General features: G+C 41.9%; 8 protein-coding genes across 14 annotated transcripts in view; 5 read left to right on the forward strand and 3 right to left on the reverse strand.

Moving 5' to 3' along the window:
- The first annotated feature begins 9,094 nt into the window (after positions 1-9,094).
- jag1b (jagged canonical Notch ligand 1b) lies at positions 9,095-36,224 on the forward strand. Its single transcript, XM_061746190.1, has 26 exons — positions 9,095-9,421; positions 9,548-9,868; positions 16,224-16,275; positions 18,978-19,235; positions 19,668-19,728; positions 21,793-21,923; positions 22,033-22,152; positions 23,777-23,890; positions 23,970-24,083; positions 24,188-24,301; positions 24,734-24,780; positions 25,238-25,411; positions 25,869-26,019; positions 27,573-27,737; positions 27,844-27,957; positions 28,084-28,197; positions 28,317-28,430; positions 28,850-28,966; positions 29,725-29,752; positions 30,058-30,143; positions 30,760-30,873; positions 30,964-31,073; positions 32,682-32,921; positions 33,429-33,560; positions 33,787-33,928; positions 34,287-36,224. Exons 1-26 carry the CDS (start codon positions 9,365-9,367, stop codon positions 34,760-34,762), a joined length of 3,666 nt encoding a protein of 1,221 aa, XP_061602174.1. The 5' UTR covers positions 9,095-9,364; the 3' UTR covers positions 34,763-36,224.
- Positions 36,225-36,818: 594 nt separating this feature from the next.
- Positions 36,819-73,610, reverse strand: slx4ip (SLX4 interacting protein). Its single transcript, XM_061746191.1, has 7 exons — positions 73,558-73,610; positions 65,443-65,532; positions 64,989-65,115; positions 53,454-53,522; positions 52,025-52,113; positions 38,397-38,503; positions 36,819-38,309 (listed from the first exon to the last, which is right to left on the reverse strand). The coding sequence occupies exons 1-7, from the start codon at positions 73,582-73,584 to the stop codon at positions 37,550-37,552; spliced, it is 1,269 nt and encodes a 422-aa protein (XP_061602175.1). The 5' UTR covers positions 73,585-73,610; the 3' UTR covers positions 36,819-37,549.
- Positions 73,611-76,352: 2,742 nt separating this feature from the next.
- Positions 76,353-79,732, forward strand: mkks (MKKS centrosomal shuttling protein). The gene is made up of 4 exons (XM_061745663.1): positions 76,353-77,448; positions 78,053-78,234; positions 78,586-78,696; positions 78,807-79,732. The coding sequence occupies exons 1-4, from the start codon at positions 76,476-76,478 to the stop codon at positions 79,233-79,235; spliced, it is 1,695 nt and encodes a 564-aa protein (XP_061601647.1). The 5' UTR covers positions 76,353-76,475; the 3' UTR covers positions 79,236-79,732.
- On the reverse strand, positions 79,691-82,196 carry srd5a2b (steroid-5-alpha-reductase, alpha polypeptide 2b). Of its 2 annotated transcripts, none has more exons than XM_061745665.1 (5): positions 81,525-82,196; positions 80,893-81,029; positions 80,625-80,726; positions 80,384-80,534; positions 79,691-80,293 (listed from the first exon to the last, which is right to left on the reverse strand). In XM_061745665.1, exons 1-5 carry the CDS (start codon positions 81,869-81,871, stop codon positions 80,227-80,229), a joined length of 804 nt encoding a protein of 267 aa, XP_061601649.1. In that variant the 5' UTR covers positions 81,872-82,196; the 3' UTR covers positions 79,691-80,226. The 2 variants fall into 2 exon arrangements, with proteins under 2 accessions (XP_061601649.1, XP_061601648.1); XM_061745664.1 differs by having other exon boundaries at positions 79,693-80,293; positions 80,893-81,056; positions 81,525-82,192.
- Positions 82,197-86,560: 4,364 nt separating this feature from the next.
- Positions 86,561-97,265, reverse strand: memo1 (mediator of cell motility 1). Its single transcript, XM_061744922.1, has 9 exons — positions 96,904-97,265; positions 94,581-94,662; positions 94,433-94,501; positions 94,142-94,254; positions 93,578-93,689; positions 93,070-93,212; positions 92,844-92,920; positions 91,724-91,828; positions 86,561-89,259 (listed from the first exon to the last, which is right to left on the reverse strand). The coding sequence occupies exons 1-9, from the start codon at positions 96,962-96,964 to the stop codon at positions 89,128-89,130; spliced, it is 894 nt and encodes a 297-aa protein (XP_061600906.1). The 5' UTR covers positions 96,965-97,265; the 3' UTR covers positions 86,561-89,127.
- Positions 97,266-103,022: 5,757 nt separating this feature from the next.
- LOC133463212 (spastin-like) lies at positions 103,023-108,284 on the forward strand. Of its 2 annotated transcripts, none has more exons than XM_061744598.1 (16): positions 103,023-103,355; positions 103,436-103,519; positions 105,096-105,182; positions 105,291-105,442; positions 105,546-105,679; positions 105,788-105,881; positions 105,971-106,045; positions 106,165-106,236; positions 106,332-106,407; positions 106,494-106,585; positions 106,697-106,776; positions 106,873-106,915; positions 107,031-107,110; positions 107,194-107,264; positions 107,345-107,385; positions 107,523-108,284. In XM_061744598.1, exons 1-16 carry the CDS (start codon positions 103,238-103,240, stop codon positions 107,646-107,648), a joined length of 1,425 nt encoding a protein of 474 aa, XP_061600582.1. In that variant the 5' UTR covers positions 103,023-103,237; the 3' UTR covers positions 107,649-108,284. The 2 variants fall into 2 exon arrangements, with proteins under 2 accessions (XP_061600582.1, XP_061600584.1); XM_061744600.1 differs by having other exon boundaries at positions 105,099-105,182.
- Positions 108,285-126,317: 18,033 nt separating this feature from the next.
- On the forward strand, positions 126,318-131,299 carry LOC133464127 (opsin-5-like). The gene is made up of 6 exons (XM_061746144.1): positions 126,318-126,560; positions 127,226-127,431; positions 129,233-129,332; positions 130,147-130,251; positions 130,352-130,575; positions 130,704-131,299. Exons 1-6 carry the CDS (start codon positions 126,422-126,424, stop codon positions 131,160-131,162), a joined length of 1,233 nt encoding a protein of 410 aa, XP_061602128.1. The 5' UTR covers positions 126,318-126,421; the 3' UTR covers positions 131,163-131,299.
- Positions 131,300-132,142: 843 nt separating this feature from the next.
- vit (vitrin) overlaps positions 132,143-142,726 on the forward strand; it is a 31,737-nt gene continuing 21,153 nt past the window's right edge. For all 5 annotated transcript variants that reach the window (XM_061746139.1, XM_061746140.1, XM_061746142.1 and 2 more), the window contains exons 1-7: positions 132,143-132,567; positions 139,621-139,709; positions 139,923-139,988; positions 141,146-141,302; positions 141,403-141,536; positions 141,614-141,691; positions 142,499-142,666. In XM_061746139.1, the coding sequence (XP_061602123.1) occupies positions 139,676-139,709; positions 139,923-139,988; positions 141,146-141,302; positions 141,403-141,536; positions 141,614-141,691; positions 142,499-142,666 (637 nt within the window). In that variant the 5' untranslated portion in view covers positions 132,143-132,567; positions 139,621-139,675. The remainder of the gene's footprint in view (positions 132,568-139,620; positions 139,710-139,922; positions 139,989-141,145; positions 141,303-141,402; positions 141,537-141,613; positions 141,692-142,498; positions 142,667-142,726) is intronic.

Consider the following 142,726-nt stretch of genomic DNA (forward strand, 5'->3'; position numbering starts at 1 on the left):
TTTATATCTCTCGCTTGCATGCATCAGGGTATAAAATCGTGAGATTCTGTTGCTATGGTCACTGTAACCACCATTTTTGCACTAAAATACACACTTGCCAGCTGCTACGACTACAGCAACAGTTTCACTTATCTCTGGATCAAACTCGTAAGCTTGGAGCAGTGGAACAACACTAACTAAAGAAAAAAACAACATTTGCTCTGTTGCTGGTCAAGTAAAACAAATTGGATCCTCTGAGCCATGGTCAGCCAACTCTCCCACATTACCAAAAACATTTTTCTTTAAAAACATGCTGGAAACAAAATCAAACATGCTCAGTAAAAAAAATACATAAAAATACATTATTATGGAAAACATACTCCAGTCTTGCTGCAAAGTTGTAAACTTGATCTTTTTAGAAATCATCCCTGAATCTCTTGCTTTTGATGTTGTTTCCTGAAGAGTTTGATCTTATAAGGAAATGTTCCCTCTATGACATCATTGAGGGAGGATGTTGGAAAAAAACTCTCCAAAAGTAAGCTTTCTCATCACTCTGGTGACTGTTTTTTGTGTGTATTTTTTTTTTTATTAGTTTGCACACAATAAAAGTAACACTTACAATCAAAATACTAAAACAAATGTGACAGGAGAGGTCAAAAAGCCAACAGGCTTATGCAGCGGACCTCCCCTCAATTTAGGAAGTAAAACAGTAATTACAAAAAACAAAAAAACACAACAAGACGAAAACTATAAAAAAAAAAAAAACAAAGAAGGTTAGACTACATACAGTAGTAACAGCGAACCTGGAGCGACAATCCTTACACAGATGTGCAGTTATGTATATTGCATCAAGAGAGTACTTAAAATAAATGTAATTATGAGAAGAAAAAAATTCATATGAGACACCATTATACATTACTGGTGAAATTGTCTGCTTTTTTCTGCCTTCCTCGTGTCTTCCTCAGCATATCTGGCCTGAAGCGCTGCAAGAGATGTGTATGTTATTAATGTGCATGTGTTGTTTATGAAACTGACACTTGGTATTTAAAGCCAGGTGGAAATGCTAGCATAGCAGGCCCCGACCATGAGACAGGATAATATGCATTCCTCTGGTCTCCCCTCCCCTTCAGAGGATCAAACACCTGAGTGTGTCTGAGTGTGTTAAGGGTGTGGGAGAACACACACAGACTGATGATCCATTCATACGTTTTCAACCTGACACGTCTGACTGTGCAGGCGGCTGATCCATCATCTCATATGATGCATTTGATGCGCACACTAGGGGTAACCCCCTAAATCCTCGAGTAGTCATTCTCCAGTGCCACTCAGATATGCAAACAGCATTTAAAGATAGAAAAAAAGAGACAGTTAGAATAAACATGACATAAATGAGTAACCCACAGCATCACCACAGCAATTAAGCACAGTTTGAACCAATTGAAAAGCATATTCTCAACCAAACCCTCTACAATATAATCCAATTTTTGTTTAACCTTCGCGTAGCATCTGGATTCCCTATGGTCAAACCACATCGAGATACTCACTACATATGTACTCAGACATCAAAATGCCATCAACTCACAGAACAAGCTTTCAACTAAATGTTGAAAATAGTAAAGTGGCCATTTTTAAGAGTGGAAAAAAATATTTATCTAAACACTGAATGTTATTACCATCTGTAACACTTTGTGTAAAAGAAACCCCCATAAACCCACCATATAAACAGTGTGATATTTTAAATGGAAAAGGGCTAAACTAAAAGACACTATAAAGAGATAGCCGTTCTTTTTACCCTCCTCAGAAAGACTTTTTCACTTTACACATTTGTTACTCTAAGCGTTTCTGGCTTTCACACTGTGATACAATATGGTTGCATATGATTTTTATATTATGCTACAAGAGATGTATCATTGCATGTCCTGTGTTCGCAGTCAAGCAGATTATGTCCTTAAACTTTGATTTAGATTGTAGCAGAGTGACAGCAATCGTCAAGAGGAAATTTGCATCAGTTACATTGAAGATATTTCTTGGTTGGCGCTACACGGATGAACACAGATTCTTTACCCAAAAAAAAGTAAAACTACTCTGTCACTCTGATGTAAATCATGTAGAATGAAGTCCAGGTTCTGGTCCTGCTGGAATAACCACAGGAGAGATTAAATTTGACTGGGGGTTTGGGTTTTTTGTAGGACATCTGTTGTGATTGCTTGCTTTACTTTCTTCGGTTCTTTACTCTTACATGACATGTTATAACTTAACCCTTACAACAAACTATATGTGAAGTCTAGAAGGAAATTACGCAAGCAGAGATATGACATAAAACAAGGCCAGTCCCTAGTGGTCATTGGAAGAACTGCATGTATCAGCCCCCTGGAGGAAAATCTCACTATCTGGAAAAGTGATTCATATGTTGCTTGACATATATATTTTTCATGTAAAGATATTAGGAAAAGTCCTTAGGTACAAGTATTATTCTTAAGGGAAAACATCCAGTGTGTCCTTCTGAAATATGAGAAATATTTGAATAAAAAAAATTGAGTTTAAATTGGGAGTCAAACTTTAGACACTGTGTATCTAGCAGGTAAACTGGAGGGCACATAAATAAACAGCCTTTTAAACAATCTATAATAAAATAAACAATCTTTTTTAGGGAAAAATAACAGACATCAGAGATTACAAAAGATGTTTTTAATTCTTAATCTTCAGCAAGTGTAGATTTTAAAAATACAGCCTTCTCTTGTCAAACTTTACATACCCCCCACCTCTGTACAATAATGACGATGAAACAGCCATGACACAATAATAGGAAACTTTTTGAGTGGAGGAACTTCAGTCCTTGTCATTGTTTTCACAATCGGAAAACTGCAATCAAGACATCATAGAACTGAGCCATGACTGATCATAGCCAAGAAGCCCTCATATCTCTAAGTATTTTGGAAGCAGCACCTGGGGAACTCGTCATTTCCTCCACTTCCTGATGCAGGAGGGTAAATCCGCCAACCCTGTTACACAGTGGTTCCTTATCTCTCACTGTTGATTGTCTACAAGAGTTATCCTTGTTGAAAAAACACAGCCATGCCACTTTTGGCAACCAAAATAAAGGGGAAATCATTCAGTCCATTGTCTTCAGTGGCTGGTTTATAATGACTTTAAAGTTCATGTGATGAATAAACTAAATAAATACAAAACATGCAGTCATAAATCTCTTTAGGACAGAGAGTGTGTCTACAATTTTAGTAAAAGTAGGGGGAAGGGACCACTCAGTGTGCACCTAATCCACCTCATTCTTGTTAGGAGTCTGAATACCAGCAGGCCTCAATGCCATGCGTTGTGATAGGAGGGTTGCAAAAGGCTGAGGTAATTGGATTGGAATACGGCATTGATTGTCAGACAACAAAAGATATCCATCTCTCTCATGGCCGTTCAGCTCTTTTGTAGCTGGCTGGAATTTATTTGGCCATTCACTCGTCTCTCTCCCAAGCTCAGTGAGGACATAAGAACAGCAGAGGGCCACCAGGACCGGCTCAGTCCGGTGGTCTCTTCTGGAGTCATAGTGCCTGTGCCGTGTATGCATGAGGATGTATGAACCACAGATCCCCCCCAAAGCCCAGGGGTCATTCGTGTGATCATTACCATAATCACATTAAGGCTGCAGGAGATTAGCACCAAGGCCTCAGAGGAGAAACCATGTCTGTTCTCCGTGACGCCTACACATTATGCTTACGAGGAACGGTGGACATTATTGTGGAAACCTATTAACTGAATGATAGATGGGAGGAGTAGCAGTGATATGAAAGAACACAGGAAACACGCTTTAAAAAAGTTTAGACATCCAACTTTTCATTTAAACACACAAACTCACAAAAAAGTTTGTTACTGACACTCGCTGTCATGTCAGGTATTTCTTCCCCAGAATCCCCCACTTCACAACAGCAAGCACCACCTCTGGGAAGGTTGGGGGTGGGCGAGCACAACAGACAGGATCCTCACACCCCCCCACCCTAAACTGTCCACATTCTCTAAACTCAATTTTTGCCATCAAGAAAAAGGGAGAAACAGAAAAAAGAAAAAAAAAATTAAGCACTCCCAAAGGTTAAAAACTTCTCCAATTAACCCTAATTATTTCAATGAGGCCTGTAACCTGAGATGTCTATCAGGTCTGTGACTGTGGCTGGCGGGGAGGAAGCTGTATCTTTCATCCTGAAGTTCAACCACAGGAAATATGATATTTGAAAATTGAAAACAGTGATTTCAGATTTAAAATGATGGAAATAACATTTAGACGTGTCCTTCCCTGAAACGAACCCAAGGCACTTCATCAATGCCTGCTCTTTACTTAAAAAAACGCATTTTCTGTTCAGTTCCCACACTGATTCGACAGTGTAGAAGTGTGTGTCACTAATGTCTGTGAAGAAAAGTTATTTGCTTTGTTGTTTCAGTGAAAACAATGAACTGCCCCTCGGTTGTATGGTTTCTAAGAAAAGCTGTGACAAAATGTGAAATATCCCCTCTTATCAGGTGCAATCGCCGACATCTGAGACGTGTGACACCCTCATAAACAGCTATAAAGTGTGATGGTGAAACATAGTTAAAGATTGATTCGCTCCTTACTATGTAATGTCACAGTTTCCAACTGTGTTTCCTTGATTGTGACCCATTGAGTGACCTGTGTAATTGGCCCGGCACAAATCACTGAGGACAGGGGCGTGGGAGGTTCCCGTCCCCTCATATCACCGTATGTGTGTATGTGTGTGTGTGGATGAGTGTGTAGTCCTAGCCACTGATCTTGTTCACAGATTACCGTCTTTGCAACTATGCCTCTCCGCAGCTACCCTTTGACACCAAAAAAGGAGCACATTTGTGACCACTTCAATGTGAACTGTTAAAGCTGCGACTCTGGTCGGCAGGGGGTTTCATTTAAACAAATACCCACCCTGTTTTTACAACAAGTGTGGCACATAAACTACAGGTTGATTGCTGGAAGCAGCGAGTGATTTAAAACGTGTTATGCTCTTCAGGAGGCACAAACACTGGCAGGTCCGCCGCTCCGCACCCCTGCCGAGTACCCTCTTAATGGCTGTCAGCATTCGCATTCAACGCTCATCGGCCCTCCGAGAGTTAAGGAATTCTTTTGTGGTGAGATATTCTTGAAATGCATAGATATAAAGCATTTTTTCCTTCAAGGGAATTTCATGATTTTCATCCAAGGCTTTTCTAACATAACATGCTTTCAGAATTTGCCCTTGGCCTTGAAGCGAGCTCTTTTTTTACAGTCCAGATGATTTAACGTGCTGCCTAATGACACAAAGGCGGCTAAACCTCATATATCCACCTTTTAAATTGGCATTTATCTTCATGAGCTACATTTACAGGAAACACTGTGGGAGAATAGTGTACGTATGCCATAATGCAAGATGTAGAAAGACCCCTATCTCATAAAAGGAAGGGTGGGGTATGACTTGAGTCTGAAAATGTAATTCATTTTTGTTTAGGTTTGTGGTCGTGAAGAGTTATGTGCATCGATATGACTTCAGGTCACAGAGTATTTCCACTTTTATTTTCCACCAGAGTACTGCCAGAAAGTCCTCGGAGCCAATCTTGACTGTATGATTATCCTGATAATGTGAAGTCTGATTTATGGTTCTGCGTTACATCAACGCAGAGCCTACGCCGTAGGGGTACCGCGGCGACGCGCACCCTACAGAGTTGAGTTTGAGTTTATTTACAAATAATTAAAAAACACTAATACAGATAATAATCGAGGTTTTTAAAATGGGACTCCCCAGAAGCTACTGTAGCCTATGAATAGGGGCCCAGTCACACACAGCAGAACAACTATAAACTAGACCAAAATTCCCGGGAAATTTTGAAGTGCCACGGACTACTGCCGGATGATCGCGGGATGCACCCATGAAGGTCAAGGACTTGATACTTAGTCATTTCACACCACCCATGTCTCTGTATGTCAAACCATTCAAAAGATATTGGACTTTAACGTATCAGCCAATCAGAAGAAGGGGCGTGGCTAATTTGCACCAATGAGGGTCAGGGACTCGATACTTGGTCATTTGACACCACCCATGTCTCTGTATGTCAAACCATTCAAAAGATATTGGACTATAACGTATCGGCCAATCAGAAGAAGGGGCGTGGCTAATTTGCACCAATGAGGGTCAGGGACTCCATACTTAGTCATTTGACACCACCCATGTCTCTGTATGTCAAACCATTCAAAAGATATTGGACTTTAACGTATCGGCCAATCAGAAGAAGGGGCGTGGCTAATTTGCACCAATGAGGGTCGGGGACTCGATACTTAGTCATTTGACACCACCCATGTCTCTGTATGTCAAACCATTCAAAAGATATTGGACTATAACGTATCGGCCAATCAGAAGAAGGGGCGTGGCTAATTTGCACCAATGAGGGTCAGGGACTCGATACTTAGTCATTTGACACCACCCATGTCTCTGTATGTCAAACCATTCAAAAGATATTGGACTATAACGTATCGGCCAATCAGAAGAAGGGGCGTGGCTAATTTGCACCAATGAGGGTCAGGGGCTCGATACTTAGTCATTTGATACCACCCGTGAGTCTCTATGTCAAACCATTCAAAAGATATTGGACTATAACGTATCGGCCAATCAGAAGAAGGGGCGGGGCTAATATGTATATATAATATACAAATGTAAATATTTATATGTATAATAATAATAATATACATATATATCCCATGAACCTGTCCCCAGCAGGACTGGGGATCATGTAAGGTCAAAAGGTCAGGGTTCAGATTCCTCCATTATCCAAGGTAAAGTATTATGAATTCTGCATTGAGTGGGTCATGTGACCAGTTCTGGGTCACATGACCCGGAAGTATGGTAGTGTATATTGTATTGGAATGACTCAGCTAGTTCTTCGGATTTGACAAGCCTCAAATAACTTCACCTTGTAATCAAACTGTAGCTCCTAGCAGAAAAACAAAGACATCGTGAGAGAGACAGAACCCGGAAGATTCTGACAATCTTAATTTTATTCAGATATTCCTTAAAATGTGTTAGTAACGGCAATTCGAAAACAAAAATGAGATTTTTTTGAAGAAAACTTCATTTAACATTAGAGTCAATGGAGACAGAGGCAGGATTTGGCGTGACTCTTGGCTCCCCCGTTAAAATTTTGTGCACACCACGCCTGTCAAAGTCACATTTTAAGAATACCAAAATGTATGTCTACATTCTGACCAAAAATGATCTTTCTAGCTTTTACGGTTTGCCCGTGAGCTCGAGTTACAAATAAAAATTATGTTCATTTTTTGAAAGTCTCTCGCACTCTGATCAATTAGAACCGCACTGAAGATTTGACAAAAAAGTGATTTCCAGTCCTCGCTTGAGGGCTCATATCTTGAAAAGTGTACATTTTAGGAAAAAACAGTCCGGGGTTTGGAGAGAGAAGAGAAGTTTTCCTCCGTTTTGAAGTTTGAATGACGTTTCTACGTCCAAGTATGAGAAAGATACGTGACTCGGAAAAAAGGTGAATTTTGTCTTTTTTTTCTCAACATTTTCCCATCCGCTTTGAATGGCGCCATTGAAATGCATGGGAAAACAGTTCCCCATTAGTTTGGAAATTTGGAAATGTTTTTGCACTTCGTGCAAAAACTATTCGTGCCATCGTTCTGAAAATCCAGAGGACTGTAGTTAAATTCAGGGCCTACAACTTTCTAAATCGGTTCAGAATTTTTCGAGTAACGGTGTGCGAGTGGTGAGGCCCCAAAGTTCACGCAATGCGTTCCGGATGGGGCAAAAAGCGCACGTTTGTGCACGTTGCGCAAAAACGTGCACGCCAATTGCTTATAAAAGTCATACCAATCGATTCCCGATTAAGGCGCACGTTTGTACGTTTTTACTTTTCGCGTTTTCTCAAAGCTGCGGGACTAGTTACGCGCCGAAGTTTTTACGGAAGAATATATAATAATAATAAGCCTGAGCAATAGTAAGAGTGCCTCGTGCTGCGCACGAGGCACTCCTCCTCCATTGAGCTTGCGCAGCTCAATGGAGGAGGAGTGCCACGTGGCGCAGCCGTGGCACTAATTACACATATAATCAGTACTCGAATTGAGGGGGGATGAGGAGGGATGGCATCCCCCCTGAAATAAAAACGGTCCAAATCATCCCCCCTGTAAAACTGCCATCCCCCCCTTTCCATCCCTTATGTCATTTCATCAATGAATGTGGTTTTACTGCTATTTCAACATTTAGAGTCATCACCAGAAAAATAACTTATTTAACAATTTTCACCTGTTTCAAGTAAATTTCCACTTGAAATAAGTAGGAAAATCTGCCAGTGGGACAAGATGTATCTTCTTGTTACAAGCAAAAAAAATCTTGTTCCACTGGCAGATTTTTCTACTTATTTCAAGTGAAAATCTACTTGAAACAGGTGAAAATTGTGTTTTTTTCCAGTGATGAGTCTTGTTTTAAGTGTAATGAGATTTATTTTACTAAAATGAGACATTTTAACTAGAAATAGGACAAATATTCTTGTTAAGATTTTGAGTTTTTGCAGTGATCCATTTTACTTATCCTGTGAAGGACAGAGTCATATTGATAAGTTCAAAAAACTGTTTTTTATTTCTGTGTTTTGATGTACTCGATGTAAGCCCAGTGGATATTTAAAGCTTACAGAAGGCTGCATTTAACTGCTGCTGTGTGATTCCTGCAGTATTTCTGCAGGTGTTTTGGTCAGTGCTATTATTTGTAATATATTATATTATTTGTAATCAGTACAAGTTATCTCTCCCAATAAAAATCCACCATCCCCCCTGATTTTTTTTTACAACTCGAGTACTGCATATAATACATATACATACAGTATAATAACCTTATATCCTTATAACCTAAATAAGAGAAAAAAAAAAGATCTAGATACAAATATATTCTTATAAAAATAATACACGCCTACGCCGTCGTCTTAACGCGGAAGCATAAATCAGGCTTGACAGGGGCGGGCTCAGCGCGTCGGGCTCATGAATATGGAGGCCCGGGGCCCCGCAGACACTCCCTCTCTGCTGAACTTGAGTAGCTCCAGCTCGGACCAGCAGTCAGTCAGTCAGTCAGCAAGCAAGCAAGCAAGCAAGCAGGCAGTGGGCTCGGCCGCCGCATGGCTACTACTGTGTAAACTTTCTTCAGCAACAAGTGGACAGACAGTGTGGGATAAAGGAGAGGAGCTGGGAGTGGGGAAGAGCTCTTCTATGAATCGTGACTCCGTGCTCCGCAGATCCAAGTGCTGTTCTCCACTCGTGCATGCGTAAACCAGAGGACAGCTCTGGTGCCGTGTGCCGGCCAGACGACTAGTGCAAGCCAAGTGGCGACAACAACAGTCCGGAGGCATGATTTTGAGACGGGGCTCAGCCGCGGCTGTCTTTCTGCTCTGCTGTCTGCTGAAGGTACGTGTTTAAATGTCATTTATATTTTTCAGTCTTGCCCATGCCCGTGCGCCCATGTGATTTTCGCAAGTCAAGTTCAAAGTTTTTTTTTTTCCTCTGCATTCACTGTCCTGTCTGTCCCAACAGGTGTCGGAGGGATCGGGACAATTCGAGTTGCAAATCTTATCGATGCACAGTAACGTGAACGGGGAGCTGCTGAGCAGCGTGTGCTGCGGCGGCGGCGGCGGCGCGCGGAGCGGCGCAGCGCGGCGGCCGTGCTCGCGGGACGAGTGCGATACTTTTTTTAAAGTTTGTCTGAAGGAATACCAGTCCAGGGTTTCCCCTGCGGGCCACTGCAGCTTCGGCATGGGATCTACGCCGGTCCTCGGAGGGAATACGTTTTCTTTCAAGAACGCTGTCAGGAATGACAAGTCCAGGATAGTTTTGCCCTTCAGCTTTGCCTGGCCGGTGAGTTTGGAGACTTAAAAAAAAACAAAAAAAAACAAGCAAACAAAAACACCCATTCCCTGACGCGCATCTCCAAAACAAAATAAAGAGAGAGACAGAGAGAGAGGGAGAGAGAGGGAGAAAAAAATGTCGGTTTGCAGGGCAGTTATGTGCAATTACTGCCTGTCAATCACACTTGCACCCTGAGAAAAAAAACAAAAGTGTCTAGAAAGCGCAACAAACAAAGACCAAATACTCCCACCGGTCTCTTCATGATCTAGTGATTTCCCAGCTGCTTGTATTTTCCTCTATCAGCCCCTAGACATTATTTTTTAATATTACTAAACTTGAGCTGCCAGAATTTGGCTTAAAGGTTCAATCTGTGATTTGAGAGAGGGGGGTGGGAAACGTTCAAATGAACTTTAAAAGTCATCATTTGGGCATTATCAGATTCAGACACCCACCAGTTTACCAAAAGATTAAATAAAATAAAATAAATAAATGAATACAAAGTGCTCCCAATGATTTGAAAGTAGGGGACCCCGTTGTGTTTTGCGCCCTGCCTGATCAGGTCCAACAGATTAAAAGTGAGATGAAACGTTTGCTGAGCCTCCCTCCCTTCAGCCGGTCCTGTTGCACCGAGCAGCCGCTCCAGAGTCAAAACCAACTTTCTGGTTTCTTTAAGTGTCAGCTCTTCCTCTTGGGGTAAATAAATGGGCCTGACAGGCCTGTGGGAGTGTTGGAGCTCCGTGAGAGAGATGATTTGCTATGCTGGAGCACATTTCTATGTAGTGAGAGAGAGAGAGAGGGAGAGAGGGAGGGAGGGGGGACTACACAGACTGACTGGCCCCACAGCTTGGCCCACAAACTCATCCACTGTGCCTGATGGCTAAGAGGTACACTGGGCTTGCATGTGTGTGTTCTGCAACATCAGAGCTATTTTTATCTCAATTGTGATGGAAGCTGTGCTATAATGACGGGCATTGTACACACTGATGGTCCAAATGAGTGTGAGAACGTGTCAGTCACAGTGTGTGTGTGCATGTTTTCTCTGTTAATTCCTCATGTAGTTATTTTTTTTTATAAGGTACATGTGAGGAAGTTAAGCATGGTATTTGATACTGTCTGTACTTTTCATGTGTGCTTCACTTTAACACTCACACCTTGCACCTTTTTTTCTTTTTTTAAAGAGAAAAAACAACAACAAAGGCTCCTGTTTATTTTTATACCATGGCAACAGAAAGTTGGCATGAACTCTCACACCTTAATTAATTTCATCTTAGCAGTTGAGAGTCTGTCCCATTTGGGCACGTGTTGAGAAACATAAAACCTGGTGTCATGTTGAGCTTGAACACTGTGTTGGCTTTACCTGTTTTATTTCTGACACTCTAGAAGTGATGGTTTCTTTTTTTTTCCAGGCTGAAACTATACTGGGACCTCCAAACTAGAGAGCTCAGGTAGCTAGTTTTAATTCAGCCTGATGCTGCCAAATAGTTGGGAGCAGCCAGACTAGGATTTGGGAAGGACCGGATCCTCTGATCCTTCACATCAAGTGCTTTACTTCAGTGCACATTAACAATTGTCAGGTTAGGTATGATATCACTCTTTGTCCTTTTCACCAGTTGATTGGTTGTTGTGGACAGATGGCAATGTGGTGCAATTGGGTTGTTGGGTACTCAGAGTTCATGAAGCCCCCCTCCTCCTCTTCTACCCTTCATCCTCTCTTGTGAGCTGCATGAAGTTGGCCTCTTGTCCAGGCAAAGGGCTTTGTTTAAGTCACGCTCGGTTGGACCCCAGGCATTTCATCGCTTTAACCTTGCCACCCACGGTAACTGCTGCACTTAATGAGGCTACACACATGCGCTAGGATCAGGTAGGGCAAGGGCCAGGCGTCCAGCTGAACCGAACAATGTCGGCCGGACGTCTTTGACAAAAGCAACACTGGTGTTTAAGGGACTAGTATGGGTCCGTGATGTCTGCTTTCACGCTTTTTTTCCACAGAGGAGTGAGACCCTGGCTCCATTGGCCCTCAGAGTGTATCAAGCGGGGACAATAGTGTGCCCTCGGTGACTACAGTGAGGATTACAGAGCATAATGGAGGCAGTGCAGCTGTAATGCCAGCTCAGGGCAAGCAACAGGAAGCAGTTGTCGTAGACTCAGCAGTGATGAAGTTGGCTCTCAGGCAGGCTATGACCTTGTCTCTTTGGCCACCTCAGCGTATTTGCCCACCTGTGAAAGGAAATAACCACCCCCACCAAAATTGGATCGATCCAACTGCTCTTGAGACTGAGCTCTTGTACTTTGTGAACTCACATTGCCAACTGGTTATTCATGAGCCGGTCCTTTCATCTCACATTTACCTCCGCTCCCACCTTATTCCTCTTAGTTATATCCAAATGAAACTGGATTTTTTTCTTCTTCACTTACCTTGATAAACAATTCCATTAATTCTCTAAAGCCTGGAGCCCGATTGATTTCTTGACTCGTCGGAGCCATCTGAGAACATAAATCAGGTGTGCCACAGTACAATAGTGAGCTCAGCACTTAAGTAGAAGTGCTGCTGGCTGCTGGAGAAGTAATGACATGTTTGGTTTATGTACTCTGCTCTGATGTGGCAGTTAAATGCAGATTACTGAAGTGAAAGACGTAAAGAAATGTGTCTTCTCTCTTTTTTCCTCCCTACCTCTCCCTGTTCTCGTCTTTTTGTCTAGTGTACTTGCAGTGCCTTGTCGATGTGACTCCACACAATAGTTTCCCATGCTTCACTGCTTATCATACTTGTTTTCAAGCTGCATAGAAGCATGGCATGCACTCTAAATACATTTAATTGGGATAACCTGTGCCTTGTTTTTGTTTCCCTTAATAGTTAGTGACCCTTGCACAAGACAGATTACTGCTTGTTTAGTTAAATGCTCAACATGGCTTTCATCCCTGGAGCTCGGGTTCATGTTTTGATCTTGTTTTGCCTTGTGATAAAACCTGTTTGTGGTGCCGGTTGCCTTGGTCGGGGTGAGATTCTGTCCAATCCTACTTAGCAGGTTATTTGGTAAGATGCTGGTTGTACAAGGGTCTTTCCCAAACTCTTCTTGGAATGGGAATCTCTGGAGAAACAATGCATTCCTTCCTTTCAGTGGCTTTGAAATTGATCACAAGAGTTGGCTCTTCATGAGTCAGAATGGGTTTAATGGCAAAAAAGGGTGCAATACTTCGCAGGCTGCGGTCTAGGTTGCAGATTGATACTATTGAAGCGATTGGCTCTGGAAAACCGATACTGAGGGTCAACATCTCTTTGACTAGACTGTTTACATATCCTCTGTGCTGAGTGAAGGCCTCGAGCAGTCTAATCTGCTGGGCCTCGCCTTCGTTTCAACCTTTGGCTCCAGCCCGTTATTCCATGAGACCTTGCTCTCCATTTTTATGTTGTTACATTTCCTAGCAATGGTACGGATGGCTCAGCTTTCAGTGGAGGACAGGATGAGAGTGTGTGTTAGGAAAATTCCCCTACTGAGAGGATTCAGTAGTGTTCTTTGGCAAGTAAGCGTGATTTGGACTGGAAGGATCTTTATCGCTTGTGTTGCTTGTCTGTTGGACAGTGTCTGCTTGGCCAAGAAAGATAAAAAGACATATGGCCACACTTATTGTGTGTGTATGTGGGTGTGCGTGTGTGTCAGTGTGTGTCAGAGAAAGCGAGAAAGGGAGTGTGTGTTCTCTGCAGTTCAAAGAGAAGTAGTGAGTCAGCTGGGAGCCTGGGAAAAGTGAACCTGGCAGTGGCCGAAGGTTCCAAGCTGATAAGCACTAAGGAGTTATGGAGTGTTTGTGGATGAGGAGTCAAGCAGTATCTCACCCTCTGCTAGCAGTTATTTTGTCCAAATGCAAACATCCCAATAATGGTGAGGCGACCCGATGGATCGAGCCATCCTGACATTTTGCTTAACACGAATTTGACGATGCAACAAAATAAAGAGCATGCCATGAATTCCAGATGAGCAGGGAGTTCGTACGGTTTCCATGTTTTCTTTTTCTTCTTGTTTTTTTGTCTGTTTGTTTGGTTTGATCGTGTTGATATTGCATTAATACGTTAACCAGTCTGGTTATAAAGATTACAGAGCAACAATCCTCCATGTCGAGGCAAGTTGAAATCATGAAAGACATGGGCGTGTCGTTGTGTTCCCGTAGATGTTTCGTTCAATCGTTAAGACCTAAAGTGACCTAAAACTTGGGTGCAGTGCAGTTTTTTACAATGGTAGGCAGTTTTTAAAAATAAAACAAACACACACATTATTTGACACTTATCTTTTTGACTTGCAACTTTGCAGTGTTTAGTGTGTGAAGTTTCATAGTGCGGCAGGTGAACCGGGCTTGTTTATGTTTGCAGTTGGCAGCGATCCATTGTCCTACTGTTCTTGGTGTAACTGCCAGTAAAATACTTTTGAAAAGCAAAAACAAAATGTTCAGATTGTACAGATCACTGGAGGGTGACTTGCTTTATACTTCTTCTTTTATTTATCTTTTTTATTGTCATATTTTAATCTACTGTAGCTCCTTGTGACTTCAATGATCTCGCAACCGAGTTCCTATTTTTTAGGATGAGGTCACTACTTGTTCTGCTCTGTTGTCACATGCGTGGGAGTTATTTTTGTAGGTCATCCCAAGCCCGGAGAGGTTTCAAGTTGAGCGGTTAAATCTATTGTGATGATGCGTTTCAGCGCAGTTGTTTAAGCTTGAAAATGAATCCTGTAATGGGACATGTGCTAAAACGCTAAAGCTCTGTTGCAGCTGTGTCAAGTATTGCAATGGGGAGGTGAACACCAAAGCATTAACATGATACTGTTTAATGCTTGAAGAGAAGCCAGCAGAGTTCTTACTGTTACAATAACTTGCTCTAGGTTGGAGCAACGCAGTAGCTGATTAGGTATCGTGTTGTCACTGACTCACTTGGTGGAGTTGTGTGAAGCGACTGCAACCAGTTGTGACTCGGAATATACAGTAAACCTTGTTGCTGATGAGCAAGGAATTTCAAATAATAGCGGCTCTGATTGCAGTGATATACTGCCGGGGACGGAGACAAATGTCTCCTGGAAAGATGGAAAGTTGAATGCCTGAGAAAACAAGGTGAACCAATGAAGACGGAGGGGAAAAAAAACGCTCCGAGAGTGACTCATACCCTTTTCTCTCTTTGTGTGGAAGGCGAGCAGGGGGTTTTCCTTCGAGCGGGTTTGTTTATAGTGAAGTCATCACAGCGGAGAGGGCCTTAGTGGCGCTGCAAAATTTCTGAAATGCCTCCACATGCAGCGCGGCAGGGAGTTGCGTGAATATGACGAGCGGCGTTTCTGCTGGGTGCCGCAGCAACTGCACTTGGGTTCCAGTTGCTCCCCGATGGTGTCTCGCGTGCTTGCGGATGCTTTTGCGGGTTCCCTCATGACTGCAGCTCAGGGCAGGGTGGATGTGTAAGCTGATATTGGTGTGAGCGCTACCGGCCCTGAATCAGACAAAGCGATTTTTGGGATTGCTGAAATCTAGACGGGCCCTTTTATAGTGAAGCCCTGATTCACTCGCTGTCTCCTTCTCCCCTTTTATATGGCCCATGGTTATTACACAGGCTTGATGTTTTTCTTCTTCTTTTTTGCTTTGAGGAGTATCCTGAAGCACCTCTGCCCAAACTGCCCTCAGAATCCGTGGCACGCTGTTTGAAGTTGATAAATTAGCATGAAATTAAAATCCCCCACACATGCTGCCAAACAAGACTGGCTGCTCTCAGAACACTGGAAATCATCCTCATCCTCTTCTTGCCGCATTTTATAAACATGTGGAAAAACAGTTTCTGGAGAGCAAGGTTACAGTAGTTGAAAATGAGACATAAATTATCCATTTAAAGTGAAGTGTCCTTTATTTATTTCTATATTCTGACCAATCCTAACTTTACCAGGGAGAGTCTGCTGGTTCTTGGTGCGTAAGACACCCTGCCGGCTCAGCCTTCACCACCCCAGGCTTATTCACTTTTAATAAGATAATTGCAGCCACTTCTACACACTCACAAGTTTCTGTTATACACTTTGTAAGTGAAATAATTGATTTGACAGATGAGATTGACAAGGTGAGCGGTAATGGGAGTCTGTTCCTGGGCCTCTTAAGGAATTAAGTATGGTACATTTTTCAATATATGTAATAGCATACCAACATGGTGTTTTTACTGGGGACAAGAAAGTGTGTGATATTTATAAATGTTGAAACATACGAGTCTCTTACCAGTTATGTTCCACGAGTGATACAAAACAAAAACTCCTCCTACTTTATGGGTGTCACATCAACGGTGTTATTTAGTAATGCTGTGACTCTGCTCTTTGCTTACACTCCTTGTGTCTTTTGTCTTCCTCAGAGGTCCTACACGTTGATAGTGGAGGCTTGGGACTTCAACAACGAAACCACTGGTGAGTATTTGAGTACTTCCCCCCCCCATCTGCGATCTTCATCTCGCTCTAGGGCTGGGCGATTTTGGACAAAAATAAAATCCCGATTTTTTTTTTTTCTCTGAAAACCCGATTTTCGATTTCAATTTTTTTTTTCGTAAAACTACAAAAGACAATGGAATAAATTGTTTCAAATATTTTATCTTTATTTTTAAAGAAAAATAGCAAACAAATTTCCCTATTGGGAATGAAGTGCAATTGAAAGATACTGTAAATCCTCCTTGAGTTTAGTAAAGTGACAACATTTACAATTTTATTGACCAAACAAAGATGACTAGACGAGCTCTGTCTGTAATGCAGCCAGCTGCAAAAAAGGAAAATCGATTTTCCGATTTTCCTTTTTTAACATCGATTTTGATTAATAAATCCGATTTAGATTTAAAATCGATTAATCGCACAGCCCTATCTCGCTCCCCTCTTCCTTTTCTATCTCCTCCTCTTCCTTGTAGCTGTGCTTGGGAGGAGTAATGTTGGAGGTCAAGGAAGGAAATTTCTCTTTCTGAGGCCCACACAAGGTCGGGGGGTTGGGGGGGGGGGCTGACAGATGCCTGTAGGGGAGAAGAGCTGTTGTTTTTTTGTTTAAATTTTCTTTTTTGATGAGGTGGGGTGGTGAAGTGGAGGAGGGGAGGTTCATGCCCCACCAGCCTATGAAAATGTTTTCATTTGGCCGATGACTGATGGCAGGTGCTGCCAGCCGGGGTCAGGGTCACGATGTCTCACTGTCATTGAGGCGTGAAACCCTTGAGTTCCTCCAGACCGAGCAGCCCGGACCCACAACCGGCCTGTAGTCATGCTGCTGGAGTCCCAGGTCTCCCAGGTGTACGGAGCCAGACTTTCAGTGTGAGACTCCAGGGGTCCGGGTGTTTTTTCTCCCACGATTGTGGGAATAACAGAGGTAACGTCTGAACTCTTAATTCTGGCTGCTTACAGGGACTCCTGCTGGTTTCTTGGTCGGGTTCTGGACACTGTGTGATGAGTCCAGATGAGGACAGGGTCTTATTCTGTTCACGTTTGCCTGTTCCAGCCCAACAAGATCTCTGTCTTTCCGCCGTATTTGCCGTTCCCCAGAGAACCATTAGGGCCGTGGTGTGAAAAGCTCACAGTATGTACACAGTGTTGGTTAAGCCTCTCTGAGCTCCATCAGGTTGGGTCACCGCTCTGTTAGCTTTAGATGTTGTTACTGTCCTAACTGAGATTTAAACAGGCCTATAATCACAATAAAAAGCTCGGCTTTAGGTAAATTGGGCAAGCAAGCGCTGTCATTTTCAGATTCCCACCCCTTTTAAGGTGTTTGAGAAACTTTCAGAAAAATGTGAGTTTGTATTTTGTCTTTAAACCATTCATAAGAAGGCCATGCTTAAGAATCAAATGCATTTTTATGAGCTGGGTTTGATTTACGGTCAGCTGCAGGCCCGGCAGCAGGTCGCAGAGGGCTGTTACTCCTGACGCTGCCGGCCAGCGGTCGCTAGAGAAATGCCGCACGGCTCCACTCTAGATGCTGTGCTGCTGCGAAATATTACTGGGCACTGTGATTTCTCAACGCTGCCACAACCCCCATACGCGCCACAACATGGTAAATAAATGACTCCCCCCCTGCACTGCATTGCATCACTACGGAGAGAAGCGATTCGCCATGCGGTCACTCACCTCTGCCCGTGTGTGAGCAACAGTAAATAATGACTCTGGCATATTTTTTCATTCTCTCCCAGGTGGAAGATTTAGACACGAAGTAGCGAGTGCTACACGGGCACGCGAATGAGCCCGGCTAATGTGTGGGGGCTTGTAAGTAGACAGTGTAGTGTCTAAAGATCAGCCTGAGCTTGTTTGCTCAGTTTCGAGTGTGTTTGCTCTGTGTGTGAAGCTCATTAGAGCCCTTGGCTCTCGGGGCAGTCGCTGCCCATTTGACAGAGCAGTGACCTCTTTGTGTTTGACGAGAAAATAAGTCTGGTCCCGGGTCTAAGTCTGTGTGCATTTTACAATCACAACATCATCAGTGCTTAACATTTAAGTTGCAGATGTCTAAGTGTGCAGAAGTGTAAACTTCAACACTATTTTGACTGCTTAAAAAAAAACAAAAAACAAATGCATATGAAAAGGCAGGAAAGAAGTGCTGATGGTATGCTGGCAGGCCTCCCAGCAGTGACTGCGGCATCGGTGTCCTCACACTGTAATTTATGGCGACTGCGGTTCTTTCCTCGCCTGAGCAGAATCAGAGAGCAGCATCAGAGTCCAGTATTATCCTCAGGCTGTAAAGCTTCGAATCAGAAACCAACAGGAGGAAAGAGAGGGGGGGGGGGGTTGGTCAGGGAGCGTGAGAAAAAAAGCAGTTAAATGTGCTCATTACAGGCATCCTTTTCCTTTTTTTTCTGCATTTCCTCCTTGTACTTTTCTTCCTCTCCAGCTAACATAGTTGCCTTAATTACATATAATCTGCTATCTCAGAGATCATCTGCAATTTGTGTCAGGATTTCTTGTGGGTGTATTTTTGGGTTCCCAATTTATGATCAAGAAGACATTGCAACACCCAAAACTGTAATGTCAGGGCGCTGCGCCCCGCTATTCTCTCAAACATCTGAACTCCAACTTGGGTTAAGTTGACGGGGTAAAATATAGGATTGAAATACATTTAACGGTGAATTTGATTGTGTCCACTCATGTTTTAGGTGCTGATGGGAAGTTGATAGAGAAGGCCTCTCACTCGGGCATGATCAACCCCAGCCCACAGTGGCAGAAGCTGATCCACAACGGCCCCTTCGCCAAGTTTGAGTACCAAATCAGGGTCACCTGTGACGAGCACTACTACGGATTCGGCTGCAACAAGTTTTGTCGGCCACGGGACGAGTTTTTTGGGCATTACACATGTGACTACAATGGAAATAAAACGTGCCTGGAAGGCTGGTCCGGACCTGACTGCAACACAGGTAAGCCCTGCTGACGTGGCAGACATCAATTTACGAGGAAATGCAGATGGAGACGGCAGCATTAGACGGTTGGATTAGCGTTTCATTGCAAACTTGTCTGCAGAAGCTATCCAGCCATGCTGTAATGTGTGATTCATGCTGATGCATGGTCTGTTGTACCATCTGCAATGAATTAATCTTTGTTTCTGAGATCTTGCTGCATTTTCTTTGCATCTCGTTTCATTTTTATTTTTTTTCCTCTAGTCTTTCATAAACTGAGCCGTACAATAGCCGACTTCTGATTTTACATTACTAGTCAGGCATGGTTGTGTTTACTTACACTGTACATGCAGACATGTCAAAGGCTACATTACAAATATAATCCCAAAGTGTCAAAGTAAGTTTGAATCTGTTTATCTTGCAGTAAACCTGATCTTGTTTTTCCTCCTGCAGCTATTTGTCGACAGGGCTGCAGCACTGAACACGGGTCGTGTAAGGAGCCAGGTGGATGCAAGTAAGTGGGCGGGGCTGATTAGTAGGAGTTGTCAGTGTTTCACCACACACGGGTCAGAGAGTAGCGTGAGAATTTGTCGCGACCATGTCCTGTCATGACTCTAATCTTCCGCTGTGGCAGTTTTTCTCTTTCTTTTTTTTTATGGCCAGTACAGGAGCTTTAACAAGGATGTAGGATGAGCTGTTTGTAAATCTTTTTGTGTCGGTTTGGTGTGGAGCTGCCTAATGGAGAAAAGGAGAGGCCATACTCCCGAGATATAGTGCTGAGAGTGCAACCAACCTTCTAATGAGGCGAGCGTTATCAGCCAAATCATGTGCAACATTTAGATGAGCTTTTAAGTGTATTGTTTATGTACTAGCTAATGGCTTCCTAAAGCTGTTTAGGCACACAGCCAGAGGAAAAGCAAGGCATAGATGGTATCAGAGCATTGTGTGGCCTTTTTAATACCTGTATCTTGTCGTCATCCTGTAAGAGCGACTTTCACTGAGTCTCTCCACAGTTCAGGCCCTTGATGCTTTCCTAGTTGTGTGTTTGGCCATAAATCGGGTGCATTAATGGTCGGGTTTGTTCATTCTGTTCAGCAGTTTTGTTGTTGTTCCCATGCTTTGACTTCATCAGGTTTTCTTGTAAGAGCTTGTTATGTGGCCACTGGCAGAACAAGGGAGACGTAGTTGTCTCTTTACAGGTGTGGCACCATTTAAAACTCTGCCTTTAACTCTTATTAACCAAACTCTCCAAACAAGCTCTTCTACTATTGAAGTTGCTGGGACGTTTCCCATCATTGGGTTGTCACCGCATGTTTAAAAACAAAGCAACTTTGGCTGCAGGCAAAATCACGTACCCTGTCGCTTGATGTCGGCAGCTGCCCAGATAATGACTTTCTTTAGAGGCCAACTGCTGTCTTAAGCTTTCGGATGAGACAATCCATTTTCCCTGTTGGTAATGGTTTAACGACAGTCAACCTGTGGGCTGTGGAGACAAAAAGTTTTTTCAGAAGCGTTCATATCCTCCCGGGCATGAGCAGTGCTGCATGATTTACTGACACATTCCCCAGTAATTTTGTTGCGTAAAAACTGCAAATGACGTGAGATCCAGCTGCTGATGTCTCCTCCGCGTCTCACGGAGGCGATTGGCACATTTTTCTTTTTCTTTTTTTGAAGGTATCTTTAATCATAGACTGATGGTTACTTAAGCACCACGTTTATTTTTACAGTCCATCCGTTTCTGGAGGCTAATCAGTGCGCCGCTCCCCCAGAGGGACAGCGTGTTTCCTGCCACTAAAAGCTCCACACCAGCAACTGTATCGCTGCTTTGCCACCTCCAAAGAGCAGCCCTTATCGGCCCGGCCAGGATCGCTGTCTTAATTACGGAGCCGAGGAAGAAAAGGGGCAGTGTTATCGGCGTAATTGTGGTCCCGGACCCTTCGTGGTCGGCAAGCAGTTTTCTTCTGGTCCCTCCTGGTACGCGGGCCTGACGACTGACTCATGGGAACGAGGATGAGCAGCAGTGTAACAGCTGAGAGCGGGGCTGAGCTCTGCGCTCCAAGGGAGCGTTGTCACTGCCAAGCCACAGCCATAATATGTCGTTAAAGGGATCGTCTGGCCGCATGCTGATGTTAGCCATGCTAAAGATCCCATCGGAGCTATAATTTCGTGTTTATTTTCTGTTCAGTAAAATGCAAAATACTTTTTTTTTTCTTTTTTTTCTTTTCTTTCCTTGTGCCCAAGTATTGTTAAAAAGCTGTTGCATAAACACGCTGCTGCTTAAAATTCATTTGTGGTCTTTAAAGCTACAGCCGAGCCGTGGTGGCGTGATTGCTGCCTCCTTGTTTCATTCGTGCGGCTCCAGGCTGCAAACGCTGATGTGTAGGTCATTAAGCTCAGATTATCGCTTAATTGCTTGTGAAAGAATCTGGAATAATTGGAAGATTAAGATATTAACATTTTCAGAAAGCACAGGGATTATGCTGCTTTTGCTGTGATTGTTGTGAACTTTGCTGGGGTTGTTGTGCTTGCATTAAGGCTGCTTTTTCGGACTGACGGTGTGATTTTGTGTGCATTGCAGGTGTTTATACGGCTGGCAGGGACAGTACTGCGACAAGTGCATCCCCCACCCCGGCTGCGTTCACGGCACCTGCGTGGAGCCGTGGCAGTGCCTCTGCGACACCAACTGGGGCGGCCACCTTTGTGATAAAGGTTCATTGTCCTTCCTATTTTTCAAGTTGCTGTTGCCATGGGAGCAAAACAATGTCCAAAAACAAAAAAAAATGACATCTCTGTGAAATCCCGCCCTTCCCTCCGTCAGACCTGAACTACTGCGGCACTCACCAGCCATGCCTGAACGGAGGGACGTGCAGCAACACGGGACCTGACAAGTACCAGTGTACCTGCGCTGAGGGTTACTCTGGAGCCAACTGTGACAGAGGTGAGTGCCGCTGATGCTGCGTACCATCACATTCAGCTGTGTTTTACTGCTATGCATAAGAGGTCCAACCACTATGAGCCAGTCATGCTGTCGGTTAACTTTACTGCACTTTAAGTACATTTTGGGTTTTAACCGGCAGCGGTGCTTGAAGCTGAACTTGATTGCAGCTGGCAGCAAACGTTGGTTCGGCTGATTTGGAGTTAAACTGCCTCTAGACAGGGAGTATGCTGAAGTTGGCTCCTGATTCACACCTTCCATTTGGGCGCTGAACCAGAAGCTACAGATTGAAGGCCAAATTAAACGTCAAAGTATGCAATGATTTGGCGTGAATCTTTGGACTCGGCACAGTCTATGTTTTTTTTTTTCCTATTTCATAGCTTCATGGCATAGTAAAAGGAAATTTAGTTTTCATTTTGTTAAGCTGAAATTTATACAGGTGAGTTTTAATAAAACGGGCTATTGACTATTGGTGATGTTAATTTACTTTAAGGATACAGCAATTGTGATTAAGCTCACCTTTTGGCTGCAGGTCAAACCACAGCAGCTAATGACACTTCAAAGTGGTTTAAGATGTCATGTGACTTTCTTATGTCACATCGGGGGTTAAACACTGGTTTAAACTCTAAAACCTCAGCTGAACTAGTGACTTGTACTCCTGCTTAAATTCTTGAGCACCTCCAGGATTCCCTGTAATCTCTGTTTAATTTCAAGTGCACGGGAATCTGGAGTGAAAGCAGGAGCTTTGTTAGGTCGGTAACTGTGTTTGCCGTTACTATTGGTGGGAATGCCCTGGGCTCACCGAGTCTGCAGACAAAAGGTCAGAGGTGCATTGAGTTTGTAATCAGAGGAGGTGGTAACTTGAGTGTAAGTGCCCCTCCTCAATGTCAGGTAATCCACCAGTTTGATCTCTAGAGGCCAGGCATCCTTTAGCTTCTTGAGACTGATGGGTGTGGAGCTACGGCTCGGCTTAAACCAACCCTTACCATGAAGATGCTTTTTTTTTCTTCCTTTCCTCATTAAATCTGAGTCTTCCAAGGTGCTGACAGCTTAACTGCAGAGATGTCAGGGAACCGTGCCCTTCGTAACAAGAGGTCCGCCGACCAGCAGATATGTCAGACTGTCGTAACATACAGGCCCCTGGATGCAGCGCTGCATCTTTTTTTTCCCTTTTTCTCCCCCCCAGCATACCGAGAGGCGTCCACTGATCACCTACAGCTGCTTAATTATTCCCCGAGTGAATCATTCATTGTTGATTCATTAGGGACGCGCTCATCCCTAACTGGCCCATAAAGGCCAAACTGCCGGGCTGCGGCTGCCCCTCTCTCCCGCCGCTCTCTCATCATGTGCCGCCTCTCAGAAAAAGAATGGCGGGGAGTCAGAGGGAAGTCACGGTGCATTGGTCAGGTCAACATAGCATGAAAGATGATTTACTGATGGTGTGGTCTGCCGGGGCGGCTAATGAGAGTGAGATAGGAGGATAGGAGCAAAGAGCAACTGGTCAGAAGAGTTGGGTTTTCCGGGGATGAGAGTTGGAGGCTTCGCATCAGATTTTTGCTTTATTCACAGTAGCCAGAACAACCGCAAAATAACGGTCATAAATACTTTTTTTTTTCTCTGTCTTAAGCGGAACACGCTTGCCTTTCCAATCCGTGCGCTAATGGAGGGATTTGCTCAGAAACCAGTCAAGGATACGAGTGTCGGTGTTCCCCGGGCTGGAGGGGGCCCTCCTGCACCATCGGTGAGCCTGAGCTCCATCTGCACCGTCCACCTGCAGGAAACATCCATCCACTTAACCACATCGCCCTTTTCTCCCACAGATGTTGACGACTGCGCTCCGAACCCCTGTAATCACGGGGGTACCTGCCAGGACCTGGTTAACGGCTACAAGTGCCACTGTCCATCACAGTGGACGGGGAAGACGTGTCTCATAGGTGAGGGGTCAGGTCCTCCGTTCGGCCCCTCATGTCTGCCAGCTGCACAGCTGCACGCCTGCAGGCCACTGACCTCTCCTTCCCTCTTCTTCCCTCTCATCCAGATGCAAACGAATGTGATAGCAAGCCCTGTGTCAATGCCAACACATGCCGCAACCTGATTGGTGCATACTTCTGCGAGTGCCTGCCCGGTTGGGAGGGGCAGGACTGTGACATCAGTGAGTGTAATGCCGTCGGTTGCACCTGTGGAGCAGGACACTTGTCCAAACTCCTGCCTTATTTCTGCTCAGTCAATACCTACATTAAATAAAAGCAGCAAATACAGAGGTGCAAAAGCAAACCAGTGGTGCCCCTGCAGTGTCAATTGGTCTGTCGTACGATTATTAGACTTGTGTGAGTGGCCAAGGCCGCGGTGATTAGAGGTGGCTCAAAACAATTGCAGCTCGAGTTTCACTTGGCAGCAGACGGGATTGCTCAATAGTCTTTTCTGCAACAGCCACATTATCCAGCTCTCACGCTGCATTCTCGAGCTCCGGCAATGTTTTTAAAGGCCTCTAGCATGGGAAATATAAAGCACAGACTTGTTTTCAAAGACAGACCACTTAGTCAAGCTGTTCAGGATTAATCCTCCGATTTGTTTTCCCATGTAGATGAAAATGACTGCAAGGACCAGTGCCAGAATGGAGGAACTTGCAAGGTAGGTGATGGGTCAAAAATAGAATCTAACTTTATCGTGTATCGTGCTTTGTTTGCCAGCTTGTTTGTTTGTTTTATTGTGTCTCTTTGTCAATGCCAGAGCCATTTACAGTGGTTATATAAATAGCTGCTGTAAAGCGTTCTCTCCAAACCAGCAGTGGAATTGTTGTGGAATTCCTCTGAAATCAAATCTGAGAAAAGTGGGTTCACAGGGTTTTTCTCAGGGAAGGACACACAAGCTTCTTGACCACAGTAGATTGAATTACCATAAACATTATTGTGTTGAGCCGTTGCCAGGAAAATGTGTTGAAATAATTGCAGAGCTGTGATAATACCCCCCTCCGGCCCTCCTCGTTTTTGTTCCCTGGTTTGACAGTTATTGTTTGGACTCCACCCTTCTGAAGAAGTTCATCAAACGGTGTTTGGATGAGGCTGATCCCAGTTTGTCTCTTTTTCAGGACCTAGTGAACGGCTACCGTTGCGCGTGCCCCCCTGGCTTCGCCGGCGAACACTGCGAGCGGGACATCGACGAGTGCGCCAGCTCGCCCTGCCTGAACGGCGGCCGTTGCCAGGACGACGTGAACGGCTTCCAGTGCCTGTGTCTGACTGGCTTCTCAGGAAATTTCTGCCAGGTAAGACGGGCCTTTGCGCCCAGTTGATTTACCATGTGGGCGTCCTCCCTGCTATAGTTTAGCATCTTAATCCTTTCTGCTGGGACTGCTGTGTCTTAGGGTTTGTTGTAAAGTTTTCCTGCCCCACCCCATTAAATGGCTGTTGTTCCACAGTCCTCCTTTTTTTTTTTTTTTTTTTTTTTTTTAAATGGAGTGCTTTGTTGAAGTTGCTCCTGGCTACAGTGGGATACATTCCTCAGCGCTGAAGCCCAGACATGGAGGACGGCTCCTATATCTCTGCCTTGTTTTTCCCCCCGTCCTTTCAGCGTTGTGTGTGTGTGTGTGTGTGTGTGTGTGTGTTGTTTCCTGGCAAGACCTGCAGGGAGGATGCTGTGGGTTTTCTTGCTCTGTTTTCTGTTGCAGAAACTATGTCAGCTCTCAGGTTCACCGCTCTCTGTTCAATACCTTTCTTCCCCAGCTGGATATTGATTACTGCTTGCCCAACCCGTGTCAGAATGGAGCGCCCTGCTTCAACCGGGCCACAGATTACCACTGCGCTTGCCCGGAGGACTACGAGGGCAAGAACTGCTCCCACCTGAAAGACCACTGCCGCACCACCTCATGCAAAGGTACACGTCCTCCCGACTACAGGCTCTTTCCAGGAGACTTCTGAAACATGATCTGCTCCAGTTAAACGCAGCATAAGGCCAGAGTTTCACCATTTGCCTGAGCACTTTCCCCGCATTTTCTCAAGAGGGCAATACCTTTTATTTTAGTTTCATGCAATGAAACTTCTTGGCCAAGGTGAGCAGGGCTGATCACTGCCCCCCCGCTCCTTTTAGCAGAGCTTTTCCAATGATCCTTCTCTCTCTCAAATTCCCTGAAAATCTGGCAAAAGGCTGATGGCGCCGTGTGTGTTCTTGGTAATGACTTGGTGGGTTACCTCTTCTTTTCCCCCTCAATGAATATGCACATTTTTCTGTGTCTTTCCCCCTCTCTCTCTTTCTCTGTGTGTGCGTGTGTCTGTGTGTGTGTGTGTGTGTGTGTGTGTGTAATTGAGTGAGTGGACCAACCACAGAGTCAGATGGGCGGTGAGATTCTCTCTGTTCTTGGCAAGAATTAAGTGATTACAGGGGAGCAAATTTGGCCAGTGCATCTAACCTGATCAGACGGGGGGAAACGAGGGGATTTCAGTGCACAGCGGAGGAACAAAACCATTTGAAATTGCTTATGAAAGCATAACGGCTTATCTCTGTTTTCCTTGTTTCCCTACAGTGCGACACTCATGATTAAATATATATATATATATATATATATATATATATATATATATATATATATATATATATATATATATATATATATATATATATATATTTTCCTTGTTTTATCATTGCTTTGCACTAGGGCTGGGGATCGATTCAAATATCAAGATTTGATTCCAATTCTTGAGATTCAGAATCGATTATCACGCTTTGATTCGATCCGATATTGATTTGGGTTACTGTTAATAAAACAGTTTTTTCAGCTGTTGCATGAATTATATGACTGTAGTTATGCAACATATTACTACTAGTATTATATTGAGATTCAGCAGCAAGTATTGGCAGATAATGATGCTGTAAGGACCAATCACCTCCCAGAATGCTGATAGAACTCTTTCAGAAACATCGTGTGGAGCAGAATTATCAATCAATCGATCCAGGGCAGCAAACAGAGGACGAAAGAAATCGCTTTTATTTTTTCCCCCATTTATGAGAATTTGGTTTTTAACATTTATGCAAATGTAACCCCAAGACAGGATATAAAGCAAAGAAATATAGACAATTTATGCAATTATAACTGAAAACTTTAATGTTTTCATACCTTTAAACATATTTAAAGGCAAAAACATGGCACCAGTTATTCTCGTGTCCAACAAAATATTCCTTTTTTGGGCATAAACAAAAAAAATAACCAAAAGTTGTAATGAAATGATGGAAAAAAAAAACTTTTTTTTTTTTTTTTTTAAATCGATATGAATCGATTTTTAGGAATTAATATGAGAATCGATTTAAAATCGGATAATCGATCTTTTCAACACAGGCCTACTTTGCACTGTTTACTTTATGTTTTGACATAAACAAATAACCCTTTATGACTGGCTTGGATATAATGTTCAGTGTGACTCTCCTCTCTGCAGTGATTGACAGCTGCACAGTCGCCGTGGCGTCCAACAGCACACCAGGAGGAGAGCGCTACATTTCTTCAAACGTGTGTGGACCGCACGGCCGCTGTCGGAGCCAAGCCGGGGGCCAGTTCAGCTGCGAGTGCAAGGAGGGCTTCAGAGGAACCTACTGCCATGAAAGTAAGGCCCCAGGGTCACCTCGCACATCCAGCTGCCGCGTCAGCCCGCCCTCTCCATCCGCATCACCCGCCTCACCATCTCACCTTATCTCTCACCACACATTCAGACATCAACGACTGCGAGAGCAACCCGTGCCGCAACGGAGGAACCTGCATCGACAAAGTCAGCGTGTACCAGTGCATCTGCGGAGACGGCTGGGAGGGCGACCACTGTGAAATCAGTGAGTAGGACTCCTCGTTCTGTGACCTAGAAACAAACCCACACTTCCCCTCGTGCCCAGTGAGTGCTTGATGGTGTAATTGATATGCTGCACATAAATCACTTTCCTCGCATCCAATGTCTCCAGACATAGACGACTGCAGCACCAACCCGTGTCATAACGGAGGGACGTGTCGAGACCTGGTGACTGATTTCTTCTGCGAGTGTAAAAATGGCTGGAAGGGAAAGACCTGCCACTCCCGTAAGAGCCTCGCCTGTTTCTTTTTGTCTTCACACCCATGCAGGCTTATGGTATGTGCTTATGGCTGTATTCACGTATATGTGACCCGAGAAACCTCATGGTTTCAATGTTTTCTCCAGGCGAAAGTCAGTGTGATGAAGCCACGTGCAACAATGGAGGCACCTGCCACGATGAGGGTGACACTTTCCAGTGCAAGTGTTCCCCGGGATGGGAGGGAACGACGTGCAACATAGGTGAGCAACACGGTCGCAGTGGTCGGATCTCGAACTGCATGCAGAAAGAGGATCGCTGTGTGGAAGAGCTCCATCTGGTCCTGGATATTAATCAGATCTGTCACATCTGTGAGGTCTATAAACAGTTCTTATCCCTTCACTCTGTCGGCGCTTCCCCCTCTCTCTCATCTCCCTCCTTGCCCATTTCTCCCTCTCTCGTGAGTGCTGACAGATATCTGCTTAAAATCCCTGATTACGTTGACAGCGCACATCAAAGTTGTGGAATGAACAAACCCAACCAAATAGAGCAAAGCCGGTGTTCGCCTCGTGTGACTGGTTTTTAGGTGCATGTTTAAACCGACTATCGTGTTTTTAATGTCGCGAAAAGCTCATTGACAGTTTTTTTTTTTTTTTTTTCCATTTCCTTTCTCATCTCTTAGCCAAAAACTCCAGTTGTCTTCCCAACCCATGTGAGAATGGAGGTACCTGCGTGGTGACGGGAGACTCGTTCACCTGCGTCTGCAAGGAAGGCTGGGAGGGCCCCACATGCACGCAGAGTAAGTGGAATTCAGAAATATGCACAGTTGGTTGAATTAACTGAGGATGAATTTCGTCAGTGCAAAGGTGAAGTGCTGCATCAGATTAAAACGGACTCCCTCCCATCATCTTTAGATCTGTAACCTTTTATTTTTTTTAAATAATCTCTTCCCTCTATGACTGCTGCCGGCCATAAGAGGAGGAGGAGGAGGAGGAGGTGAAGGAGGAGGGAGAAAGGGGCTTGGGAAAGTGGAGCCAGATGTTCCTCCCTCTTCCTTCAAGTCCAACACACACACACATAAATGCACAGCCCTCTCTCCCCTCTCATTCTCATTGCATTCCTGTCCAAACAGTGACATGTCTGCTTGTTCTACAAGCCTCCTCCATTTCCCTGACTTTCCCGGGATCCCTGCCCTGTTTGCATGTACTCCAATACAGAAATTCCTCTTGTAACTATTGCATGTGAGGGAGAAACGGCAGGGGTGGGAACCCTGGGTGCGGAGGTGTACATCCACGACGGCACAGGGGACCCGGGGCTCATTTTTTAAGGGCGAGAGTCGACCTTGGTGCTAATAAGGCGGAGTAATCAGGCGGCGCGGAGTCCCGGCCTCGCCAGCGCACCACACCTCTGCTCACACAAGCTCAGGCGTGTTTTTGCTGTCATGTGTAGCAAACACTCCTACAATAGGGAGGGGAGAAAGAACAATACACTCACTACTTTTCATCTGTCTCTCCCTCCCTTTCCTTTTTTTTTGTTGTTTTTTTTTTTCTTTCTCAGATACCAACGACTGCAGTCCCCACCCATGGTAAGTGGAAGCTAAACATTTCCTGTAGATTGTACATGTAAACAAGCTGCTCTTCACCTGCATGCTTTGGTTCTGTCGGGATCAGACACACGCCCTCTGTCGCCTGTCCGTCACCCACAGCTTGCAATCTCTCATCCCGTTCATAGACTCACGTGTGACTCTTTCCCAACACATGGACTGTTCTTACATAAACTGGAGCATGCTTTTCTGGGGAAATTATTTGGAATGATGACTCTATTGTCTTTGAGAAACTGCGGTTGTGTTGAAATTCCAACCTTTTTTTTTTTTGAATTTTCTCCCTGCAGCTACAACAGTGGAACCTGCGTTGATGGGGATAACTGGTACCGCTGCGAGTGCGCCCCAGGCTTCGCCGGCCCAGACTGCCGCATCAGTGAGTATTAACCCCTGCCTCCAGCTCCTCCCCGATCCTCGTTTTTGAGCCGGTCACTTGGACCGTACCCAGGCTGCGGGACCATCGCCGTCCCTCCTTCCCAAATGGAAGGTCTAGTCGGCCAATTATCTGCGCGTTGGGCTTCGCGCCAGGCTGAGCCATTTCGGTGTCACTCCACCGGGCAATGCTGTTGTCCCTGGGGTAAACCAGCTTAGCAGGCCAGCAGCTAATCAGCCATGCTCTCTGACACTGATTACACAGATTGTTTTCCCTCTTAAAGGCTTTCAGATGGCCACATTCTTTCCCATTGCAAACCCTTTGTTCTGCTAAGTCCGGCCTTTAGCTCCTGCATACCTGCTAATGACGCTGCCTTTTTATGAAAAGCTGCAAGGGGCAAAAAAAATAAAAAGGTCTGAGGCTGATTTAAAGCACTTCTGCTTGTTTTTTATTAACTTGCATCCGCGCACAGTTCAGATGACACATGATCTCAGTGAATGCAGCTATTGAATTAGATTTGCGGGCTGATTTGCTTTACCCAATATTCAGATTCTGTCTGGTTGCACTCTTTGTTCCACTAAGAAGCAATTTTCTATCTGCCTTTCCTCCTCCCTGACAGATATTAACGAGTGCCAGTCCTCTCCATGCGCCGCGGGCTCCACCTGTGTGGACGAGATCAACGGATATCGCTGCCTGTGTCCGCCAGACATGACCGGACCCCACTGCCAAGAAAGTACGTTGTCGCCAGATGAGAAAAGAAAAGAAATCTACACAAAAATTTTATGTTGTTTACATGTTTCCAACATCATTCTTTTCTACACAGTGACAAGAAAGCACTGCTTAGTTAATGGACACGTCACAACCGATGGAACCAAATGGGATGAAGACTGCAACATGTGTCAATGCTCCAATGGGAAAGTCGTGTGCACAAAGGTACGTCTGAGCAAACTCCTCTAAATGTAAAGCAAGTTTATGTCTGTAGTAGGAATGGGCGATATTTTACCGTTCACGACATACCGTCCAAAAAAAATTCTCCACGGTAAGAATTTGTCATCTCGCGATAAAAACGATAAATTACGTTTTTGTGTAAAACCGGATTTATGGTTCTGCGTTAAATCCACGCACAACGTGAAGGAAGGAAGGAAGGAAGGAAGGAAGGAAGGAAGGAAGGAAGGAAGGAAGGAAGGAAGGAAGGAAGGAAGGAAGGAAGGAAGGAAGGAAGGAAGGAAGGAAGGAAGGAAGGAAGGAAGGAAGGAAGGAAGGAAGGAAGGAAGGAAGGAAGGAAGGAAGGAAGGAAGGAAGGAAGGAAGGAAGGAAGGAAGGAAGGAAGGAAGGAAGGAAGGAAGGAAGGAAGGAAGGAAGGAAGGAAGGAAGGAAGGAAGGAAGGAAGATCTGAGAGCGAGGAGCTTGAGTCATTACAGTTTTGCAAAACAGGTGTACTCATTTAATTGGTTTTTATCAATTTAATTCAATTTGGTGTAGTTTAGTAGCATTTAGTATTCTTTTAGAGCAGTGTTTTGGGGGCTCCAAAGACTGATTGTGGTGATAGATTTATAGTTACAAAGGTGGAATTGAATTGGTATTTTTTTTATCGTCATCTTTATCTTTATCGTAAATGCATGAAATTATCGTGATACATTTTTTAGTCCATACCGCCCATCCCTAGTCTGTAGCACCATTCAACACCGAGGTTTTCAGATGTAGGTTGGCTGCAGGGGTGAAGTGTTTTTATATGGAGTCTGGACAGCTGTGAAGTGCATGATGTCAGTGTTTACTAATGAGAGGTTCGGCTGCGGAGGTCCCTGGGCTAAAATGATTATCAGCTCAAAGGCTGTATTTGTGATGGGGACTTGTTCTTCACTGCAATTAGGGCCATATTGAGGGCCGTGTGTGTGGTTGTGTGAGTGTGTGTGTGTGTGTGTTGGGGTGGAGTTGGTTTGGTGTAGAGTCAGATTCTATACTGAGGTGATACAGTTTTTGAAAAGAAATACAATGGCACTGTTAGGAGATGGTGTCAGATGGCGTTTCAGAATATCCCACTGCAGCACTGGGTGAACTGAAGACTGGCTGTCTGATTTCACAGTAGCGTCTTAAAGTCTTGCTATTGTGCTCATTTCACCACAAGATGAACAAAGGTGCCTCACCGATACGGCTCATGGGGTGAAAATGATATTTGCTGCCGTTTTCTACAGAGCTCGATACTCACATGCTTTTGCAAAGAGCGTCATCGGTTTCAGGCATCGTCTGTACCTGCAACACCCCAAATGTTAAAACTTTCAAAAGCCATGAAATGTCTGGAGAGCATTCTGTTTGCCTGCTGCATGCGTGCCATTTTTTTTTTTTTTTTTTTTTTTGTGCTCTGGGGACCAGCAGCGTCTGGGGATAACTGGTGCCGCTTTGTTAGGCTCCGTGTAAAATTTCCGTCGCTGTTAAGAAACAAGAGTCTGGCCTGAGGTGGTAAACTGAATAACTTCAGCTGCACGGCGCTAAAAATTCAAGTAAATCCGTGACATGTCAATACTGTGACATTTTTCTTTCCAGATGTGGTGCGGGCCGGGATCTTGCAAACTGGGTGCAAAAGGGCGAGGCGGGTGTCCGCTGGGCCAGAGCTGCAACGCTCTCAGAGAGGGCCACTGCTTCGTGAAGCCCTGCGTCGAGGTTGGAGAGTGCTGGCACGCCAACCCCCCCCAGCCTCCCATCAAATGCCACTCCAGCGCCTATTACCAAGACAACAGCTGCGCCAACATCACCTTCACCTTCAACAAGGACAAGATGCGACCAGTGAGTTACTAGGGATCATCTTACAACCTTCCCTCCTGCGTGTGTGTGTGTGTGTGTGTAAGAGCATGATTTTAGCAGGGTTTGCACCAGAAAAGGCTGCTGAAGACATAGATCATGTATTGAAATGTAATCCGTGAAGACAAATTGTGGGGGCATGTCTCTTCTCCCTGTCTTTGGTCGTCTGAAAACTATCTTTTATGTTCCTGAGAACTCCAGCCAACTTTAATCCAACCACAGAGCAGGATTCATTTCAGGATAATATAGGTTTTAGTTAAACAAGACCACTGGCGACTCTGTCACCGAAGGGGATGATGATTTGCCAGTTGCCTAAAAGCATGATGGCAAACGGTGACAAGCACATGAGCTTGTGGTCTTAAATCTAAGTGGGAGTGGATGTCAGCCAGAGATGTTGAACCCACTGCCAAGAGGCAAACCCAGCGCTGGACTTTTAGTATCAATTACCCTCCTCCCTCCATACGTTAACAAAAGTCCCTTCCTTGTGTGCAGGGCTTGACTGTAGAAGGAGTATGTGAGCAGCTGAGGAACTTGGACGTAGTTAAGAATTTCTCCTTGGAGCATTCAGTGTCTATAACCTGTGACCCGTCGTTCTCTGCCAGCAACGAGATCCACGTCAGCATTGTAAGTACCTCCTCCCACTCCCAGTTTATTTTGTGAGCATGCACTAATACAGAAACACATGACGGACTCAGATTTGTAGCCTGCAGCGTGCATTCCTATCACATAGAGATGTCCTATTGGGATATTTGATGCATTTGGGTTTTTTTTATGCCATCACATGGCAACAAAGTACAAGTGATATCTTGCTGACAAAATGGAATTTAAAGCTCAGTTTCTTTGCATCTAGTCTACTGAAGACCACCGCTTGGATCACAGTCCTATTAAAGAGATCACAGACAAGATCATTGACCTGGTCAGCAAACGGAACGGGAACAACACCATCATCTCGGCCATCGTCGAAGTGCGTGTGCCAAGACCCAGCAAAACTGGTATGGATCAAATCTTTTTTCTTTTTTTAAACTTTACAGACTTGAACGCACTTGCATGGGAAGAAATAGAGTGGGAGGATTTCTTGTTTTTAAAGATCAGATGAGATAGAGCCAAGCCCTGAAAATGACAGCAAAGCTGAGTACCAAAGAAAAATGTGTCCATGAAGAAATAATTATTTCATCACTCTCTTACACGAAACACACCGCCCAGTCTCGAGGCAGGTCAGGTTCTACGGGCAAAAGCTTTGAGATGATTTAGTGCGCTACGTGCAGAAATGCAATTTACGTTGGGAGTACGTGTGGGATTCTTGTAAAACTCGAGCGTCTTCTTGACGTCTGATTTTTCCTCCGTCCTCAGACTACCTGGTCCCCCTCCTGAGCTCCATCTTCATCGTCATCTGGGTCCTCGTGCTGGTCTCCATTTTGCTGTGGTGCATGCGACGAAGGCGGAAACAGAGCAACCACAACGGGGCGCCGGCAACGGGCTCCGAGGACAACACCACCAACAATGTGCGGGAGCAGCTAAACCAGATCAAGAACCCTATAGAAAAGCACGTGGGCCTCACTGTGGCCATTAAAGACTACGAAAATAAGAACTCAATGATTGCCAAAATAAGGACAAATCATCCTGAGGGGGATGAGGACGACAAGGAGAGGCACTTACAGAAAGGCCGCTTTGCCAAACAGCCAGCATACACACTGGTGGAGAGGGATGAGAAGGCGCCCGTCTCCAATCCCAATTCAACATCCAAGCACCCTAACTGGACTAATAAACAGGACAACAGAGTCTTGGAGACGGCAAACAGCATAAACAGGATGGACTACATTGTATAGCAGACAGCTGTGTTGCTGTGCAACCAAGCCTTATGCCTTCACACCCAGGTGGTGGGTGGAACCGGGGAGCCTTGGCATGTGTAGTTAGTAAATGGTCATGTCATTTGTGACCCCACAGTATTTTCAGATATTCCCCGTGTTAATTTAAGTTTTGACAAGCTGGCTTACACTGGCAGTGACAGTTGCTTTGGTTGGCTGGAAAAACAAGGCACTGGTCTACATTTCACTGTAGAACAATTTGCAAAAGTGTCCTCGTGTGCATTTCATTCCCCTCCCCACCTTTTTTTTTTTTTCTTCAATTTTCCTCAATTCAGTGTGTGCATGGAGGGAGCTTCTGGTGTAATTGTTGTACAATGACTAAAACAACCCGACGTGTTCGACACTAGAGCTAATTATTTTTAGTTTGTGTTTGCATTCCTTCTAGTTCTGTTTGGAGAAGGTGCCTTTTCAGCTTTAGACTTCAGCAACTGTCAAACGAGAGAAAAGATCCACTTTATTATTTATTTTTTATTTTGTGGGGGAGGGGAGGGAGAAGAAAGGGTTCAATGTCAGCAGTTGCTGCCAATATGAAGAATTTATGTGACAATTTAGAACATGTAGATATGTACATTTTTTTTTTTATTAATCATTGTGTATATTTGATTTATTAACTTAATAATCAAGAGCCTTAAGATATCATTCCTTTTATTTATGTTATGTCTAGTTTGAAGGTTTTGATAGCTGCAGAAGCCTACCATTTCTTTCATCGGCTTTTTTTTTCCTCCCCAAAGAGTTCAATAAAATCCAAATTTCAAAGAACTTAAGACAAAGGATGGGCACTTTGGGCCTGACAAATGTTTTTTTTTTTTTTTTTTTTTCTCTTCCACTCACACATTTGACATTTCAGCATTTGTTGCTAAGACCTTTTTAATTGAAGACAAGTTGAGGTTATGACAACAAAATATCACAGCTGCTGCAAGGGTTAGACATGGTGGCAGACATATTGCTTGCCACTAATGGATAAATACTTAAGGGAACAAAAAAATTCTTCAGCAGCTTCAGTTTAACCCGTTGATTTATTTCGAAGGCTGTCGCCAACTTGCGAGGCAAGTCGCATCAATGACACGCCAGAAATTCCCATCTGCTTTAGTCAGCGTAATATCATAAGCTAGACCAGGAGTACTTGAACAGTAGGGGGGCAATGGGAACACTGTAGGAGCTGATAATACACTGCCTTGCTCTGCTAGTCTGCTTCGTTTCTGTGCACATTTTTCTCTAAAAAAACAAAACAAAAAAAGAGGCTCTTAAGACACATTTTCTCTCATTTGTTAACCCTTTTGAGATCGTGGCAACATTTTGTCCCTTTTTTTTTTGACTTTTTGTGTTATGAACTTGATAATTATGTGTTGATCTGGCAATATATTTTTGAAAGTCATATTTATTAAATATTTTGTATGAAAAGAGAATTAAAGTCCGTCTTTCTTCCGGAGAGCGAGTGAAGCGTCTGTCTGTGATGCATCAGGGCAAACATGTCGGAGCACATGAAAGCGTTCTCATGCAGCTGGCGTGGGAACTGGAGCTGGAGAGACATCATAGACTCCAGTGAGGTCCTTGTTCAAATATGTTTACTTGTAATTGTGTTGTAGCTATCCACCCGTGCATTAACTTGATCCCGGAGACAAAAATACCCTTGCGCCTTATGATCTGCAGACATTTTCCTTGTTAGTCTGGTTTAAGCAGCGAGCTTCCCTTAAAACTTGTAAAACTAGAAGCTTGGAGAAGCATACATTGTGGAGCTGAATCAAATTGAATCCCTCTCTTTCCTTAAGAGTTTGTTTGACAAGATTAAAGCTGAGCCATGGGATTAGCATCACCTATTAAGATTGACCCTAAAACATCATTAGACTAATCTGTCATATTGTCTCAAAAAGACTAGAATTACGGTTGCTTATAGGACAGACTTCAAGCCAATCATTTTGCAATCACGCTATGCTTTTATGTTTTTTTTTTTTTTTACATGGCTCCACAAAAAATCAGGACGTCATTTTTCCAGTTGGCAAAAAGACCTTTATTCACATCATAAAAAATAAAAACCAAATATAAATGGAGGCAGCCATATGTCATGAAATGGAAGATGATGATTTCTGAATGAGAGTATGAGCCCCATAAAATTCAGAGGCAGCTACAGTTTAACATGTGATACTGTCGCTGTCCTGTCTTTAAAGTACTGCTACTGCTGCTTACATAGTCAAATATTCTTGGTTCAGAATAAAAGCTGCTTAAAACATTTCTATATATATTCGTTTCAGGTGCTTACCAACTAAGTATTAAGCAAATTGTATGTGAAGGAAGCTTAAGCAGAAAAGTCTTTTTTTTTTTGAGAATGTGGTGATGAAATAAATCTGGAAACTGCCATCAATCACATTTGAGCTTCAGCAGCGTTACTGGACAGTTTTCAGACGCGGAGGAGCCAGTATTTCAGACTGAAAGCCATGACGTACTGCATGGCTCCTGCCTGTCTGAAATCCCCAATCTTCAGCACAAAACCAAATCGAAACTCCAATTAAAGGTTTTTGACTTTCGTTTGCGAGCCTCTTTACCACCACGACTTAAGGGTGGAGGCAACGTCTGTTTCAAGTATCTGACAAAAGCATAACTCCAGCGCTCGAGTGTCAGTGTGATATGTGTATATGGCACAAGTGAAAACAAGATATTGCAGTGTTCTAGGAGGGGAGGGGGGGGTTCTGGGGAGACCACGTGGACTACAAACCTGAAGCTTGACAGAATATTATCTCTACCTCTGTGGCGTCAAAGATCTTTACTACAGTTTGTCTCTCCCTTTCGGGACCTCTTCAGTCGTAATCTGGACGCTCTGGGCACATTTTCACTCGCCTCCTCCGCGAGCGTGGATCTGGAACCAATAGACGAGCTCGAGGATGCAGGCTTGACAGATAGGCCCCTCAGACTTGTGGCCAGCGTGTTTTGGTTTCTCTGTGCTGTGTTATTGCTGGTGAGGGGGAGCTTCTGGGCCCGTTTCCCTGGAGTAAGCAGCTCTACTTCCAGTGTGGCTTTCTTGCACTCTGAGACAGGGAAAGCCTTCGACTGTGCCTTGGCTTTGACTAGAGGAAAGGGTGGCTGAGGAGGAAGGTCATGCTTGGATGTTTGTGAAGAGGGCTCGGTGGAGTGGGCTTGCATTGTAGCTTGTGGTCTCTCGAGGCATGTTCTCTTAGCCTGTTGTGGTTGAGGGTCTTCCTCAGAATCACTGGGTTTGCATCTCTTGCTGCTCTCACAGCCCATTTCATGTTGGCAGAAATGTGACGAGACTCTGTTTATGTTGATGCTGTCTGACCGACTGTTGTCAGCCTCTTGATTCTGCTTTTGACTAGTTTGTTTCTGAGCCTCTGGCTCGGTCGAGGAACTCTTACATGGCACGTTGTGGTCTGCTTCTCGCTTCTTCGATGCAGAGCTAGGCGCAGCTTTCAAGCTTGATTCTGACTTTCCAGCTTTAATCTGCTGTTTCCTTGTTGTGGAACCGCAGAGTTCTTGATGGGCACTGGCATGTTTGGCTCTGAAAGAGTTAAAAGGATATGAACAAATGCTTTAGAGTCCTCTCCGACTGGTGGGGTTGGAAAGTTCTGAATTAGATCATACTTACATCTTTTGAAGCACAGACTTCTTTGTTTTCGTCGAGCTGTTTAAAAGCTCTTGGGTTTCTCCCACACTGGAAAAATATTCGGATCTGCTTTGTTCGTTCAGCTCAGTCTAGATAGGACAAACAGAATAGGTGTAAACCAAAAAATATTATTCCTGGCATTTCCTGAAAGGGTTGGCTTCCTGTCATATGGCATTGTTTATCACTCTATCAAATGTTTGCACTAATACAGTGCAAACACTTATCAATATTCCCTGTATTTGGCATAGTGCCGTTACCCCACTAAAATAGTATAGAAGATGAATACTTAATGTAAGGTCTTCAGAGACAAATTAAGGAGGGCAGCAGGACTTTGGGTCAGTAAGGTGATTATATTAAAACCAATAAGGGGCCCTCTCTTCTCGTTCTGTAACAATGTTTCATATTGTTGTTAAATGAAGTAGCGTCAGTGCTGACAGCTTCAAATGTATTCTTAGTTGTGTTAAATATTTACCTCAAATACCAATATACACTGGAGATTAAGTAAAATGTACGTTATTTGTTGCTTAACTGGTTAACTTTGGTGAAAGTTAAATATATGCATGTAACTCAGGGAAACTTATGAGGCAGAACAAGGAACAAGTCAAATATTGGATCTCACCAACATGCGCCCTCAACGGGCCACTAATGAAGGTTAATAACACATCTTTTCCTTGGCTGACCGAGAACAGACTCAGGTTTTATGAGAGAACAAGAGACCCTGGTGGTAAATTGAGCAGAACTTTAAGGCTGAGAGGCTTTCAATTTATTGCAAATTAATTGCATCCAAAAAGTTGGTGGCATTAATATCAGAGTGGAGCAGCTTTAGTACATGAGTCACCGTTTGATCGCTTCATGAGAATAGGCGGCATGTACCGCTTAATACATTAGCCATGCTAGGGAACGTAAAGAAGTGTTGAAGAAAGAGTAACCTCATATAACCCTGACTGAAAGATTTGACATGTCAGGACCAAAACAAAAAAGAAAAGGCAAGCAAACATGATAATCCACATATGTTTCTTATCTGGTCTTAAAATTAGGTAAGTTAAACCACCATGTGTCTTATCTTATTACATTGTGTCCTTGTTTGTTTAACAAACACTAAAGCAAAACGCAGTGCATTAATAACTCGGTGCACCCTTGCAGCTTCAGTAGCAGCCAGCTGCTGCTGATCAAATGCACTTATGCTTCTATGAAAGCAAAGGTTTTGTCAGTTTGCTGGTCTGGAGCATTCAGATGTGTGTTACATCAATGTCACGTAGGAACGACATCAGCATGGTTTTAGAAAAACAATTGTTGCCGCCTATCAGTCTGGGTAGGGTCATAATGTCATTCCCAAACAATCTGGGATCAAAGCTACTCTAAATAAATGCACAGACCACAGCTTGTTTAATATCGAACATTGCTGCAACTATGCAAATTTCCCCCACTGAAGGGCCAATAAATGTTTTATCCTTATCGTTCGATGATGAGGGGGATTATTCAGAAACAGAAAACATTAAAAGCAGCTGCATATATTCCCAGAAAGTGACTGTGAAATTAACAGGGGAACTGCAAATAACCCTCTTGGGTTATTTGCATCAAACTACACACGCCTTAGTTAGCATGTTAAAATTAGAAACAGTGAAGTTAGAAAATAAATTTAAAACATTTTAAGTTTAAATAAACTTGCCATGAAGTATGAAATTTTTGGAAAGGCTGTCAGGAAAAGGCTTCTTCTCTCTCTCAAAGAAAATGGCAGAACAGCTGAGGTTTTCAAAGTTGCATCTGATCAAACCACAAGACTTTTGGAACAATGTCCTTTGGACAGATGAGACCAAATTATAGATGTTTGGCTATAATGCACAGCGTCACGGTGACGGAGGGGTGATGAGTTGGGCCTGGTTTCCAGCCACAGGACTGGGTACCTTTCAGTCATTGAGCTGACCATGAATTCCTCTGGATAACTAGGTGTCCTAGAGTCAAATGTGGGGCATTCATCCCACTGCATAGGCTTCACTGTAATCGGATCATGCAGTAGGACAATGATCCCAAGGACAGCAGCAAATCTACAACAGAATGACTGAAAACCAAAGAAATCAAGGTGTTGCAATGGCCCACTCAAAGTCCAGACCTCAGGCAGGACCTTAGGATAGCTGTGGATAAGAGAACGGCCACAAACCTCAATGAACTAAAATTTCATCCTAGGGGGGAAATGAATATCTGTGTGGTGGCCTGTCTGTTCGGTAGCTGTTGGGTTATTTCAATTAAAAATGGGGATTTCAACTTTCTCTGTTGTTAAAATTGAACGGATTAGCAATCAAAGATTGATCCTGTTGGGACTGGGAACGTCTGCAACGAACCCCGATATTTGGTAAGTACAAAATACGTCACACTAGAGAATGAAACCAAAAAGTCAAGGTTCATCAAAAGGGTCTCGGATTCATTCTCTGGCAAAATGTCACAACAGTTTGTTCAAAAGTAGCGAGGTTATTTCACCCGGGGCCAAATCGTTGTACCAGATGACAATGGGATTCACAGACTCATGCCCCTTGCATGACTGAAAACTCTATAGACTGTTGCAGTGGGAAAATACAACCACACAGAAGTTAAATCTGGGAAAAATCAACGTTGTGGCCACTATGTTTATTTAATATCAGACATTTTTCAGCTCATTGCCATCCTATAAACTGGTCTGTAAAATGATCAATGAGCGCTTTAAGATGGGGAAAGCCGATGTGGTGAGCTCTGGCATCCACAAGTTGTTGTTAAATAGGGGAAAGAAAATGTTAAGGTCCTCTCCTGCATGCCATGATACCAGCGACAACATATGACCCTCCACGCGAGGGGAAAGGGGTAATTGTCTCAAGCTGTAGGGGCAGCTGAGGCATTGTGGCTTTGCACAGGGTGACGAGACCTAGCAACTGCACTCCGGTCTCTGACGCAGTAAAGTGTAATACGGCCAGGAAGAGGGAGAGGTGTGAATGAGGAGGGTGGGCCAACGGGTAAGTTATGGTGGATTTAACAAAAGACAAGATAGGACAGTATGAATAAGAAAAAGAGTGTCTAGAGGGGAGAACAACTAAAGCAGAGGCACCTCCCAGAGTCACACTGGCTGACCTCAACCCTTTCTTCAGCATGCCCACAAGATCAGGAATCCTCACACAGGAAGTTCTCCACAAACTGTTCTTTGTGTGGAGATGGAGTCATGCTACAGTGTGGGCAGAGGTTCAGTCTTTACGCTCTCTTTGTCATAGACCGAACTACAAGCGGCCTTGGACTTGAGACAGTGAGACACGTACAAACTAGCATTCGCCTACACAATCACGCACCCACTCCAACAACAACAATGCTGAGAAAAATGTGGGTGCCACTACCCGCACTTTGATGTTGTGACACATGTCATCATCTACGTCATGTGAATTAATCCTGTTTGAAAACAAATTTGAAAGAAAAACCAATAAGCCCAAGGGGGTTCTTTGGATAAGTTGAGGGTCTTCCTGATCCTGTCGGCAGTGAAAGAACCAAGTCTTGAATGGAAGAGCCAAGAACAGAGGAAGAGGTCAGATACACACAGCAAGTAAAGGAAATGGATAAGACAGGCATCATTTTTACACCAAAAGAAGTCTGTTTAAATGCAAGTGTCCCTGCTAAAACAAGGAAACTAGGAAAATTAAAAAAAAAAAAAAAAAAATCTAAAAAAAAAACAACAATGTAGGCGGGTTTTGTGACAAAGAGAGAGAGATGCATGAATTTTCGTCACTGGGGATTTGAGGTTTTGTACTCTGAAAGGCAAGTGGAGTAAATATTAACATTTCTGGTGATCCATTTCCTGTGTGGTATACCACAAAGCGAGATAAATAGGTTAGCAAGTTCTGTTGAGTCTAAAGCCAGGATTTGTAAGAGCATGGAGGTGGCTTTCTTCCAGCTGTTAGACAAGCAAAACTGACAGATTTAAGGAACAAGAAATAATGCAAATCATCCCTGAAAGCATGAACAAAAACTTGGTCACATATAAAACGTTCTGTCATTTTAAGAATGAGTGATTATTGCGATCAGGGATGTTCCAATGCCATTTTTTTTCCCCTTTCAGACGAAGATTGTGATGGGGCTTTTGGTATCAGCCATTATTGAGTACCAGTCGTGTTACGAGTGACATACAAGGCATATTTTTTTTCTTTTTAAATTATATGAAATATTAAACATGAACGTCTGTATGACTTTGGGATGAGTGTCACCAGAGCATCACTCGGCCCTTTATTCAACTAACCTGGGACTCCAGTTGTTCAACTAAGCAGAGAAATCAGAGATTTTCAATGACCAACAGGCTGGTCATCCACGACAATTAATTCTACAATATTATCTGTTATATCTGCTTCTTTCTGGCTTTCTTTGGGGAATTTGTGGAGTTTCTGAAAAACAAACTGCACTTTGCTTTGGAAAATAAAATTATTGAGTAACAAATAAGTAAGCAAGAACGTAAACGAGAGTACATTCTGGACGCTAAATGACCCCCAGGCCTGCAGAGGAATCCCTCTGAGCTTAAAAAAGTGCAAAAGCTGCTTTTTGTCACTTTAATTGTGCCTGGTTTGTTGTGTTAGTGTGTATTTGTTGGTCACGACTCACGTGTGCTCTGCTGTGAAAAGAGGGAGGTCATAATGCACAAAGATCTACTTTGCGGTAGCCTACTTACTGTTCAAATAACAAAAACTGTCCAGTGCTGAAAATGTCTGCAGTTTTTTCACTCGCTGATTGTGTTTGACGCTTCGTCGTCTGTCTGATGAAATCAGACAGACGATCTAGACTAGGCTCCTCACTGCCAAAGCTAACTGTTAACCAATCAGCATTTGAATCGTGCATAGCATGATCTCTGATAGCTATGCACTGTTAGCTTTTTGGGGGACCACACGCAAGCCTGTCTGTGTGGTTTGAGTGCACAAAATTCTTCACTCGGCACCGGGGAAAAATTGGCATATACGGAAACGTGCTGCCATAAATGAGCATTAGCGTTTGCTTTTGCACTTCTCATTTAACCCACACGAGGCTCGAGTGGTCATCATAATTACATTTGTTCCAAATGTATAATAATTAAAAAAAAACACTTCATACCAGTAAACAAGCTGGCACGTTATACAAAATCCTGCCATCTTTTTCATTTGTTCTAGCATTGTTGTAGAATGCATTAAAAAGATATGGAGAAAAAAACCTCAGCTATGTATTAATATGTGTTGTGTACTAAACACAATATACCGGTAGTTGAAAACAACTTCATTTATATCCGAATAGTTGAACACTTGCCTCACTTTTGTAATTGCTACATTCAGTGATTGGTCATCATCAAAATCCAAACAAAACATAACTGCAATAACAATTACACCACTACAATTAATTACTTAAACCAAAATTGATGTAGGCGAGGCGAGGCAGGTTTGTTTATGTAGCACAATTCAACCACTCGGTGCTTCAAAGTGCTTTACGGAGACATAAGAACATCACCACATAGGAGAAAATAAAAAGCATGATTTAAAATGTAAACGAAAGTGAAAGAAAAGACTACAATAGATACAAACATTAGTTAAATGTAATCAAGTTTTGAAAGTCAATCTTAAAACTACCAGTGCTGATTTGGACCTTGGTGTGATGTCAACCTGGATTTAAAAATCCTGAGTGTTTCAGCTGATTTGAGGCTTTCTGCGAGTTTGTTCCAGACATGAGGAGCATATAAAGCTGAATGCAGCTTCTCCATTTCCCCTGGTTCTGACTCTGAGAACTGATAAAAAACTGAGTCCAAATGACCTGAGGGGTCTGGAAGGTTCTTACTGGATCAGGAGGTCACTCATGTATTTTGGTCCTAAACCTTTCAGAGATTTATAGACCAGCATCAGAATATTAAAGTCTATCCTATGATGGACAGGCAGCCAGTGTAAAGACCTCACAGCTGGACTGATGTGGTGCACTTTTTTAAGTTGACCTGTAAATATGCTGTTACAATAATCTAGCCTACTAAAAATGAATGCATGAACCAGTTTTTCCAGGTCCTGCTTATATTCTTAATGGGATAGTGGGCTGAACTTATTATTGTCTCAATGTGTTTTTCCAAATTTAGGTCAGGGTCCATCACTGCACCCATATGTCTGGCCTGGTTGGTCATTTTAAGGTGTATAGAAGCCCTATGGTGACCTGTAAATAGTTTCTCTTTGGTTTCAAAGAAAATGAACTTGTTTTGTGAAGAAAGTCCGGGCACATCCCGTCATGAATCTCCTCAATACATTTACCAAGAGCCTGTACAGGTCCACCGTCTCATGGTGACATTGTAATATATAGATCTCTGTGTCATCGGCATAGCTATGGTAACTTATTATTTTGTTCTTCATAATCTGGGCCATAGGGAGCCTGCAGATGTTAAACAGAAGAGGTCCCAGGATGGAACCTTGTGGAACTCCACATGTGATTATTGTCTGCTCAGATGTAAAGTTACATATTGAAAGTACTTTGTGTTCTTCAGGTACATTTTGAACCAGATTAGTACAGTTCTGGAAGGACCTGCCCAGTTCTCCAGTTGTTTGAGTAAAATATTGTGGTCAACTGTGTCAAATGCACACAATGCACTGAGATCCAGCAAAACTAAGGCTGATATTTTTCCAGTGTCTGTATACAAGCATACGTCATTAAACACTTTGGTCATAGCAGTCTCAGTGCTGTTGTGCAGTTTAAAAAAAAGTAATTTTGCTGTAAAAAAAACTTACTTACTTAGGCTACTTACTTACTTAAAAATGGGAGATTTGAGATGAGCCTGTACTTGTTAATTTTTGTCTTGTCAAAATTGTCCTTTTTCAGCAGAGGGCTAATTACAGGTGTTTTTTTTTTTTAACCTTGTCTGCACACATATTAATGATTGATACCATGACGGCAGAAACCAAAGTACAGGTGTTTTCAGTGACTCTGGGAACACACCTGACATTAAAGACAAGTTCACGATCTGTAACAGGTCTGACTCCAAAATCGTGGAGACCTTTCTGAAAAAACCTCTTGGCAGGATGTCTACACAGCAAGCAGCAGCAGGACGGGTTCAGCTGATGTAAGATGTCCTCCAGGTCTTTTTTGTTATTGGGATGAAACTGTGTCATAGTGTTTGAACCGGTTTTCCATGGACACCATGAACCTGCTGCTGATGCACAAACTGCTTGTCTAATATTTTGGATTTTGTCTGTGAAGAATTTTGACAAAGTCATTGCAGGCCATGGTGGAATGAAGTAGAAGTTATAAGGTACAGCACCTGAAAAATATCAAGGTGCCGTACCTTACATTTACAAAAAATACACTTGCACAGAAAGAAATTAGAAGAAATTTAACCTTGTAAAAAAAAGGGGTGGAAACAATCTAGGACAGACTTATAAAATTAAATCACCAGAAACTTTCATTTTCCCATGTCACTTTCAGGGCTTTCACATTTTTGACATTCTGTATATTAAGTGCATGAAAAGGTAGAGGAATTACAGATTGGAAGGAAGAGAGATGGTGCATGAACAACATAATACTTATCACAAGCCATGAGGATAAAACAGTAAGTATGGTGTGGGAACCCAAGTACCGTAATCTTATGTGGAATGATCAAAACTGCAAAAAGCTGGAAAGAGATCCATGAAAAAAAAAAAAAAAAAAAGAGTCCAGGGATGGCGGTAAGCAGAAACGTCCACCAACTGCTCTCCCCGAGCAAAAAGGATTTAACCCCCTACCACCGCCAGCCAGTCTGCTCGCCCCCCCCCCCTCAAAGCTGCAACATGCATCTCGTGATCCAGCGTGTAGAGCAGACCAACAGTGCCCTCCCTCCCCAGGCCCCAGAGCCTCCAAAACAACATAGCTCCACCACAGGAGCTGCAACAAGCCAGCACATCTGGATGTCAGATTACAGAGATAAGCTCGGCAAAGGTTAAGGAGAGCAGAGAAAATGAATCATTTGGTTTAAAAGGATACTAGTACAGCTTCTCATAGCTCGCCCCAACTCTGAACAGCTCCTGGAAACAACTTCAAAAAGATAAACAACAAAAGCCTCCATAAAACACTAGTTTCTCTTCTGTCACCTCAGATAAGGTGGAAATACGGACAGGGAGATTATGTCGTTATCTTCTAATACAGCTGCACTTGAAAGAAATACTGATACAGCAAAATGGCCTGTGACTGATGTAAAAATACTCTACTGGTTCACAGGCTGACGGCACCTTTCTTGCATTTTAAAACAGTTCTGATTGATTATACCAAACCACACTGATATACATTGAAGTTTGCCTCATGAATTGCAAACACATGACAATACAGTTATGTTTTGTTTGAACTTCCACAGCCCATCAAGGAGGTGATGCAAATTTAGACTGGGGGCTGAAACTTGGAATTTACCAGAAAAAAACCTCTTCAAACATAAATCAGAAACATGTCATAATGGGGAGCTTCTACCCTCTCTGATGCTACAGAGAGAGGGGGGGATTCTGGGATTATTCTAATGCCTCCATAATTCACGTAAAATACACAAAATCATTTAGAAGTCATCATGTAAATCCAATAACTCATTTGTTTTTTACAAGATTATTAATGTTAGTGTGAGATGCCCAAGTCCCTAAAACCATTAAAAAAATTATTGTATCATTATTCTTTCCCAAGTTTGAAGAAAAATAATCATTAAACTGACACCAGCAAACAATCTCATAATTTAACTCTGCAGAAAAACAAATACCTCCTGCAGAGATGTTCGTGAATGTAGTCCACAAATTCCGCCCATCTTCCTCCACCCACCATGCTCCCACAGAGAAAGCATGCCATGTTTGTCTCAACTCACCACATCTTCTCTGCAACAAAGTCAACAAACATGCATGGGCACATACTTGTCTAAAATAGAGGACAGTCCTTATCCTCAAACAATGACAACAGTTTTTGGACCCACCCAGACTAAGACTAAGACAAGCTGTTGACTGTATGAACTCTGTGAAAATGAATGACAGCAGCTTAAAAGCGGATGGAATGAAAGGATGTGATCATGTACCGTCAGAGATTATACCTGCATGTTTGCCCAAGGAGCCGAGGAGGTCGGCAGACTGGGTGCTTGGGAAAGGACTGTCACTAGCTGTTGCAAACTCTGAAGAACAGAGACATGCTGAGGTCATGAATAAACACACAGACTCGTCCAGAGCTCAGAAGAGAGACGAGGGGGGGGGGGGGACTGGAAACACATCTGCGCTCCCTTTGATCCAAACTTCTGCGGCACAGCACGCCACTCACCTCAGCTGCCCACTCTTTGACTGAGTAGAAAACAACCGCCACAATCCTAAACACGAGCTCTTCCTTCCCAAGCTGCCCTCCTCACTGTAGGTACTTACTCACATGCAATAAGTAACTTTTCATGAGAGACTTCAATCCTTTCATGTTAAGAAAAACAATGACATTGTGTAACACACAGAATGTGTTGTTTGCTTCCTACTGTCCCATGCGAACAAAGTGATTTCAACGCATCCAACGCGTCTGCAGAGCCACAGTTGTTTCTGGGTTTCTAGGTCATACCAGGGAGAATGCATCAGTTTAACATGGAAGTCTGGACTCATTTCAATCAGCTCCAGCAATGAGGGACACGACTTTAAAGACGTCAATGTGCTTAAAATTATTCACTTAGTGAAAGGCACAACTATCCACCCGTTAGTTTTAAATAATTAATCCAAGGCGTCATCAGCAGACAGCTTTCAGATGGCAGAGTCCACAAAATCCCATCCAGACATTGTGTCAATGTGTGTAAATAAGGGGGAAAAAAAGAGAACATTTTACAAAACAATTGTTCACACACTTTAACGATACTAAAAAAAGAGGTGCAGCGTACAGATTGCAGAAGGAGGGGAGCTTGTTTTATTTGCAGCACATCCAGGATGAAGTATAGAGTACTGTATATATGCACTGATTACTACTTTAGCATTAATATCCATTTTACAACTATTTGGATGCATCCAAAATATCTATGAAATAATAAAAAGTATAGAGCAATGCATAACTCAGAGCAAAAGTAGCAAACATCATCAGTATGCAAATTCAGGCATCTTCAATTTTCCAGTTAACTGCTCTATGTACACGTTGGACTCAATTGGACATTATCTTATTTTTGCAGTTGGGAACTGGCAGCTAATGTGGACATTTGATGGGTTACAGTTTCAAAACTTGCATGATATATAACAGTGCACAAAGGCTGTTAAAAATTAGGGCCAACAGAGTTCATGTTAACACAGCAGGCATCGATAAACTAAAAATTTAAATTATTTTGGACAGACACCCTCCTTAGATATGCAAAAGCCAGCTTCAACCTGTTTGAGGGGGTGTGAGCCAAAACCTAAGTTAGTCACCTGGAATGATGTGTTGCAAGAGAAAAACACACCTTAAATAATCTTTTAAATCATGATTATTTAAAAGTTGCATGAATTTATTTTTATTTTTTTAAAGAACATTTTAAAATGCTGAAATCCTTTTTCCAGGTTAACTTTTTAAATTGTCCTTGTAAAACTATTTAACTTGAAAAAATTATAAATTATACATTAAACTTAAAAAGTACAAAAATGTAATGCTCTTGAGTAATGAAAAAGTTAGAGAAAGTTAAAAAATAATAAATAAATGTAAATTAGACCAAAATAAACCTGCCCACATACAATATGTTTTACTACACTGCTACATGGCACTTCTGAAAGGTCTAAAACACGTATTCAACTATTGATCAAACTACAGTTGGTCCAGTACCGGTTGAATACAGACACATCATTCAGAACATGAGACAGGTAAACAGGTTTTCTAGGTCTGCCTTTTTTGTTTTTTTAATCTTTGTAATATTGCCAATATTAGGAACATTCTGTCATTCTGCAGAAAATCTGATCCCTGCATTTGTTCCTGCGAGATTGGACCATTGCAACTCATTATTATTGGGTTGTCCAAAAACATTCTCTATGAAACCTCCAGCACATCCAAAATGCTGCAGCCAGGGTTCTGAATAGAACCACATGAGTGATCACATGTCCCCAGTTTTAGCTTCTCTTCATTGGCTACTTGTAAAATCCAGAATGAATGCTCTTAATGATCAATTTCCATCACGTCTTAAAGAGCTCATAGTTCCATATTTTCCAAATAGAGCTCCTCAGTCTCAGACAGCAGGTTTACCTGCAGTTCCTAGAGTTTTCCAGAAGTAGAACCTTCAGTTATCCGGTTCCTCTCCTCTGGAGCCGGTTTGTGTTCGGGAAGCAGACACCCTTTCCACCTTTTTGATTAAGCTAACAGTTAGGGGAAGCTCAGGTGCCCTGAAACATCCCTTACTTATGCTGCCATAGACCTAGACTGCTTGGGGACCTCCCATGATGCACCTCTCCTCACTCATCTTCTCAGTCATCTGTTCTCTTCTACTCCAACTCTATTAATGACTTTATTGCATTGTTGTTATTAACCCGTGTTCCTTCTTCCCAGCAGGTGTTCCTGATCTGTTGTTGCTGTTCCCTCCTCTTTCCTGTCCTCTCAACCCCCCCCAACCAGATGGCCGTCTTTCCTGAGACTGGTTCTGCCTGAGGTTTCTTCCAGTTAAAGGGGAGTTTTTTCTTTCCACAGGCACCTGGTTCTTGCTCAGAATAGGGAATTGTATCTTATAAAAGTTCTGATGCAATGTGTTGGATTTCCTCAGCAAAGCAGTAATTGTTATTGCTATATTTTATTAATTTGGAACGAGTTGAACTGTAATATTGAAGTGCTTTGAGAGGACATTTGTCACAATTTGACGCTATATGAATAAAGCTGAATAAAAAATAAAAAGAATGTGGAAAATAATTGCTTCTTCTCATTAAATGTGTAACTGTTGTGAGCCAAAATTGTAATCTTAATTAAATTCTGATTCATTTTGCACCTCCAAGAAAACTTTCCTCTGCTCAAGTCCTGAAAAATCAGTAACTAGTAGTATAGTTCCTAGAACCCAGTAGAAATAATTAACTCCAACCACATTCTCTTTTTTCTGAAACACGGCTGAGAAAGACTGAGAAAATTGCTTTTGCAGGGGGAAAAAAAAGATGTTGTTGTTGCCCAATAACCCTCTGACCTGAAGATGAGTCTACAATTCCACCACAGCTACAGATTTTTTTTTTTTTACTCAGCAAGTCACACAAACTGAATCCCAACAACCCTGAAAACTCCTCAAACACGGGGAAACATGGCATATTTTTTGGGACTGTCATGCTCGTGCTGTCGAGAGTTGTGCCGTTATGACCCCTTTTAAACATGGGATTGACTCTGACATGAAACTCTAAAGACCAAATTACTTTTAAACAGCAACATTATTATACATTACATCAGCTTTGAGTCACAGCGGAAACCTTTTTTATTTCCTTCCTAATTCAGATTTTTTCTGTGCAGCATTAAAAGAGAAAAAAAACTCTGACACATAAGAACAGAGTTGGGGATGTAAACAAATTATTCTCTTTGTCATGTGAAAACCTTCAGCCATTCTGTCTGGTATCTTTCCCTTACAAACCAGGCTTGAGGTTAAGCTAGTGAAAGCCTCGCCACAAGACTCCCACCCTCCAATTCCCTCAGCTTGTACCGTATGAGCCCAGAGAACCACATCCTGAGCCGAGGAACGCAATCGACAGCAATGCCTCCTTGAACTGGAAAATTGGTTACACAATCTGAACTTTTCACTGACGACTGTGTTGCTCCACTAAAAATATTACAATCGCTGCTTTCATTGGAAGCCAAACTGCGGAAAGTGCAAGGATATTTCAAAGGGAAACAATGGCAAAAACCCCACAGAAAAACAGCAGGCCACCGATCATGGGATGTGATGGGAGAGATGTCTGTGCTTGATGTGAGTGCCAAGGTGAGAGGCTCCACCACGTTTTCCCAGAATGCTCTTGGGAGTTTGGTATCAAATGAACCCTGACCAAAGGATAGTTGATTATAATATGAATTTAAAAGAAGAGAATTATGACAGTTCACAGCCACTTTACTACACTATGTTATCTGATTTTAATGGATCAAGGTGCAGTATTTGACTGCAGGCAACCATGTTGACTGAATCTCTCTTCAAAACCAAACAATCTAAGTGCACGTAACAAGGATTTGAAGATTTTGTGTTTCCCTCAAATATCAATCATAAACTGTTTCATAAAGATTAGTTAGTTAGATTTTTGCTTTTAAATTTATTGATATTGATTTTCTGCTTGCTGCTTGCAGTGTTCAAATTAGTTTAGACATAAGTAGAAAAAAGAAAAAGAAACCAGTCACCTGATAAATGTATGAAAATTTGAGTACTCTGACTTTTTGGACCACCCACAAGTCCCATGTTTGAGTTTGACAAATAAGAACTGTACATTTGAGTTAGCAAAATGTGGGAGCAGAAACATGTCAAAAGAGTAGAGTGACTGTTGGTTTGGACCCCGACTTTACCGCCTTCGCACCCTCTTGCCATCGTCTGTTTTCTAAGTCTCCAGAAAGGTTCAACTCCCACCCCCTTTGAGAACCAGCACATATAAGTGAGAGCACAAATTGGCAACGTGTCCCCTGTAATAACACGCAGACCAGTGCCGGACTTTTTGCCAAGTGACTGGAAGAGGAAATAGGGGAGTATAAACAGCACTCACCGCGACCGGGCTCGGGTTTCTATGGTGCGCTGAGGCATCCACTGGACGGCTCACACACACAAGATATCGCTCAGGAAACAAGCGCAAATCTGAAAGCAGGCACAGAAACAGCACAGACCTCGTTGCTTAATAACGTGAGCTTACCTCTAATTATGAGCCACAGTCAGACAGAAGGAGTCGTGGTGGATGCTTGGAATAACATCTACGCACACGGAGTGTTAACTATCTATCAGAGTCCAGAGAAAATGGGACTTTACGTGGATCTGCTGCAAGTCAGCGTGATATACTTGAAAATTTGGCATTAGCAATGACTTTTTGTAAAGTAATGTAAATTCACCACAAAATAAAATGTACAGTGCATGCCATCATACTACTAATAAATACATCTGCCTGTAAGACACCACATTAACTAGCTGTGATAAACAAAATAAATGTTTACTGCCGATGATGGCAAGATCAATGAAAAATGCCAAGGAGGAGTTACTTTTATTTTCCTGTTTGTGTTTGATTCATTTAGCCCGCTTCTTTCAAGTAAAGGCTTTAGAGTTGTGAGTTACATCAGAGTGCTTTTGAAAGACAGCTGGCTGATTTCCTTTGACTTGTGTGGAGAAGAGGCATAACTTGCATGTACATGCAGAGTAAATTACATTGACAGCTAAGAATGACTGTCATGAGCATTTTTGGGTGCCGACTGATTCCTAAATTGCTGGTAACGATTCATTGAGTACAAATTATATCTGTAGACGGAAATAATAATATAATACAAATAGCTGGAGAAATTATGTACGCACCAATTGGTGTGAGACATTTCATCTCATTCACCTTATAACTTGTCTACCGAGTTTGTCGTATTCAGTGTTAAAGTTTTAGAAGTAACTAACCAACTCACCCCCACCCCACACATAATTCAACTACATACGTAGGCGACAGCGAACCCAGTTGACTGAATTATCCAACCTTTGACCCCAGAAGACCGGACCTAATTTGATGTGTAACGGACCTGCTGAGAGAAGCCGTCATCTCACTCTGCAGCACATCAGAGCTGCCTTCACTTCCAGGCCTCAGCCCTGAGGGAGCAGATATTAACTTTACTGACAGGAAGAGAACCATGTTGGTCCCATGAAAAGGTGACCAAGGGTCACAGACACTAGATGGGCCATGGAGATAGATTCTCACTGCCCTCCATACACACCCCCACAGTCCCTAACTCTCCCACTCTCAGTAGCCTCTCAAGGGAACCACTTAATGGCTGCCTGTTCCCAACAACACCCTGAGCAGGTAGGGACAGGACATAAAAACAAGTGAGGGGGAGAAAAACCAACATGCAGACCACAGATGACTCGGCCTTTCTGTGGGAAATGTAGCCGCGATGTTCATTTCCAATGCTTTTAGCAGTGATGGAGTCTTCGCAAACATCAAGTTCACATACCCTGCTTGACAACACATCTGAGATTGGAGTGCCGCTTCAGAAAATTGGCCACCAGGTTGAAACTTTCTCCTATAAAAGAAATGAATAAAAAAGACAAAGAATAAGTTAGAATTTGTACTACCAGCGATGACACATAAAAAACTGTTTTAATCCAACTTTAGTGGTAGATTTTCATGTTTACTGTATGCAAATGGTGATACAGAGTAATTAATCAACAGAAATTCAACACAAATATTTTTATGTTGGGCTTTACATGATGTGTTACGCAATTTACATCTTATACTGCAGAATAACGTGGGGGGACCAAACTTTCAGGTTAAACAGTTAAAATGGCTTTAATATTAAAGATACATATTCTTTCTTTTTTTTCATGAGCTAACAAAAATTTGGTGATGTGTAAGTAAAATGTCAGACAAGGTTTTTTGGAGATACTGTACTAAAGCAATCTTTTATACAAAGTCTTTATTGCGCTAATCTAAGCATCAGATTTTAGGGGGTGGAGTCAGTCACTTGACTTCACTCCAAACCCTGTTGTCCAAGGTGTGCCTCTTGTGAGGTCAGTATGACAACCCACTCTTGAAGTACAGCAAATGCACCGTTATGTACGGTTGGGTGAGGATAAACAAAGATAAGCATGAAGTGGCTGGAAAATTCTACTGTGATCTGGGTCCATGACGTCACAGCACTCTGTAAATCTGAACAGCTGAGGGAATGACGTATTTTAAAACTTAACTGGCCACACAAACAGCTTCTGTCAAAGTTTGTAAGTACTTTTTGTCTCTTCAGACAACCAAATATGTGCTCTCCAGAAGAAAAAGACTTTTATCATTTGCCAACGTTAATGAAGGCTGCAATGCCTCCATTTGGCTCATTATGCTTAGTTGGTTTTCCTATCATTTAAACTTGTGCCCAGTCTAAAGCACTGCACAGCAAAAGGAGCCCAATCTTTTTATTAAATGTTAAACAATTCATTCCAGCTCAGTAACATTTCAGTCTTGCACAGGCAGCGAAGCCATTTCTTGGATCTCTTTTCCATTTCTCATGGAATCTTTGTCACGGCATGTAAGATGTGCTGGGCAGAAAAAGAGGCCTGTTGCCTAATCTGGCAAGAATTTGTTGACTAAAAGCAAAGGCCTGCTTAACATGTTATCCAGTTGTTCTTTACAAAGAGGCCCTCAGTCCTGGGAAGCTGACTGGGCTTGCTTAAACTCTGGTACTTTTCTAGTAACCTTTCCTCCAATTGATACCTTGATTGTTAAACTAAATTACCCTTGATGTTACTGCCCTTTTTGTTTAAACACTTTTTTATTATTTCTCATTTACATTCTCTCCAACGCAGCTGTTTCCATGTGAAAATCCGCCTTAAGCACAAACTACAGATTTTTCGAGAGGGTTTTTAACTTCAATTAAAGGATTACATGTCTTCTATAGTTTAAGAAAATCCTGACCTCTAGCACTCTAAAGTCCCTGGATAATTTCAAAAATATTCACTGCCATCAAGCTAAAATTGAGGCTGTCTTCATTTCTGAAAGCCTGCAAGCTGGGAGGTTTTCACCCGTCAGCAACAACACTCACAACCATCAGTGAAACTGGGAAAACTCTCCTCCTTAAATTGTCTCACAGCAACAAGTATGTCCCACAGGGTGGGTTAGCCTGGACGGTTGATACAGTACACAAAGTAGACAGAAAGACACGAATGACACACAGAGCAGACACAAATGTGAGCATTTCTCTCTTGGCTGAGACGCATAACTCCCACAGGTTTAAACTTAAAACAGCCTCTTTCTTTTGCTACAATAAATGCTACAAATACCCTGAACTGAATTTCAATCAAATTAGAGAACAGCTTTGGATATATGTATATTATCAGCAATGATAGAAAATAATGAATGTAGATAATTACCCAAGTGTCATACAATAACCTGTTAAGCATCACACCTTTAGGAATGTGGCTGATCCTAAAATGTTATTAAGAGGAAATTCCCCCAAAAGCAAAATTAACAATATGCAATGTTTTACAGGTTTGTAAACACTAAGATCTATTTCAGACAGAACTGCAGATCCAATCTGGACAAAATTTGTCAAATGTCATTTTTACAGCTGCTGCTTATTATGCAAAAACTTTATTACATTTCTTTATTTAATGTAGTTTTCATTACATTATCAGTCTTTTAAAAAGTTCACATTACAAGTCATTTGAGGTGAGATGATCATAGGTTTATGTTTGCACCTCTTATTCCTCAATTATCTAATTATACTGACCCTATAATCCTGGGGCTGACTAATGTCTGAGAAATAGACTTAAAAGTATATGTACAGGGCGGAAAAGAAGTAAATGAGGCTCCAACGTTCACAGACTTGGACAGACTCCTGCCTTGCAGCAAAAACATTCATGCATCACAGCAGCCAGACGACAATGTTGGAGGCGTTTTATATTAATCATTTTACTAACTGTTTTACCACCCATAATTCTGAAAAACTGTAGTTACACCACATATAAAAGTATAACACATTTTTGTACTTTTGGGTGTACGCCATGTGGATTTAGCAAAAAATAAAAATAAATAAATAAATAAAAAAACAAAAAACAAGTAACCACCATCTTTCAGCTTTAATTAGAGGGTTTACATCTATGATTAATTTATTGTGTTGTAAATCCAGACCATTCTCCCCACAACGAAGAGCAAAAAAATGCATAAATTGTCATGTTAAGGGATGTCTAGTGTTTCTTTTGCAAATTCTTTCCAGTTAATGAAGCCTGAAGTGTTTTAACAATTAAAATTAGCTTGGTAACTTATATTCCACCATTAGGAAACAATCATCCCCAATCATTGCCAAAATAAATGAATACATGAAAATTAAATATTGCTTGTTGGTTAAAGCCTTTAGTGCTACATCAAACTGGATTGTTTGCAGTTAAATAGTCAATTGGAAAATTTGTGAGGCCCCACAAAACTTGGGGAGACTAAAATAACTGTTAATTTTGCTTTCAGCACCAGAAATATACACTCGCCGGCCACTTTATTAGGTACATCTTGCTAGTACCTTGTGGGTTGGACCCCATTTTGCCTTCGGAACTGCCTTAATCCTTCGTGGGATAGATTCAACAAGGTACTGGAAAGATTCCTCAGAGAGTTTGGCCCATGTTGACATGATAGCATCACACAGTTGCTGCAAGTTTGTCGGCTGCACATCCATGATGCAATTCCACCACATCCCAAAGGTGCTCTATAGGATTGAGATCTGGTGACTGTGGAGCCCATCTGAGTACAGTGAACTCATTGCCATGTTCAAGAAACCAGTCTGAGATGATTGGCCTTTATGACATTGACGTGGTGCATTATCCTGCTGGAAGTAGCCATCAGAAGATGGTACACTGTGGTCATAAAGGGATGGACAGGGACAGCAACAATACTCAGGTAGGCTGTGGTGTTGACACGATGCTCAGTTGGTACTAATGGGCCCAAAGTGTTCCAGGAAAATATCCCCCATATCATTACACCACCACCACCAGCCCGAACCGTTGATACGGGGCAGGATGGATCCAAACCTTCCTGTTGTTGATGCCAAATTCTGACCCTACCATCCGAATGTCGCAGCAGAAATTAAGACTCATCAGGCAAGGTTTTTCCAATCTTCTGTTCTCCCGTTTTGGTGAGCCTGTGCGAATTGTAGCCTCAGTTTCCTGTTCTTAGCTGACAGGACTGACCCGGTGTGGTCTTCTGCTGCTGACCTCTGGCATCAACAAGGCATTTGCGCCCACGGAACTGCTCACTGGATATTATCTCTTTTTCGGGGCGTTCTCTGTAAACCCTAGAGATGGTTGTGCGTGAAAATCCCAGCAGATCCGCAGTTTCTGAAATACTCAGATCAGCCCGTCTGGCACCAACAACCATGCCACATTCAAAGTCACTTAAATCCCCTTTCTTCCCCATTCTGATGCTGGTTTGAACTGCAGCAGATCAACTTGCCCATGTTTACATGTCTAAATACATTGAGTTGCTGCCATGAGATTGGCTGATTAGAAATTTCCGTTAACAAGCAGTTGGACAGGTGTACCTAATAAACTGGCCGGTGAGTGTATTTATCGGTTTGTAACCTCATGGCTATAGTTTCAGTTTAACTCTTAAGTGCTGGGGTCCAGAGAACAGCAAAAATGTGACACTGTCCCGTGGATGGACTGCACCGTAATAGGTGGGTCTGTTCAGAAAAGACAGACAGGTGTAAGAGTTATAATTTCAGATGTTATTGGGGTTCACCTACACTTCTAGTTAAGAGTTAAGTTAGTGTATGAGTTGGAATTCTTACTATCTTTAATGCACAAGTGCATCACCTAATAATGGAAAAGATAAATATTTTTAAACAGACCGTTACTAATCCCACAGTGAATTTGCATTAGAACATTTTAAGGGTATGCTGAGTATGTTTGTAGCTAAGAACAGCATTCCTTTATTAGGAAAAAAATGTTCTGTTACTCTTTAAATAGCTAATCTGTGGTGATCTATCACCCATTCCTGAAATCTGGATGGAAAGGAACTAAGATCACTATCACTGTTTGGTTTTGCTCTGTTCATTCTGGGTCCAAAAAGGATCAGGACCCAACCATGTTTCATCACACACTCACGGCTCTTGTGTTTTTGGAGGCTGTGATTCAGTCTGTTAGACTTTGTAACCTCATGTCTAGCTTTACAACTGTTCTCACTGCTTTTCCTTGGTGGGTTGAGCTAGCCAATTCCCAGGACAAATTTGACAGGGATGTCTGGATGCAGAAGTTGGGAACCAGTGCAACGCCGCAGCCCGAGACATCAGCTGTTGCTCCAACTTTATAACGTCCTGCACAGCGCAGAGTTGGTCTTGGCCCTCTGCCTGGGTTTTCTCATGCTAAGCTTACATTCATGTTTCCCTCTCACAAACAGCTCACCAGAACCTCCTCTGGGAATGAGTGGCCCCTTTTTGTGGCAACTGAAGCCCACAGTGGTGCAATACCCAAATCTGCAGAGCAACGACTTTAAAAGGGTTTCATTTGTACCTCCTTAGAAAGAAGATGGTCTTGCTTAACTATTTTGAAATCCAATGCGCAACAGTATTATGACAGGTCACATCAAACAGTAAACAAGCCAGCATGCCATGTTTTCAGAAATGTGGGAGATGGTATTGTTTGGAGAGACTTCTGCTATCTTGTACTATACCACAATAAAACTGCATAAAAAGACTTTGACTCCAGTGTTGGAGCCAGAACCAGAATACTGTACAATTGAGACACACGCACACACACAGAGCAGCTTTCACCACTTCCTGGGACAACAATGAGAGGAAAGGAAAGTCAACAAACAAAAAGACATCCAGAGTGACTAGGACTGTAAAATGGAACAGACTGGGGTGAGAACCATTCTCTCCAGGGTCAAAGGTAAGCCCCCAAGGAACAGACTTCATTAACTTCAATTATATCCTGATTAGATCATTGAAACAGTCATAAAAAAACCCGGCATACTTCTTCCCATCCCTTGCATTCAAAGCAGCCAGGGATTCTGTAACTCATTCAGGATTCCATAAGCATTTCTGCTCTGATATAGAGAACTTTCCTCGCAGGTCCTGGTGATGCATTAGCCCGAGTCCAGCGGACCCATAAACATGAAAAACCACATGTAAGAATCTATTGTCTCTTAATGCATTAAAACACCCCCTCACATTACAGCTAGTTACTCAAGACATGATATAATAATATTGAATAGAAAAAAAAAACAAGGCTTCCACAAGAAGTGGGCGTTACTACATGCATCTATGTAATAGACTACAATTGAGCACTGTTCACCCTTTAGGTTATTGAACTGGATTTTATCCAATAGCTGGTGTGCATGATGAAACATGATGAGAAAGCTTGTTTTCAAAGATTATTTAAAATTCTGCCAATCTGCACACATTAAAAATTAAAAAGTAATCTTTGGCATGCAGGTGCATTTAAAAGCATCTTAAATAGAATATACACTACTCTTGATCATGTAAAGATATTGACCCTATTCTGGCATTAAACTTATTTCTCCAATTAATCATATTTACACAGTGCATGTACATGTACCGACAAAGTATAATTCCCACGCCAGCTCTTTATGAACAGGAGTAGAATCAGCAGGACAGTCAAACATCAGTGCCTGAGAATCCTGCTCCTTTGACATCTCTGCTTTGATGTGGACCCCCTCCCTCTGTCCTCAAGTGTGGGTGGAGAGTTGGGGCTTAGAGCAAGAGAGTGGGGTGGAGCGGTGAAGGATGAGAGAGCCTGAGGAAGTTACCCATATGTAAGTGGGGGCTTTCCTGGAAGGACATCCACTCTCTGTGTGCAACTGTAACTACGGCACTGCGCCTTATCATCCTGCACAACGTCCACCTGAAACAATATTTGTACATGAGTGTTCAATTTAACATTTGGGTGACCTCTTCATCGCAGTTACAAAATAGACCGCAGCATGGTAGCTCAGGCCAACCCATAATCCAGCATGTGACTAAAGTGGTGGGGAGCATTTTGGAGCACAGAACAATTATCAAGGGAATTCTTTTTTTCAGAAACATAATATGATGAGAAAAATACACTCACAGTAAAAAAAATGTCATTTTCTATCATAATTGCACTTCAATCAGCCAAAAAGGCCATAAATGTCCTAAAGTGCAGCCACCGTTTATGTTTAAGAGCATTAAGGAGGAGGACACAATTCTGCATTAAAAATCTTTTGGTTTAGTGGCGTGCAGAGCACTTTGGGAACTAGGGTTGTACAGTGCACTGGCTCTTTCAAACCACCAACAAAATCTGGCTGGAAGCTACCTGTGCTTCCAGGGCCAAGGATAAGTCTGCTAAAGCATATTTAGTAATTCAAATATGAACTGTATCACTCGTGCTGTTTTTACCTTCCTTTTGCTTTTGTTTTCAAATGGTAAGACAATAAAGCTTGAGATCTGAATTTGTTGCAATATTTATAAAGTGCTTGAAAATGTAACACGCCAGCCATGGATGAGCAAAACAAAACCAGTGGAAACCATATGTGCTTATATGAGCTGTTATGGTCATACTAGGCTGGCCTTTCCTGAAAGATACTTGACAAACTGGAGTATAATGACAGCTGTCTACCGAGAAAATGCACAAGAACGCATGCCACAAAGCCCGCTTCTTTGGAAGAAGAGCTAATCAACAATGGCATCATCTGAAATGTTTCAGTACCTCCTGAAACAGTGCATTTGGTTGGGCTGAACACTTGAGCCTGAGTTCAAGGGAGTGTGTGCTGTCACCCAGACCAGATTGTGGTAAAAGGGAAAAGTCACATGAATGCGATCCATGCTCAAGCTCAGGCTTAGGCCCTAATTATATGGGAAAAGAGTGTGGTGTGACAGCTATGGTGGGGCTTGTGGTTGTGTCTTAAAGACTGAAAGTGACCCTGCGAGAGGAAGAAGGAGAGGTGAGAAAACACTAAGAGATGACATGAGGGCCAAGAGAGAAGGGGAAGATTAAAGAAACTGCATTACATAAGATAAATAAATAAATAGAAAGGAAACGATCTGTGTAAATGTGTGCATGTGCAACCATAGGGAGCAGGGTTAAAAGTGGAGTCAGATGGCCCTATGTGTTGCTGCTGAGTAAGGCTAGGGGCTCACGAAAAGGATTTAAAGAACCACAGCAACGCCACAATGCACCGGGAGGAAGGGGGTTGCCCAGCAGGGGCCAGGGGAGGGAGGACAAGAGGGGAGAGGGGCAGGCTGGCTGGAGCGGTTACTCTGATCAGGATCCATTTCCAGCCCGGGCCTTGGAATTCCTTTGTTCCTGTCACAGGTCTCCATTTCCCTTTCGCCTTAATCCCGGTTTGCCTCACGCCCAGTAACAGAGCAGGGCAGGTAACTCTGCCACAAGCATGCCTCTCTATTTACAGAGTAGGCATAATAACTCATATATATATATATATATATATATATATATATATATATATATATATATATATATATATATATATATATATATTAATAACTGATTCAACACTTAGGAGAAAGTGCATTTGCACATGTTTTATTTACAAAACTCCTTGTGACAAGCTTTAGATCTTCTGAAGAGAACGGCTATGAACCATCACAGAAGTGATCTGAAAGATTGGCAGATATTGATCCTCCACCAACAGTGCAGTAGGTGCACAGAAAGTCTCACTTTGACTGAATGGCTTTTCTCAAATTGGATAAAGTGTATAGAATGATCAAAGAAGCGGGACAAACAGGACACCCCAATGAACCATATCCCATGCAGTCGCCACACTACCTCTACATTCTTCGTTTGGAGGGAGATGGTCATTCATAAACACATTCCCCTAAAGTAAAGCTATCCAGCAACACTTGTGCTTTTCCTGCAATGGCCGTGGTCAGACTGCCTTAAGCCCCCTTCATAGGTCTGCCAAGAGGAGTCAGTGGTACACTGTGCAGCACTTGCAAAGCCCTCTCCCACGGCTATTAGTGACCATTCATCTGGGGAGCCTGGGAAAATGCCTCTCCAGCCTGCTGTGGCTTTGGGGAAACAGGCTGGCAGGTGCTCCCTCCCCCTAAGCCCTGGCACCTGTGCAGTGGGAGGAATAAGTAACCAGCCCTGCCATGGGCTGAAATGGACTCTGCATCCCATTTTGCCAGAGCTCCTCTCACCTCCGGCAGGTAGGAAGACTCTGAAACTATGCCTGAACTCTGCTGCACAACAAGGAGATCAATGACTATATCAAGATTCGATGAAAGGACTAGATGGTACGATCCTAACGGTAGGTACAACACATCTGGTAATGTACTTTGCCATTTACAAAAGGATATGTTAATAAATCCATGTAAAATGTAACTTCTCAATTTTCACTCGGCCAAATGCACATAAATAAACTATAGTGAAGTACGAAAACATTATACTCCTGAGCCAAATCAATACTGCGTCAGTATAGCAGAGTATCAATGGAAGTAAACTGGATCTAGCATCATCATCAACAAAGGAAAAGCTATTGATTGGCAATCAATTACTTCTACAGTCTGTAAGTCACGTTGTTCCTCTGACAGAACCGAGCTCTGCAGAAACGAACAGATGACACTGTTCTCATCATTGAGCTCTTCTTACTCAAAAATCCTCTTGAATGACAAAACAAATGTCCTCCTCAAAGCACAGAGAACCTATTATCCACTCATTTTCAATCTGTAATTACTCTGAGAAATGTGGGTGTGTTCAACACACTTTACCAGTGAGAATGCATGAAGCCTCTCCCAAGCTCCCGTTCCCTGGACTTCCAAAGTCTAGCATGTCCATCCTGCATGTCCAGAGCCAAAATGCTTGGTGGGAAAAGTTCCTTCTGTTCATCTCTCTAAAAACATAAATAAATCACATCACTATGAGCTAATCACAAAGCCTCAAGTAGCTGGGGTTTGTAAAAAAAAAAAAAAAAAAAAGAGAGAGAGGGATAAGTTTCAGCAGTTAGAAATTTGCTCCTGCTGCTGAGATTTTAAAGTATTTAAATTTGTGTTGGCACAAGACATGAGATAAGCCCATCTTGGATATGTTTAGAGGGTGCTATAAACACAAGTACAGTGTATGTATATCACAGCCTATATATCTTCATAGAATAACCCATAGAGATAAGTCAGAATTGTTTTGGAATGCTAAAAGCTGTTGATGGCTCATTTGAAGTGCCAACAGCTGAGGGTCTTACGGCTGTCTGTTGGCAGAAGCCCCTGTGATTTCACACTGGCACCATCTCAAGCGCTGCCTCACCCAAGAGCCCACAATCCCCCGCGCCCCTTTTCCCCTTCCTCGCCGTCGCCTCACATACCACCACAGCTCATCTGCCTATTCTTGGCCTGGACATCAGTTCTGCCCACCCTCTCCACAGGCAACGATATATGCTGGTAAATAATAACACAGAGCTCGTCTTGAAAGGCAAAACCCATCTTCCATTCCTTTGCAAAGGACAGTCCAACAGTCCTTGTGAGGACAGGCAAGTCAGCATTTGAACTGCTCACAGAATAGACGAGCAAAGTCGTTAATACCTACCCTGAGGGTTTCTCCCTAAGCCTATAGTTTGCCCTCCCCTTTTTATGGCTCCTGCCTGCCCGCTCACTTCTCGTAGTTACCGTCTCCACCTTTACTGCTGTGCCACCCCCCTCACATGGGACAATGAAAAGACCAGCAATGTCATTTCGCTCACTTAAGACCCCTAATAAGAATAAAGCACATGAACTGCGCTGGCCTGTTTGAAGCACTATACCTTTTCATGTTCACAGGCAGGAGCTTTTCAGATACGGTGTGGAGTCATGTTCCACTGGCGTCTTTCATTTTGGCAAAGCTGCAAGGAGCTTAATCATTTTCACATGCATATTTCACTGCTGAAATAGTGAGATTACACTTGTTCACACAATGGGGTGAATTTGTGTGTATGAGTTTGTGTGTAAATGTGTGCGTAGCCTCAGTCTGTAATCTCCATCATTAGAGATGTCTGTCTCTCTTCAGTCTGTCATGGGGAATATGAGTCAGGCATTTCAGTAACCATACACTGTCAGCCTGTTCACACCTAGCCCAGGGGAGGTTACAGCTCCAAAACACACTGTCACTCCTCTGATTCTCTCTGGTGGTAACATGTATGAGCTCCTGTGTGCAGGCACATAAAACATGCATGCAAAAAACAACCACTAACTATATGTTTAATGAGAAAAATTATAGGAGCTGGGCAGCACATGGAGGTGTATGGAAGAATAAGTGGATAGTTAGTTTAAGTGTATCCAAGAGAACTTCAGGGTGACAGACAAAGCTGCAGCCACAGGAGAAACTTTATGAGGCTGGCTGCCCTGTAATCCCACTCTCACAGTCGGGACTGGACTGCTGAGTGAACCCAGTTTAACTGCCCTTAACTGCTACCTCTAACAAACATGCATGTCTTACAACGCACCGCAGGAGGTTCCACAGATGCTCGCTTTAGAGCGCTTCAAAGTCAAGTGTGCAAGTTGTTGAGTGAATGTGCACATGTTGGTGGATGAAGCAAACCTGATTTATTCACATTGCTGCATTTCGTGCGTTTATTGATTTATCCCTGAACTTACAGTTTGCATATACACATGCATCTGAGACATGACAGGTTAAAGACGGCAACACAATAAAAGCATTCCTATCAGCTCCTGCCTCCACAGGTCACACCCTGGGTGTAGGATGCCACCGTGTCCCAACTGGTTCTGTTGTCTTTCCACATACACGCTTCTCAAAAATGCTGACATGAATTACTTTTTTTTCCCCTTTTTTACTGTCTTTCTAACTCCATTCCCATCATGTTCAGAGGTCCATGAATAATAGTTAAAGTTCAAAGTCGATAATTTCAGTTACTTTTTGGGGGTGATGACAGACACGCCTAAGATTTAATAAAAAGAAAAGAGGAATTACTTCATTCCAGCGGAACGCGGAAATCCTAAGTTCCAGGGATAGGCATGGGAAACGGCATGAACACTGGACTATTTGGCTCTAAACCAGAGCAGCAGAAGCATCACAATATGGTCTGTTACCTTTCACAAAGAAAGTTGAAGCAGGTCCCAGGTCCTTCTTCTGCTTGGGCTGCCGTCTGTTGTGGAGAAGTTCCTTGTACTGCTTGACCCTCTGGTCCACAGCGTCCCGAACCAAGGATGTAACCTCCTGCAAACAGTGTGCTAAGATTTAAGAAGATTGGCATGTTTTTAACAGAAAGCAGGTTTTAATTTGTTTGAATTTAGGAGTGTAGTTTAATCGTGAAGGGAATCGAACAACAGGGGGAAAGTCTCAAGTAACAGGCGAGTACCTCAAAAGTACCTGGCAGAGAGAGCAGAACAGTTTTGCAAAAAAAAAATTGGAAAGAGAAAAGCTGAAAGTAATTTCAGATTCTGTACTGCTGTCATCTTTGGAGAAGTCCCCCCCTTGAGTAGAGGGTAGGTACTATCACAAACGCACCTATGTGTAGGTACGCCTTTCTCCCTGTTTCTGTACCTTGATGTGGCTTGTAGTAAACCAGCTGGCGTCCTCTTGGCCGCCCGGGGACACAACATGGAGATCCACTAGCACAGCAAAGTTCCCACACTGTAATACAAAGAAGGAGGACAGACACAGGTTGCTGAGGGGCATTGAACACAGAGGTAACAAAAGAAATCAGAGTGGGAGTGATTGACAGCAAGACAAAACACGACGACCCCCCGTGTCCTCAAACATCACCCCGAGGCCTGTCACAGCAGTCCCCTCCCTCCGGTTCCTGTCTAACGATCTCTTTTCAATAAAGTATGGTCCTGTATGTTTTCTCATATTTTGGTTTGCACCGCATAAATAAAAAGTCAAAATTGGCTGCAGAAAAAGTAATACATGAGGATTATCATACTTTGCACATCCACAAGTCAAGCTTTTTTACTTTTTCGGGTGCAGCTGAGTACTAAGAAAAAGCCTTCAGTGTCTGCAGCATGACAATAAGCAAAAAGGGGAACAAGCCAGGACTCCAGCTTCCGTGTCATCTTTTCTCAGGCAAGCTCGACTATGGTTTATGCACAAGTGCAAAAGCTGCCTGCTGCAGAAAGCAAATGGATATGGGTCTCGTGTGAACTACGCCTCTCTCTGCACAAGGAAGTAATGGATGGACTGAGACCACCCACAACACGACAGAGAAGAGCAGCAAGGACAACAAACGCAGCTAACGCTTGCTAAAACACAGAATGATCATGCAGAAAAAGCAGTGAACCGAACTGATTGGGGGAGGAAAACACCATCAGAAAAATTTCTGACACAGATTTTAAGCACAATTGTACAAGAGTTTGCACTAATGGCAAAGGTTGTTTATTTTGTAACAGTAAATGCTTTGTTCTGAGCCAAGCTGTTCCCTTGGCTTTAAGTATCACAGACAGGATGAATAAACATTACAGCCCAGACTTGAGGGATGTTTCTCTGGCCTTGCTTTCAGGATGATGTGAGAGGATGAATTAGGAGGGTGTGTAGGGGAAGGCCCCAAGTTCGGAACACAGGTCTGCACTTCTTATTTCCAAACGTTGTCTAGTTTTCTCCTCCTCTTGTTTAAAAAGTTATCTTAGCTGCGTGACTAAAGGAGGAGGTTAATAATGTATTATTCACTGTTAAAAAACTAAAGTTGAGCTGTATATCTTCAGCCAAACGGTCCTAAAGGGCTTCATGCTTGCTCTGAGAAAAAGCTGCCAAATATTTCGCATTATTTTTTCCCCATGAGAGCGTTTTCCTTTCTTATTGTCTGACTCTGAAATATAAATGAAGTGAAACTGCTTCCTTCCTTCTTGAAACCAGAGGGGAAGCCTTTAACCAGAGGGTTGAGCGCCCCCATATGACAGATCACTGAACATTTCTAGTATTGTCTGATCTCGGTTGCATCCTGCACCATTTTTCTCCAGAACATGTCCACTCCTAGAGACTTGCTGCATGTAAATTCAAACTAAAAAACACAAAGGCTGCTACACAAAACCACGCTAACACAAAGAAAAGACAGCCATGGTCCAGAACAGTGGCCCGTGTGATGTGGCACCTTGTCTATAAAATTATGCATGTGACCTGTCAATATCAGCTCATCCCTGCAGATCAGCATTCTCTTCATTTTGTGACCTTTGTCTCACACCAGTGACTGTTGGCCTCCTGAGATTACTCATGCGTGGGAAAGCCTAGCAACAAAGGGTCAGACCTTGTCAATCAAAACACGGAGACCTACTAGTGGACCTGACACATGCAGAAAAGGTTTTTGATACACTTACTTAAAACGCCGACTTTTGAGTCCTAAGACGGACTTCCCTGGTGATTATAAAAACTCTACGCAGGAATTACCAGAGTAGACCTGTGGTTAAAAGCCTGTAATTGTTATTGTATTAGTCATAGATGATAATGGACTGATAAATTATTATCATCATATTCTCTCCCTCTAAAGGGTTTAAATCCTGACCACAAACGTGGGATCAGTCCTCCAGGGAACATGGCTAAGAATGAAATGTAAACACTTATGGCTGCTGCAAAGTGAATGAGATAAATCTCTTTGAATGAAAAAGGGCAGGAAGGAGTAGCCTGACGGAGAAGCACACCCATAAACAGTTTCTGAGCTTCTCGTCGAGTATTTTGGGGCTGACATCTAGATGTTCTGCAAACTTTAGACAAACTCCCTTTTATCACATTAGAACAGCAGACAAGACTCGACTGGTAACTGAACGTTAATGATAAACAGTGGTCTGCCTCTCGCACAAAAACAGCATGTGATTCTGTGGGGCTGGAGTTTGTCTGGAATGCAAACTAATGCAATCATCCTAATGAGAACCCAATTAATTTGCCAAGCAAAAGTGCTAGTTTGGTGGAGGAACAACTCTCCTGCAAATGTTGAGGCTGTGCTGCTGAGGTGCAGCTCCCCATCTGTTGCAAAACCACATTTGTGCCGAGTGTGGCAGATAAGACAAAAAAGCAGCCAAATCTAATTGTACACAAAGGTTCTGACTGCAATCAGATCATGTGTTCTAGATTTGTCAACTCGCAGCACAAAGAGTGACCACTGATCTGCTGGTTGAACTAGGGCATGAACTGTGACCCTTGTGTATCCCCTCTAAGACCAAGTTATAGCCCCACTCTAAGTAAGATCTCTGCAAGCAGCCTAATGGGATGGTATTATAAACTGGATGAGCCTTCATTTAGAAACATCATCTGAAAGAAACATTTTAAACCTATATGCCTGTTTAAATTATTATTTTTTTTTTTAATAAAAGAAAAAAAAGTAGACTTATCACCAAATACAGTACACTTTTTCTGTGTTATGGCTCTGAAGTACTTGGATAAGTGACTTATTCGATAACATTTGGGAGTAATGCCACTTTGCATAGTTGATTTGAAAGATTTAAGGCAATCCTCGGAGCAACTGTTGCTGTTGTTGGAAAGAAATGTTTTGATAAAGGGCCAAGGTCTGGAGGAAGTTACTCTTCATACACACTGAAGTGGGCCAGCGTTGCTTTGTTCTCCGTCTTGCACAGGCTTTTCAACTTATGAACAGAGGCTGAGGCAGCAAGAAGCGCTACTTAATACCAAATCCTTTATCTTGCCATCTTTTGTGTGCTGACACAAAGTGGATGAATAGGGCTGAGTTTTCCCTGCAGGCTAAGCTCAACTTTTCTAAGTGTCCTTGCTGCCAGAGATATATATTACCTAGTGGGGGGGTGGGGGTTAAAACAAAAAGATTAGAAGGCTAACATTGCCCACAGTCCACATAATAGCATAATAAAAATTCTTTTCTATTTTCTGTCTGTAAATAAACATGTCCCGACTTAAACCTACTAACAACTCTTTTTTGGTCTCCGGAGCTCTGGTCTTTATCACTCTCAGTTCCCAAAACACTCTCCACCTTCCCTTATCTTTCTCCCAAACTCTTTCTCTCCATCCTCCCGCCTGCGCAGCTCCAAGTTGGGCACCGGGCCCAGACTGTGGAGGCAGCCTCACCCGCCTCCCCACCTCACTGCCCTTTGCCACCGCTATCGCGCAGTATAAGAACCAGACCATCTCGGACTGCACTTAGCTCAGAGGCTAACACTAACCAGCCACAGATGTTTACACTGGGTGAGAAGGGGCAGCAGATGCGGTCTCACTCAATAAAACTTGCATCTCTCCCACTCTCCCTTTGTGTCTCTCTTTTTCTGCAATCTGCAAAAGAACCCAGGGGAGCTCTTCAGAACAGTGGGTGTGACAGCCTTGCTCTCAGGCTTTCTTTTGCCTCATTCCCAGCTCTCTTTCTGCACTATGAGTCACCTGGGTTTCCCCTTGGAAAAAAGACAATTCTCTTTTCCAGCTTTTTAAGCAGCCAGATACTGGGCAGTAAAACCTGCAGAACTGATTATCGCTGAAGCATGTTATTCAAAAACGGCGGCTATAAGTGTTGTATGCACAAACGTCCTTTCATACGTCCTTTCATTCAGGTGATTGTTAGCACACCTGAGTTCTTTTTATTTGATGACAAAAAGAGACACAACCCATGAGTGGAATTTCGGCAGCAAGAACAGACAGGAATATCTCCAGGTAACACTCTGCAAACAAAGCTCAAGCAGACGCATCCAGGAGAAATTGGTGGATAGACAAAAATAACAAGCTGAGAAGTGTTTTGCCTCATTAGGACACATGAATTCTGTGCAGCATTGTATTGGGCCGCTAAGATGAAAGGAGACTTCTTTTTTTTTTTTTTCATTAAGCTCCAACACTTTCTCTGGTGAGGTTGGCAAGTGTCAAAATATTTCCAATTAGAGAATTTCTGTGATCTTGTACAGAGGCATGATGTGTGGTCCTTTATGAGCTCATCTTAAAGTGAAAACACTACACAGCACATAAACCTCTGACATTAAACTGCTCTGTGATACCTCAAAACTTTTTATGTCTTCAAAAACACGTCAGCCTCTGTTTCAGACTACAACTCTACATGGTTAGACAGTGAGCAGTGAAGGCTGCTAATAGAGTGCAGATCGCAGCATTCCGCCGCAGTAAGGTCCAGGCAGACAGTCAGCGCGCCGGTGGATCAGTGTTTGAGCCTGCGGGCCCTTTTCGGGAGGTCTGAGAAGTGGCAGGTCACTATAAACGCTAAGCCCATTCAAGAAGGAGCATACCAGCCCCTCCTCAGCTCCACAGACCACTGAAGGGGGGGCAGAAAACACTTAAGGAGACAGGATCATAAAACACACTGCTGAGCAGCCTGCTTAACATGGCAAAGTGAATCCATGAGAATTAATCATAATTGCTTCGATAATCCACATTCCCATTGCAAACCAGCCAATAAAGTTTTCAGTCTGCCTTTTTGTTTCTTTAATCATCTTAAGAGTTCATTAATTTCTCAAAGAAAACGATGTTGGTGCTTGTTTATGGTGAATGAGTAGTGACGTGATTGCTTTTGTTTGGACTGCTCCCTGCCTACGTACTTGTCTGTGGTTAGTTGGTTAAGCATGGTAGGGGCTGTGTGCATTTTCTCAGGCAAACTAACACAACAGTATTTTTATGTGCCAAGTGGGAAGGAACCTTCCGTGAACCTTCGGGGTTTTACTCTCCCACAACCGACCGAGGCGGGTGGTGCTGGTGCTGGTGGGGAGGGGAGGCTGATGGTGGTGGTGGTGGTGGCCTGTATGCAGGCATGCATATGAAACAAATAAAAGTGAGTGAATGTAATATCTGGTCAACTAGGCACACATGGCATTACGGAGGATGTGAGAGATCAGTGCAAATGTCTGCAGCCCTCATCCAAAACTCTCAGTAAATGAAACATCAACAAAGGAGAGACCAGCGGCTTTCCCTGCACTTAACAAAAACATCTGAGGTGCATTATTCCTGACAGAGAAACAGACTGAGGATGAACAGTCCAGCTTTTTAATAGAGTGAGTTTCCTCTGCCCAATATGGTTGAAACCATTAACAAAAGGCTCTCTGGGGGGCTTTCAAACCAGATTTCCAAAAGGTGACCAAAGACTGACCTTTACCTAACAATAAACACAAACATGAGCATGTGGAGTTAGAACAATTGAAATATGTACCTGTACTCCCCTCTAGTGGACAAATATCTTCAGACCAAGAAGAAAAAGCAATTACTGTCAGCAACATGGAGATTACAGTACAACATGAAAACTAAAGCTGTTTTGCAGATTTGTCTTATAATTTACATATTTGTGTGGATTTCAGGTGGGATAAAACCCTTGTGGTTATTAAGTTACAGTGTACATAAAAACGCTTATTTTCTTGAGAATTAAAAGATTTTCCAACATATGACAAAGACATGTTCAGAAAGGAGTGGGAAATATCTTTAAAATCTAACTAACATTACTTTCAGCCACAGACAATCTTCTTTTCTTATGTCTATTTGTGCCCGAACAATAAATAAGCAATATCATCATTTTTTTTTCTTTGATTTCAAATATCAACCCTGAGAGATTCAATAGTCTTAAAGAATACATTCAACATCTTAAAAATGTTTCAAAGCACAGTCTATGAGCACAAAACACAATATCAACTGGGTACTGTATACTGGTACACCAGTCATGTCACCATAAAATTGATTATTTTGTATTATTTTTTTAATTGAAATTTAAATACGCAATGGCTTAAAATATTTTCAGGAGAAGCACACAATCAGTTTATTGGGGGGTTTTTTTTAAATCATAGTGCAGATGGTGTAATTATTCACATACTGCATACCTATAGTACATTTTCATAAAACCAGCACATAGCAGTTGTATAGGATGAAAACAGCCTTTGGTCTTTCATAAAGGATTTGGATGTTTTGACACTTTTAAATATCTGTTTATTTATTATTAATTTAACCTACAACAATATAATTTACCTTGAGGTTAAAAAAAGTATTATTCACTTCAGTTCAGCTCAATTTGTCGTGGTCATATTTGTGATGGTATAGGTAAGAGGCAATAATGGTCAAGCGGTTTCATAATTTTCACTACCACCCAACTGTTGTTTTTTAATTTCTATTCATTACTTTTACAAAAAAAAAAAAAAAGAATCAACTATGTATGTTATGCCCCTTTTGCACTAGTATCACCTCAGCTCGGTTCTACCCGTTTTGCGCTTTTGCATTAGGGCTGAGACGGGTAGAGCCGCTCTAAGCCGATACCTTTTTCTGTAACCATTTCAGTGAGGTTCTATAGCGGGCTGAGCAGGGACTATTTCTGAGGTCACCACCCTCCTCGCCACTGATTGGTCGGGGGGCGGGGCCGGCAGACGTTTGAATCAGGAAGCGGGAGTCAGCTCGCGGCAATTTTATTATAAAGCGCAAAACGTCTGTTTGGTGATCCAACTCTGAGGTGCAGATGTTTATAAACCTGGTGGCTGTCGAGAAAAAATTAAAAAAGCGATGTAGACGGGCTGTTTTACTCTCAGCCGCTCGCCGCTCCAGCTGATTTCTCATCAGTGCCGAGTCCGACATGAACAAAGCGGTTGCGCAATCGAGTACGTCACAGCAGCTTCACCCCAACCTGCCCGCTTCTCCCCTGGCAATGCGAAAACATACGGGGACAAACGGGAAGAGCCGCGACGAGCCGAGCCGGGCTAAGGTGGTACTAATGCAAAAGCGCCATTTGTCATATCATCTTGCAGCCCTTAGGCCAGGCTGCAACTCACTAATTTCACACTAGATGGCGACAACTTATTTAAGAAAAAAAGAAGAAAGTAAAGAAAAAATCTTAGGTCAGGAGTAACAAAGGACAGGAGCAGTTGCGAAATTCTACCCAAAAGACTTCCTAGAACTTCTCAGTAAAATTAGCAACATGATCGGGTACTTTGCACAACAACAAAAACAAAAAAGCAATAGAAGCAGGGTCTTTCATAAGTTAAAAGGGAGGAAGGTTTACAAATCTGGAAAAAAAAACTATTAGGCCTATAAATTCACCAATTTAATAGTAAGAATTAACACCATCCAGCTTGTTATTAGAATATGTTGAAAGGCGATCAGAGTTGGTTTAGAGAGGAAAGGAAATGGCACAAGTAACTAGTACATCTGATACGCTACCATCCAAATATTTAGGTGTGACAATACCAACCCACATTCTCTTTGTATTACAGCAGCAGGGCCTGCAGCAAATAGTCTGGCCATTAATCCAGCCTGTGAGAGTCAGTGTGTTTACTTCAAGTAAAAAAACATCTGGCAAATAATGTAGTCAGTGTAAGTTAGCAAACTGCTAAAGTCATGTATCAAGCAAGAATGGAACATTGTGATTTTTGAAAGCAAGCATGTTTCATAAAATGTAACCTGAAACTCAAAAATAAATGGTGTGGATAAAAGAATATGGGATGTAAGAATAGTGGTAAACATGCAGGTTTCTTCACTTTTAGGAAACATGTTGCAGCTGGCATCATATTCAAAGAGACCATAATGTCCCTACATACAGTACATACAAACATTTGTAACTAACTGTTGGAGCGTTATGCTGACAATATGTTTGAATTTGTACAATATTTCCACTTTATTTTAATTCTTTGACGCATTATAGACTTTTACATGAAACTGTTGAACATAACAAATTGAATTGAATATAACAAATTACAATTTTGCACTAGACACGTCGCTGTACAAGATGTGTATTTTTTACTCTCTTACCTTAATGACAAATTTTTCGGGAGCCATTGCTCTACAGTTGTCAAATTTAATCTGAAACAAGCAGACATGGATAACAGAGTGAAGACATCAGTTAAAAGAGCAGCTTGACCTGCACAATAATATCACACACAATATCAGCACCTGTTTTATTGCAGTAACTTGGCTCTAATTTAAAGAACAATTCCACTTATATTCACCTTCAGCTCTTGCAGTGAACATTTGTTTTATTTCAGTGATAATTATAAATGCTGTAGTACCGATTAACTTAATAAAATATGAACATAAAACATTCATTGGTTTTTGAATATGGGAAAAAGTTTTGGTAGTAATAAAAACTTTGTGTTTAATGTTTTTTCTGTTTCAGTCTCTGTGGTGAGTCACATTGTTTCCAGATTCTTTTGTCAAATGAACAGATGCAGTTACATATATCGTGAAGCCTTGGCATATATTTTTAATCATAAAATAACAATTTTAGCTCCATTTTGATCCTGGCACAACATGATCAACAATGATCACATCTGCAATAATCAGCACACAAGTACAAGTCACTACAAGTGAGATGAAACTACTTTATCACTCTGACTGAATAATAAAAACAGACCTGTTGTTACACAAGAAATACAATCAAGGAGGCATTGTCTTTTGGTATTAGAGGTGGTTACATCCAATGAAATGTGTGAAGTCACCCTTGCCCTGGATCAAAACGGCCTGACATGCAGAGAAATTGGTGAAAGAATAAGATTGAATCTGAAAGAACCACTGACCACATTATCAACAACTTCACAGAGAGGTTCAACTGCCATGAAGAAAACCTGGTGACTTCCAAGAATATCCTGTCCATGAGCATTTCCATGTGGGATTTCAGTTAAGCCTTACCTTCTAAGGCATTGTGTCACCACCTGTACAATAGTTGCTCAACAACAGCAGCTGGTGTGTATAAATGCATCTGCATGAATGGGGAGGCAGACTTTTTGGACAATAGCCCAGTGCCAAGATGGACAAAAAAATAAATAAATCACTTCTCTCCAAAAATAAAAAAAATTAAAATCTGGGACAAATTGAAATTCTGAAGGAAATAGGAAAATGTATTTTCATCTCTGAATCCACCTTCCAGCTGTTTAAGAAATCTGGACATTCGACTGTCTTCAGAGGAAAGGGTGAAGTCAAAAGTCCTGCTTCGTGCCACCATTTAAACATCCACAGACAATCCACGACTGGGGTTGTTTCACATCTAAAGCAGTAGGTTAACTTACAAATCCACCCTAAAACACTACCATGACTAAGTATTTAGGAGCACTTTCTCCCGACAATCCAGTAATTAATTAGTGACGATTCATTTATTTTCCAGTGTGCACCATGTCACATGGCAAAAGTGGAGCCAGAAAACTATCAAATAATATTTTCATCAGGAATTTGTGGTAAAGCCACAGAATGTGAGGAAGTATGCAGAAAATATATGTGATTAAGTCAGAGCACTAATGCAGCAAGTATGGATGTCCATCACTGAGGATTTGGCAATAAAAGCCTAAGAAATGGTGATAAATGTGCAAAGGAAACAAGCCTACTGTAGCAGAAAGGTTTTAAACAAACAATATTTGTATCACTGCAAAAACGTTTTGCCACAACTGTAGTTTACAATTACATAATTGTGAAAAGTTTGGAGTGTATCTGTTTAGTCACCACCAAATGGCTGGATATTATCGTGTGTCTTACTGGTTACGTAAATTTTACATTTACAACGCGATTAGGGCTAATGCTTCCGACGTTACACAACAATTATTACATGACCAGACAGCCTAAAAGTACGACAAAATGCATTAGACATGACTTCGTACAAGTTTGTTATGAATCTGAGTGCCACCTACCACCAACAGTTCTGAACATTTAAAACACCCACCAGGCTGCAGGGGATGACGTCACTTCCCGTTGTAGTCTAGAACCTCCGGAAATGACGTCACTTCCAGTTGTAGTCTTGTCCAGTGGACTACAGAAAATTTTAATTTGCACTTTAATTTGATAGGTTTCAACAAGGGGGTGATCATCAAAGCTAATAAAACGTCTAATAAAACCTCGAGTATTGTGTTTCCGTCATTTTTTTGTTATAAAGCGAAGAGGTGACAGCAGTTTACAGATTAAATGCGGATTGTCGCTTCAGAGCTTGGCAACGCTGGCCGCTACCATGGCAACGAGCTGTCTTTGTAATGCCTGTTTCAATCTCTACATTGTTTGTTATAAGATTGTACATTGGTATATTTTTTTAAATATTGTAACACGTTTGTGGTATTATTTGAGTGTTAATATTGATTCTAATAAATTACATTAAAAGGTTGTCTCAAATATGGGTTTATTTTTGAGGAGGCACTCGCAGCGATTCCCCAAACCTGGGTTCTTATGCCGCGTTCCATTTGTCCTCGGAAGTGGGGATTTCCCAGTTCCCAGTCGGAATTTTCAACTGGAAAGCCCCTCGAAGTGGGATTTCCCACTGGGAAAGTGGGAGAGTCTTCACCACCCCCGAGTTATCATTCGAAGATGGCTGCCCCGGTTGTAAACAGTAGAAGAGAGCTCTGTAAAAATTCGTAGCACTTCACTCTAGTTTTGGTCACACTAAATCCGTTGTATACAAGTATTGTTCGGCATATATATGCTGCTATAGTGTAATTTACATTTTTCATGTGGTATATGCGAACTACAAACTTGTTTACCTACTTTGTAACTGGAACGTTGATAACTCGGCTGGGACGTCATTCCCAGTTCCGAGTTCCGACTTCCGAGGTAAATGGAACGCAGCATTAAATTTGAAGCAGCATTTGTAAGCGCTCTACCACATCATTTAACTATCGTACGCTTGGGATTTTAGTAATATTGAATGTTTATCGAAACTTTGCAACATATTTTGGAAACTCTCGACCGGTCCAGTGATGTCTCGAGTCGTGAAGAAATCCCCATCTGTGTGTGTTGATCTGCCACTTTCCAACCCTGATATCTGCAACAAGCTCCGTCTAATGAAGCAACTCCTGAGCTCCTGTTACGGCCCGAGAGCCAGACTCAAACAGGTCCATAACAACATCGGGGGACACGTGATAACCACCTCGACCTCCTCAGTTCTCCTCCCAGCCATTTATTCCTCTCAAGCCTTCATCAATATGATCAAAACCTCCATCCTCAACCACGTATCCCGCTTCAGCGACTGTGGTTTGTTTGCTGCCGTGTTTTCTCTGTCTCTCCTGGAGCACGTAAGGAAGTCTGGACTGGGATTGAACGCTGCCATCAGAGTAAACCAGCACCTGCTGGGTCTGTGCACCAATTACTTGCAACGGGATGACTGTGCCTGTAAGGTGAAGATAGATTTCTGCAGCAGCCAGAACATGATCACATTAGCCCATAGTGTGGTTTCCAGTAAACCAGCATGTGTGCTCACAGAATCAGAAAAGATGCACATCAGTAATTTGTCTGTGCAGGCTTTCTTGCTGACTATTCCCTGCAGCAACCCGGGCACAGTCAGCCTGGGCAAAGTAGTGACTGTCACCCTCGAGGGCCACTCAGTGCTCAGTTCTGCAGTGTTTCCAGGGTTACTTGTGGACGCACCTGAAGGTTTTTGCCCCATAAAGGTAGATAGTCAAATGAAAATGGTGCTTTTCAGTGCATCTCTGGCTGGTGACCTGTCTGAACTTGGGGACGGTGTGATTGAGATGCCCCCTGGTGTGGACACTGACACACAGATCCTCCAGCAGCTCCTGGAGCTTGGTAACCAGGTGGTTAAAGATGAGGTGCAGTTATTTGTGTGTCAAAAGGTTATCCATCCAGTCCTGCAGCAATACCTGAGAGGCCATGGTGTCACTGTGCTGGAGAGAGTTGGTATTACTCTTATGGAGCCACTCAGGGAGTTGACAGGCAAGTCTTTTTTTAAGCAAATAATGTGCTGACAACTACCAGTTAAACTTACTGAACATTAGTTTTGATAGGAATGTCTGTACTGCATAATTAGTTTATTATTATTATGCATGTCATCATGCTAAAACTGGAAAATAATGTGCAATATAATTCACTGCAACGTGCAATTATGTAAATATCCATCTGTAAATATCCGTCTGTTATTTTTTATATACCAGTTTTTCTTATTATTTATTTTTCTTCTTATTATTATTATTATTGTATATACCAGTTTACTGTTTATAGTGTGTCATACTCTGATATTATTACTGTGTTATTACTATTTCTATTGATGCCTCTTGTTTTGCACTATCCCCTTTGCTGCTGTAAACTGCAAATTTCCCCTCTGTGGGACTATTAAAGGATTATCTTATTTTATCTTATCTTATCTTATGCTAGATTGAATCAATATATAAAGCTATTTCATTTAATAGGCATTTAACTTAAGTCAATTCATTATTAGAATAAGAACAAACTGATATATCAGTGTTTCTAATGAGCAAGCTAAAATATCTAGCACTGTCACATTTTGTATCTGAAGTCTTGTTTTGCTTTATCTAAAAAGGTGCTCATCCTGTTGGTACGTTACATACCTCGATCCCACCCACGGCCTACGGGAAGGTAAAGGATCTCAGTATCAGGCGGTTTGGATCCAAGACGATGCTGCATTTACACCCTCTTGGGGAGTCATCTATCTGTACCATGATCCTCTGCCACAGGAATGAAACAATGTTAAATGAGCTAAAGGTTAGACAAAATAGGTTGTAGAGTCTGTTATCTTGGGAGCTTAAGGTGTTAGAAAAAAGGAACATTGATTTGAAATATTTGATCAGGTTACTTTTTTTACTGCTTGTATGTTTGTCTCTAATAGAGTGTGTGACTTTTCCTTTTCTTATATTGTTCATTCCCCCCCCCCCAATCAACCTACCAGAAACAGCTGGTTCAAATCAGTTTACATAGTAGAATTTGGCACTTTTGCATGTGTTCATGTTTAAAGATGGGTTTTATTATATTAACAAGTTATTTAATACACAGTCATCAGTTTAGAATACTGGTTAAATTACCTGATGAGGCTTTCCATATGTCTTCGTTGCAAAGGTGGTGTGCCAGAAAACCGAGCATGTACTGAGGTTCACCCTAAGGGAACCATCTGCTTTACTTGGAGGAGGCTGTACTGAGACCCAGTTGGCTGCTTACGTCCGACACAAGGTCAGATCCAGGATTTAGTTTCCATACTAGTTCAGTTTTATTGATTTTTACAGAAATGTTTAAAAAGTATCAAGATAGCACATCATAACTGTGTGCTTTTTGCAATGCAGAGCAAGCAGGAAGTATCGGAGACAGCACCAGTATTAGGATGTTCACAGACCGAGTACCTTCTCGGCGTGGAGGCATTCTGCCGCTCACTGGAGTCTGTGGCCGGATCACTGGAGCACGACGGTGGAACGTCTGTAGTCGATCTGACTCACGCTCATCACTGGACTATCCCTTCAGATGCCATGACACAACATATGGAGCACAGCATGGGCTTCTGTGGTTGTGGACTGGTGGATAGTTGCCCAAGTAATAAATGGACATATTTAAACACTGAATACACAGACTTCTGCCCTGCACCCCTGCTGAGAGACACACTTGTGCAACCGAGTGTGTTGGACTCCTTCACAGCTAAAGTCAATGCATTACATGTTGCCGTAGAAACTACTAATCTTGCACTGGATGTGAGATGTGTAATTCAAGATGTAAACTAAGTATATGTGTATTTTATCCCTTGCTATGTTCGGGTTTGTCATAGTTAAAATGAGGTTTGTTGCCATTTTGGATCTTTAAAAAAAATATATTTTTTTTTAATTAAAAATCAACGTTAAATGAAGGAATGAAGACATAATCAGGGTGCATACAAGCCGGTACTCGAGGGCTAGTCTACTGCATGTTTTAGATGTTTCCCTGTCTTCAACACACCTGATTCTAATCACTGGTCGTCATCAACATGTCATCAAGGTTTACACAACTCTGTTGGTGACAGCCTTGTCTATCAGGGTTGTGTTGAGGCAGGGAAACATCTAAAACGTGCAGTAGACAGGCCCTCGAGTCCCGGCTTGTGTGCACCCCTGCATATAATCTTAAATAAATGCACAAACTAGATAATCTACTACAGCACAGCTTTATTCTGTTTACTGATATGGTTTAAACATTTTACATAATAAAAACAGAGTACAAATATCTTTATTTTTGTTGCACCAAAACAATACATGTAAATTACATCTTGAAACATTTTTTTTTAAAAACAAGACAAAAAACTGTACATACATATATAAACGAGTAAAAAGCTAATTTCTACATGTTGAGAAGAAAGAGATGACTGTCTTATTGTCAGTTTTGTATTACTACATGTATACGTGGAATTGTTTCTACTCTCTAGAAAAGCAGTACCACGTCTGACCACACGGGGCAGCATTTCACAAGACAGTTCATCAGCCATGGATGATTACCGCTGCCAGTGCTAAAACCATAGGTACTTGAACACCTTGGAATTAACCTTTTTTATTATTATGCCATGACATTTGACTTGATCTTCGTGTAAGTCCCTCTATTAACAAAAACAAGATTTTAAAGTAAATGTACAATAAAAAATTCTGCAGTGGAGATCATAACATACCGGTATTCTTGTCAAATGTAAAAGATGCAACTGCAATTCAAAACTGCCACTGTTATGCAGATCCCTGTGCTCCTCCTCTGCTCTCAGAAGATAAATGGAATCAAAGCCTTTCGAAACTTAGGGTATTCTTTAAATTTCTCTTGGTAAAACCTGTGAAGGAGGAGCAGAAGATGACAAATTTAGAAACAAGAGGCGACAACTGAGCAGATCTCCTCAGGCTTCAGATAATATCTTAAGCACCTGTGATGGTAATGGGCCCTCGGTCCAATAAAGCAGAGGCTAAACACACCAAATGAGAGTGTTGGAAGGGACCAGGTTGCCACCGCATAGCCAAACCATTCCACAATCTCTCCCAAGTAGTTGGCACCAGACACGTATTCAAACAGACCTCCTGCAGGATATTAAGGAGACTACATGTCACTACAAGCACTTACCGGAGGAGAGGTGACTCAGATGTGATTCAATGTAATCTGTGGCATACCTTTAGGAATCTTGTAGACTATTTCCCTTGGTTCCCTCAGGTTACGCAGTATGTAATCGCTGTGTATATTAATTGCCATTCCAACGTAAAAGAGCATTAATCCTAGAATAAATGAATACTTTTGATTTAGTAAGGTTTATACGTTCAGTATCAGAATCAGAATCAGAATCTAAGTAGAATATAAGTACATCTATAAAGAAAGAATATGACTATTCTGTCATCAAAGGGGGGAAAAAAAAGGTTTGAAAGCAAACAATGGTGTGCTCACCTATGTTATAACGATAGCCAGCGAACCATTCATCATCATACTGAGCACAGTACAGGAGGTAGTGGCCCTGCAGGAAGCCATTGAGCAAGCAGAAGAAAGCTGCTGCCACCATCACACCCAGCGGGTAAGGCTGTCCCCTGGTCAGTAACGCATAGACAAATGTCCTGTGATCGGTCAAAATACAGTTGATGAAGAAGGGGGGGAAAAAAAGGAGCAGCTACTATCATGTAAAAAAAAAAAAAAAAAAGACAAAGGTTTTCCAAAAGATGATGCAATTTTTTTTTTATAAACAATATGGCGCCAGTAAGCCATTTATTCTCAGGGGAGCACACATGCTTTCCTAAGAGTGTTGTTTGAAATTACAGCTGCAGGAAATCTCTTTCTGTCAATCCTTTTTGTTTTTCAGTCTCCATCTGGAATTTTTGCTCTCTGTATCAATACATACAACCGTAATTTTAATACGTAAATAGTAATTGATGGCTATATCAGTTTTGTTTTTAGAAACATTCAAATCCACAATAGTTTTCAGGGATTTTTAGAAACTTTCAGTGTTTATTACTTCTGTGTTATGCCAGTACAAAGAGATAGTTAAACATATTTTCACAAAACTAAACAGCTTTCTCTGCTCTTACCTTTGAAAGTAGTGCAAGCAAAAGGTCTTCAGCAAGAGATCCTTCCCTAAACTGGAGGATTTGTGTGCTGGCAGCATTAGCAGCAGGGGCATCAGGAGAGCTGGCATCTCCTGGAGGAACCAGGCCAGTCTGGCAGGGAGTGTTCTAGCTTCAGAGCAGAGCATCATGTGGCGTCCATAGCTGGCCTGCGCCTTCTTGTGATAGATCAGGTGGCCCAGTCCCGTCAGGATTATCCCACAGCTGAGATAGTTGACCACATTCTCATAGCAGTGCATCTTGCAAATCTGCACCTCCCCGTAGCTGAGAGTTGCAGTGATCCTTTTCAATAATGGACCAATTTTTAACATCTGTATGAAGTTAAATGGATGTAAACAGCCCAAGACTCCTCCCAAAGTAAAGAAAGCCTGTTGAGGCAAGAAAGTGTTTCCCCTTTTCCACAGAGGTCATGATTACCCAATACTGCTTTGAATGCAAATATAAACCACCAACTGACTATACCTGTGAGATATTATGTATTGTATGAGTTAACAAGTCTGGGAAAATCTACTCTTCTTGTTCACTGTTTTTAAAGACTAACAAAGCAACATATGGAGCAACATCCTGGTATATGGACCTTGGTTGCAGGTTTATTATTGCAATTTGAAGGCTGACCTACAGACTTTAAATCAAAGTTTTCACATCTTTCTTACTGAGCAAGTTAAGGAAATTTGACTAAACTCACAACTTAATATAATCCAAAGACAAATTCCTGCTTATATTAATAAAATTATGGTTTAATGACCATACCCCTCCTTGAACCGCCACCTTACCGTGGTGGAGGGGTTTGAGCACCCGAATGATCCTAGGAGCTATGTTGTCCGGGGCTTAATGCCCCTGGTAGGGTCTCCCATGGCAAACAGGTCCTAGGTGACGGGTCAGACAAAGAGCGGTTCAAAGCCCCTTATGAAGCAAGAACCAGCAAGGAAGTGTACGTCGCCCGGACTGGCGTTACCGGGGCCCCACCCTGGAGCCAGGCCTGGGGTCGGGGCTCGCAGGCGAGCGTCTGGTGGCCGGGTCTTGGCCCACGGGACCCGGCCGGGCGCAGCCCGAAGGAGCGACGTGGGCCCGCCCTCCCGTGGGCCCACCACCCGCGGGAGAGTTCATAAGGGGAAGGTGCCGTGCGATTTGGGTGGCAGCTGTGGGCGGGGGCCCCGGCGACCCAATCCCCGGACGACGACTCTGGCTTTAGGGACATGGAATGTCACCTCGCTGGGGGGGAAAGAGCCTGAGCTTGTGCGGGAGGCTGAGAGGTACCGACTAGAGATAGTCGGGCTCACCTCCACGCACGGACTGGGCTCTGGAACCCAACTCCTTGAGAGAGGTTGGACTCTCTTCCACTCTGGAGTTGCCCATGGTGAGAGGCGGCGAGCTGGTGTGGGCTTGCTAATAGCTCCCCAGCTCAGCCGCCATGTGTTGGAGTTCTCCCCACTTAGCGAGAGGGTCGCTTCCCTGCGCCTTCGGGTCGGGGATAGGTCTCTCACTGTCGTTTCGGCCTACGGGCCGAGCGGCAGTGCAGAGTACCCGGCCTTCCTGGGGGCCCTGGGAGGGGTGCTGGAAAGTGCCCCAACTGGGGACTCCATCGTTCTGTTGGGGGACTTCAACGCTCACGTGGGCAGCGACAGTGTTACCTGGAGAGGTGTGATTGGGAGGAACGGCCTCCCCGATCTGAACCCGAGTGGTGTTTTGTTGTTGGACTTCTGTGCTAGCCACAGTCTGTCCATCACGAACACCATGTTCGAGCATAAGGGTGTCCATCAGTGCACGTGGCACCAGGACACCCTAGGCCGGAGGTCAATGATCGACTTTGTTGTCGTTTCATCTGACCTTCGGCCGTATGTCTTGGACACTCGGGTGAAGAGAGGGGCTGAGCTGTCAACTGATCACCACCTGGTGGTGAGTTGGATCCGCTGGCAGGGGAGGAAGCTGGTCAGACCTGGAAGACCCAAGCGTATCGTGAGGGTCTGCTGGGAACGTCTGGCAGATTCCCCTGTCAGGGAGGTCTTCAACTCCCACCTCCGGGAGAGCTTTGACCGGATTCCGAGGGAAGCCGGAGACATTGAGTCCGAATGGACCATGTTCTCCACTTCCATTGTTGACGCGGCCGTCCAGAGCTGCGGCCGTAAGGTCTCCGGCGCCTGTCGCGGCGGCAATCCCCGAACCCGGTGGTGGACACCGGAAGTAAGGGATGCCGTCAAGCTGAAGAAGGAGTCCTACCGAGCCTGGCTAGCTCGGCGGACTCCCGAGGCAGCTGACGGGTACCGGCAGGCCAAGCGGACTGCGGCCCGGGCGGTCGCGGAAGCAAAAACTCGGGTCTGGGAAAAGTTCGGGGAGGCCATGGAGGAGGACTACCGGTCGGCCTCGAGGAAATTCTGGCAAACCATCCGGCGCCTCAGGAGGGGGAAGCAGTGCTCCACCAACACTGTTTACAGTGGAGGAGGGGAGCTGTTGACCTCGACTGGGGACATCGTCGGGCGGTGGAAGGAATACTTCGAGGATCTCCTCAATCCCGCTGACACGCCTTCCGTCGAGGAAGCAGAGGTTGATTCATTCATCACCCAAGCTGAAGTCACTGAGGTAGTTCGGAAGCTCCTCAGTGGCAAGGCACCGGGGGTGGATGAGATCCGCCCTGAGTACCTCAAGTCTCTGGATGTTGCGGGGCTGTCGTGGCTGACACGCCTCTGCAGCATCGCGTGGCAGTCGGGGACAGTGCCTCTGGACTGGCAGACCGGGGTGGTGGTCCCTCTCTTCAAAAAGGGGGACCGGAGGGTGTGTTCCAACTACCGGGGAATCACACTCCTCAGCCTCCCGGGGAAAGTCTATTCCAGGGTGCTGGAGAGGAGAATTCGGCCGATAGTCGAACCTCGGATTCAAGAGGAACAATGCGGTTTTCGTCCCGGTCGTGGAACACTGGACCAGCTCTACACCCTCCGCAGGGTGCTCGAGGGCGCATGGGAGTTTGCCCAACCAGTCCACATGTGTTTTGTGGACTTGGAGAAGGCTTTCGACCGTGTCCCACGTGGCATCCTGTGGGGGGTGCTCCGAGAGTATGGGGTCGGAGGCCCTCTGCTGAGGGCTGTACGGTCCCTGTATGACCGGAGCAGGAGCTTGGTTCGCATTGCCGGCAGTAAGTCAGACCTGTTCCCGGTGCGTGTTGGACTCCGGCAGGGCTGCCCTTTGTCACCGGTTCTGTTCATTATTTTTATGGACAGAATTTCTAGGCGCAGCCAGGGGCCGGAGGGGGTACGGTTCGGGAGCCACTTGATTTCATCTCTGCTTTTTGCAGATGATGTGGTCTTGTTGGCTCCCTCGAGCCAGGACCTTCAGCATGCACTGGGGCGGTTTGCAGCCGAGTGTGAAGCAGCTGGGATGAGAATCAGCACCTCTAAGTCTGAGGCCATGGTTCTCGACCGGAAAAAGGTGGCTTGCACCCTCCAGGTCGGGGGAGAGTTCCTGCCTCAGGTGGAGGAGTTCAAGTATCTTGGGGTCTTGTTCACGAGTGAGGGGAGAACGGAGCGCGAGATCGACAGGCGGATCGGTGCGGCGGCCGCAGTAATGCGGTCATTGTATCGGTCCGTCGTGGTGAAGAGGGAGCTGAGCCGAAAGGCAAAGCTCTCAGTTTACCGGTCGATCTACGTTCCCACCCTCACCTATGGTCATGAACTCTGGGTCATGACCGAAAGAACGGGATCCCGGATACAAGCGGCCGAAATGAGTTTCCTCCGCAGGGTGGCGGGGCGCTCCCTTAGAGATAGGGTGAGGAGCTCTGTCACCCGGGAGGAGCTCGGAGTAGAGCCGCTGCTCCTCCACATCGAGAGGAGCCAGCTGAGGTGGCTCGGGCACCTGTATAGGATGCCCCCTGGACGCCTCCCTCGTGAGGTGTTCCGGGCATGTCCCACCGGGAGGAGGCCCCGAGGAAGACCCAGGACACGCTGGAGTGACTACGTCGCTCGGCTGGCCTGGGAACGCCTTGGAGTCCCCCCGGAAGAGCTGGAGGAGGTGTCCGGGGAGAGGGAAGTCTGGGGATCCCTGCTCCGACTGCTGCCCCCGCGACCCGGACTCGGATAATGCGGTGGACAATGGATGGATGGATGGTTTAATGATTAACTAAGTCTGAATTCCCTTGGTTGTGGTTTTAAATGTTTAATTTTGTTCACTCACATCAAAGTAAAAGAATGTGGTCTAAAGATTTAACCCAAGAAATCTTTTGTTAAATCAAAGCACATTCAAAAATTTCAGAACATAAACTTGTGGTTCATGGAAACAGCAATAATATCTGTTTGAAATGCTACATTTTATGCATTAATCTCACCACAGTGTCCAGTTTGAGAGTTGTAATTATTCACAGTATGAGTGAACTGGCACTGTTTTGGATAGATTCATTTAAGTTCCTAATATATTCAGCTAGATGTTAAATTCAAATCTTTGTGCCTCCAACTGATGCTGCAAGACAGTAAATGGATTGACCTACTTTTATTGTTTGAGCACATTTGAACCCTGGAGTATTGAAACAATGTCAGCCACAGAATGTGTTTACTGTATTTCCTCATGGAAATCATTTCAGTTTCTAATTTCAAATCAGTGGTCAAGATTTTAAAATGGGCGAACATTTAAATAAAGCTCTTGATCTCAAGTAACATGGTCTGTAGTTGCGCTAGGCATACTAGATGACTATCTGTACCGAGCAATAGTAACAGTGTTTTACAACTGTCCCTCGTGTAATCATACTCTCTAGGTCGTGATGTTCAGCCTCTCATCAGTTTTAGCTGTCTATTCCGTCAAAAGTGAAATATGTGGTGGGAAAAAAATGCAAGAGATAACTCCCAGTTTAACATTTCAAAAGCACTAAAAAAAAGTGCTGAAAATGTGCCACAAAGCTGAATCACTAACTTTTTTTGGAGATGTTTCAACAAAAATTGAACATTAAAATGAATGAGATGCGCTCATGCTGAGCGTATTTCTCTGACCCTTTGGCGCCCCCTGCTGGTCGGGTTGAGATCCGAGCAGCTGTTTGATTTGATTGTATCCTTCACGATACTTACCGGAAACGCTGCATTTATCACCATGTTTTTGACCGTTTGACCCAAGCTGACTGTCAATGTTTAATGGTTGTTTCTTTTTAAATGCTGGGTTCAGTTCTATATGATGTTTTTTTGAGATTCTCTATTATCCGTTGCTGCTGTAACATGTAAATGTCCCACCTGTGGGACTAAAATGATTATCTTATCTCGTCTGACTGTTTTATTCAAGAAACTTACATATTTCTTGACCATGATTAAACAATTTAAATGCATATAACAAAAAAATAGTTGTTCTATGTATATCAGTAATCATCAGAAGACAGAAGACACCAGAGCAGACATGCTTTTCAGCACATTTTACTTCTTTTGTAACATGAATCCTCGCCCTTTTTTGTTAAGAGCCTTTAGGGATGCTTTGTCAGTGGAACCTGAGATCAAAAAAACTCCAACAAGGGAGTATTTAAGCAGTATATTTTAGGATTATGACGTGTAAGTTCCAATTCTCTAACCAAGAAAAAAAGAAAAAAAAATACAAAAGCCTTTTTCTAAAAAAACAAAAACATTAATAAACAGACAAGTGAACAGTGTTGAGGTTTAGGCTTCGTCTCTCTCTACAGGAATGAGGTGATGTGAGACAACAGAAGACCACTCCCTGCTGGAGAAACCAGATAACAGTTGATGTCATTTTAGACCAACACACTCCATAAATTGGTCATACACTCCTGGTGCTTCGGCTGAGCCAGGTACAGAGTTGGGCTGTTAGCAACAGGGGGAGGGAGGGCACACACGGACGAAAAAAAGAAAAAAGCCCAAAAGAACACATCTAATATAAGACTGAAAGTGAGAATACGCTTTATATTTAAATGTGCAAGAGTGATCAAAGGCACAGTAGCACAGTGTGTCATGCTTCGCTAGTTTCCCTCAAATTAGCACTAGAGGTCAAGTGAGCCCGGGGATTCATCTTTTAATCTGTGTCTACTCGGTTTAACCAGCTTTTGTATATTAAAGTCAAGCGCAGTACCTCCAACAGTGCCGGGAGGGGGGGAGGGGGGGCCTCATGTTACACCACTGAATCTCAAGGTGGAATTACTGAACTTCAGTGGCAAAAATCAGAGGTGACTAGCATTCAAACCTCACATGACAGAGGAGCTGACACCGTGTGCAGCCCATTGTCAAATGTTCGCTGAACGCCTACACAGCTACAAAGAGTCATTGGGTGTTTTTTTTTCCCTCCATTCAGCCACTTCTTTTGTTAGCAATGAATCCCCTGTGATCCTGTGCTTTACGTTACATTAAGCAAATGTCAATGGCGTTTCTTATCCGTCCAATAAATCCAAAAATACAGCAAGGAAAAACATCTGTCCGTGTCTCGGTTCAAATCTACAGGAAAGCATTATGCCGTTGTGCTGACTTCAATACCTGTGGCATCTATCACTTTATTTTATCTACTGCAAGCTTTTATAATTGATTTTCTTATTTCAATGGAGAATTTTTTATATTACCTGTCAAAACTGGAAAAATGTAAGGTTGGGGAAAGGGAACAAGTCTTCCTCAGAGGGTTTTGGCATTGGTCAATCAAAACAAAGAGATCGGCTGTAAATGACAGCATACAGCACAGATATAATTCAAGAAGATGGGCGTAGAATGTTCTGCTTTGCCACTTTTAGACCCCAAATCAAATATCTGCAGTTCTTACAGAAGTGAAACTGTAACAGAAGACATTTCCTACAAGTCTACAAAAAAGGTAAAATAAGCTCAGTGTTGCACACAATCTACTGGTCAAACCATGTTAAGAGCCTTAGAGCTCCAGTGGTACACCCGTGTTCTCAAATCTACACACCAATTGAGTAAATACTTCTACATCTAATAAAACTGCTAAAACAAAAAGAAATCAATCTTGTGATTATAATGTTTTTGGTTTGTATAATAGGAAGTTAATGAATCTTGTTGGGTGCAGCCCTTTGTTTGCAACTACTATATACGCTGAGCCCTGGTAGCGGTTAATCTATGAACATTTAAGGTTTAAGTCACATGTTGCTTGAAGCAGTCAAAAGACTCATTTCACGTTAATCTGGCAACATCAGAATATTCTCTTTTTATATCTGCAGTATTATTTTAATTCCTTTTCTGTTGCAAATTACAAGAGAACAGATTAGGTCCAAATATAAAGATTGCATTAGTAAACTCAAACACTGTGTTGTCAGGGAAGCAAAAAAAAAAACAAAAAAAAAAAAAGGGGACTAAGAGGACAACTAGAATCCTTCCAAAATCCCAAATAAAACACCCCCCCCCTCATACCTCCAATTTGTTGTTCCACATATTCTTAAAACTGCACTTCAACCAAAAGCTCTTGGAGACACTTCAAACTGAAAGCAGGGTGGAGGAGAGCCGAGAGGCTAAAACAAGTGTATTGGCTTTGACTGTCTCTGTCCTTCCTGCAAAAAGTGGGCGTAACTGGGGGTAGGATAGGGAGTACGGGACAGATTATGGCGGTAGATATCAAGGGCAGAGTGGCGGCACTGCAGTGGCCCCCGTAACAGTTGACCTCAATGAACAATGAGGGCCCCAGCAGCGTAGCTCACGGAGCTGTCCTGCCAGTTCCTGCACTGGCTCGACTGGGCGTAGTTCAGGAAAGAGAAGTTCATTTCTAGACCGGCCTTCCTAAGCTCAGCCACAGCCTGCAAAACAGCAAAACAGCAACGTCCTGTTAGTCGCTGCCATCGTCTGGCATTCCCACAGATAACAACAACAACAACATGAGATGGCATACTTTTTTTCTTTTTTAAATAGCATATTGAAGTTTCTTTTCCATTAAAATATCAATTTATATTTCCTGCAAAGGACTATTTGAATCTTTTGATTGTGGCATCTCATTCTTGAGGCCTCTCGTCCCTTCTATCAGTCAAAACCACTCGAGTCACTTTAGACTCCTGGACCAGCCGTCTCTTGTGACAACTGCATATCGCTTTACAACACCGTGTCACACATCGACAACAATTCAATTACTTTACAGAGCTGGAGTTAACATCACGGGAGAAGAAACTAGGAGACTCAAGAAAGTAATTAAACAAGAGTGACCTAGCAGGAGATCAAACAAGAGTAAATCTTTATGCTACCAATGACATAGCACAAAGGAATTTTTCTAATTTTTAGCTCAGACTAGAAGGTTCAATAGCTTTTATAACGGCGTCCAAGTCTGACTCTTTGGTGTCCTATTCGGTCTCTTTTTAATCTTTTCTTCCAACATTATGCTCAAGTCTCTTTGACCTGTGTGCCGTGACGTCCACTGCAGCTCTGAACTGATTTAATCACGGTGCTGTGAAGTGGTACGCAGGTATAGTATTATACGACCAAGACTGTTTTTTGCTGATAGCAGGGACAGGAGATGGCAAGAGCCAGATGGGCTTTTACTGAAATGAAATGGAAATTTCAACAAAGAAAACAGCCTTCTTTTAGTTACAGTCGAATTCATAATAGTAGCTATTGTAATTGACCCATCATTAAGTCCTGCTTTGGTTACTGCTGCTGACTCTATTGATGTTGTTTACAGTTGTATATATTTTATGGGGACTGCTTGTGTGAAAACCTTGTCCCAAGATGTTTAGGACCAATTTTGGACAGAGAACAATCCACTTTCATCGAGGAGCTTTCAAATGGGACTTAAATATACCACGGAGGGATACGTGTGCAAGCTTTAGGCATATGGTCGTTAATAAGGATCAGGGGGAGAAGCCTCATCTTACAGCTGTCACGATGATGGATGAGAAAATCCTGGATCAACAGTGCTCATGCAGCCCTGAACAAGATTAATTTGGAAAGACATAACTTCAGATCCACTGTGTTACACGGCAAGTTTTAAATCTGAAATTACAGGACAGTACCATCCAGTACTAGATCTGCAGTTATGAAGATTTGATACAAGCCACTAAATGTAAAAGTTCGTTTTGCATCTGATGCTCTGTGTGCTTCTATTATCTGACTCTAGTGTCGACTGACATTAGCTAAACGTGGCACGAGCTACCTAACTTATCAAAGGCAGGCCCTCTACTGCTACCCAACGGTTGTGAATATGCAACGTTAGCTGAAGTTATCACAGTTAAAAGGTTTGTTGTTTTGATTTACGTCATAACAAATGCTGACATCCTTGCTGATCTTCTGGACGCTAAGTTGGCAGCTAATCTAAAGGAGACATTTAGCTGTTTTGTTTGAATTTAGGGAGTGGAATAAAATAAACTCCATTGCTCATCCTCTCTGAATAACTGGAAACCAGTTACATCGGCATTAACTCTACAAAACAGACAACAGTTCAGGATCTTCCAGTGTTTTTGTATGGAGCTGAAAGCTGTCTGAGCTCCAGGCCTGTGCGAGTCAACAGACACTGGCTCATCTGCATCTGTGGGACAGGTTTTACTGATGGATCAGTTACCAATTGCTGCTGCTGACTTATTACTTAAGCAAAATTTATCAAAAATGCATGTGAATTAAAACATGGAGCAGTTAAAATGGAGCTAAAGTGAAAACAGAAAATTTGTCATGTACTGGGATTTGATTGAAACCGTTGTGAATTATAAAAAACAAGGCCATGTTTTATCATTCATTCATCAGTCACACAAGTTTGCAATTAAGGATTTCAAGGAAGAGACTTGAAGGGTGAAAAAAAACAAAAATGATTGAAAAATAGATGTAAAATCATAACTACGTCTGTATGCGAGAGCAAACCATGGAACACGCCGCTCTGAGAAATGACGACACTGACATCTTGTACCGATATATCCCTCTGTTTTAAGGCACGTGGTTTTAGTGAATTTCCAAAGGGAAACAATAACGGTGGACAGGGTAGGCCTGTTATGCAGATGTGGTGTAACGTGATAAAATTAACTGAGCGGTGAATGTTGCAATGATGAAATAAAATGAGCTGCGATTATCAGATATCGCTTTCAAACGTCAGTGAAATTCATTAAATAAACAAAATTATTTTTTCATTTGCATGTTGTTTTCAATACTCATTTTAAATTTACAAATGTTGCTTTCACTTCTATTTTTTTTTTCAAACCATTGAGGTCTCTTCCTTGAAATGATAAATAACTGTGCTGTAAATGATAAAACAATACATCACCATGTCTACTCTTCAGCGGTACTCACATTTAGCAGCACTCCAATCGGATGACGGCCACAGATGGTGTTGCGGTACTTTTTCAAGTAGTTGGTGAAAGACATGGGATCCAGCTGCTCTATAATGCTCATCCCCTGTGAGGGAAGAGAACGCGTTGAACCAAAAGTCATAAAACCCTTAGCATGTCCACTTATCCTTCCAGCGCGGACCATTATTGTTAATCGATGTGCTTTTTCCACTCTCTTTAGTAAAGGACACACATTGACTTGAATTTTTTGTGACACATTATTTAAGTGGTAAAGATCACCTAAAATGGGATTTTTGCAGTGTGTTGTACAACCCTGGTACACAGACGTGTTTTACGGACTGATCTAGTGCTTTTAGACTTTTGTTTGTCTGCACATAGATGTTCATTAACATAAGTATTTGATGGTGGATCTCCCAGGACAGTTTGCTAGTGAGACAGGAATAGCTATCCAGAAATGAAGCATTTCTTATGTCCCAAAAAGCAACATGCATACAAACTGAGCAAGGGCAGCAGTGTAATCGTCAGAAACAAGTGGCAAACCCTGCTGGGACTGAATAGATGAGCGGTATTCCAGCAGCCTCCCTTTGATCTTGGCATCCCTCTAAATTTATTCAAAATATTTGTTTATGTCGAAACTTTCAAATATAAAAATCTTCCATCAATTTTGATACACTTTTATGACTCTACTCTTTCAAGTTTATCTCTGAAAGCTCAAAAGCAGACTTATGTTTTCAAATCATATCCCAAAAGAATTGAAACTCAAGTATGCCATAAATAAGAATTGACAGTCCAAATACATTAGAAGAACTTCATCTCATGTCATTTTTCAGAGAATAATTTAGTTTGGATGTCAAATAATTTGATGGTTATCACTAATAAGGGTTAATTTCCACAGGATCTTCAAACAGCAGTCAATAATCCATGCTGTGTTCAACAAAACATCATCTTTCACCTGCATTTTTCCTTCTTGACTCAGCAGATAACCGGTACAAGTCTGTCAGGAATTCAAACTATATTTGTCATATAATTAATCTGCCTCATTGTCCGGTTCATGTGCATCTATTTACCGAATCAGTTGTATGCGCATCCGATATTTGAATCAAATCTTTCTCTGTAGTTACCATTTTATCAAGATGCTCAATAGATCTGTAGATCTCCCCTTGAGCTTCATCGTAGTATGTGTAGCGAAAACGCTGACCTTTGAAGAAGAGCAAACATATAATACATGTATGATTAAACATGTAATAATGTATAACATTTATGCTGGCTTACAAACTATGATTTGATGGCCAGACAGATCTCACAGGATAAAGGTCATTTTCAGCATTTCTACTTTTTAGCACCTACCCCAGTGGCAGAAGTCAGATGAGATGATGAAGAGGTTGGAAGGGTCTGCCAGGTACTTGCTGAGCAGCTTCCCATACTCCTGTTCCTTGGACTCACTTAGGGCACCCACGAGCACAGGAACAATGCTGAACTCATCTTTGTGGCTGCAGAATTAGATTTATGCATTAATAACTAGAAAGGATCTTTAACAACCTTTATGCAAAACTTGTGCATTTACACTTTCTTAAATATATATGCTGGGTTTAATTAAGCTTCAATTCTTGCAGGATCCCTTCTTTCCAGACCAAAAAAATGACTGACTCCAGCCAAAGAAACAGAAGGCTTTATCAATTATGCATATCTCACTTTCCATATGTGCCTGCGTCAGAGTGATTCCGTTAAAATCTTGTACCACCATCCTGTTAGCCAATTACAGTTAAGGAAATGCTTGATTCTACCACACACTTCCCTCCGCCAGTTTGCATTGTCTTTGCTTTGGTTACACAAACATCCCTTCCAGGTCCATTACCTCTCCATGGCTTTAGCAGTGTAAGGCAAGTGCATCTCAATACTGTGCTCATCTTCATCTGTCTGTATAGTCATCCTCTCAAACAACCCAGTTTTCCAGAGGTCTGCATAAACTGGAGGAAGAAAAGAAAAAAATCCCTTCAGTTTGTGCATGTGTAGCAATGTCTACTGTTGGTCATTTTTGGAGATGCACAGTTTAAATCGAGGGTAAATATGTGCTCCAGGCTGATGGGGGGACTACGTTTTTATTACAAAAGTCACAGAGCTCTTTGGTGTTAGGAGAATGTTCAAAACTGTTCCACCTCCAAAGACTGCTTAGACTATGTATGCCAAGGCTCTACTGAGATGAGGTTACAACAGTAACACTAAAGAAATGGTCAGACATAGGGTTGTATAGCACAAACATGCAGAATTTAGAAACTGCTCCTTACATTTGTTTTTTTCTTTAGCAAAGGAACTCTATTCTACAGCTGTTAAACATGCCGACACAAGCTCAAGCATAAAAATGAGACACAAAAACACACATTAAACAGAAATAAATGTCAGGAGTGAAAACAGTGAATACCCTTCTGGTCGATTCTCAGGTCATAAAGGGGTGTTCTATAGATGTCTGCAGGAGACAGGGCACAGCGGGAGAGCGGCACATGGTGTGAAGGTCCCAGGATAAACACTCTACGACTGAAGAGCAACAGGACTTTACCTCAATCGCTCTCATCACAAAACGTTATAGCACTACACTCTGCTATCTACACAACCATGTGTTCTTTCTGAGGGAGGAATGGAGTTAAGATAAGTAACAGTTATGTAAAAAAATTGTCTTCAATGAGAAATGAGGCCAGAAAGCTGATCAACTTACGTGATAGAGGGGTCAACTTGCTTGTAGGCAAATGCTGCACAAGCACCACAGTAGGTATACCCAGCATGGCTGCAGGCAAAAGCATGTCAATATATGATAACAGGTTACAATCAGAGTGTTTATGATGTTTTTGTCAACTTGTTCTTACGGTGCTATGATGGCTCTAGCAGGTCTGATCGTGGACTGTGCATGAGACAGCCAACCCTCTAGTTGTGCATTCAGCTGGGATCCTGCAAGCATAAAAGTTAAAAGAGAGAAACTTACATACCCAGAATAAAGAGTAGTCACAACCAAAGACCAAGACTGCTAATGAATTATTGAATAAATATAAAACACAGGTCAAGGGAAAGTTAAATAGATAAAAATGGCTGTAATCCAGGCAAGTTCTTTTCTGATGAGGTCAACTCTAGATATGACAGTGGGAACTTTATGTGAGGTGAGAATCTTTGTAACCATTCTGCATTTCAAATGCAGCTCATCACTAATCAATGACTTATGTGGATATTGTAGGAGATGGACAGAAAATAGATGGAACTGTCAAACTTTAACATTCAATATAGATCCAAGCCCAACTACGTGTGACTGACAATCGAGGAATCTACCTTTATCTAAGTATAAACAGCTGATGTGTCCTGCTGTCCACAAGTGCCAACGTCTTACCGGTAGTCTCCGTATTACTGACTGACTCCAAGTTGACTGTTAACTGTTATTTTTTTTCTCATGGTGGATTAATGTTAGCTTGGCCTGTATAAGGTTTGTAAGCCCCCCCCCCCCCCCAAAAAAAAATCACTAGAAATTATTTGGTTCTCCGTATAAGAATCAGGGCAGTTTGCGACGCTTAGGACGCGAAACGTGGGACTGACAAGTGGGTTTAAGGCAAGGCAATTCAACACAAGGTAATTCAAAGTGCTTTACATCAACATTAAAAGTGGTAAGAAACAATTTAACAGTAAATAACAAATAAAATGAAATAAAATGATAAGAAAAGATGTAAAATAATAAAAAGCACAAGTTGTTAAAAAAGTAAGGGCAGTAGAGTACAGCAGGTAAGTATATAATTTAAGAGTACACTTCAGTAAACAGTAATGTTTTTAACCCTGATTTAAAGGATCTACAGTTGGAGCAGACCTCAGGTCTACAGGAAGTTTGTTCCACCGGTGAGGAGCAGAATAACTGAACGCTGCCTCACCTTGCTTGGTTCTGGTTCTGGAACCACAACAAACCAGATCTAGATGAACCTCAGGGGTCTGGGAGCTTCATAGGATCAAGCATGTATTTTGGTCCAAGACCATTCAGTGCTTTGTAGAAGAGCAATAAGATTTTAAACTCCATCCTTTGACTCTCTGGAAGCCAGTGTAGCGATTTCATGACCGGTGTAATATGGTCCAGTTTTTAACAGTATTTTAAATGTATAAAGCATCCAGAGTATATATCAGAACACTGTTGATGCTTCAGATTAGTGCAGATAACAGGACTGTCCTTTAAAGCAGTGGTTCTCAACTGGTCCGGCTTCGGGGCCCTCCATCCCTCCTTCATCACAAGCGGGACCCAAATCAAAGACAATTTTCTAGTTCTCAAATTCATTGAAAATGTAATGTAGCTTAAGCCTCAGATGTAGAGAAATAACAGTGTTTCCACGTACAAACGTGAAATAAAAAAGTGCAACTGAAAAATATTTCCCAAAATATATGGCTTTAGCTAACCATCCACTAATTAAATGCACGAATACAATCAAGCATAAAACAGGGAGCTGATGTGACAATCAAAATATCTCAACAGCCACTTTTTCTTTTATTGATTTCTTGTTAAGGCCTGTAAAGATGCCATTACAATAATCCAACCTACTGAAAATGAATGCATGAATACGCTTTTCCATGTCTGGTTTAGACAGAAACTCCTTCATTCTAGCAATTAACGAGAAAACAGATAAGAAAATGTGGCGTGCATCTTGTGAAATGGGGGAAGGGGTAACATGAAACTTGGGTTTGCAGCCTAAACCAGGTCCTTTGTTTCGCGACACAGTAGCTATTTCGGTACACAACCCTAAACAAGTTTAATTGACTTGTTAGATTATAAAATATAATGTAGAAGATTTACTGAATAAACCAACCTTAGTTAAATTATCTCGCAGTCACAATTAAATGAGACCTAAATGACTTTTACAATGATATGGATTAGTGTCAGTCTAGACCTTTACTACCACCGCCTGCTGGGATGTGCCAGGCAGAGAATGGATAGCAAAAACAGTCGAGGTTGTGCACATTTATATAAATAAAAAGGACATTTCAAACGTGGCGTTTAGGTTGATTTATGGTTCCGCGTTAAACCTACGCAGAGCCCACGGCGTAGGGTACGCGGCGATGCGCACCGTATGCTGCACGTCGCCGCGTACCCTACGCCGTCGATTTAACGCGGAACCCTAAATCAGGCTTTAGCAGCCAGGGTGCTAACGTTGTTGTTTTGACAGTTACCCGATGCGGAGTACCAGCTCCCGGCGTGACTTGCTTCTCTGCACACAGCTCGATTCGACATCTTGGATCCCAAGCCGCCTATCTTGGTTGACTTATCTACTTGTCAAGCGAAAATAATCGACCAAAAGCTGCGAGATCAGGCGTTAGCTGACGATGCTGCTAGCCGGAGAGACAAAGGGCAGTCTGCTGCTGGCTCGATAACAACCTCTCTGGTTGGTTGGTGTCTTAAGTCAGCTTATTTAAACGACTTTGAAAGGAATACGTCTTAAAATGTGAGTACTGTGCCAGTACTGGTGGCCCGAGAACAGATATATTAAAGCTTAAAAGTGTCGGTATGTGAGGATTACTGATGGCCAAGTGAGGGGCGTGGCGGAGTCTGTTGTCAAATCAGCGTCACTGCGTTTTCATTGGCTGGTTGGATCTTGGAGGCTTGTGATTGGTGGAAATATCGAGTGGGCGGGGCCTAGTCCAGGCTGATTGTTTGGTTCCCAGATTGCTTTGGCCGTCAGGTGAGCGGGTAGAGTGAGTGATAACAGCAGGGGTGCAGATCCAATGTCAGGATTGGGGGGACACCAGGGGCGTCAATTGGGTATGGCAAGGTACGGCAGCCGCCACACCTTTGCTTCAAGGGTTAAATGTAAATGTTTGTTTTTTCAAATACATTTATGGAATTACTCTGTCTCCTTGTATTGATTATTCTATTACTTAATACATATAGAATAACTACAAATGCAAATCAGAACATGATTGATTTCACTAGTTATTATACACTGCAAAAACTCATCTTAACAAGAATATTTGTCTTATTTCTAGTTAAAATGTCTAATTTTTAGTCAAAAAAAATCTCATTACATTTAAGTCAAGACTCAAAAACAACCGTTTTCACCTGTTTCAAATAGATTTTCACTTAAAATAAGTAGAAAAATCTGCCAATGGAACAAGATTGTTTTGCTTGTAATGAGAAGATGAATCTTGTCCCACTGGCAGATTTTTCTACTTATTTCAAGTGAAAATGTACTTGAAAAAGGTGAAAATGGTCAAATAACAAGTTATTTTTCTGGTAATGACTCTTGTTTTAAGTGTAATGAGATTTTTTGACTAAAAATTAGACATTTTAACTAGAAATAAGACAAATATTCCTGGTAAGATTTTGAGTTTTTGCAGTGAGCGAGACTGCATTTGAAAAAGTTCCAATTTTCTTGACCACACAGATAAGCTACATAGCAGACTTCTTTGACGAGTATTTGCTGGACGTGTTGATTGATACTCTAGTGAATTTCTGTGACTCGTAACCTTGCCATACCTTAGCTTCCACTGAATTGACGCCACTGGGGGACACCAACGTGATTTTTATTTTTATTTTTTTGCCAATATGCAACTCATACCATGCCATAAATTGGTAAAGGCTCGCCAAAAAATACTGAACAGGGAATCATTTATTGTGCTTACCTTTCTTGTTTATCAGAATCAGAATCAGAATCAGATTTTTTTATCGCCAAGTTTGTTAACACACACAAGGAATTTGTTGTGGTGATTGGTGCAATACTACGACGGAGTATTAGGGCCAAACTAAGACAAAAAAAAAGGAAATTACGAGAATAAAGTCATAATATGAGAATAAAGTCGTAACATTACGAGAATAAAGTCATAATTTTGCGAGAATAAAGTCGTAATAGAATAAAGTCGTAATATTACGAGAATAAAGTCGTAACATTACGAGAATAAAGTCGTAACATTACGAGAATAAAGTCGTAGTATTACGAGAATAAAGTCGTAAAATAACGAGAATAAAGTCGTAATTTATGAGAATAAAATCGTAATATTATGAGAATAAAGTTGTAATATTATGAGAATAAAGTTGTAATATTATGAGAATATAATTTATGAGAACTCTAACAGGAAGAGCATCTTCTCCCTGTGTTAAAATGAGGAATATTGAGCATCTTGTGAAGTTCTATTTATATATTTATAATATATTTAATATTACGACTTTATTCTCGTAATATTACGACTTTATTCTCGTAATGTAACGACTCTGGGATGGGGGGGCAGTCCGTGGTAGACGGGGGGGGAGGGGGGGCCGGGGCCTTGTTGACAAGGACAATTTATTTGTCCTAAACAGCCAACAGTGTGTGTCACTGCTTACTTAACTGTTATATTCGTAAATCATAATTTTAAGGGTTTTGGGCATGTAGTGTCTACTCATCTCAAATTCTTCTCACCATCTTCCTTTTATCCTATGGGACTACTTTATGCACGATCAATTGATATATGGATGAAATATGGAGCCCTAAACAAGTTGTTTAAACTAACTGATCATGTTTTAACACAGTTATGGTGGTAAACAGTTCTAAAAAAAAAAGGACCCATTGCTTTCATTCTGTACACCTCAAAACGCACCGTGGATGTATTATTTTTTTAGAAATATATTTTTAATAAATATTCTACATATTCAACCTTTAAGTCTGAAAATACATTTGTTCAATTTTGAATAATTTAGGGTATTTTTATTGGGGGGGACAATTCATGTTTTTCAGAAATTGGGGGGTACATGTCCCCTCCGTCCCCCCCGGGATCTGCACCCATGGATAACAGGGTGACAAAAGGACCTTTCTGAGAAAGTTAAAATAATTAAGCTTAATTTGAGTGCTGCCTTTTGGCTATATAGTGTCAACTAGCAAATTTGTTACCCCTCACAACATTATACTAATTCAAAATAAATAGAACTACCACTTCAACAGCATGCTAGGGTATTCATTTCACTGATTATAAATCATCTTTATAGAGTTTTTTTTATTTTTTTTTATTTTTGTACATGTAAAAAACAACAATTCAAGAGAAGTTTAAGAAAACAACACAACAAAACAAAGAATTTCATTATTATAATATACTGTAATTATACTCACACACATACCTATACATACATACACATAGTTGAATATTTCTATATATTTGTTATCAGATCAGATTATATATATATATATATATATATATATATATATATATATATATATATATATATATATATATACATATATTTGGCCCTAATACTCCGTCGTATATATATATATATATATATATATATATATATATATATATATATATATATATATATATATATATATATATATATATATATATATATATATGTTTGAACATTGCACTGATTGTTACTCCAATCACACTGCACATATTCTTTTTACTTTATACTGTATACTGTATACTAATATACTGTATATTCTCATGCATTATAGTCTCAGCATAATTTATGACTTTACTGTATTGTACATGTCTTCCATACTGTATATATCCTTTCCTAGTGTTTCATAGATATGCAAAAATATAATATAAGAATAAAAAGTTTAAAGTTTTTAAATACGGTAACTGTACATCTTGTATCTTGTATCTTGTATTTATTCACTTCACTATTCTCTGCCACTTTGCTTTTATTCTATATCATTGATTTTTACTGTCTGCATTACTTTTATACTTTTATCCTTTTATTTCCTACATTGCTTTTATTCTATATCATTGCGCCTAAATGTTTCTATATGATCATTTTTATCTCTTACTCTTATTTGTTGTTATTTTTATCTTTCTATATGATCATTTTTATCTTTTATTTTTATTTGCTATTATTGTTTATTTCTCTATTTCTCATTGTTCTTAACATGTCTATATTCCTACTGTGAAGCACTTTGAGCTGCAATTCTTGTATGAAAGGTGCTATAGAAACAAAGTTTATCATTATTATTATTATTCAGGATGTTGATGGCTTTTGGAAATAAACTTTTTCTCAGTCTGTTTTTCCTTGCTTTTAAGTTTCTGAAGCGCCTGCCAGACGGCAACAGCTCAAACAGCTGAGAACTGGGATGTGACCAGTCCTTGGTGATGTTGCAAGCTCCGCTGAGGCACCAGGTGGAGATGTCCATCAGGGACAAGATAGGACAGCCAATGATCCTCTGTGCTGTTTTGATTGTCCTCTGAAGCCTCACTGTGTCTATCTGCACCTGGTACGGGAGCTGCACTGAAGCACAGTACGTCAGCAGGCTCTCCATGGACAAGCAATAGAAGGCCAGCAGTAGCTTACTGTCCAGATTGTTCCTCCTGAGGACTCTCAGGAAGTGTAGATGCTGCTGAGCCTTCTTTATGACAGCTGTGGTGTTGCGTGACCAGGAGAGGTCATCAGAGATATGGACTCTCTCCCAGGAACCTGATTGTGTGGACTCTCTCCAAACACTCATCGTTGATGAAGAGGGGAAGTGGGACGGTTCTGGTCCTCCTGAAGTCTATGATGATCTCCTCTATAGACTGACTCATCTCCCTTGGAAATCAGTCCATCAGTTCTCTTTGTGGCCTGGGCTGTAGTCGTGGGTGTGGCTCAGCACGCAGCCCTGATGACCCGGTGCTCAGTGTGCAGCTGGAGGAGAGGTGGGGGCCAAGTCTCACAGTCTGGGGCCGGTTGGTCAAATATCTTTGATCCAGGTTGCTTTAGTGGATTTTAGCATTGTTTGTCTCCTTCTTAGGTGTTGACGATGCTTTATGTTTGTCTTATATGCAAATAAATTTTCCCGTCCATCAGTTTCTTACAATTTAGTCGAGTTTCTACCCATTTTTTTTAATTTATTTTGTTATTTCTGTTTTCACATCTTCCATATACCCCATATGTTTTTCCTCTTCAACCTTCTTATTTTGTTTGTTCTTGCTCCAAATTCAAGAAACGACTGGATGGAACTAACATTCTTTATCACATTTGGTGATAAAAATACCCTTGACAGAGTCATTGATATAATTTTAAAAAATACTTTATTTTCTTTTAACTGACGTATCTCTTGTTGGAGCAATGTATCCTGTCAATCAGCCACATGCAAAAACTCATTAAGGTCTGCAAACACTTTTTATTTGCATTCTGATTTTAATATTTAGACACTCATTACTCCAGCACTTTAAAACCAACATGTTGTATTATTTGTTCTTTTGTATTCCACCAATCACCACAACAAATTCCTTGTGTGTGTTAAACTACTTGGCAATAAACTTCTTTCTGATTCTGATTCTGATATAAATCTATGGTCTTTATAACCATAATAAATTTCCCTTTTTTTTGTGAGGATGTGAGGAGGGGGGGCACGTCAAGTGTGGTCACCCTGGGGCAGCACACCGAGTTAATCCGGGTCTGCATAACAGGTGCAGCCGGTACTAGAGTTGAGGGGGGATGGGGGGGGACGGCATCCCCCCCCCTGAAATAAAATCGGTCAAAATCATCCCCTCTGTAAAACTGCCATCCCCCTTTCCATCCCTTATGTCATTTCATCAATGAATGTGGTATTACTGCTATTTCAATATTTAGAGTCATCGCCGGAAAAATAACACCAGAAAAATAACTTATTTGACAATTTTCACCTGTTTCAAGTAAATTTTCACTTGAAATAAGTAGAAAAATCTGCCAGTGGAACAAGATTTTTCTTCTCATTACAAGCAAAAAAATCTTGTTCCACTGGCAGATTTGTCTGCTAATTTTAAGTGAAAATCTACTTGAAACAGGTGAAAATTGTTGTTTTTTCCAGTGATGAGTCTTGTTTCAAGTGTAATAAGACTTATTTTACTAAAATGAGATATTTTAACTAGAAATAAAACAAATATTCTTTTTAAGATTTTGAGTTTTTGCAGTGATCCATTTTACTTATCCTGTGAAGGACAGAGTCATATTGATAAGTTCAGAAAACTGTTTTTTATTTTCGTGTTTTAATGTATTTGATGTAAGCCCAGTGGATATTTAAAGCTTACAGAAGGCTGCATTTAACTGCTGCTATGTCATTCCTGCAGTATTTCTGCAGGTGTTTTGGTCAGTGCTATTATTTAATATATTATATTATTTGTAATCAGCACAAATTATCTGTCCCCATATGATAAAATCCACCATCCCCCCTGATTTTTTTTTTTTTTTACAACTCGAGTACTGGGTGCAACATTAGTTATTTCATTTTATTTTATTTTTTCCAGGGGTCGATCCCGAGATGTACATATGCTGTTGCATGTACACCGCTGCGGTAGGGGGCGGTATAAAGTCAGACACAACATGTTTTACAAAACACGAAGAAGAAGGGGGCGGGGCTTGTGGCGTACACACTGCGAAGCGGAAGTCGCGGTGGAGTAGTGACAGCAACATAGCAGCATTAAAATAATAAATGTAGCTTAAAGATTACGTAACGGAGCACAACTGCCATTTCAGACAATTTCAAATGCAGTTCGAAAGCTAAATGTGGTTTTCTATTCCTTCACATCGCGCTAACCGAGTTAGGATAGGAAATAAGAAGACAGTGACGCGAAAGTAATGTCTGCAAAAATACAAGCAAGCAAAAGCAAAGACAGCGGGGAACTTATTAAAAACCACCACAAACAGGCGTTTGAACATATATCGAAGGCTTTGAGGATCGACGAAGATGACAAAGGTTTGTTTATTGTGTTTTTACTCGTGGATGCGCTGTGTTTTGCAGCTTGTGGCTCCTCCCTGACCTGTGTGTGATAACAGGAGAAAAGGGCGAAGCGGTCCAGTGGTACAAGAAGGGGATTGCTGAGCTGGAGAGAGGCATTGCAGTGGAGATCACGGGACTAGGTATGTACACAAACTGGCATCTGCATGATGGGCAGGGTTTGCAAGGCAAATGTATTTATATAGCACAATTCAACACTAGGTAATTCAAAGTGCTTTACATTTATATTAAAAGCGGCAAGACATAATTAGACAGTAAATAACAAATAAGATTGAACAAATTAAGAATAAGATGATAAGAAAAGAAGTAAAATAATAAAAAGCACAAGCTGTTCAAAATAAGGGCAGTAGAATACAGCGGGTAAGTATTTAATTTAGGAGTACGTTTGAGTAAACAGTAATGTTTTAGAAAAATAGACATAGAAAGCCTTTATTGTCATTATACTGGTACAATGAAATTAGGCAGCAGCTCCGTCAAATTGCACACATGCAAAGACTATGTAAAGAAGTACTGTAAACAACAAAACGAAAAACAGGAAACATATATATATATATATATATATATATATATATATATATATATATATATACACACACACACTATAAAAAAGAGTGAATGGGAGGATAAAAATGTACATGAATGGCTGGAGGAATATTGCACTTGAAAGGATGGAAGAGTATTGCACATAGATAGTAGGGAATATTGGAACATTATGGATAGAAAATAGAAAAGTTCACGGCTTTGGGGAAGTTTTTAATCCTGATTTAAAGGAGCTACAGTTGGAGCAGACCTCAGGTCTACAGGAAGTTTGTTCCACTGGTGAGGAGCAGAATAACTGAATGCTGCCTCACCTTGCTTGGTTCTTGTTCTTGGGAACCACAATAAACCAGATCCAGATGAACCTCAGGGGTCTGGGAGCTTCATAGGAACTAACAGATCAAGCAGGTATTTTGGTCCAAGACCATTCAGGTCTTTGTAGACCAGCATCCAGATTTTAAACTCCATCCTTTGACTCTCTGAAAGCCAGTGTAGTGAGTTCATGACCGGTGTAATATGGTCCAGTTTTTAACAGAGATTTCACTTTTATAAAGCATCCGGAGTATATATCAGAACACTGTTGATGCTTCAGATTAGTGCAGATAACAGGACTGTCCTTTAAAGCAGTGGTTCTCAACTGGTCCGGCTTCGGGGCCCTCCATCCCTCCTTCATCACAAGCGGGACCCAAATCAAAGACAATTTTCTAGTTCTCAAATTCATTGAAAATGTAATGTAGCTTAAGCCTCAGATTGTAGAGAAATATCAGTGTTTCCACGTACAAACGTGAAATAAAAAAGTGCAACTGAAAAATATTTCCCAAAATATATGGCTTTAGCTAACCATCCACTAATTAAATGCACGAATACAGTAGGAGTGAAGAACCACAACAAACCAGATCCAGATGAACCTCAGGGGTCTGGGAACTTCATAGGGAACTAACAGATCAAGCATGTATTTTAATCCAAGACCATTCAGTGCTTTGTAGACCAGCAGTAAGATTTTAAACTCTATCCTTTGACTAACTGGAAGCCAGTGTAGTGATTTCATGACCGGTGTAATGTGGTCCAGTTTCCTGGTGTTTGTAAGGACTCTGGCGGCAGCGTTCTGGATCAGCTGCAGCTGCCTGCATGCTTTAGCTTTGTGCTCTTATGCTGTGTCAGCAGGGGATCAATATGACAGAGCGAAGAGACTGCAAGATAAAATGATGTTAAATCTCACCATGGCTACAGACAGGCTTGCTCTGTTGGGTAGGTCGACTTTTGACTGTTTGACATCCCCCAAAATCTACACATATACTTTACTAACATTATGATTATTTTTTGTTTTGAAAACTGTGTCCTGATGTTTCTTCTCAGAAACCGCACTGGCCTCTAAACGGAGAAGTGATCCACCACCAACCAGAGTACCTTCACAACCGAAGCCAAAAAGCAGCACTCCAGCAGCAGGCGTGTCCACGAACACCAGACCTGCTGCTGCTGTCCGACACCCAAGACCCACGGATCCAAAGGTCAGATTTTATTTCCTCTTTGTTTCCTTATTTTATGGTTGATAGACTATTGAAAAGCATGTAATGTGTAATACTTTCTGTGTAATTGTATCCCCCTCTTCAGGTAACCCCTCGAATGGGAAAATCTCAGAATGGGAAACCTGCAGCTGGGAAGCAGCCCCCAAAGAGGGATATGAAGAACTTCAAGAACGTGGATAGCAAACTGGCCAACTTGATTCTGAATGAAATTGTTGATAGGTATTTAAAACAATGTTATTTATAGGTTTTCTTTTTGTTTAGTTTTTATTTTATTTTGTGGCACATTTGATACACCACATTTAAAGTTGCATCCTGTGTGTTTTGCAGGGGGGCCTCTGTATCATTTGATGACATCTCGGGTCAGAGTTTGGCTAAACAAGCACTTCAAGAAATTGTAATTCTCCCTGCCTTAAGACCAGAGGTGACAACTTCAGATCTTTCTGCCAGTGTTTACTCTAGCCATGCTTTGTCAGTTTTACACGTGACACATATTTCATCATTTCTGTTTAGTTGTTTACTGGGCTGAGGGCACCTGCACGTGGCTTACTTTTGTTTGGCCCACCTGGGAATGGTAAAACCATGCTGGTATGTTATCAAAGCAAGCTCATTCATTGAGATCAAACTGTGCTTCATCATTTGCATGTCCATCATACCACAGTGTCTTTGTTGCAAATTAAATCACAGCCGTTACTTCCTCTTGCCAGGCCAAAGCAGTCGCTGCTGAGTCAAATGCCACATTTTTCAGCATTAGCGCTGCCAGTTTGACTTCTAAATATGTAAGAAGCTCTTTATAACATATTTATACAGCAGGCTTCAATGCTGGACTAGTTTTTCTATTTTTTTGTAACTATTCCTGTCATCTTGGTCACAGGTGGGAGAAGGAGAGAAGCTTGTAAGAGCTCTATTTGCAGTTGCCAGAGAGTTACAGCCCTCTATCATCTTTATTGGTTCGTATAATCCTGCAGTTTTTACAATAGTTTAGCTTCAAAATTTGAGCTCAGAAATAAACTTGTGTTTTGTCTTTGACTGTTAGATGAAGTGGACAGCTTACTTTGTGAGAGGAGGGAGGGGGAGCACGATGCCTCCCGTCGTCTAAAAACTGAGTTCCTCATTGAGTTTGATGGGGTAAGAGTGATAGTAGCGTCACAAATATGATCATGTAGGACTCTCAGAGCACCTCGGTCACTGATACCTCTAAGAAGGAGTCATTTTCACAACAGTGTGCCTTGGTTTCAGGTTCAGTCCGGAGGCGACGACAGGGTGCTGGTAATGGGAGCAACTAACAGGCCACAGGAGCTGGATGAAGCAGTTCTAAGGTATATAAATAAACTCATGTATCACAGTTTATTGATCTAATTTCGCTTTTTTTTTTTTTACAAGATCACCGCCTCCCTTTTGTTTTTATCTGACAGGCGGTTTACAAAAAGGATTTATGTGACATTACCAGATGAGAAGGTATTAATTCACCAATAAGTGTATTTTGTTAACTTTAAAAACAAATGATGCAATTGAAAATAAGTAAATATTTCATTTAGTTAAGTACTTCCTAACTTCCTCCTTGTTTCCTCAGACAAGATTGACGTTACTTCAAAACCTTTTGGGAAAACATGGGAATCCTTTGAGCACAAATGAGCTATCCTCTCTTGCAAAGTGAGCGTTCAGTTACCCGACTTATCGACAGTGTTTTTATTGTATATAGTTTTGCATTAACCGTTGAATGTCGTACTTGACAGAGTTGCTGCGGGTTACTCAGGAAGCGATCTGACGTCATTGGCTAAAGATGCTGCACTCGGGCCGATCAGAGGTAAAGCTTTTGTAATTCCAAAAGACTTTGTATTCACACTCTTAAACGCCATCGCTACAGTTTATTTTGATCTTTTTCAGAACTGGGACCGGACCAAGTCCGTAATATGTCTGCCAGTGAGGTGAGAAGATGCTTTTAAGTAAAATTACCACATATATCTCCTTTTTGCTCAGTGTCTTAAAATAACAGCAGAAAGCTTTATGGTTAAATGCGTGTCTGTGTCTGTCTTTCTGTGACTCTGTGTGTGTGTGTTCACAGATGCGTAACATAAAGAAGAAAGACTTTGAGGACTCCCTGAAGCGTATTAAGCCCACTGTTAGCTCAGGAACTCTTAATATGTACACACAGTGGAACAAAGACTTTGGTGATACAACAGCCTTTTGAGCCGGATTGTTTTTTTTTCTACTTGTTTAAAAAGAAATTAAACATGTATTGCCTCTATTATTTCCAAGTATGAATGAAACCTGAGGAACCCCCCCCCCCCCCCCCCCCCCCCCCCCCGCCTTTTTCGGTTGGTAAATCTGTAATATGTGAATAATTTTGAAGCACTATGGGATAATTTCCTGTTTTATGGAAAGACTTAGCGAATGCAGTTCTTGCGTATTTATTTTATTGCACTCCTAGATCAATCTTTCTCTGTGAAATTTCAATTTCTGTAAATTCTTACTGAACATTGCTCTTTTATGTCATTGTACACATCATTTTAGTCACCTGATGCACTGGATTGATTTGTCATTGAAAGTGATCATCAGGTACTCCGTGTAGTTAGAATCAACTACAACAGGGAAATAACTGGGAAAAAAATTGCCAAAGTTTGTTTTTTTTCTTTTAATATATATGTAGAGAGATTTTCAGTTTGTATTATTAGTTTGTAGATATGCGTACTTAACATTTCTCAGCAAATAAAAGACCTCATGAACTGTGTTTTTTTTTTTTCTCCAAACAGTTATAACGTGTTGAATGTTTAGTTGTTCCAAAAAGATGGAATGACTTCCCATTTTCTTCATCAATAAATCCATTCAGAAACATTCCCTCGGCTGCATGTTTTGTATAAATGTTAGATGTTGAAGTCTGAAATCAGGGATGAACGAAAGCACACATCTCACTTATTTTGGCTGTATCTGAGTCAAAAAAATAGAAAGATATAAGATAAATGGCACGACAGTAGAGAAGGTGCAAAATCACAAATTCAGCTGTAAATGTCTTAATATGTATCACTCTTAGGTTTTTCCATGAAATTAGAAGACATCAAATTTCACGAAGATAATTTTCTTGAAGTCTCTAACCTGTGACATATCAATTCATTCCATCTTTTTTTAAATTTCAGGTGTAATGCAGCCTAGAAATAAATCCAATATTATACAACCCCAGTTCTGATGTGTAAAAAATAAATAAATGAAAACGGTATGCAATTATTTAAAAAAACAAAACATGAACTCATATTATTCACAATAGAACATGGAAAACGTATCAAATGTTTAACGAACCGTTTCACTGTTTCATGTCCTGGTGCAGCTGGTTAGGTTCTGGTCTGTATCTCTGCTGCATGTCTGCTCTTTTCCTTTTGTCTCCACTCACTTTCAGTAAATACTATTAGTGCCCAAACATCTTAAATACATTAATAAAAAGTAAGTTGGAGAATGACTATTGGAAAAGCAGGCGGCACTAAAAGGGAACACCTGGACGAACATCTTGTAACTAATTAAGTTGATTGATAAAAAGTGACATGAGTGGCTGTAGGAATGCATATATAAATTGTGAAATTATTCTGGATTAATGTTCCTCACGCTAAAATCACGAAGGGGTTTGAATATCTCATCAGCAACAGTACATAACATGAAATGAGTCAGAGAACCTGGAGGAATCTCTGTGTACTGCCATCAAGGCCAGAAATGAATCCTGGATGCCCTTGATCTTCACATTAACAAGAGGCATTAAAAGCAGGCATGATTCTGTAATGGAAATAGGCAGTAACCCTAATCCTCAAGGAGCTAAAGAGTGCAGTTTGCCATGCCAACCGCCAATACAGGTTAAAGTTCTCTCATACAAATATACTTCCAAATGTGAACATTATTCAGCAATGCTGCCGTCTTCTCCGGGCCAAAGCCCATTTAAAATGGACCGAGGGAAACTTACTGTCTACAGTGAAGAGAAAAGTGAAATTCTTTTTGGAAAGAGGGATGCTGCATCCTCCATCCTTCATTCTCTCTTTCTGTTCTCTTTTTTCCTGCTCTGCCCGTCTGGCCTTCGGCAGGAGGGTCCCCCCTTATGAGCTGCTCAAGGTTTCTTCCCCCTTAAAGGGGAGTTTTTCCTTACCACTGTTTGGCTCAAGGATTTTCTCCCACTAGAAGAGTTTTTATCTGTAATAATGTAATAATTGCTTGGGGATCATGTTCTGGGCCTCTGGACAGCGACTAGGGACAACTTGTATTTTAATAGATGCAATATTTAAAAAAAAAATGAATTGAAAATTGAATTAAATTAAAGAGGAGAACGATGACCTGTTTAATCAGTTTCATCTCCGGTGCCGAAGTGTTTTTAGATTTTGACTGACGGTACTTCTGGAAAGAAATCATTGATACTAAAATGTACACGTTTTAAGAGTCTAGGCGCAGACCTGGCCTGCATGTGGTCCAGACCTTAAACGTAGGACCGCTGAGCAGCTGGATTCCTCTATGAGACAAGAATGGGTCAGCATTTCTCTCCTAATAAACTCCAGCAGCTGGTTTCGTGTATGGACATGGACAGTTGTTAAAAGAAGAGTAGATGTTACACAGTAGTAAACGTCATTCTGTCTCTTTACTTATTTAATGAAATATGTCACTGCCATTAAATTCAAAGTTAGTATTATTTTCTGGAGAAGCTACATTTCCTCACTTTCAACATTTGCTGTGTTTTTCTATATTGTGAATGAAGTCTTGGGTAAATCTAACAGTGTGTTCATGCACATAACTCGTAGGTGCTGCAGTGACGGAGCACAAGGGAGCTGTTTTGGCAGGACCTCATAACCGTCTAATAACACCACTGGAGACTCAGCTCTAACAGGCATCACCAGTTGCCGGGGAACTGCTCATTCATGCCGAGTAAATGCTTGTGGTCGGTCGCAGGTTGTTTTCCTAAGTTTACGTAAATTCCTCATCGCTCCCAAAGGCCCTCCGTACGGTCAGCTGGTGGCGCTCCTAGCTCCATCCTCTCACCGGTCTGCTCCTGTTAACAGGCTGAGAGAAAAAAAGCAAGCAAACATTTTTATAAACTTTTACTTCCACTCATTTATTTATTTATTCATTTTCCATGGGGCAAACATGCAAACCCTCACCCCCTCGGAGTGGCAACCACACCTACTCTCGCTCCCCCAGGGGAGAGATTTTGGATGGAGTGTATGTTTTTTTTTTAACATGTCATTACTAAAGAGCTTCTTTCATGACAGCAGACAGGAATGAAGAGTGTTAAAAAAGTAGGGTTAGAGGTCAGGGTTTAGTCATCACGTTTTTTTTTCTTCTTCCCTGTCTACTTGGCCCTGAGAGAGTCCTGTACGGTAAACAGAGCGGCTAAATGAGATACCAGCTGCAGGACTACTTAGACATGGGATTTTCACACCTTTCAACATAGAAGCCTGAATAGAGCCTGCAGGTGATACAGACACCTCCCACAGCAACATTCTGACATGTGGCGTGTTCAAATAGTCTGTTATAACAGTGGAAAGCAGCTCTCACATATAAACACTGTGTTTTACAGAATATTATTCAGGTGGTCTCAACACGGCAGATGACTGACAGCTTCCTCTTTTTGGTTGCGTGTCAGAGTCCCGCACCTCCACAGTGGTTCATTGATGCTCCGACCACGACATCCACTCCAGGGAAAACAGAGTAGGTGATCATTCGATACCCCCAGTGAGACAGCCCACCCTGTAGGGTGTAGAATAATAGTCAACACAGTGAGGACCTCTCAGTGACTGAGCAAACACTCAGTGATTGTTTCTTCAAGTGGCCCATTATGAGAGCAGCATGTGGACTGAGTGCTAAAGTGAGAGTGTGGGTCTCACTTTTGGGCAAGTTACAATTGATTTCCTTTCAGTTTGTGGAGATGGTGATTATTGAGCCGATACGTTTGCCAGTTCTCCGCATTAAAGCCATATGATAGATGCTATGAACTGAGAAAAACCTGATCTGATAAGGAGAATACAACCACTGGGATTTAGGTTTTGACCATTTCATCACCTCAGCTTTAAGGAAGCGGCTCTGGGCTTTCACAGAGGAAACTTGTGTCCACTTTGCAGCACTGGCTGCTACTGTTCCAGCACCCCCAAAACATAACTCCATTTAGTGCCAGAGTGTTATCCCTCTCCCTCCTGGGAGGCTGAAACCCAAGACTAATCTGCTATTCAGCTGCAACATCTGACTTTTATAAGCAAATTTATTTTTCCTTTTCACTGGCTATTTACAGTGTGTGTGTATCAGTAGGGTGTGTATGCTCGCAAAAAATATGCTCTTTGTGTGTAGGTCTATAAATACAGTATATACAGTGTATATAGTAGCTATATGTGCGAACATGGGCCTCTCTCTGCCGGGTCAGCCTCAGTTTGGACTAATAAAGAAAACCAAGTTGACTACCAGACTTTGTGAAGTCAGACAGATATACAGTTAAGGTAACCTCCATGTTTTTTTGTTGTTTTTTTTTTACTATAAGAAGCAACCAAGACTCCATGAACCGATCCTGCAGTAGAAAACCCTTGCTTAATGACCATTTGTCTTGTCATTTTGGATGCTGTTGTCTAAATGGTACCCCCCTTGTGCCCCTCCCCCCTTTTTTTCTTTCAAGACTTGTTTTTAAATTCCCCTATTTATCATGAATTCATCTATAACCAGTACTGGAGTTGAGGGGGGATGAGGGGGGATGGCATCCCCCCTGAAATAAAAACTGTCAAAATCATCCCCCCTTTCCATCTCTTATGTCATTTGATCAATGAATGTGGTTTTACTGCTATTTCAACATTTAGAGTCATCACCAGAAAAATAACTTATTTGACCATTTTCACCTGTTTCAAGTAAATTTTCACTTTAAATAAGTAGGAAAATCTTCCACTGGGACAAGATTTATCTTCTCATTACAAGCAAAAAAATCATGTTCCACTGGCAGATTTTTCTACTTATTTCAAGTGAAAATCTACTTGAAACAGGTGAAAATTGTTGTTTTTTCCAGTGATGAGTCTTGTTTTAAGTGTAATGACATTCTTTTTACTAAAATGAGACATTTTAACTAGAAATAAGACAAATATTCTTGTTAAGATTTTGAGTTTTTGCAGTGATCCATTTTACTTATCCTGTGAAGGACAGAGTCATATTGATAAGTTCAGAAAACTGTTTTTTATTGTTGTGTTTTGATGTATTTGATGTAAGCCCAGTGGATATTTAAAGCTTACTACATAATTTAACTGCTGCTTTGTCATTCCTGCAGTATTTCTGCAGGTGTTTTTGTCAGTGCTATTATTTGTAATATATTGTAATCAGCACAAATTATCTGTCCCCATATGATAAAATCCACCATCCCCCCTGATTTTCTTTTTACAACTCGAGTACTGTCTATATCTGTAGAAATTGTATACATGAGCTTGCAGAAGATCATGGTGGATGGAGGGGAGAAAACCCAACGTCATGTCTGCACATGACAAAGCCATTAATCCCAGTAACGCCAGGAGCCACAATGCCACCCTTGCCTTTGACTGCTCACAAACAGATGTATTTAGACTTCTCCACACATCTTTGACATCTTTTTTATTTTCAGTCTCATATGCAGATGGGCCTCCAGATGAAATATCACAGGACTTGTTTAAAGCTAAACAAAGCTTGATGTTTAAAGCAGGATAGCATGCAAATATCCCCTCCCTTCAGCTGATGCTCATGATACCTAATGGACTGAGGTGGACGTGTTAGGACACGGGCTCTGGCACAGGGAGGGGAAGCAGAGCCGTGTGCTGTCAGGGTGAGCTGCAGGCTGCCCCGCGGTGCATTCCTTCATCTCGTGTGCAGCCAAAACACTTGATGAAAAGTGAAAGCCCAGCGAGGACTGAGCATTTTCACAAGAATAATTCTCCATCTGTCATTCTGCTTTTCCCACTCACCTTGTCCTGTTTTTTTCCTCTTTGCTGCCCTTGCTCCAGGACATTCATGTGTGAACAGGAGTGTGGGTTCTGGTGTACTTCAGGTTCACTGAGCCTCCGTTACCGTCTCACGCTGCCTGGCTGGTGTGAACAGCTTTCATCATATCCAGGATTAAACACATCATTATCATGAAATGTTGGAAAACATCTTGGATAAGAGAGACGTCATTAATGATTTGTAAATTATTTAAAGCCTGTGTTTAACTGACATTCTACAAAGCCTGCAAAATTCAATTCAATTAAACTCAGTTTTATCTACAAACGGAAGATGACCCCCAAGCAATTGTTAAATAAACACAATGAATGTTAAAGCTGCTAGATATTGTTTTTGAGGTGATATTGTAAATTTGATGCTGGCAAGACATTTGAAACAATGACATTTACTAATTGATAAGTTTTATGTGAATTCAGCTGTACAGACTTAGTTGGATTCACAAAGAAAAAATGTTTACGTGGTCCACTAGTCATACAATGGTTTGGCTTGGTAGCGCTCCAACGTTCGCTAATTATCCGAACCACACAAAGAAGCAGTTTTTTTGCAGGTGAATTGTAAAGAAAGTCTAAATTTTGTCCTGGTGGTGGTGCCAGAGTCAAAGATTCACCATTGTTATTGTTCGTGTCCTCCCCAATCATTGTAATCCGCAAAAGAAAAAAAAAACCTTGTGATGCAGAGAAAAAGTCTCAGGGTCACTAAAGTCAAAATGATTTGTCGCTCTGTGACTATAAATGTCTATGTTTCCGTTTATAAAAACAACCAACAACAGAGACATTATTAGATCGCTGCAAAATGGTTCACCTTATTAAAAATAATTAGCAAATCGGATCTTATGCTCGATAAAACAATTTGCTAATGGCTTTCTAAGTCTATTAAATGACACTTACTAAGCTCCCCAGCTGCTCTTATCCAAACGCTCTTTTGTGCGTGGTAGAAAAGGTATGTGCAGATTAGATGAAGGCCTTTTGAATATGATGTGTTTTGGCAGGTATTGGGGGAGTAAAGTACACATTTAAAAAACACACATTCCTGCTTTGGCATTAGCAACATATCCAAAAGAAGTGAGGCATTTTGCAGAGTTCCATGTCTGCAGATCTGAACTTGTCATGTCATGTCATTCAGCGTTTTTTAATCAAATATAATTATCAAATTGAACACCGAACACAACTTGATAACGTGAGAATGAATGGGACAAACGTTTGGGCATATTTGTTTGCCTTGATTCACACAACATAAACTGTTATTGTCCGTATGAACAGGTCATCAAAATCTTTCAAAGACATCCTGGTGATACGGGCCTATGGTGAGGCTCGGTTTCATCACAAGGTTTCACAGCAGCATTTCTTGGCTTTCCTCCCAGGATGAGGGCCGAAGCTCTTTGATCTCTCTGTGTCTTACAGCATATCAAAGCACTACTCACAACACAACACACATCCCACTTGCTGTAGATCTGGACTTTGCAGTATGTTGTTTCACTTTTGTGTCTGAGAACTCTCCTTTAGGAAATCCAGAAAATATTTTTGACAATGTGAAGAATTCCTCCTCATCCTTTAGTTTGTTGTCTCGGGAATCTGGGACCGGGAGCAGACTGTGATGTGAGGTGTAAAGCAGCGCTCTGTCTATTTTGAACCACATGAGCAAAAACAGCTGGCTCCCTGGTATATATATATATATATATATATATATATATATATATATATACAGTATATATATATACAGTATATATATATGCATGAAGTATGCAGGGCTGAGTCACAGAAAATGTTGCATCTGTAAACCACATTTGAAGCGATGATGTTCAGGGACTCACATGGAACATGAAAAAGACCAGAGCTCTTACATGACTCCAGTAATAACTGGTTGTTCGGGATTGTGATTTAGAAATATTATAAAGTAGAACAGCACCATGAATTACACATTTAACGATCACAATTGCAGCACTACATATAATTCACTGTGTAATTAAGTCAAAGCTGTAAACCTTCCTCTGCACTGGTATTTGTAATATTACAAAGGCATTCAAACATGGCAATCACGTGGTTGCTCGCAGTGGCAAAACTTGTGTTTAGAAATATCCTAAGCCAAAATAGATATAAGGGAAGAGGCACTTGTGCCACTGACCAGAGTGGAGCTGATGTCATGGCATCCCTCAGGTCTGTGTTCAGTTGTGTGGCAGTAACGTCTTCTTTCTTTACTTACTTCTCTTTATTCACTCTCAGCACTATAATGTAACTAAACTCTGTCTTAACAACAAGCAGGTAGACTTGATTATTGAGTAACTTGTGAATTTAATGGGGCTTTTAGCACCAGCTAACGAGACACATTTCCAAAAGGAATTTGGTAGAAATCAGAAGTCGAGCTTAAAGACGGTCACTACAAGGGATAGATTGGACACGACCCCGAATTTAATCTTTGCTTTTAGCTTGGAACCAAACTCCATGTACCGATTGCGCTCTCTAACATAATGCTGTGGAAGAGTTTAAGCTGGTACCTATAACCAGATAAAAAAGCCAGCAGGATGCATGATTTATGGGTAAAAGATAAGTGAAATCACTCTTTCTTTCCTCACTGTTCTATCACCGCTGATTTATTATTGGATGGACTTTTATGTTGTGCTGCCTTTTGGTTTGATAAAATCTGTCTGTATTCTGTATCAGTTGAAAGAAAAGCTGTTTTTTTAAGAAGAAAATCTCTTTAGCAGGTGTAATTGTAACAGGTGAGATCCATGCATCCAGTAATTAAGTTTGGCTTAAGGCTTTTCTCCCACTATGGGAGTTTTTACCTGCCATTGTTTATGTAATAATTGCTCGGGGGATTATATTTATATTTATAATTATATTTATGTTTATGTTCATGTTCTGGATCTTTGGAAAGCGTCTAGAGACAACATCTGTTGTATTAGACGCTATATAAATAAAATTGAATTGAATTGAATTGAATTGAATTGAATTGAATTAATTCAGACATTCTATCAAAAACAGTTTTACCAAATATCAAAATACCTCATGGCTGCTATTGTAAGTGAGAGCCCAGATCCTGCCAGCTGTTCTGCAGCTGGACATTTTGAACACTTACGTGAGGCACTACAGCAAATGTCTGCCTGGTATGTTTTCCATGTGGCGGGGAAAGCTCTTCTGAGTCACACTCAGAAGTTCAACCCCTAAATATGGAAATGAGTTAAAAAGAGTAATTATAGTGACTCATAAGAAGAGGTTCACCTGCAGTCGGTATGTTTTCTGTTACTCCGTCACTCTTAGTACATCAAAGCAAACTGTTTCAGACAATGAACAACGACAGAAGACAAAAGAAACTTAGTATAGAGGTCAGGCTCTGCAACTTTGCACATCATATACATGGGTGAATAAGCCTCATGACACACTAAAGGACAGCCGTGTCCTGTCCAGCTGCCGAGCATCTCACCCCACCACTGCAAGGACCCTGTTTCTCCACAGGGATCCGTGAAGCGTTGTTTAATCAATAAAGTGCCCTTTTTTCCATGATGTCAAGCTGTGGCCATGTGGTTTGTATATTTGGATTTGAATTAATTTGCTTTTTGTTTCCCAAAGGTTTCGTGATGTAGATCAAAGCTGAAAATACAGTTATTTTTGCAGAAAAACTAGAGAATGTCAAACATCTGGTCTCGTGGGGAAAATTATGTCTCTTACCCTGGATTCTGGGCAACAGGTCAAACAACTTAAATAAAGACTCACTCTGCCTCCTTAAGTGTTTCTGTCTGTGGTGAGGTGTCTCGGGGCCTTCAGGGCTCACACTGAAGAAAATTTAGGTTGTTTCCAAGAGCCAAGATTCCACCTTCCGGGTTGAAGCCGACCCAGAAGTAACAACTGTTGCAGTTCATCGACTGACCACTAGGGGCTGGCCCCAAAGCAAGTCAATCTCAGTTGACCCTCTTGTCTAGGGGACCTATTATGGCATTCAATGTATATTTTAAACAGGCGTTGAATGTCTTAAAAACAATCTAAAGCTTGTTTTTTCTTCATAAAACAGAAATTCAGCCTGCGGGCCATGTCTCTAGTTTTACCGCTTCTAACCTTCATTTTTCTGTGAGTGATCCTGAGGGGAGGGGAGGCTATGATAATGAGGCTCTGTGCTGATTGGCTGCTTGAATGATGTGTAGCAGGGGAGGGCACAAAGCCTCGCTCCGGGCAGAAGAGCCGGCTGCGTACACAAAGCGTGTCCCATGCAAGGGAGCTTCGGCAACAAAATCAATTCCATTGCTTTATTTTCTATTGGACTGTCCTAACTGGCCACGAGTTTAACAGTTTCAGTGTGGACAGAGAGCGTCCGATGTCACGCAGCTCGACGCAATAGTCGGACGCTTGCATGCAGTTACACGGTGTAAACGGATCTTAAAGCCTGATTTACGGTTCTGCATTAAATCAACGCGTACCCTACGCCGTAGGCTCTGCGTTGGTGTAACACGGAACCATAAATCAGCCTTTAGTTACCTGAAGAGGTATCCGGGTCACCTCGTCTTCACACTAATTCACACAGGAAGATTTAATTGAATTTTTAAACAGGTACACCACAGTTCTTCACTCTGATTCCTCATCATTTCATTTCTTATGTTACAAGACAAATAAATCATGTTAACTATTAATAAATCACAACACTGAATTTTCACAAATGGCAAATTTATTGTTAAAAAAATAAAAGAACAGAAGTTGTATATAAATAACATGTATGCACTATTGCTGGCTCAAGGAAGGACCGTGCATCTTCTGAAGGTGTCGTTGAACAGCTTCAGGTGCTTTGCTTGGAAGATCTGAAACCATAAATAGAAGAAAAATGTATTACGGATAGAGCTCCGGTGTTACCTAACAAGGAGTGGCTCCGTTAGGGAACACTGGAGCCGCCGGAGCTGCTCACCGGTCCGGTCCAGTGAGTGGCCCCGGTGCTCCGGGGCTAAGCTAAACACTTAGCCCATGCAAAGATCATACTTGTAGACAAATATAAATAACATTAAAAAAATAACGTCACTTACCGCTGACTTGTGTGCAGTTGCTGGGTCCGTACTGTTGGTACTGATCCTTTTATGAGGGTAAGTGTCCATGCAAAAACTGTCCCCTCGCTGTGGAAAAAGTCACCGCTTCCAAACAGTGGCGGAAGCTCCAGCTGGCGGAGTTGGTTGTGGGCGTGGTTTCAGCAGCAGAGGCCGACCTATGGATTCTGCTCCCGTCGTGACTCACGACGGGAGCAGATTCTGAACGGCTTGTAGAAGTCACATGACACTGGGGGATTCAGCCGGGCAGGGTGTACAGACCCTGCAGAATTTGGTGGCATTTCATCTTCTTTGTGTTGGCAGGGTGAGGGCAGACCACTTTAGATATGTTAAAATAAGAAAAAACATGTTTTTCATAATAGGTCCCCTTTAAATGTGCAAATTTATAGCAGAAATAAACCAGTTTACAACCTGGTACAAAGAATCATTTGGGTTTTCCCAGCTAGATTTCACATCCATGACAACTGTATGGGGCAAACATTTTACACAAGTTAAATTAGTTCATCGATAACTCTGATTCACTGTAGTCCTGTGGATCATTTTGGGACTTGTTCAAGTGGGGTTCTGTTGGACTTCTATTTGAATCCCACTTGGACCTCCAGCCTGCTGGTCGCAGTCAGGCCGCACGACCTCAGGTCACAGTGGAGCTCCGCTAGTTTTCCTTTCTGCTCTTGCATGACTCAGTTCAGTTGTGGCTTTGGCAGTTTACTTCTGAAATGTGAATAAAGACCTAACACAGGATAATCTTTAATATTTTCATGAGAATATATTTTGTTTTGCTGTTTATTTTATCAACAGGCATCTGTGACTGGCTGTGGTTTGGCCTGCAAGAGTCCAAAGCATAGTTAAGAGCAGTATTTACAGTGTAGATACAACATTTATTGAATTCTTCTCATCTAAGTCTCAGGAAAATCTACCTTAATACCCATGGTTTTTTTTTCAAAGCCATCATTTGTTTCCTGGCCTCCATATAAAGCATGCTATGTGAGCTTAAACATGCGTAAGCATAAATAAATATCCAGATAGATTAATGGCTGATTAAATGGATTCCCCAGTGGGATTCAAAGACTTTTCCAACTATGTCTGAAATTCAGTCATTAAAAATCAGAGGCCTAAATGAGGCCCCTCAGGGGCCACTTTCACCAAACAGTCAACAGGTCAGCATGGGAGTTGTATTGTTCCCTCTTAATGAAGCCGGAACACGGATGTGTCATGGGTCAACAGGTATACCAGGACAGCCGTCTTTAAGGTTAACAAGTGTTTGCTGAGGGAGAGGATTATACAGACCCTCCTGTCACACTTGGGTCAGCTCATCGACCCAGATGGGGCTTCAAAACAGCCGAAAGCGTCCACATCGCCAACGGAGTCATGCTTTTTTAAAGAGATTTGAAATGCTTGTCTGATGTGACTTTGATCCCGGATGTCAGTTTCAGACTTGTTTACTCCTTTGTGCTTTCAACGGAGGTGTCCAGGTGTCACAACACATCAAGATGATGGACAGTTCTGTTTCCCTCCAGACTACCGTACGTATTTGCAGCTGTAGCACCTCATAAGTGCAAGGTCGCTAATCCCCTCAATTTTAAGAAGGCCTGAGGAAAGTTGCAATGTCATAACCACCGGGAGGCAGATGCAAAAAACCTACCAATCTCTCTCAACTGTGCTGCAGGGCTGCCAACTTTTCCTGGGTAATTTTCAGTGGCGGCAGAAGCTACAGCCTGTCAGGCATGAAACGGCTGGCAGGCGAGAAAGGGTATCAGATAAAGAGCTGTTCTAATCTCTGAATGCATAATTACATTCTTTAGCTATATCTATGCAAAAAACAACTGTTTTCTTTGTCCAATTGTGTGCATGCATCAAAGGTATATATAACATTGTACTCGTGAATTTCTGTATTTAATTCTTCCATTAAAATGTCCTCTCTTGTCAGAATGCGGCTGACCTTTCTGGTAAAGACAAGTACCCTCAACGAGACCAGCTTACATAACTTACCTGCTTCAACAAACAGACTCTGGAGTAGAAACTGCAAACAAGACAGAGTGCCTAAATAAATGTTTGCATGTGGTTCCGAGCCAAAGATCTTGTGCAACAAAACCCGTCCACATTGCTTTTAGTCTCCACACAGAGCCTGCATTCATCTTCCTTCACATATAAAGCCATTAAAGCATTCTTTACCTGTTACATTTATTATAAGCTATTTCAAACAACAGTGCAGGCCTTTTCTTCTGAATGTAACAGCTGATGATAAGAGCAATAGTGTAAAGTGCTCCTTTCCTGTGTGCTTTTTCATAAATCTCAACTGGACGGCAGAACTGAAACACTTTAATACCATGCACTTATTGCGCTTTTAAAAGCAACGTTGCCTGAGTCAGAGTTGCTATGGTGCAGGGGGGGAAGAGGAGCGGCCTGTTCATTGTGTCTGTGGTAAAGCCGCTACATGAACCAGAAATCCCTGTGACACAAATAAGTTACACGTTGCACAATAAGTGTAAACAAATGCATTAAAAGTTATTCTTCTTTGACCAGAGGTGTAGTGGTCCCTGGAGGTCCCTGGAGGTCCCCAGGGTATACTCATTCACGCCCTTTTTTGACGTTGCCAATGCCACAAAGGATAAATACCTGTTCTATAAACAGCGATATGAAAGACTACTCTATTTAGTTTACCCCAAAATATGCCAGTGGTGTTTGTAAACTGTCACATAATTTCTCCTACTTGACCTCAGAGAATAAGAATAATGAAATTACTGACCCAACACTGCCCCACAGACTAGTGAGATGCCTAATTTACATAATTAAGTGAATTTTTCCTTATTTATTATTCTATCCACACATGAATATTATGTAACTACTCCCTCACCTAGCAAGTAGTCCATATAAACTAGTAGTTTCTTTAGTAAACTGTCTGGTTTCCCACTGATGGTGTACTAGAGCGTGTCACTAGTATAATTACTTGACCAGGAGCAGATATTACTGCTTGATCCCGGCACAGATATGTTATTAACATAATTTACAAGGTCTTACAAGGTCTGGACTGATGTTAACGGAGCTGCTGACTAATAGCACCGCAGGGGCATCAATTGGGTATGGCAAGGTATGGCAGCCGCGACACCTTGGCTTCAAGGGAAAATGTAAATGTTTGTTTTTTAAATACATTTATGGAATTAGTCTGTGTCTATTTGTATTGATTATTCTATTACTTAATACATATCGATTTCACTAGTTATTATACACTGCAAAAACTCAAAATCTTAACAAGAATATTTGTCTTATTTCTAGTTAAAATGTCAAATTTTTGGTAAAAAAAAATCTCATCACATTTAAGACAAGACTCAAAAACAACAATTTTCACCTGTTTCAAGTAGATTTTCACTTAAAATAAGTGGAAAAATCTGCCAGTGGAACAAGATTTTTTTTGCTTGTAATGAGAAGATAAATCTTGTCCCACTGGCAGATTTTTCTACTTATTTCAAGTGAAAATTTACTTGAAACAGGTGAAAATGGTCAAATAACAAATTATTTTTCTGGTGATGAGTCTTGTTTTAAGTGAAATGAGATTTTTTGACTAAAAATGAGACATTTTAACTAGAAATAAGACAAATATTCCTGGTAAGATTTTGAGTTTTTGCAGTGAGTGAGACTGCATTTGAAAAAGTTCCAATTTTCTTGACCACACAGATAAGCTCCATAGCAGACCTCTGTGATGAGTATTTGCTGGACGTGTTGATTGATACTCTAGTTAAGTTCTGTGACTCGTAACCTTGCCATACCTTAGCTTTGACTGAATTGACGCCACTGTAGCACCGCTGGAGCATCGCTAACGTCAGTCAAGCCGCTGGGCTGATGTATTTTCACAGAGACAGTTGTGACAGGAAATGCTTATTTGAATATCACGCTTTATCTTACATGTTACATTATCTAAAACTGAATCATTTTAAGGATCTGACAAAATTATCATGGACAATTTTTGTTTTCCTAAGCATGATGAGCCATACTCATGCCTAAACCTAACCAGTCTAACCAACAAAGGCAACCAGTATCAGCCAATTAGAGATAGCGTAAGTTGGATCATGCTCTCACCCTCCCATGAAAGAAAGTTGGGGAATTTGTCTTGCAGACATCACTGAATGATGCTAATGTCAGGGGATTGAGAAGTAGGTATAGTCTATATACCTGCGTATTACCTGCACTGCACCACCGTCTATCAGCAAAACAAATTCTCCTCACCCATCAGCTGATCACACATCCATCCATTCAAATCTTTGTAAAGGACCTGTGGGCATGTTCAATTCCAACAACTGTGGTTTATGCAGTTTTGTTTCTGGATCCATCCCGTCACATGTTCTGATACATGAAATCTGATCATTTCCAAACACAAATCATCTGTTCAGAAACACCGTCACAAGTCATCCACCTATTTTAGAGGCACTATATGTTTTGAAAGAAGCCACATTTCCTGTGTAGCAGCTAAAATGACCCTTCTTTAAATATAAATGAACAACAAAGAAGCATAGAAAGATGTATTTCGGTCGGTGTCATAAAAATGAAGCCATTTACTCTCTTTCGTACAAGCGGCCCCTGTGTCTCTCAATTAGGGACAGAAAGAGTTTGGATTTTTTTCCTTTTTCCCCCCTTTTTTCAACTGATCCTGTTTTGGTATCTTGACCTGATGTTTGTCTTCTGTGAAGAGGGACTTTGTTGCCCTCAGACACACTTGAAGGCTTTAACACACGCTTTCACAATAGTACATGTGTCTGTGATTTTCCATTTGGAAAATTGTGAGCTTTTACCCTCACATCCCGGGCTTTGCTTGAGACAGAGTAATCATCATGAGCCTAATGATACAGTGGCCCACTGTGGCTGCACTGATCGCTAGGCTTCACACACACACACACACACACACACACACACACACACACACACACACACACACACACACACACACACACACACACACACACACACACACACACACACACACACACACACACACACACGTGCCAAAGCACACAGGCAAACGTTAGGCTAATCTGGATGTCTTCCTGTAACCCTTCTAACACTTGAGCTCTCTGCATTGCGGCAGTACGTGTCACTGCTTTGTGCTTAGCTTTGCAAACCTCATATATAAAAATAGTTTGTTTGCCACTTTTACAAAACACTGCACAAATGTGCATGAGTGACTGCAAGGTCTCGCTTCCACACACTTGCCTCGTGTCGGCTGCAGACAGATGTTTTGTTGTACTCAATGCAGGATTCTCCTTGGCCTCTGACCTCTTCACTTAGCAGCAGCGTAATCTCCGTAGCCGTCCCACACGTTGACGGCACGACGTGATCTGCTCACACGTTGCCAGACAATCTAATCTCCTCCCTTTCAATGAGAGCAGTTGCTAATCTTAACTACCGCAAGCATCGCACCTTAATACCTTGAACTGTTGTGAGATTGCTGCATGATGCCTCGCGCAATCATCATCAGATTATCCACCTTGACTTGAACCTGTGCTGCAGTCAGAGGCTTCAGAGAAACTCACTCAGATTCACAGAGCTGAAATTGTGTTGTGTGGATTCTCTCATTGAAGGCATTAGGGAGCGAAGACTAGCTTCAGTGTTTGCAGCTGGACGGGTGACAGTTTGGGTTAAAGGTTCCACTTTCCGCTCAGCTCCGTGTCTCCCTCACACCAGACCGGCTTTCAGAGACTCACAGAAACATCTTGATGGGGAAAACTCGGAAGCATTGAGGCATCTGGCAGCGAGCAGCCCTTCCCCTCCACATCCTGAGGGCTAGGAGAGCTGCTCTGTGGCAGCCAGAAGAGAAAAAAAAAACAAGGTGCGCACTGTGAACTCCGCTCACACCGAGGGCGGTGGCTCAGGTTACCCCATCGATGGCTTTGCCGCCACAGAGAACCCCACTGTAAAGAGGAGGAGAAGTGGACGAGAGGAGATGTGGAGCAATTGCAAGTTTACAAAAGTATTTTTTTTAATCAACGAAACTGGACCAGCATTTGTTGGTGAAGCTCATAGTTGTTGAGGTGCTCGATGTTCCCACACTTTATCCATGTTGGCACTCGATATAATATGTAAAAACCAGAGGTGTCAAGTAACAAAGTACAAATACTTCGTTACCTTACTTAAGTAGAAAATTTGGTTATCTATACTTCACTGGAGTAATTATTTTTCAGACGACTTTTTACTTTTACTCCTTACATTTTCACGCAATTATTTGTATTTTTTACTCCTTATTTTAAAGCCAGCCTCGTTACTCTATTTCATTTCGGCCTTTAAAAAAAAACTATCCAGTTAAATTGCTCCATCCGGATAGAGTGAATTTGGTTGTGGTTGGATGAGAAGTATAAACATAATACCATTCCGACACCCTATTGGTTTGTACGCGTCTGCTCTCTGAAACACATGTTTCAGATAATAATGCTCAATAGTACACATATATGGTTCTTTAATATATTTGCATTATACTAATATGCATTCATTTTCAATGGCTTTTGTCCTTAATGGCTTTTTTCCCCCTTACATTACTTCTACTTTTATACTTTAAGTAATTTTGAAACCAGTACTTTTATACTTTTACTTGAGTAAAAAACCTGAGTTGATACTTCAACTTCTACAGGAGTATTTTTAAACTCTAGTATCTATACTTCTACCTGAGTAATGAATGTGAATACTTTTGACACCTCTGGTAAAAACACAATCACAGCAACAGAACTGAAGTGTTCACCCTCACACTCCTTTATAAATGGAACTGATCAGTGAAAGTCCCGTCCCAGTCCCGTTTTCAGGGTTGTGTTTAAAGTACAGAGAGATTTTTGAATGAGCTGGATGACGTAAACTGTTGCCAGACTGTCTACAGTACAACATGCACACAAACTCAACTAAACAGGGATTGGAAACAGCTTCATATCACAGTATCTAATAAAACTAATGCAGGACAGCTTCTTCCCTTTGATCTACAGCGCGGTAGACTTGTAACTGGGAAAAGAAAAACATAATATGAGGAGTGCTCATCCGTATGACGTAAGTGAAGACACTGGACTTCCTTAGGTCCCCGGAAATAAGTGTGGAGTAAGACCAGATAAATGCTTGTTGAGAAGAGAGGGTTATTTTTAAGCACTGTTATCTGAACCTAGGATATCATTAGGAGTTTACAGAAACATATGACATCCCCTGAGAGGTCTCAAATCAAGCAGAAAATGATTTTTATCTGAACATCATCCATGGCCTCATGTGATAGAGACAGATGCTCCTTCAAATTCAAAACTGCACTTTTTCAGCCAACTCCAAGCCATCCACAGGACTTTAAAACAGACTCAGAAATACAAAGGAGCAGCATACAGGAGGAGATGTGGTGTCTTTTTTTTTTTGTGTGTGAGGGTAACACTGCACTTGATTAACAAGTAAAAACATTTCACATTTAAAAACAAATAATTTGACCGGACAGAAGGACTTTTATCTGTGTTTTTAAATAGTTAAGTATGCTGCAATAAGTTTAGCTGAAAACTGTTGTATATTTATTTTTAATCCTCATGTCCTCAAGTCTTAGTGGATGAACTCAAAATGATATTTAAGCTCCACAGACTGAATTAGTGATAAACTTGTAAGAGCAGATGTAAAAGAAGAAGTTGGGGTTTGATCCATTGTTTGATGGGTTTTCTTTATGTTAAATGCCTCTGAATTAACATGTGAGACCAATTCAAGGTGAACGAAAGCCCTCTACCATTAGTTAACTAAACATTTCCCTGTTGGCTAGGTTTTCCACCCGAAACGTCTATCTGCTTAGTTGTTAAGAAATAGATAGGATTACAGCTGCGGTCATTTGAACAGCAAGCGGTCAGGTATTAGTGACTGTGTCTAAGCTGGATTTAAAACCGAAGCGACTGGTCTTCCCCGCCGGTGTCCGACTGCAGAGTTGACAGGAAGCAGAACAGAGCAGAGCCTTTGTTGAGGACAGAAAGAATTCATGCCGAGGCATCGCAGTTTGGACCATGGAAATAACGCTGAAGGGGTTCCCTCTGAAGGTGGTGAATATTCCCTGGAGGAATAATAACCTCAGTACTCAGTATTCAGACACTCCTTTGTCTGACACAGGTGAAACCATCATCGGAGTCTACCTCTTGGTGCTGGGTAAGTCAGCCATCACAATGCAATAGGGTTAAGCATTTAAAAAAAAAGTAAAATAATAGAACAAATACAAATACACAGATCCAGATTGAATGCTGACTTGTATACCTATTGCTCGATTTTTGCTACCCAATAAAGCATGGGGTCATGTAAAAACAGTAAACAAAACTTGCAGTGCACTTGATACTGAAATGCTCCATATTACAGGTTATAAAGTATCATTTGTGAACGGTAAAAGTTCAGGAAATATCTCATCTTGGCTTCAGTTTCAGTCAGCCTTTGACAGGTTAAACACCCCCTGATTTAAAGAATGTTAAATCCATACCGCCAGCAAACAGCGAGATACACATGAAACATCAAATCAACTGCTGTTCTTGGTATTTCTGTGGGCCAGCTCACCGCTGACATGTTGTTCTTGAGGACACTGATCCATCTTTGGTTCATGCCAACTAGTACAGTCAGGTGAGTTTGTGTAACACAGAGGGTGAGATATATACAGAGGTCACTCAACTTAGTTTTCACACTATGACCTGTGCTGAAATATAACCAACCAGGCTTGAGCGCCACTATCAGACTCTAACCAACTCTTTTAGCCAGTCCCACCACCAGTACTGCACCAGCTACTGCCACATATCCACTGAGGGCAGCGTCTGCTTCTCTCTCTGCAGGATGGCTGTCGTGGTTTGGAAACAGCTTAGTGATGTTTGTCCTGTACAGGCAGCGCGCCTCACTCCAACCAACAGATTTCTTCACTTTAAATCTCGCCATCTCGGACGCCAGCATCTCAGTGTTTGGCTACTCCCGAGGAATCTTAGAAATATTCAATATCTTGAAGGACGACGGGTATTGGATCACCTGGATCTGGACTTGTCAGGTAAAACCCACAAGGAAATGATCCCATTCTGAAGGACTGTTTGTTATCTTTTTTTTTTTTGGTTATGTTGTATCCGTCTCAGCATTTTTAAACAAATGTTTAATCGTGCTGCAGAATACCGCGTGGTCAGTAAATCAACAGCAAGGAACGTTAGTTTGAAATGATTTCAAGGTGGTGACTAGGCAGAGCTGCAAAGATCGCGAGGACACGCAGTCGCTCTTTTTGTGCAGTTTCAATTAATGAAGTACATTAAAGGAATCTGCAAAAGTCTTACAGTGAGGTGAATGTGCGTGTGACTGCGTGGTTGTGTATGTGCGAGATTATACTAGTAGCCATGTGGACTGGAGGTTAAATCGGTAATGAGATTACAGTGATGGGGGCTTTTGCATGGGTGAAACTCTGCAAGCAGCATGTCAACAGCCAAACAAGAGCAACGGAGCATTTGTTGTGTATTTTAATCATGGGCTTGTATGCTGCTGTATTAAGGAAACACATTTTGATCCAACAGAATAACATAAGCTATTTGTGTTAACAAAAAATTTAAATAAATATATGTATATATATATATATATATATATATATATATATATATATATATATATATATATATATATATATATATAAAAGGTTGAGCTGTTGAGTGTCAGTACATAAATTAACTTTCTTTGGGATTCCTGTCTCACAGCCTCAGGTTGAAATTAAATAGCTGCCATATTTTAAGTTGGAATTCATCCAGGATGTTTTTCTTGCTAAAGCGTTGGCGTGGCAGAAGCCATGTCATCCATGCAGAAGAGCATCATTTCTCTGCTAAATCGCACAAGACGGAGCAACTGGAAGTGTAATGTGAGTGGAGGACAGTCGAGGCCTGCTGCTCCGAGGCTGCAGCACGGACAAGGAGACGAGCTCATGTTTCACACATCCAGTCCCAAGGAGGAATATTAGGAGCGAAGTATGCCACTCATGGCGTCCCCTGAGAGGTGGGCTGAAAGGTTGAACATCAGAGGCACACAAGAGAAGAAAATACCAGGTGAAAGAAAGAGAGAAGCACGACGGTGAAGGAGACACGCGTGTGAGAAGCAGATAACAGCACAGAGCAGGATGGGGCATGAACCGTTTCACGCTTAGTCAGATCCCTGGGGTTCGAACTCTAGGACATTATTCATAGCAATCCACCCTTAAAGACCTAACAAAATGATTTATTTTTAAAAGTGTATTAAAACATAGTTTTGAAACCATTCCTCCTCTGATACTTTCTATTATTCTCAATTCAGCAACATCTTATTTTGTGCTCCAGGATGTAGATGGAGCAGAAGCACAATACAACTTAATGATCTTAGATGATCAGATAACACCAAATTCATACTTTATTTGAATAACAGACAAGTTCAGAATTAAAAGCATGCTTTTTTTTATCCTAGCAGTCCACTAACCTGAAAAAAGTGATGACCAGCCAATAGGATTAAGACTAAGGAAGATCAAGAATGTAATCAGTGAGGGACCTTAAATGAGCTGCGTCACCTGGACGTGGCCCAGTGGGGTGCAGATTCTTGCACAGTTGGAGCCAAACCAAAGCACAGTAACATCATTCCCCAGAGGAAGAGCTGGAATTAAAAGATAATTGGTCTGAGATAATGGACATTCATTCAACAATAAATTGAAGGAAATTCTGTCAACAGCTTCATTTTTAATTTACTTTTCCCGCTGCTCCCGGTTTAATAGTCTTACCGTCCTCAAGACTCAAAGATATCTCTAAAAATGTAATTTAATGAATCAACAATTGCCTCTCCGTGTCTCTTTCCAGGTAGATGGCTTCCTCACGTTGCTCTTCGGCCTTGTAAGCATCAACACTTTGACCGTCATCAGCGTCACGAGATATATCAAAGGATGCCATCCACAGAAAGGTCAGAGCGAACCCCCCTGAATTACAGTGAGAAAACATAAAGTTTTTATATATATCGGCATGGCGGCCTGGCCCACATTCCAGCAGGTCTTTATCTGACAGAAAAATGTGTGTTTTTGCAGCTAATGAAACCTTATTACCAACTTCAGCTATGGGAATAACCGCCACTTGTCTCCAGCGATTCAGTTTATATTTCTCCAACATGTGATTAAGTCAATTTGAGGTAACCGTTTCTTTTTTGGGGGGCTGTAAGTGATGCTAAAGAATGTTTTAATTACATGGAAATTAGGTTGAGCAATTGCGTCTGATTTTATTGTGTTTGTGGTTGTTCATAAAACGCACGCTTTATGAACTTGTCTTTGGGTTTGCCCTTGAGATGTCTGGTTGAACCTCTGCAGGTGAGTAGCCGTATAAGAGGAAGCCAGTGGCAAAAGTACAGCATTAGACTCGCTTTAGTACGGGATATTGACAAGAAACATTTGAAAGCTGCTCGGAAACAGAACAGACTATTTTCTTTTCTTCCCCTGAATATAAAACTATGTGCACTTTGTCAACAGAGGTTCTTTTCACTCGCAGATGTTTGCAAAGGCCGTTGATGTAAGAAAAGACTTCATTGTTCAACAAATGTCACAAAATATTGACATTCATAGCCAGTCAAGAATTTTTCCTTTCGAGCATTTCACTGTTTCTGATCTGTTTTTGCCAAGATCCTAACATTTAAAACTTTTAAAATGCAAACACCCCCACACAACTGTTTTCAAACCTTGGTACTTTTAGTGTGTGTTGTGCTCATGTGTTTTCTCCTGTTTTTGCAGCTCACTGCATCAGCATCAATACAATTGCAGTATCACTACTCCTCATTTGGACTGGAGCGATGTTCTGGTCTGTGGCTCCGCTGCTGGGATGGGGCAGCTACACAGGTCTGTCTTATATATGTATGACACATAGCTATACATATAAAAACCTGAAACAGTATGAATGCTGAGGCATGCTGTGATCTCTGTGTATTCTGTTCCTTAGATCGGGGTTATGGCACCTGTGAGGTGGACTGGTCCAAAGCCAATTACTCCACCTTTTACAAGTCCTACATCATCTCCATCCTAGTCTTCTGCTTTTTCATCCCCGTTAGCATCATGGTTTTCTCCTACGTCTCCATTATCAACACTGTTAAAAGCACAAATGCCATGTCAGCGGATGGTTTTCTCTCTGCCCGCCAAAGGAAAGTAGAGAGAGATGTCACAAGGGTGGGTCTAAAGGAGAGTGATCAAGTTTATTTCTGAGCTTCTTCTATGGAAAAGGCTGTTTGGAAAGGTTTTACTGCAAAGATTCTTCTTTTCTCCTTACTGACAATTGCTTCCTCATGTCTCTCTAGATTTCCATTGTAATCTGCACAGCTTTCATCATGGCCTGGTCACCATATGCAGTGGTGTCTATGTGGTCAGCCTGGGGCTTCCACGTGCCAAGCACGACCAGCATCATCACGCGACTCTTCGCCAAGTCCGCCAGCTTCTACAACCCTCTCATATACTTCGGCATGAGCTCCAAATTTCGCAAGGACATCTCCATATTGCTGCCGTGTACGGCGGAGAACAAGGACGTGGTGCGTCTGCAACACTTTAAAAACATCAAACCCAAGGCAGAGCCCCCTCTTCCACCTGCATTGCTTCCTCTTCAGAAGCTTCAGGCTAAATACACGGCAGGAGAGCTGAAGCAGTCCAATCCTGACAGCGACTCGGGGGTCAACAGCGCTCCGCACACTCCTCCGGAGGTCTTCCACATTGATGTGCCATCGCACGTTGAAACATCTGAGTACTGGTGTGACAGACTCTGAAGACTCTTTCTATTCCACTTGAACCAGCACTTGAAGAACAACGGGAGATTGAGAGTATTTTTTTATCTTTTGGTCTTACCTGTGTTCATAAACTGTACGTGTAATGTATGTTAATAAATTGTTTTCTGAAGCTCAAATAGGATTTCACCACACTTTTTACGCCTTACTATTTTTCATTCAGTTGAAAGTTGTCATGACAACATGCAATGTGAAGCAATGCATTTGAAGATTTAATCAAATCCTCTGAAAGGTATCCAGCTCATGAAAAGTGGTCCAATACAGAAGCTGGACAAGAGATGCACAATAGCATCTGGATATACTTTAGCTGCTCCTAACCGATCTGGAGCGTGTGATGGTGATGTAGTACGATTATTTCCTCAGTTGCCTCTGTAAATACTGCAGATTACATTCTGTCAATTAGCAGTCAACACATCCCCACTCATTCAGGAATCTTTCCATCTAAGTTTTTCTTTAAAACAAAACAGATGATCTGAAAACTCCAGACGATAGGTCACGTAACGTAGAATGCTGTCAGAGTCGTGGTACTCGTGGAGTAGAAAATAGTACTAAAACACCATCCGATCTGCTTTATCTACTTTGTCCATGAAGTTTTGATCTTTAAAGAAAAAAAAAAAGCTCCTGGTGGTTTCTGCAAAGATTGTAATCACATACACAAAGGGCTCTTTTACAGCAGCACTTGAGACCTTGAAATCCAAATGGCAGGCAACCATCCATACAGTGCTCAATGGCAACACCTTGCCTGCCAATCTTCATAAACCAACTCGCGCTGGGAGGGGCTGGAGGGGGCTGGAGGGGGCACAGCAGCTCGCCAAAAGCCACTAACTCCAAAAATGACAGTGGATGTGATTCTGTCTGCTCCCAAAGCAGGTGTTGATTGGTTTATGTGGCGGAGGAGGAGTGATTGCTCCTGTGGAGGCTGACGCACTCGCTTTTGGTTGATTCATTTCTTCGCCTGAGCTGGGTTCAGTTACAGAGCACAAGATTACCAGAATAATTACTCCTTTTATTTATTTTTTTTTCTTTGGTTACATAACAGGCTAACTTTCTTAGATGGCATGCTAAATGCGTGAGAGAAGAGGAGAAAAAAAAGGTGTTGGCTGCTGCGTCCTCTCCTCTCCGGTGCGTCCTCCCCAGATGACCCCGGGTGCCTGATCCTGCTCTGCCGGGGTTAAAAGCTGCTCAAGCTGCAGTGGGACGGCCAAGCAGGGGAATCTCTGCACTTTTAATGAGCACTGCGATCAGGCACGACGTAAAAGTCCAGGTGGAGCAAAAAGGAGCTTGCACACGCGCCTGCAGCTCCACACCATTTTCAGGGGCGAATAAAAGGGAAAGTGCGCAGGGAATTAACTTTTTAAGGCGCAGAGGATTATTTTACCTTACCCAGGTGAGTTCTCTTTCATTGCACTTCGAGGATGACGATTTAAAAGAGAAAGCCAACAAACAGCTCCAAGCATGAAAGGAGGATTTTTTTTCTGTTTCCCTTTCCGTGGCGTGGGTGAATTATCAACTTGTGAATTGATTCACAAGTGCGTGTAAATGATGCGCACTGCGTTTAGAAGTAAATAAACTGATTCTCTGGGGAATTTTGATGCATACTGCGTGTTTTTCACGAGAATTTTATGTATTTTTCATTTAGTTTTTCTTTTGAGATACATGGCTCACAATTTCACCTGATTTTAGGATTTAACAGGACGCTCATAAAACCAATATTTAAAAAAAAATCTATCTTTGTGCTTGTTTTATTTCTGCCAAATCACTCATAGTTGTCCTAGACTAAAACAAAAAACTGGCATGTTGTAATTATTAAAAGGATAACCATCTTAGCTTATAACAGTGATGTTTGGCAAATAATCCTGATTTTTCCTCTCAACTATCCCAAGCCCTTACCTAGTTCTGCCACTGCCTAAAAGGTGAGTTTTTCAGTTTTCAACCTGTGATTTAACCTTTAGAAATTATGTTTGACATTTCCTGGAGTGTTTTACTGACTATTCTGCATGTTTTCAAAGAGACTGATGAAGCGCAGATGGTCTCCATACAATATGTCCAGCAGCAAGCTGCAGGCTGTGGCTTGCATTGAAGCCGGTGCCAAGAATTAAAGTAATTCAACCTGTGCAGAGCTTGATAAACAAATACAGCCTCACCAAAAGAAAATTCAAAAATGACCCTGTAGAGACATGTTTATTCTCTCCTCACACATCTAACACCCTTACAGCATGATTCTGACACCTCTGAATGGTGGCCTGACACATTTCCTGAGAATGTGTCTGTAAATACAGCCTCGCGTCAGGCATGCCTTCATTCAGGAACATGGTGAAATCAAGTTCTCAGCTTCTCATGGCTCTCAAATGAGCTGCAGTTCCCTTTATTTCTTAACCTCGATGTGTTTCCGCCAGTCACCCACAGACTTGGAATGTGGCTGCTGCTGAAATGCAGGAAATTGGAAATACAGTCCTTGTGCTTGGTGTTGAGATGCATGTCCCCAACGTTCACACTTAATGTTGGAAACACACAGTTTCAGGGCTGAAACTCAGTATGTATTTAGTGCTTATGAACAGCCACTTTTGAGCACCTTTTAAGACTCAGGTGAACCGGTCACAGGTGTGTGTGGTCTGCCCACACTTGAGGACTCATTGTGTCCCGGTCTTTGAAATACCCACATGCAGTGTATACACATCCTGTTTTAGTATGGTATACTTTTAAAATTCCTGCCAGGTGGGAAATAGTGATGTCAGCTGTTACTCAGCTGTTGCAGTGGTTGTCTTACAGTTGGAAGATTGGTAGTTTGATACTTATCGATACGTGATAATTGAAACAAAAGCACTGCAGAGTGTTTAGAAGTGCTGAAAAACTTTGTAGAATCTGAACATGGTTAAAAAGTTGGGTGTATGTAACATTATTATACGTTTTTGCATTTATATAAAAGGAAATGTTCCTGCAGGAGCTGAAAATGTGAATTTCACAGGCTTCAAGAGATCAGCTGGCTTTGCACAAACCCGCCTGGCCTTGTGCAAGCTTTCTAAAGGTTGTGTGGTGCACGTAATCCACATTATAGTGACACTAATTTCACAAGCTGAATTGCACTTTAATACCCCAAACTATGCAACCTGTCTGATCGGATATGCTTTCTACAAAGGGACCAGGGCCAGCGCTCTTAAACGTGGCTGTAGAAGTCAGTTCGGGTTCTTCGTACATTTTCTTGTAGCAGTTTACGTGTTTATGGTTTGTTTGATTTGTGTCTCCACCCAGCTGAAATTAGATGTTGGAGATTCTCAGAATGACTGAGAATAAAAGTGGTATGACATCAGAGGTGATCTGAAAGTCATGCCATTGACTCAGCTCATACCTTATCTAAACATCAAGGCAGGTGTACTTCAGATGGGACGCTTAGAGTGCATTCTGATTTATGTCTGGAAAGCATTCTCCAACGTTAACGTAGTTAACTTTGAGCGTGAGTGTGTGTCTACCAGGTTGTGTCTCTGCAAGTCCCTTCAGGATCTATTATCTACTGTTCAGGAAACTCCCCACAGTGTTTGTCAGAGGACGTAATTTACTCCATGTGCCTTAAAGAGAGATCTCACTCGGAGAACATAAATTAAAAGGTCTCAAATTGCTGTGACCTCTTTTGTTCATTTCAGTCTGTCTTGTGGTGTCACACATCTCTGCAGAGGAACAGAAACCCAGAGGAGGGATTTCCATGCTGAATGTGGCTCAGGTTTTTGGAAAGGTTTAGTTCAGTGCTTCGTGTCTACAGCTGATCTTACCTACTGTAAATGTAGGTCAGGTTTCTGATGCCTCACTCTCCCATTTCCTGTGCTGTGGATGTACATATCTGTCCCAGCTTGTTCCCAGACTATGCTTTCCTCCCCCTGCACGGACAAATTGCAGTCCTTGCTGTGCAGAAGTCATCTACCTACTTGTCAAAGCACAGCACTGGCTCACACATGCTGCAGCGGGGAAACTCCTGCAGCTGCTTTGTTATGATACGTCATATTTGCAATATATTCACCTTAATGTTACCATCGTGGTGCCGTCATAATTATTCTTATCACTATGACGGTGTTGTACAGTGAACTTAAGAGGAGCTGGTAGAGGATGATTTGTGTCGCAGAGACTGGGATAGTTATCTCCTCCTGTTTTCAACTGTCACGCTACTTTACAGTAAGATAAGCAGCTGTCAGTTGTTGAAACATACAAACAATACATCTTCCTCTCTTAGCAAAAAAACATTGAGCATGCTTATAAATGTAAAGTTTCTACGACGATATGAACATGCTAATAACCTTTTTATATCATCAGTTTTGCAGCAAATTTTAAATTCTTAAAGCACCACAAAAATATTTATGATAAACATGATCAAGATATCAGTTGCAATTTCATCTTAAAGAACATCTGATTTCTTTTTGGTGCGTGTCTTGTCGTTCTCATGTCCTCTGTTCCTGCTATCAGCAAAAACACGCCAAAGTAGGTTTTGATTCCTGTGCCGGCCGTCTCTTGCGGTAACAACGAATCGCCTTGTGGAACATACGTCACCAATGTTATGTTAGTAAATGTTATGGCAAATGTGCAAGGAGACTCAAGAAAGTGATGCCAAGAGTGTGACTGAGCAAGAGTTCAAACTAGATCTATCTTGAGCAGTGTTGTGAAAGTGACTCCACGCCTCTAGTGGGAGCCTCTGAGCTAAAAGTTGGTTAAAGTTTCTTTGTGCTGCTTGTTTATCAGATGCTGTCCCTTTTTTTAAGCTCCATCCTATGGTTTCATCCTGTATCTGGAAAAGAAAACATACTGTTTTAGTTCCAGTCTTATTCATCGATATCATGTGACGTCACACAGTACTCGCAGCGCCATCTTGAGGACCGACTTGCAACATGCCGTCTATCTGTTGTGCCGTTGGATGCGACAATAATAAGTCTAAAAAAACGGGACTGACCTTTTACCAGTGCTTTAAGTGGGCCGTGGGATATTGTGATATTTAAATGTTCTTCTATTTTCTTCCTGTCACTCGTGTTGAAAGCCCGTTGAAAGCGCTGTAGGAAACAGTCATGATGAGGAACGGCTGATCCAGTTAGTTGAAATGAGAAGTTATCTCTATGATTCCTCATTTCACCACAAAAACCACAATAAAGTGGCATAAATAAATAATATCCTATTATTATATAGGTCCCGGAACATCGGACGGGAGGGAGAGAAAAGGTCCTGTAAGTGGTGAAAAAAACAACATTTAATAACTGCGTGTGGTGACGCAATCAAACAGCAAACAGCGTGGAATGAGCGGCGTGTGGTGTTAAAGTGGTTTTATAATAGATCCATGTGTTAAATGCAGCAAATATGTCAGCATGTCAGATCATTACTGAGATGTGGGGAAAAAGCAGAGGACACGAGAAATTATCCAGGCTGAGTTGGATTTGGGAAACGGCTTGGAGCTTCGCCGGTGTATGGAGAAAGATTGTGGACCAGGTAGATATATGTCCGCAAACGACAAATCTGGCAGGTTTTTGGCAGACTGGAGTGGAGTCAGTAATTGATTAGCTATATACGGATCGAAACCTAAAGTGTCAATTTTCTGTAGATACCGTTGCTGTTCTTCGGGAGTTAAGTGAGTTATTAGGTGAGACGTCATATTGGCTGCGCGACGTGAAGGTCCTCGGTCGGTCCTCAAGATGGCGCTGACAACAAAAAATGTCACGTGACTGAAACCCATGAATTGAGGCCTCGTTAAAGTTTATTCCCTCCTGATTGGCCAGCTTCTGGAAGCCTACCCAGAGGCAGCACCCGGTAGTTTTGAGCTGTTATTTTCAACTAGATTCTGTGTTCGGCAATTCTGTTCTCATATGTTCACCTCAGTATCTGAAAATTTGGTCATATTGAGTGTAAACATCAGGAAGGTATTTCCTGCTTTTGAAAATGAGGCGCAGAGAAGCCCAAGTACCGAGACAAGACTCTCTCAATTGAAGTCATTCACAATTAAAAGACCCAATTGAAGCTGCAAGCAGCGATGAACGGGCCCTCGCACTCATGGCCATCGCCCCCCTCCCCGGGTTCCCCCCACATTCCTAGGTCAATAATACTATAAAAAGTGCCTTTGCTGTTCACATAAAACTCAACTTATCATCATAAGCATATCAGAAATTACACCATCCACGACTCTCTATGTCAAACCATTCAAAAGGTATGGCAGAAAGTAGGAACTATCAAATATGGACCAACCAGATGAAGGGGGCGCGCGCTTTATGGCATCTATCTTTGCCACGGTAACGCTTTTGACTGAGAAAAGTAATGCGCATCGTCGCTGGATCGAGATGCACATTTTGATGTATAACACACCTGGGTGCACGTTACGGTTCGGGCCGCATTAACGGCCGGCATAAATTGCGGCAAAATTACATGATTAATTCAAAATGGCCGACTTCCTGTTTGGTTTCGGTAGTTCGGTAGTGGTTTCCTGTTAGGTATAGTCTGTAATGTTGGAGAGCTGGCAAGATTTGAAAGTGGCACCTCCTCTAAGCCCCACCCCCTCCTCCCCCTCCCGTCAGCGCTCCATCCAAAGTCACGGCCCCACAAACTTTGGGGAACGCGCAAAGTCGAGTTTTCCAGGACATTTTGGACAGCACATTTTCAACAAAACTACCCCATGTCTCATTCACCTGTAAGCGAGGCCGGTTTTAGGGGGGGCCGCGTACCCTACGGCGTAGCCTGTGGCAACAGAGCCTGCACGGCACCGCAGCGCACCGGCACTCTCCGCCCTCGCCGGGGAGACGCCTCCATCCCCACGGACCCCCATACTGCGTTGGTGTAACACGGAACCATAAATCAGCCTTCAGCCTTCAGCCTTCAGCGTGTGCTCCGTGGCAGACCCCCAGTAGCAAACAACCTGTGCCGCAGAATCGCACTTTGGCTTTCTTTTTTTAGCAGGGCAGGCCGTTACAAGTAACGCTGGAGGTGGTATTTTTGGCTGCGTTCTCTCGTTTTCTCTGCCATTCTTCAGCAAACGTGACTCGAGTGTGTGAAGTTTTCCGGCAAGATTTTCAACGTGACGAGTGCGCGCATGGGACAGAGAGGGGCGTGGGCGGGACTTAAAATGAAGGCATCTGATTGGTTCTTTCCCCCCTGCCAAGCCTCTGGTCCTCTGACCAATCCGTTTCATTCGGTGCGCAAAAAACAGACTGGTCAGAGGTTTTACAGGATTAAAGCTGTCAGAGAGGTCGGATTTTTATTATTATTATATTATTATTTTATTTTATTCACTGTCTACTCTCAGGATGGAAGGACCATTTCACCCAGTATGTTTTTGAATACGATTACAGACTATACCTTTAAGTTGCGACATGATACAGGTGTGTAGCGATTTTCGTGCATGTACGTCAAACCGTATTGTGGGGCTTGAGGCACAAAGTTTTCTAGGGGGCGCTGTTGAGCCATTAGGCCACGCCCATTAATGCAAACCATTAAATATATAATTTTTCGCCAGGCCTGGCTTGCGTGCAAAATTTGGTGACTTTTGGGGAACGTTTAGGGGAGCAAAAAGGCCCTCATTTCGTCGGAAGAAGGAAAAAAGAAATTCCTACAGATACAATAGGGCCTTTGCACTGTCAGTGCTTGGGCCCTAATAAACCATGAGAGTTGTTTTTTAGAAAAACCTCTGCACTTTAGAGCAATCACTACTAAAATGAAGCAGTATATTCAAGTATTTTAAATGGAGTATTCATCTAACAATGCTAATACACAGCAAACATCCTGAACTGCAGCACACCTGAGAGTACTTACCTGTTTCCCAGGATGAGATTGAAGCTGCTTGTGTCTGGCAGCAGGGATGTTACATTACAACTCCGGGGGGGATGCCTCAGCCGTACCCTCTTGAACTTGTTCACACAAGCTTCAACCAAGATTTAAATCTTTGCAGTATAACATCTGTCTCTGAATGGCGGACACATGAAGGTTATACTCACTTAGAAAAACAAACTGTGAGTAAGATCCAGCTTGATGTGGATGTTACCCTCAAACAAAGAAACTGTGTGACTCAACACAGTTCCCCAGCCCTTCCGCATTGAGCTGTGTGTGCTCTCTAATAAGTCTCGTTCCAAAGTTACCACAGGGACAACTCTGTGGGAGAGCTCAGATGTTGGATTTGCAGCCTCTGATTGTCTAAAATATAGTGTTCATCTGGTCTGACCAATCTTGTGACACAGAACTCATAATAGAAAGAAGATGTTTCACAGGCCATGGTGGCTTTGTGAACACAACATGAGTTGGTCGGCTCGGTCTGTCTGTCTACGCCTACGGCATATACCCATAAATATTATGTTGCTGACTAGAATAGGTTTTACTCTGTCTTGATTCCAATACATTTCTCAGAAATATAATTTTCAGATTAGCTTTCTTGTAAACAAGGAGCACATGACGGGTTTTAGAGGATAATAGTCAACTTTTCTGTCTCTTTAAGGTTGTGCGGTTATAAGGACTCTTGGCTGACCCGTTTACCCAACGCAGCACCCATCATGATCAGAGGATCGGTCCCTGTCATCATCTGCGGTGAGGAAGCAGCCTGTCTCATCCCAGAATGCAGCATGTTGTTGTGTAAACTGGTTTTACATAAATCCTTCTCGACTGCAGTGTTTCATTTGACCATTTGAATCAGCTCACAGAGTCAAATAGCGGCATCAATGAGATCATGCATGTCCAGTAAAGACACTGATGATTATCTTTGTTTGATCTTATGTGGAACTGCCTTTGCCTCACCTGCAGCGCTGCTCCTGTCCTGCGTCTGCTGGGCCAAGCCTGGTGGATCAAAGGGCAAGAAACCAAAGCAAGGTAACAAACAAGCCTGAAAAGTGGCGTTTTTAAAGCAAATAACCATTTCAACAACATATTTTGATGTGGTGGCAGATCGTGAAACACACTGAAAGACAATTGCCACCATTATGTTTGTACTGTAGGTGATAAATCTTTATGGGCTCAAATTAAAGCCATAAATATTGTTTTTTGGCACTACCTTGTTCTCTATAGCTGATATAACATGAATTACTCCTATGTGGTATCAATAAAGTTCTTATTTTTGCTTTCTGAGAAAATTAAATATATTATATTTGGTGCCTAACTGTTTCCCAAGTATATTAGTGCATGTGGGAATGAATAAATGAGACGTAAAACGTAAATTTCTTTGTAGAAAGGCGCTTTATGAAAATAAGTCCATTTACTTGTATTAGTTTGCAGCGCAGTCTTGAACATCCAATATGGCGGCGACGTCAGTAGGCGATGCAATGTGCTGATTGGCTATCCAGAAACACTTTGAAACCCGTGCCAAAGATCGCTTATTGGCTCTTATTATTGACACGTCAAAACAGTGCCATAATTCGCCATAATTCGTAGTTGTAAAAAAAGTTTCTAGCTTTTGTAAAAAAGTTTGTAGCTTTGTATGTCCAATGTTGCTCACAGACGAATTAATTCCACAGCTACAAAAAGGTTTTACAGATGCACAAAATATTTCTACAAGTACAAATATGTTTTGCAAGTACAAATATTTTTTGCAAGTACAAATATTTTTTGCAAGTACAAATATTTTTTGCACACGCACAAAATATTTCTACAAGTACAAAGTTTATTTACAGATACAAAATATTTATGGCTTTAATTTGAGCCCATAAATCTTTACTAGATGAATAAATAAAATGTCAGTAAAGGTCCGTTGTAAATTTTTTGCAAATACGGGCTTGAAAGTGAATAAATGTGGGACTGGAACTGGAAAATGTGATCAACTGAAAAAAAACTGAATTCAAAAGAAAAAAAAAAAGTACTAGCAGTAATTAAAAGGTAAATGAGTTATAGTATTGCTAAGAAAAAAAAACATAGTTAACTATCCAGTTTGTGAAAGATAAAAGATAATTTCCCCTAAAAGTGTTTCAAACCAAATACTAACTGTAACTGATCCATCTTTTTGTCCAACCATCCTTCTCCCCGTCTGTCCACAGTCGTTCCAGATATTGAGTGTGATGTCAGAGCAGGAAAGATCAACCTGGAAGAGTTCATAGCAAGATGTCCTGCACAGTGTAAGGAATCCAGGATGAAGGTCTACGGGACGGACGTGTTTGCCTCCATCTCCAGCATCTGTAACGCAGCCATCCACAGGTCAGCAGTGGAGGGATGAAGGGAGATGACTCCCGTCTGAGACGTGATGCCCAAAACTGTCTCGTTATCTTTTTATTTGATAAAAACATTGTTTCCGCAGTGGGGTCATCACAAACACGGGGGGCAAGGTGATTGTGAAGAAGATGGCCGGGCAGAACATCTACAAAGGCAGCAACTCCAATGGGGTTCGCTCGCTGTCCCTTCCCAAGTGGAGAGAGTCGTTTGTTGTCTCAGGTACTGATGAAGACGTAGATCCTGTTGAACTCGGTTCTCAGGAGTTCGCTCTCCAACTGAACTCTGTCATTTTTCAGTGGGAAAGCCAAAGAAAGGAGTCATCTACCCATCTACTCTGGACTACGTTCCTTCAAGACCAACCTACGTAAACACGGGTAAGAGCAGGGTTATGTGTTAAATATAGTGGTTTCAAATAATACCTAGACATCATGTTTGAGCAATACCTGGAACAATACAATAAGACAAAGCATACATTATCTCAAAATCTTTCAGTTGTGTTTTAACACCTCAGCTATACAGGACTGTCTCAGAAAATTAGAATATTGTGATTTTCTGTAATGCAATTACAAAAACAAAAATGTCATAAATTCTGGATTCATTACAAATCAACTGAAATATTGCAAGCCTTTTATTATTGCTGATCATGGCTTGCCTTACAGCTTAAGAAAACTCAAATATCCTATCTCAAAAAATTAGAATATTCTGGGAATCTTAATCTTAAAATGTAAGCCATAATCAGCAATATTAAAATAATAAAAGGCTTGCAATATTTCAGTTGATTTGTAATGAATCCAGAATGTATTCAATTTTTGTTTTTTTAATTGCATTAAAGAAAATAAAGAACTTCATCACAATATTCAAATTTTCTGAGACAGTCCTGTATATATTATTATATTGTTTTAGTATAAAGTAGTGGGTGCTGCATGTTAAGGTATCCGACCAGTTTGCTGAAGTTTTTAATCATCCATCCCGACACGTCGCTGGTTCAGCACGTTCTGGAGATGAAAGGTTACCGGGAAAACATCCCCACGCTTGACTCTGGCATGTTAAACTTCACTCAGCTTGAATGAGGAGTTGGATTGTTGCAGTCGGCTGAAGAATGACAAGAATGTATTACAACGCAGAGGTTACTGAGACTGCTCTTCCTCCTTGTACTTGACTGCTCTCTCGTCTCCGCTCAGGTCAAAAAGAGGACAAATCACCTGCGGCCACCACAGCGGTGCCAACGACAACAACTCCTGTAGTTACCACCACGACGCCGGAGCCCACCACCACCACCACCACCACACCCCCCCCACCAACACCTACCACCAGGGCCCGAGCCGTCGCCCATAAACCCCGGGATGCAGGTGAACGAAACCCGCCTGGGCAGCCAGCACGCTGCCTAGTTAACATTTTACTTACAACAT

The sequence above is a fragment of the Cololabis saira genome, chromosome 17, assembly GCF_033807715.1.
Source record: "Cololabis saira isolate AMF1-May2022 chromosome 17, fColSai1.1, whole genome shotgun sequence".
Taxonomy (NCBI): Eukaryota; Metazoa; Chordata; class Actinopteri; order Beloniformes; family Belonidae; genus Cololabis; species Cololabis saira.

Excerpts from the sequence above, each read along its gene's own strand:
- jag1b (XM_061746190.1), top strand. The coding sequence starts at position 9,365 with ATGATTTTGAGACGGGGCTCAGCCGCGGCTGTCTTTCTGCTCTGCTGT. Across the intron at positions 27,738-27,843 it reads AGGAACCTACTGCCATGAAA|ACATCAACGACTGCGAGAGC; the intron begins GTAAGGCCCCAG and ends CCACACATTCAG. Across the intron at positions 31,074-32,681 it reads GGAAAGTCGTGTGCACAAAG|ATGTGGTGCGGGCCGGGATC; the intron begins GTACGTCTGAGC and ends TTTTCTTTCCAG.
- LOC133464127 (XM_061746144.1), top strand. The coding sequence starts at position 126,422 with ATGGAAATAACGCTGAAGGGGTTCCCTCTGAAGGTGGTGAATATTCCC. Across the intron at positions 129,333-130,146 it reads AGGATGCCATCCACAGAAAG|CTCACTGCATCAGCATCAAT; the intron begins GTCAGAGCGAAC and ends CTGTTTTTGCAG. Across the intron at positions 130,252-130,351 it reads GGGATGGGGCAGCTACACAG|ATCGGGGTTATGGCACCTGT; the intron begins GTCTGTCTTATA and ends TCTGTTCCTTAG.
- LOC133463212 (XM_061744598.1), top strand. The coding sequence starts at position 103,238 with ATGTCTGCAAAAATACAAGCAAGCAAAAGCAAAGACAGCGGGGAACTT. Across the intron at positions 103,520-105,095 it reads AGTGGAGATCACGGGACTAG|CAGGGGATCAATATGACAGA; the intron begins GTATGTACACAA and ends ATGCTGTGTCAG. Across the intron at positions 106,586-106,696 it reads TCCTCATTGAGTTTGATGGG|GTTCAGTCCGGAGGCGACGA; the intron begins GTAAGAGTGATA and ends CCTTGGTTTCAG.
- srd5a2b (XM_061745664.1), bottom strand. The coding sequence starts at position 81,871 with ATGTTAAAAATTGGTCCATTATTGAAAAGGATCACTGCAACTCTCAGC. Across the intron at positions 81,057-81,524 it reads TGCTTGCACTACTTTCAAAG|GACATTTGTCTATGCGTTAC; the intron begins GTAAGAGCAGAG and ends GACCGATCACAG. Across the intron at positions 80,294-80,383 it reads AGGGCCCATTACCATCACAG|GTTTTACCAAGAGAAATTTA; the intron begins GTGCTTAAGATA and ends CCTCCTTCACAG.
- mkks (XM_061745663.1), top strand. The coding sequence starts at position 76,476 with ATGTCTCGAGTCGTGAAGAAATCCCCATCTGTGTGTGTTGATCTGCCA. Across the intron at positions 78,235-78,585 it reads CAATGTTAAATGAGCTAAAG|GTGGTGTGCCAGAAAACCGA; the intron begins GTTAGACAAAAT and ends TTCGTTGCAAAG. Across the intron at positions 78,697-78,806 it reads CTGCTTACGTCCGACACAAG|AGCAAGCAGGAAGTATCGGA; the intron begins GTCAGATCCAGG and ends TTTGCAATGCAG.
- slx4ip (XM_061746191.1), bottom strand. The coding sequence starts at position 73,584 with ATGGCTCCCGAAAAATTTGTCATTAAG. Across the intron at positions 65,116-65,442 it reads TTACTACAAGCCACATCAAG|GAGGTTACATCCTTGGTTCG; the intron begins GTACAGAAACAG and ends CACTGTTTGCAG. Across the intron at positions 38,310-38,396 it reads AAGTCTGTGCTTCAAAAGAT|AGCCAAACATGCCAGTGCCC; the intron begins GTAAGTATGATC and ends TAACTCTTTCAG.
- memo1 (XM_061744922.1), bottom strand. The coding sequence starts at position 96,964 with ATGTCGAATCGAGCTGTGTGCAGAGAAGCAAGTCACGCCGGGAGCTGG. Across the intron at positions 94,663-96,903 it reads GAGCTGGTACTCCGCATCGG|GATCCCAGCTGAATGCACAA; the intron begins GTAACTGTCAAA and ends TTATGCTTGCAG. Across the intron at positions 94,502-94,580 it reads GCTAGAGCCATCATAGCACC|CCATGCTGGGTATACCTACT; the intron begins GTAAGAACAAGT and ends TTTTGCCTGCAG.